Source organism: Pleuronectes platessa, chromosome 4 (assembly GCF_947347685.1).
Source record: "Pleuronectes platessa chromosome 4, fPlePla1.1, whole genome shotgun sequence".
NCBI lineage: Eukaryota > Metazoa > Chordata > Actinopteri > Pleuronectiformes > Pleuronectidae > Pleuronectes > Pleuronectes platessa.
The window spans coordinates 5,426,652-5,570,830 of NC_070629.1; the positions used below are offsets into that span (position 1 = coordinate 5,426,652).

Genomic DNA, 144,179 nt, shown 5'->3' on the forward strand with positions numbered 1-144,179 from the left:
AAAAACAAGTTTGACTGAATAAGTCTAGCATTGAGAGTCTGGCTGTGCTGTTTCGGAGCTTTACAGCTGGTGGAAGTGCACATCTCTGAATTCCTATGAAACTCTCAGCTGAGGAGAGGGTGGCTGTGTTGAAGGACACGAGTACATTGGAACACTGGTAATCAAATAGCTAGCACAGCCTGTGCCAGGTGGCTGGGAGATAGACCCGAGACAAGCAGCAGGGGAGGATGGAGGCTTGCAGGCCAGTGGCTGGCTGGCTTTGATACAGATTGGATGCTTGTAGGCAGACTGGTGGCTAGCATGTCCGATTCGAGTTGACCTGGAAGCAGGTGTGTGGGAAATATCCGTACAGGTGGAGGTGACAGGAAAAACGGTATATGGACCGAAAAAGCACATCCAGCTGTAGATGGCTACCTCGAGGGTGAATTCAGAGTCCCTCCAGGGAGCCTGGCTCTTCATTAAGGGAAATGTCCCTATAGACACTTACAGTCCTCTCTTGTCTGCCGGTTCTGTTGTGGCCAGTTTGTACTGGAACCCAGTGCAGACACACAAGAAGGCTGGTGTGATGCAATGATTTTAGGTGTCACTAATAGGTGAACTACAGTCTGGATCCGGACCCAGATGGTGTCCTATCCGAACCCATACTTAGAACCAATACATTGTTGGTAATTTTCAGATTTTGGCAAAGCATTTCTATTTTAACCATCAGCCTTTAAAGCACTGGTTTAGCAGCCCAGGGAACTCAAAGAACAGTTGCATGCAGTGCAAATTATCTAAAGTAATGCGACTCAGTCAATCAATTTAAATCCAATCAAAAGTAAATTAACGTGGAATGTTCTATAAAGAGATGAGTAGAGAGCAGAAAAAACATTTTTTCATCAAAACTGGACAGAGTCCTACATATACATTTTTTGACAGGCAGTTCAAAAACGTTAAGTCTCACATGTTCAGAGACTGTTGATTGTTAAAAGAATCATTGTGAAACAATACTGCACCATTCCAGCCCGGATTAAAAATCCTGGCATGACATGTTAGAGCTCTCTTCTCACACTGAACAAGGACAGTGGGTGTTGGATATAAGTGGAAAATAAGGGAGGAGAAAAGCAGCTGTTCAGTTGTCAAGAGGTGTTGAAATGTACAATCCTTTCCTAAGACTTATTTAAAAAACGAGAGAGGAGCATTTATTTTTGATTAGAGTAAATATGTAATATCCCTCCAATTCAATGTGCAAGCTATTAGTGCAAGACAATTCATATTGTTAAAATGTCACATGTTGACCACACACAAATGTCAATACATCCAAAATTTCAATATATCTTGCTTTGTATCATAGATCTAGACCTCTGAATTTTAAATGAATACCTCTGGACTAAAGATGAAGGGCAGGCAGGCAGATACAGACAACAGGTAACAGACAGCATGAACCACACAAATGGAAACACTTTGGGACGTGAGCAAAGATTGGAAATTAACAGGGTAAAGGAGCTGGAATAAATACAAGGGAGAGAATGACAGAGGTACAGGTGTGTAGCAGGGTGAAGAGGTTGTAGTGATTGACAATGGCAGCATGGGAAACTGGGAGCAGGAGGAAAGTCGAAGGTCTGGTGAGAGAATGGAGCATGAGAGAAATCAAGAAAGGTTATTTTACCATATGATTTGAATGACAACATGGAGTCAAATAATAACTATCACCAACAACCTCAGATGGACACCAGCCTGTGCAGCTAATTTGTAAACTTTTTAACATTTTGGGGATTTTGAATTTTGACCAAAATAGGACACAACATACTAAGAATATGGCCATACACTGATTTGCAAATACAAATTTGACTGTCACTTTGATTACAAAGACATTTTAAGTTTGATCATAAAAATGTTTAAATGAACATATAAATGTGAAAATCAGAGGCTAGTGTGTGGCTAATTACCACCTTTCATGAAGCATCAGTCTGGTGTTTTTCCTGGAAATCACAATGACAACACACAGAATAGAGTCCTAATGGCTGGTCCTTGAACCTGATTGAGGAAATATAATGGATGTGGAGAGTAGAGCATTGCACTGACCTCTTCACAGCTGCTGAATGTGATTTGTCCAGAGCTGCCTCTTAGGGCCACACTCTCCACGCTGTCCAGTGGACCTTCTGCCCCATGCTGACCCGCCTGCCCTCACCTCTCACCTCTGTCCATCGCATCTGCCGTAATGTTATGATGGACGGGTATTATTTTTCTCCAGAGTTTTAGGCTCCCTTCTGGTGCTTGTCGGTGATTTATTCGAGACAGATAGTTGCAAGTAATGAAGCGCTTTGAAATCTTTGCAGGTGTTCCTCGTGCTGGTTTTTTTCACAGCTTGGCAGAAGCAAAAAGCAAAAAGATGGGTAAAGGGCGGTTATGTAAAGGTAGCGAATGAAAAGACGAGCCTTTCTCATACTGTGTCTGCCTCCAGCTTGACTGCTGGGTAATATAAACAGTGGAGATTAGCTATAAAAGTTAACATCCCCATGGCACAGTTTCCATTAAAACACCTCTTTCATTGTATTTCCAACCGAAATGAGCCTCATTAAAATTCATTGCACCACAGTTTCTCTCACAGACCTTGGACAGATTGTCAAAACATGGCATTTTTTTTAATGTTTTCACTGCTGTGGCAAATGAAGATATTGAGGAGGGATTTGGCATTGTGTCATGACTGAAACAAAAACCTAATTTCATTCACACTCAGGGACCACCAACAGCCTATCAGAGCCCGGTCCCGAGGTAAGCATCAATCATGGGAGCACAGGCGGCGCTTGTCTTGTGTGCTAGCTCCTCTAAAGCTAAAGAAAAGGCTTTGACAAGGGCCCATTATTCAGCAGCTCATCTCTTGTTGCTTACACATCACCTGTCAGCTCGTTGGTCAGCCATGTACTCAGAGGTTGAAGTTGGTCATCAGTCACAACTCCAATGTGACATCATTACAGCTGGCCCTAGGCTGTGTGTTCCTCTGTTTAACAAGGTGCTGTTTGTTGTCAGTGAGGAGTGCAGGGTAGTAAGGGAGTGTGGGAAAGGTTTAAGAACAGATCTTTTTTGAGATGAGTTTTCTCATGTCTAGAAAACTTGAACCTCCCTGTGAGTAAACCCCCCTATTCTTCAATGGTTTTCGGTTGGTTAGCTGGGTTGAAAGCCCAGAAAACAGTAGTAAGTTTATATTCACATCAAAATAAGTTTATAGAGCAACTGAACCAAAGGCCACTGCTGTAGTTTTTCAAGTAAAGGCAGTCTCAACACTAATCAAAATTCTAATACTACTCCTTCTAATTGGAATTATAATAACTGTTGTATAATCAAACCAGATATATGCCCTTGATCCAATTATTTTCACAAGAAATATTTGTTAAGGAAAATTTAAGTGTGATATCTTACTGTTTCCATCCAAACACAAATATATTTTTCCTCTATTACAGTAAAAATAAAAATATATGAAGGTTGGCCAAAGGAAATAGTTAAATAATGTCCACAAAAATAAACATAACGCTTGCAGCCTAATTTATTAGTTTCTTTGCGCAAGTTAAATTAGAATATTCCTAGGCTGCCAAACCACCACCATGTTTCTCCTGCTCATTTCCTTTCATACTGTACACCGCTCTGTGACTTCCATAAATATCAAATTCGGATTCATCAGTAAATAGGATTTTTTTTTCCGGTCACCTTCTGTGAAATGCAGATATTGCTGAGCCCACCCCAAACGGTGACCTTGTTTCCCCTCCTGAGATTCGGTTTAGAAACTTCTAGTAGTCCTCTGAAACCACTACAAGACAGCCTTCTTTTGACAGCCCACTCGCTGAGTGGAGTCTTGCGTTCTTTATTTAGCTAATTCTATATCTGTGATGAAGTTGGTTTTCGATCTCTCGGGGAACTAAGCTTGATGTGTTCCTCCTCTGATTGTTGGTTACTTTTGGTTTGTCTGATCACGCCAAGTGAGTGACAGCTGTTGTTTTAGGGAGAACTGGCCTGCTGAGATATGACCAAAATTATTGCATCTAATAATTTGTATTAATCTCTCATCCTATTGAACTCAACACATGTATTTAGATATTTATAGTATATATTTAAAATAACTTACCTATCACATAGAGGTTAAAAAATATTTTTAGCTGAAAATGCATGTGTATCTTGAGTTTGCATCCTTGGATCGTCTTCAAGCAACCTCCTCTTGAGTTTTTCCATTGTGGAGTGAAGCCTTTATCTGAATCATTGTGTTGAAATATCCTTACCTCATTGGACCAACATATGTTTTTTTAATTCATCAGATTTTCTTTCAGTTCTATCCAGTAAATATAATGTAATGCGGAGAAATTATTTGATTTAATGCTCATCTGTATTAGTCAAACCCAGGCCCTATTGAGCTTAATGAAATATATCCAAGTGTACTTATGTGCGTCTGCATCTGTTTAGGTTAAAGGTTGCCAATAGAAAAGCCAATGTCATCAATTTAGCATTAGATATGTCATCAATCAGATCGTGACATCCATCATATCAGAAAACGACCACATTGACTTGCCAATGTCTGACGTTCATACAGGGACTGATAAAATGCATTTGAAAACAACACTGGATGTGCAAAACATAAAATAGGTGCTGCATATCGTAAAATAGTACATTTCTCCTTGTTCTTATATAAAAGCCCAAATTCTGCTCATATAGGCTGTAAACCTTGCTCGCTGTGTCGCTGCAGGATTAATGATACAGGCGAAGGGTATATAAGCAGGCAGCAGCGGACAAGGAAAACCACAAGGGAGATGGGGGGACATGACATAGGAATGGTGAGGAGTGTGTGTGTGTGTGTGTGTTTGTGTGTGTAACAACTAAAAAAATGAAAGTGTATAGCAGCAAAGGTGGGGGAAGGGCAGGATTCAAATGGCATTTGTGATAAGGTGACATTTAGAAAAATCTCATATCAATCTCCTTTGAACGAAAAGGTTCGATCCCTGAAAAAAAAAAGGTCTGACTGTTGCTCACAAGCTGCGGTAGTAAAAACCGAACTACACGTTTCATTTTAAAATTTGTACATTTGACTGAGCAAAATCTGATTGTAACTTCTTTAGGTTATGATTAACGATTGAACTGCTTTAATAAATTATTTTACTACTCTGATGTAAACTAAAGAATTTAGTCAAATTTAAAGTAGAAAATAAGATTGGACTTTGTTGTGATCATCACAAACCAGTGGTCATAGTTCACCCTCCTCATTAGGGCCACAGCACTGATCAGACTTAACAGTTGTCATGGAGAAACATGCAATCAGCTGGTGTTTCTCTCCCTTTCAACACATGGACCCTCCCCTCACTCCCTTCCTCCGCCTGCAGACAGTACAGGCCCTGTTGTTGTCAGATAGTGATGGAGCATATGCAGTGTGGGAAGGAGGATCTCAGCTGTTCGTCCTGGAGAACTCATCTCCCCTCCCATTCCGGTCCTAGGTGAGCTTCAATACTTGCCCCAGACCTCCCTTTCCTTTTGGCTGCCCTTAGCCAAACTAAGCTCATTTGTCCCCCCCCCCCCCCCAAGAGAACCATGATCTGCCTTTTGTTCGGGCCCCAACCTCCCATTCATGTCCCCCAGGAGAGTAGACAAAAGAGGAAGAGACACTGAACCCAGGCCTGAACCCTTTGCCCAGACAGACTGCGTAAAGCGACCATAAAGAGATGCATGGCTTGAATGGAGCTTCGCTGTGATGGGAGCCCTTTAGCTTTAACTACATAGCCTCTGTCTCTGGGGTGTTCTCCTTTATTTTGTGTATCTTTACATTTCTATGACTCACAGCGTAAAACATGGTTGTTCTGAAAGCTCAATTCACTGCAACTAAAGAAAACACAAAAACAACCAAATGTGATACAAATACATGTCACACAAACAAACATCTGCAGCTTTATTTTATCAGTACATTTATAGTTTAACAAATAAAGAAATAGAAAACAAATAGAAATGCCAAAGGGAATCACAAGCAAATACAGCGACAATAAAAATATAGTTGACACAACCAAATAAAGCAAACATATACACGTGTAAACAATAATAATAATGAAATGTTCTGAAAGTTTAAACAATAAAACAGGAACCCTGCATGTTTAACGGCCACAAATAGTTATGTTAGTGACCCCAAAACTATTTTTCACTCCCTTAATCACAGGAAGAGGAGTGATGTAAAGTGGCAAATATGATTTTCTGACCTTCACATTTATTTGTAAATGTATTGCAACATATAACTCACACACTTTGAACTAACCCTAACCCTAACCCTAACTAATAATACACATATCTTTGTGTTGTTCTTTACCTTATTAAAACATTGTTTAAACAATCACAGTGTTAATTGGCATAAGGTGTTTTAACCCCTTAGCTAATGACATCAACTGAAGCTAACTGGATCAGGATTTAGTAAACCTGAAACCCAACTGGAGGTGTATGCTAGAGCTATTTCAACTTATTGTTACCAAGAAGCATGTGCTGATGTGAACAAGGCCTCACAAGTTATTTCTGTTGTTTCTCTCACTTGAAGTGGGCGTCCAGCTTAGAAGATTCCAAAGACAAAGCAGAATAATCAGTGAAGTAAAAAAAGAAGCCCACTGGTTTCTTTTTTGGTTAAAGACCTAATGCCTCTATGTGGTCTGCGGAGTGGTCTAGGAATTGCGAGCAGGTTAACATATCTGTTCATGAGTCAATAATACAAATATCATGGTGCATGGTGTATATGGTTTGTCCATAGCATCACACCATGAAATAAGCAGCTGCTCTTGTTTTGTGCAGTGGTGACATAAAGGCTGTTGGGGAAAAACATGCAGCACTGGTATGAAAAGTAAGCAGCATATCAAAATATAATAATAATCAAGGATAATCAGACCAGTTGGAGCGGATATTCTGCCCAATAGTTTACAAAATAACCTTAATGCTACCAATTGAGTCGGAGCCTCCACTCAATCATGTTTGATGTTTACGATAATGGGCTCCGACAGAAACCTAGAATAGCAAATGAGACCGAGCTGACCCAGACACCTAACCAATCAGACGTTGTGAGTTCCACATTCCTCATTCCTTATTGCAGTTCAGAGGGTGGCGGTAATGCACACAAAGTTGTTTGCTTGGCCAAATCGTCTAGTGTGTGTTTGTTCTGATGATATTAATATTAAACATTCTTTCAATATGTCTGTGGTCTCTCAGGCAGTTAAAATCTGAATCTTGTCCATCAGTTGAAGATAAGTAGAAGTTTGTGATGCAGCAGAATAGTGATCCTGAATATCAACGTAAACCCACACCTACTACTATCTACTATTAGTACTACAGAATGATAAAGAAAATCCACCTGTTCGAGTCAGAGCTCAGATCTAAACCCAGCAGAGAGAGAGAGACTTTCACACCAGAACATGTCTGAACTGAAGCAGCTCTGTAGGAACAATGGTCAGATCACATATTGTGACAAACTGAAAATGCAGTCGCTCGTCAGTCAGACATTTGAAAGCCTTTAGGTTTTTGTAAATACTTGCAATAATATCTGAAATATAAAATCTAAATATTAAAACAGATGGCTCATTTTACAACACTGACAAGCCTCAGCAGATATTTGTGTTTCCTTGTGTTTCTAAATCTGGTTGTGTTGTTTTCTTTTTACTACTGCTGTCAAACATCAAAATGAACATGTGTCTGTCTTTTTCCTAAATCCTGCATTGTCAAACTGATGAAGCGGTTTTTCCATCTACATGTGTTATTTCTATTTGCATGTGTTTTCTTAGGCTGCAGCGCGTTCAGCTCCCAGGTTCACCACAGGAAACAGTGATGAGTGTGCGAGCTCTGTGTTACTATGCTGAGGAAGCAAGATACAGGAATTTAAATTCTTTTAGCAGGGATGCAACTTGCTCCTGATAGAATATCAACTCTGGATCCTTGTTGTCAGGTTGAATCCTGCAGCTTACGTTTCTGTCATGCTTTGCGGCACAAATCACATCGAATTTAAACCGTAAGCTATATTACCGTAGGCTTTACAGCCTTGTAGGAATGCTATGAACCCCCCGACATGTTAATCTACAAGGCAATACAGTCTGACATATACAGAGGCTGCTTATCTGTCTCCACCTGTTTGATGTTAAATATGAGCTTGGGTTCAGTTAAGAGGCAACGGGTGGGATCTGCCATACCGTTCTATAGGGGCTTCCTTGCACGGCTTAACAGATAAGGACCAAATATCATCATATATCCGCGCTGTTACATATTATTACAAAAACCTGGTGCGGGTTGATATGTGTTCTGTGCAGTAATGGAGCATGCACGATCATAGGCAGGAAATGTAAAATGTTAAAATGAGAACAATTATTTCTTAAAGGTAGAGCATGCTGAAAATGATGTTGGTGTCAAAGTGTCCACCACCAGCAACAAATAAATAATACCTCAGTGTGGCATGTTCATGATACACACCGCCCTATTTTATATCACAGCAATGTAAGAGGAGACTCACCAGTTTGTAGTGTGTGAGATTAATTCCCAATGTAGTCAAACATGTCCGGCCACAGGAAATTATAAACTTGATAAAAGGGAAATAATCAAAAACTGGTGTAAACTCTCCTACCACACAAGCAATGGCTCGTTCCACTCTTCACTTATACATTTCTTAATTAAAAAATGTTCGCACTGATGGAAGCCTGCAGATCTCTACTTTTGCTGATGTTCAACTTTGATGATGTCAAGTTAGAAATATGGAGCCAAAAGAAATATATTTCAAATCCTCAAACCTGTCTCACAAATGCCAGTTAGAGATGGAGATTTTCCACCTGAGTTGACAGCTTTTACAGTAAACATGAAGTGAAATGAATATGGTATACAACGAAGACACGTCATTTCTAACACTTGTGGACATTTCCATCTACTCATTTAAGTGATTAAAGATTTAAACATGTGTAGTTGTGAGAGCATAATTTCCACTTAGGTCCAAGTCAAGCCAGATTTATTTATATAGCATCAAATCACAAATTCACCCAGATATAAAACCCTCTATCCGTACTCACCTTGGACCAGGGGCAAGACGATTTTGATCTTGTACAATTATATATAAGAATAGTCATGAAGCTTCTAGTTGTAAATGAACCTTTTTAAACATGTGAAATGAATATGCATGAGGCATTCATGGGGACATTTTTGTAGGCATTACTTTACAAGCTCAATCATTGGGCCATTGTATAATGATTTGAGAACCTTATTTGCTTTTTGTTGAAATAGCAAATAGATTTTTATTGCTAGTGATGTATTAGTTTCAAGTGTCCCAGTTTTTCTCTTTGTTAGTTAAATGTGCTTTGACTTATATGCTCCACTCACTGAGTTTAAGTAGTGGTGTCAGTATATTGCTTTATTTGGTCTCTTAAATTTCTTGTTAAAATGTAATAAAATATATTGGATCTTTCAGTGAGCTTTTGGTTTTTGTTTCAATGTAACACTAGCAAAGCAGATGCATGAGATACGATATTTAACTTGACTAGAAGTGAATATGTGTGACACTGTGTGACACTGTAGGTGCAGTACACTTTACCATCTTCCACACATTCCACCTTCATTTTAGATTTCTCCTGGCTTGGCCTTGTGTAACCCTGCAAGAGGACAGAGGAGTTGAAAGGTGAGATTCGTGTTCCCTGGGCTCCCTTGGGTGTCCCAGTGGGTTTGTGTGGCATTGCTTCTCCCTGCCGCTGCTCTGTGAGGTCAGATCAAGAGGTCAGCTCACCCAGGGGGGTCCCCAGTTCCTGCTAGACACATTCCTCTGTTTGCTTTCTGAATTTAAGATGGACAGGATAGCCACTTTACCTTGGTTTTGCTAAATGTCAATTCCACTTGAGTACATGGAGTGGTTTGGATCAGATTATTTTTGTTTTACTTAAAGTCTGGTTTTTCTATCACCAGTAGAAGATTAGTTAAGTGCTTAGGTATAATTCTTAATCGACCTCAAATATCGAGTTTTCTGTGGACGAAATTGCTCAACATGTTTATTTATAGAAGGTTGGTGATGTTCAGTGGTTAAAATGGGTCACGTATATATAAGAAACATTTTGGGGTTTGTTTATATTGTAACGGTCTTGCAGATTACAGACACTAAGTATTTGCTCTGATGGCTGAAGCAGTTGTCCAATGTAGTTGGCAGACAGTAACAGTGTGCCAACTGTAGCAACACAAAAGGTGGGACTGAGAACGGCCATAGGGTCAGAGGTCAGGGACCAAAGCATAGATACGAGCTCCTGTCCCTTTGTTGAGCACATTTATGGACCATTTATACAGATGGGTGCAGCAGTTGTCACTGTGTGTGGTCTGTAACAACAGCTCCTCTGCCTGAGCATTGCAGTGTGCTCTTCATCTAAATAACCCATAAAGGATAAGTAATGCTTCTCATGCACAAATGTCCCACTTATTTTGTGATTTTGTGATTTTGTGCAACATGTATCCTACATACTGGAGTTAGAACATAATTGACTCTCTGTCACCCAATGAAAATATTAGACCTTGTGTTTCTCGCAATGTGTCTGTTGCTCTCTTTCAGCCCAGCTTAGATAAACCAACTCCTGAGGGAGATATCTGTTCCTGCTTACTCGTCGTTAGCATTTTCTGCTGCTGGGCAGGTAGTGTTCTGTGGGTTCATCAAAGCTATACTGAAGACAGATGTTTTATCTCCTTCATCTCACTCTTAGAAGTAAAGCAAATACTTGCATTTCAAATGTTGAACTATTTCTTTGAATCCAGGTCACTTGAAAGTTGCCTGATTCTCCAGCATTCTACCAGGCGATCTGATGTCTAGACTAGAATCCCTCATGTATTTGAGATTTTTCTTTTTACAAATTTGATGCAAATAATAACAGTATAATCAGTGGAAGCATAACCACTTGGTCTCTCTTTGTCTCCATATCTCATGAAAGCTGTCTTGGGGCCCATCTATTCCCTGAGTTATGAATTATGAATCACTGCTAATAGGCTGCTTCTCCCTTGTTTAACTTAGTGTGGCTCCAGGCTTATCGCTGATGGCTGCTTCTTCTTGGACTGCCTACCTCAGTGCTGATCACCAGTATTATTCCTCCCTTCACTGTGTTATTGTCTCATTATTGCATTACTGAGGCAGGGGCTTCAAAAGCTCCGGGAAGACAAGGTAGACTGAGTCTCTGTCCAAGTGACCTTCCCTGAGGACTTAACCCACACTGTCCCACCTTGGTGCTGCATAATGGATGAAGGACAGACATTGGACGGGAGGGGAGAAATGGGAGCGATAGGCCCTTATTACCTTGTGATTAATTTTTAATGAGGTAAACAGGTCTTTCCAGGTCACCTGCAACCTCACACACCCATGGCAGGTGGTGTGTCTTCTCCATCGTCTGCCTTATTGCTGTCCTCTTTGACATCTTCCATGGCTGCAGGGGCTCCATAGTATAATTAGGTCTCACTGTCATTGACAGAACGTGTGTCATTTCCCACAGAGTCCCTTCTCTTTCCTTCAAGTTAGATGCCATCAATTATACAGTGGCCAGAAGACCTTATTAGCTTTGAGCAACCTCACTCTTCCTCTTGCTGCCTAAGTTTTCCAGCAGTGGGTCCCTACACAATCAAGTTAATGCGTATTGTTTCATAATTAATTAATTTACGTTTCACGTAACAGCTCATAAATTTGAGTTTAAACAGGTTGTGTGGTGGAAACCTGTTTTTGAAAACATCCTGTCCTCTTGCAGCCTGTGATTCTCTTCAACCTTGTGGCTGTAAAATTCAGTGCTGGGCTTCACTCGTGTATGTTATAGTCACATTTTTTTCATCCCAGTATATGTTAAATGACAGCAAATAAAACTGAACATTGTTATGCTCTAATGGAAATAAAAGAGACTCCTTCAAGCAGACGTCTGGTTCCAGAGCGGCAGAAATTGGATGACAGGCGAGGATGCACATACGGGGTGTCATCTGGGAAATCAAGACCGCTCAGTTCACTTGCTCTGAAAGTCAGTGAGCAGGTACGCCTTCGCATACGAGAAGGTGGAGAGCTCCCACAGCAATTCCCTGCAAAGCCTGGGGAGGCTGTGAAGGAAGGAGAGAGGAAGAGAGAGAGTGTGACAGCAAGGTGAGAAAAGGAACAGATGGAGAGATGCGGGGAATCTACATTTACAGTCATTTAAAACAGGTGCTATACATAGTACAGCTTTCAACCCATCATCTCATCTAAATGATATCATTACAGCCAGAAGTCATTAAAAAAAGATCGTTTCCCCTGGACTGTATAGATTCCCTCCCTCTCCCCAGGGAGCGGGGATGAAAATGAATTTAGGGCCCCTCAAGTCATTGAATTTGCTTTTTATCACCCGATAGCCGCGCTACATATGTGCCATTGTGCTGTATATAGGATTAGAGAGGATCTTTTCTGCCTGACTGGCTACCAGCTCTCAGCAACAAGATGAGGATCATTTCCCCTGCTGAGAAAAGCTCCACTCAGCCTAGACGAAACACTCAGCACACACACCCCACTGGTGTTCGGTATGGATATTCGCTCACATACCACCATCTTTATCAACATGTGGGGGATTTGAGACTGGAAAAAACATACATGTATGTCCCTGAAGAGTGTTTTATATTCCTATGGCATTGAAATGACATGCTTTGCATCATTATTTCGAAGTTTGCTCAGAAGGTTCCAGGTTTACTGAGAAGCTTGTTTATGATTCATTAAGCAAAGGAGAAAACCTTCATATTTTTCAAGACCTTTATTGTTCTCCAGCACCATTACTACCTGCAAAGCCCTGTTTGATCAGTCGAAGGGGTCATATTCTGAATTAATAAGTGTCACGCCATCCTCCACACAGGCTCTCATGGTGGATCTTTTGATGCACATTTCTCTGCCCTTTGAAGCTTGTGTTTTTTTCCTCAGACTGAAGGCTGGATGGGTGCTGTGTGGAGCAGATCCTCCTGAGCTTTTTGTTCCTGTGTTTATTTGAGGAGGTTCTGCCTGTTTACATCAAATTCTTGACCGCAGAACTGCTGGTAATTGACACCAAGTGTACATTTGGTACCCCCAGCAAACTTTAATCTAGAGATGGTTCCCTGACACAACTGTTTGATACAGTATGTCAGGTTTCCACTTGGTGGTCCCCGTCGGAGCAGTTGAATGGTTGATTCAATGACTATGAATTCAGTCAGTACATTGATTTACATATCATCTAATTTTATTTCTCTCATTCCCACTATGACAATACGGTCACTGACAACCAAACAAGTTTGCAAGTTCTTGACAGCAAGATAAACTCAAAAATACTAATCTCCTAATTCTTAGGATTTTCCATATTGACAGCATTGGTACAATGATTTTGTCAGCTGTCACCATTCTGTGATCTTGCGTTCACTAACTTCTTTTCTGTAGATTAGTTTTCACTGTCATTAAATGCAGAATTCCCAGTTCCATATCCACACCCAAACGATTCACTGCATGTATTCAATGTTCTGCAGTTCACGACAGCTAATTCTGAACACATTAATAGTTGTTGTTGTCCATTTCCTTAATGTTGGCATCCAATTATCGAAACGATTGTGGCATGACTAGCGGAGATGGGCATCAGGGATGACAGTGTTGGACAACAGTGTTGGGTCGTATCTCTTGAAAACAACACCTTTTTCAGCTTTCTCTGAACAAGCAACTTCTGTGACAGTTCTGTGACATGGCGTCTTTTTGGTAACAATTGTAAACATGGTGACGCTAAAGAGGAATGATGTTGTCTCTTGGCCCCACGTTCCCAATCACCTACAGAATTGCGTAAGTCAAGGCAACAGTTTTTGACTCAATCAATCTAAATCTTCAGCCATCAGGAATAGACATTAAAAGAACACGACCTGATGAATCCTATTAAGCTGGGCAGACTAATAATTCCAGATGACACAACGAGAAAATCGTCTGTGGTGAAACGTTAATGGTCACCATATAAGTACTCACACTGTATGGTCTGATCATCATGCTGCGACATGAGTGCTCACACTGTACATATCTGTCGGCCCCTCTGTATCGTCATTGCAGATATCAAAGTTTATTTACTTTTACAATGCTTACAAGGGAGAAATGAGTGACTATAAGTGTCATTCTGTATTTCTCTCTGGTATCTTGGTCTTGTTAGGATACAAGCCTGGCCTATATGTGTTGTGTCACCATATCCTGGTTTCAATTTTGCAATATTGCGGATTGAGAGAAAATTATAATGAGTTTGGGGAATCTACTTGTGACGATATTTCAACTGTGCCAGGGCTTGAAGATGGCCAACACTCAAGGTCACATGACTGCTTTGGAGCATCTTATCGCTCCATGATACCCCCCATTCACTTCATGAAAAAAACTCAAAAATGAATCATGTGTCTCAGAAATCGGGTCAAATCAGGCACAAATCGAACAGTGCATGTCAAGCTTTAGGCTGTGGTGAGTCTTCCTGCTATGAACAATTTGAATTACCCTTTGCTGCTCCAAGTTTTACCTGTATTATAGAGGTAATCCTCAACAAGAGGCAGAGATAGCACACAACTTGTTAAGCCCTGAGGCAATTTGTGATTTGTGAATGGGCTATACAAATACAATTTGATTGATTGATTGAGGTCAACTCAGATACTATTTACCAATACATAATCCATTTCTCATGTTGGGATTACAAAGTATGTTTATTGCTATGAAATCCAGGTATATTCCAATTCTACGGCAAAAATCCAAGAGAACTTTAAACTGTAAAAGTTAAAAATCATCTTGTTTCAGTGGAACAATACAGTTACTGGATTAACACAGGCAGAGGGTGCAAAAATATTTATCGTCATGTTTTTAAAAGCCTGCAAAATCACACGATTAATTGCAAACTGTCTATCATCGAACGAGCTACTTATTGGTATATTGTACAATCCATTTTACTCAAGTGCTCTAGACAACAGTGATGTAGATTTAGATTGTATGAATCATGGACTGTATATAAAGAGGGACAATAGGTCAGCTACCCAAAAGTAAAGTCTCTATTGTCACCTGGTGGCTGGCTGTCTTTTAGGTCATAAATATGGCCTCCTCCATATTAATGGATTGGACAGAGGCCAAACTGAAATGGGAAACTAAACATCCCATACATTTTTCTCAAAGATGTTATCTGTTTAGATGTTATCTGCTTATCATCCTGATATTTGTGTTCAGTTGTCCGGTAAGTTTGGTTTTAATTTTGCTATGAGATTGGGTTCCAATGTCATGATTGCCAGCTGTGACCAACTTGTGATTGGTCAAACACAGACATCGACAGGACCTTACTTTATTGGCTCCTTCCCCAGATTTTGGCTCCTGAAGCTCTAGATGGCAGCGCTCTTATCAAGTATAATTCATCCTCATCTCTCAATAGTGGGAAGAAGTGCAGATGTGTCATCCATCTTAATTTACAGTTTATGGTTTGAATAAATTGTGACCTTACTATTCTGTTCACACTCTAGCTAACTAGCATGTTTATTGACAGCTATGACTGAGTAGAGCGAGAATGTTACTTGTTAGTTGGAGTAATCCAACTAGCTCCACTGTAGCCACTATGTTAACAAACGCTAAGAATTAATTAAGTAATTACACTGGTTTCGCTGTGACACATGTGACTTTTTATAAAAACCCTAACCACGATAGAATAAACGGAAAAGTCAACATTTTTTTTACTTCATTTTTGACAACAGTTTATATTCACTTTTCACTGTGACACATGTGACTTTTTATAAAAACCCTAACCACCATAGAATAAACAGACAAGTCAACATTTTTTTTACTTTATTTTTGACAACAGTTTATATACACTTTTTGGGATCTGACTCAGGGATTTTAATTTGTTTGTATGATATGTTAATGTAGGCCTTGGTCATATCTTGGTCACTAACTACTATCTATCCATCTTGCTTTCCATTGGCTTGGCTACTGCAATTTGCAGCAAATGGTCCAACCCCAACCCCCCACCCCATGTCTTTCTCTCAGTCACTCTCCCTCGTTTCAGCCTTGAGGCGTCCTGTTTCTTCAGCTCCTTCGCTTTCAGTCACAATGCTGTGGAAAGGGTGAATGGGTGGGGGGCATTTAAGAGAGCAGTAGGTGGGAGTGGAGTCTGACCGCATAGGGTCTACTGTTTAAGAGAAAGGGAGTTCTCTCTTTCACTCCCTCTCTCTCTCTCCCTGTCGCTCTGCGTCTCTTTATCTTTCTCTCTCACCCTCACCCTCTTTCTCTCTCCTCACTGGCTGCACATCAGCCGGCTCTCTAGGTAGACTCGAGTAAACACTCTACGAGAACAGAGGGAAGAGGGAAGATGACAGAGCTGTCAGCACTCTGAGAGATACAGACTGGTGAGAACATTTGCCAGGGCTGCCTGATAAGACTCTGCTACTGCTTAGATTTTCCAATCAGATGAGAGGCTGTGAGCATTGTGTGTGAGGTAAGTCACCTTCTTTACCTGCGTGGAATGACTGTGTTTGAATGGTGAGCAGGGTGAAATGGCTGAGCGCGTTACCTAATTAAGATGAATGAGAAAACTGAACTGCACAGCTTGACAAATGTTGAACTTCAACCACATTCTCTTCGCTTTTTTTCTCACTTTCATATAAATTAATGTTAAAACTTTCAGATTACATTTTTTTCGTAGTTTTTATAAAATTTGATGTAGGGATGCAAGTAATTGCTTTTTCCATTATCAATGTGTCTTTTGTAGATCAACTGTTTAAGGGTAATATCTTTCAAATGTATAATTTTGTATCAATATAAATATCTGAATATAAGCACAATCAAAATGTGACAATTTTGCTTGATAATCAACACATTGTTAATTAGTGAATTGCCAATTAATTGACTCTATTGATTGTGACCTTAGATGATATATTCCCAATCCATGAAGAGTATGGGTGCTTAGCAAATAAAAGCAGCTTCTGTAATTCATCCTCATGTTTTACAAAAGAGGACTTCAGAGACTGGCTTAATTTTGCTCTTTACTACATGCACCTGGGTACCAATTATGTTTTACTGTCAAAGTTTTCCTCTTGCCGGCTATTTTCCATTTATTACCAGGGCAGTTAAAAAACGACTAATGTCTTCAGAGATGGAAGTCTGTGATGATCTACTGAATTATTCTGCTTGCATTAGGGCTGATGCTGAGCTGATGGGTTTGCAGTGGAGAGTTAGTGTGTGTGTGTGTGTGCGTGTGTTTGTATGTGTGGGCTGCTTGTCTGTATAGGTCCAGCTTTACACTTTATGGTTGCCAGCAGACAGACAGTAGGCTTGTGTAACCCGGGAGACAGACAGCTGCTCGGTATTAGATGCCGCTGGTTTGTTCCTCTCCCAGATCTCAGGCATATATGTTGCTGTAAACCGGCAGCCTCACCGGCACATGTGTTACGTGCGCTCACACCCACACCCACACACACACACACAGATACGCGCTCACCATGTGCTTCCCAGTCTCTTATCTGCATGTCAGCTTCATTTGTTTGTCAGCTGTGTCTCATGGGGAGACAGAAAGATACACTGAAAGATAATCAGACAATTTGACAGAGATGATGTTTGATGGATTAGTAAATAAAGTGAATTCACTGACACAGGGTTTTGACAGCCTATTCTTGATTGCTGCCACTTGCTTACATTTTCACTATCCATAGTTTTTTTCAGATTATGGCTTCAAATTATTTTAGGTATTAAAGAAAACCAGAGTAAACAGTGGCCTCTGTGGTCACAAGCATCAATGACAGGATACGTGTCACATATGGTGTAACAGTAACACAAGTAGTGAAGAAGACTCATAACTGACATGACTGAGTTAGTCAACTAGTTAGTTATATCACATACACATGAAGATATTTATCAAACATAGGCAACCACATTGAGCTAAAGGTCATACTGGACCAGACAAGGCTGAAGTATGAATTTGTGGTCTTTATATTGTTGTCACTGCTCATTTCAACTTTTAAGAGAAAGAGTCTGCTATTCCTGCTTTCAAAATGTGTCTTGCTTTGAAGATCTCTGCCTCCAATCCTACCCTCAGGGTGAACAGAACTGCATTTAGATTTGGAGTCCAAAAATCTCAGCTGGAAGCTCATGAAATTATTAAATGTGGGTCAGCAGATCTTAAAGACTGGGTTAATCAGAATTTATGGCAATTGTCATGGATTTACACGGTATCGCCCTGAAAGGGATTGACAAAACTTGTGTCCTCGTGTACATCGCAGCGTGAGAAGGTTTGGACGGAGGTAGAGGGGAGAGGGAGGGGGGGGGGTGTATGGAGAAGTGAGGTGGGCTGTGACAGAGGAGACCCGCAGGATACCAGGGCATCGTGTGCTGGGTGGTATTCGTGTATGTTGAGGAGATGCAGACACAATGAAGTAGTCTGGCTGCAGCTTCACATGCACTGCAGGCATCTGAAATATCTTTTGTTTTATTTAAAAAAAAATGTTCACAGCTTTATGTCAAGCATGGGTTTGTGCTCAGAGGATTTCCTCCTCATAGGCGCGCTACCTGACCCTAGGCAGCAGTGCAGGCTTGGTGCATTAACGTTTCATGATGCTTTGGCTGCGCATATGACTAGCCACTGATAGTGACACTCGGCATAACGATGAGTGGGAAACGTGCCTTTGTTTGGACAGCTGTGAGCTCCCAAGGCTCTGGGCCCTACAAAGCTCGCTGAGAGGGTGACTGTCTTTAACCCCACTTAGCTCCTCTACTGGTGATTGAAAGCAAACAATAATTGTGCGTATTCATGATGACCCACGCTGGGCAAGACTCAGGGGAGATGCAGAGATGTATTGGTTAAACTAAACTAATGTCAACTTTAATTCAGGCTGATCCAAACACCCATCCCTCTTCTTCCTTTTGTCCTTCTTCTTCAGCATTGACACTGGTCTCTGGTGAAATGTCATATTGGCTCAAGATGACGTAGTGTTCACTGAAATTGTTGACATAATGTATGGGTACAGCTTTCAGAACAATTTCGACTGGACTGTGTTTTTCGAACGACATGACCACCTGTGGTCCAGATGGTTCTCAGTACGTGAATGTAGTAAAACCAATGGCACATACAGCACAGTGAAACTGAAGATATATTGTTCAGCGATGACTGTGGCACTTAGTATATTTTTATACAAAATATTTTTATACAGATATTAATGACTCTCAGAGGATGACATTCCCATCGGCCTCAGGAGTAGGTTTTCTTTGTGTTCATTCTCAACATTTTAACACTTTTAACATATTAATCATGCTATGTACAATTGATTTATTGAGAAATAGTCCACCCTCACAGATGTGTGAGAATATCTGCAACCCTTTTCAGAAGGAATTTTACCATATTTGGAAAATTGCTCATTTTACAAGAGAAGGTTTAGATTTTTTTCCAGGATCTAGCCTTTAAATTCACAGCATCCAATTACGGAAGGCTAATCCTGTTGTGTCTAAATCCAAGGTTCTTGACTGAACTTGACGGTTGGCATCACAGGGCAGTATGCTTTCATTTATCCACTAATTTAGAGTTAAAATAAATGATTAAATGACTCATACTTTACAAGTGAGCGTATTTCCCCCACAAAAGTCACCACAGTCTTTCCTGTGTCTCAGTCTGCCCCAGTCAGATTAGACTTCGCCACAGAACAAAGACCTCCCTCAAACAAATCCAGTCTTTTAAGCATCCCAGATGGTTTTTAATGCTCCTCCGATGCTAATGTGTGACGGGAAACGAGTGGAAGTCTTGAAGCTGTGGGATCCGGGATGCCTTTGTTTCGCCCTGCCCTCCATTGCCGCAGCCAATAGATGAACACATGTGGTAGGTACTTCATTTGAATACTTTACCTCCACCAGTAACTTCGCACATTGGAATGCATAAGCTATAATGTTCTTGGACCATGATGGGGGGCCCTTTTTGAGAGGGGCAGACAATTTAAATTGGGAAAAATGGTAAAAACTGGGGGAAGCCAATGAAGAGACGACCCTGGGGATTCGGGTCATTAGGCTCATACAAGTGTCTGAATGGAAGGCACTCCCAATTTGGACACGGAACACGCTTCAGGCTTTCATCACAGACAAGGGCAAACAGATGTCTGGGTATCACAGCCAACATGCATGCTTCCATTTCTAGTAGAGAGGGGAAAAAAATCCTTTCCATCCTGTTTGAATGGAAATAACCAATAAAGCTCAAGTGCAAAGTGCGTAAATATGCAGCATATATTAAGAGCTCCTGAACATGTTTACTCAGGATTCTCCCTTCACTGTCTTAATTTACTTTTCTAGTCCTTCAACAACTCAAACATGCCACATAGAAAGGCTGGATTTACTATCCTCTAGTTAAAAAAATATCCAACCTGGTACATAAATATAAGAATCCAGGCAACTCTGCGTCACTAAATATGTTTCTTAGTGGTGACTTTCAGTTGACTCATTCGGTCTGATACATTTGCTCACTCCTCTATCTTAAGTATGCTGTTGGTGAGGTTCAGGTTCAAAAGCTCTCAAGAAGTGACAATCATGCAAAATAAGCCAGCCAACACTCTGTTGAGATTGTGAGGAGACTGTGCTCTCACCTTGCAGCTCATTACCTGAGCGGGAAGGTGTTAGTTACATGGTAAGTTAAGACACGTCCCAGAAGCAGACATCAATACCTCTGTGTAGTTTAACGACACGGGCAGTGGCCAGGGCCAATCAGATTTTTCTAGTTATGCAGTGCAGTGTAAATGCGTAGGAGAGGAAGTAGGAAGAACAGAGGCCTATGAACTCACAACTGTCTGGAAAAATCAGCAGGTGGATGGGTAGTAAAGGCTGCCAAGCCTCTACACCACACAGGGGTTAGGCTAATAAACAGTAGGCCACCGGTACCCAGCATGTTAAAAACCTCATGAACAATGACTAGCATCCAACCCCTCCATCTGGACCCAGTGAGAACAGCAGCGAAGGAGGGAGGCACCGCAGGGGGAGCGCCATAAAGAATATTGATGGGCCTCGCATCGAGGCACGAGACAAGTCACAAAAAACTAGATTGAGATTTGACTGTCTGCTGTGTAACTGACCCAATGAGCACTGTCGTTGAATCAACATTCATCTCCTCCATATCTGAGTGTCAAAGTCGGAAATTGGTTTTGGTTGAAGAAACCGAGTTCTTTGGTGCAGTATCAGTCAGACATGTCCACTCTTGCTCTAAATCTCTCTGGCGGTTCTGTGAGCGTGATAGGACTCGTGAGCGTGATAGGACTCAGCCTTGGCAGAGTACTCTCTCTGAGTACCCAGATAGAGTGTTTTTGCCAGTATCTCAGATCCAGCCTCCCAGTCCGCCTTATCAGCCATGAACACACTTACCCCCACCATTCCCCCGTAATCTGTGTCATCGGATCCAGTGGGGTCACAGCTGAGAGCCAATGTGTGTAGCTCCGGTTTGATGAAACCAGCCTTCTTTTCTGCCCTAAAAAAACAGTGTATTCCCTATTTAATTTCTCTAACTATATCGGAAATAATGATAGTACTGGGAGTTGCAGTAAAAATATTGATGGGCTTTCTTGATTTCACGTTATTGCCTGATCAGATTTGTCGAGTGCGAGTCGGGATAGAGAGCTTGTAATTGTCAGGGCAATGAAATTGAGAGCAACATTTATCAAGGTATAATAACTGTACATTTCTCTCATTTTGTGTTATTACCTAGTTCAAACTAATCAACCTGCCTATCTCAATCTGTCATCAGGACATCTGCTAAAATAATCCCAATTCTATTAAGAATTTCTAAGTGGTTCCATTTTGAGTAAAATATGAAAAGGCATTATAAAACTCGTCACTGCAGACTCCACTTCCCAAGTCGCTTTCTTGAAATAGGTGAAAATAATCTGATGATGTATTAACAAGGATTTAAAAATATTTCTGATTTCAGAAGTAATTAATTAATAAAATAATTCCTGACAACACCGATAATAGATTTTGGCCACTGGGGAGCTGTCAAACAATTGGATCACACAACAATGACATTTTTACTTCTGAAAGGGGTTGGGGTTGTGTGGTTATGATATTCACTAGTGATTAATATGTCGATTACTTTCTTGAAATTTGAATAAAGTTGTTGTCTAACAAATCAGAAAATAAACTTAAAATGCTTAGATTCACATTTACATATTTGTTGTAAACTGCTGCAGATTTTTTTTTAAATATTATCTATGAATCAACTCACTGACTAATGAGTTTAACTTTAAACATGTTTGCAAATAGGTGCCTATTAACACGAGCAACAGACAGAAGAAAGCTGCCTGCTGCTGCTGCTGGAAGTGATGCCATGACAACAGTGCGAATGAACCGAAAGAGCAAAGTTATAGGACACAACCAGAGACAATCAAATGTGATGAGATGGAGATTTTCAACAATGAATCTCTGCCGCCATATTATACCTAAAGTATCATTGGTAATTATTAACTTGAGAAGTTGGTTCCATTACCGAAAAATGACAGAAATGACAAATTTCTGATTTTGTTTTGGCCATTCATGTCAGTGTGCGCTGGACTGCTGAACCCAACCTGCCTGTGAAATATGCATCAGTCAAACATGGCACAACTGCAAAGACTTTCTGGAGGGGGAGGCCAAGAGGAGGCCTTTCTTCCAATTAGCCGTGTCCTAATACCATGGCGTCACCACATTTCTGCCATGCTGTAATTGAACCACATCTTGAACTCAGCCTTGTCCTCCCTGCTCACCACTGCTCCCTAATGAAATGAATTGCAACTAATGGCTATTCAGTCTAGATTTCAAAAACTGCAACTCTTCAGCCACCAAAGCGAGCAGTTTGCTTCTTTATGATACCGACTCTGTTTTGTGTACTTCAGCTCAACAGCGACAGCCACATTGGTCATAAAAAGCAGAAAGAGAAAAATGGCGTGTGTCTTCAGCAGAATGAGGTGATAAAATTTGAAAACCTTTTTCTCAGAAGCGGCAACAACTGCACCATTGATCATGCATCGAGCACTAAACTCAAGCTGTGCCTTTTCCCGGAAATTCATTCCTGTGTTTGATGATTATAACTCACAGCCATAGTGCTGTCCTCAGCAACTCGCTATCTCTCTGACCTTGGTGGAAATACACAATCCATATCAATATTCACCTGCTTTAGCTCAGTACACACTGTATGTGTGAGGCTTCTTTCACCTTGCAGGCAAGACGATTATAATATAAAACTTTATCAACAGATTGCAGTACCAGTGGATATGTGGCTGAGTTATGAGATCACTCTTTAAGGTAGAAATATAACCTTATTTCATGATTCTTGATGTGGAAGTCAGTGTCCGTAACTAAGGCTCATTTCCTGGTCATTTCCTCCTGTTACAATTTGACAGTATCTCAAGGTGAAAAGAGCCCCAGACAATAACCCTCCATTCAGTCCTTATAGCAGCGACCCAGATTTAGATTCTGTACCAAAGAATGCAAGCTGAGTTTTTGTCATGGGCGACCTACAAAACTAGGGAAGCTTGATAAATTCTTCAGAATTGAAAAGGGAGACTGAGAATCTTATCAGACCTGTTTAACATACAGTCCTGGGACTTGAGTTGTAGTTGTGGTCATTGAATATTTACAGCTTTTACACACCAAGTGGGGCACACTGCTTCATTATTCAGTTTGTTTGTTTTCAGACGCATGCTGCGGTGTCTGTTCACATTGCTGACTGTTCGCAAATCTTTCTTTCCATTTCAGAAGACGCCCTGACTGCCACTCCATGTTGGTCTACTTTTAAATGAACACTTTGCTGGAGACATTTGCCCCATGACACTAAATGGTCTTTTGTTTCTACACAAAAATGACATCTTCATTTTATAAAATCTGTACAAATATATGCCACTGAACTCTTGCTGAGTGACGTTTTTCTGTTGTTTGACCTGCCCCATGCTAGCGTCTCTGCATTTAGGTGAACTCCAGTTATGGCTCAGATTGCCGGCATTGGGGTCCTGGCTGAATTTGAAAGAGATTCTGACTCCTGCATAAGATATATGCAATTCTCGCCAGTCTGAAAGTCGGCTCATCAATCTCCCACTGAATTGAAAATAAAACTGTCCAAAATATGGGAGACAGTAGGAGGAAAAGATAACACTGGAGAAGTAATCATCCATCCAGGTTTTATTTATTTCACAGACTGTCCAAACGGGAAACAAGATCAATGCTAAGTGATAGACCACTATTATGTGAGAGAGCCTTGCATGCCATGTTGGACTGGAGGTATCCAGTAGCTTATGGGGATTTGCGCTGACTGGACTGTCCTGGTTTTACTCTGATCTTGATCCTCTTGGTCCTCCTTTGTGTGAAATGAATACATTCTCTTGATTTACTCAAGGATTATGTTTTTAGACTTACACAACATGGCAGGGAAACAATAAGCACAACATCTAGGGACATGTTGGAAAGCACTTGACATTCTTGATAGGATGGTGGGAGTTATTGCTACTTGAACTGGTTAAGAGAGACAATGTTTTTTACATTACACTAATGGGAATATCAGGGATGTTTGAAAGCCAAGACTTATATAAAGACCCTCAGGATGTCACTGTTTCTTTTGGACTTTGTACATGAAGGAGTTTCACCTTTTGTTAAGATTTGTGCATACCACTGACACACATTCATAGCTGTATGTTACACACATCATTTGCATTACTATTGACGTTGAATACTTGTTAATGACACTTTCATGACTAGAGAAAAAACAGCATTACACATTTAAAACACCCCATCTTAACATGTTCCTTTGTAAATGACCAGTGGCTTGACTGGAACATGCCTCTGCAGCCTCCACTCAAACAAACATGTTGGGGGTCTTTTTGTTACATTCACGTGGTTGTTGTTTTTTAAAGGTTATTTTTGGTGCAATTTATACCTACAATGAGATTCCAACCATTTGCTTTGTTTGATGCTGAGTAACACAAGTTGAGTTGTAGAAATTTGGGAGGTCAGAGGGATTGGGATACTGGAGACTGGAGATTTCTGTTGTAATCCTGTATCCTAACAACAACATTTGAGATTCTTTTTTACATGACTTAGGTCTTTACTATAACCAAGTAGTTTTATTAAAGGCTAAACTTAAACAAATTCCTAAGCATGGATGTAACAGATCAGAAAGCAATACTTTACAACACTAAGCTAAATTTGAATGAGAAAAATAAATATTTCAGACTTTTTAATGTGTTGAATCTTAAGCCTGATTAATGATCTTGTGAATATAAAGTCAGTAGTGCATTGTATTTTATTGGTTTGGTAGGGTTGGGGTCAAGGGTTCAATGTCAGGGGAAGGGTCAACGTTACTAGGGTCGGCTGTCTGATTTGTTACCCCTTCCCCCACTTAAATCCTAAAGCAATAAAATGGTAGAATGATGTGAATCCTTTTGACAGGGAGAGGCCTAATCAGTTTTAAAATGGTCCCCAAATGGGTCTTTGAAGAATTTACAGCTCTCACTGTGTGAGGTATAAAACTTTAATTGTCTCCCTTGTATGTCTTGAGAATAAGCTAATGTGGATCAGTTGCACCAGCGGCTTTCCCCTGGTAAAATTCTGCTCACATTTGACCGCAAGACGGGCAACAAGCTTTGTTGCTGTTTGAGAAGCTAACTATAGAGCAAAACCAAGTGAGGGAATTACAAAGAAGCAGCAGTCAGACTGTATCAAGCCCATGTCTGTGTTGCCAACAACCAGTTGCATTAGCATAATGCCAGGGCCACAGGGAGGGCACGAAGGAAGTCCAAACAGAGGGATCAGCTCTGTGTTTCTCAGGGTCACACTCAGTTTCTCTTATTGTGATTGTTGTACTTCACATTAAAGATTAGTAGATGGCAGCTCCGGGGTGAAAAGGCCAAATCAAATTATTTCTCAGACTTTGTGGAAGTTTCTTTTCTTAGTTTATCTGTGAGTGAAGCAGAGTTTTGCCAGCGCCACAGATTCTCAGACAAAGCCTGCTTTGGTCTCTCGGGGTTGCCTCGCTCAGAGTTCCATGTGGAGAGCAGCCACCCTTCAAAGTGGGAAAGCCAACCATTCGCCCAAAACTAAAACCTTAACAGCAACTCAAAGCAATTTTCTGCCTATTTTGTGTTTTAATCCCTGGTTTGTGATGCTTGGTCACAGTGGTGTGACTGTGTGTGACTGTGTGTGTGTGTGTGCTTGTGGCTGTGTCAGTGTGCCATAGAGTGTTAGCAGCTGAGTGTGTGGGGGGGTCTCTTTCGGATCCCTGAGGGCCCAGATCCTCAGCTCTCCCATTAGCACTTTTACAGTCTAGCCATCATGGAGGCGCTCATCCCTTCCTGTCAAATCGGGGGGGGGGGGGGTTGAAACCGTGCGATCCCTCAAAGCTAAGCTCATCTGTCTGCCTGCCTAATCACACATCAGGTTGGGTTGAGGCGACCAACCATCTCTTCCTTGAATATTACCTGCTGACTGACATACCTCCTCCCTGTTCCTGTACACGTGAACATTCCCAGCCAATAGTGCCCTGTGTTTTCAGTCATCACTGTGACTAGGTCAGGTGTGGCGAAGGAAATTAAACCCTTCATAAATATTCCACCACTGGTTTGGAATATCCTATGTATGCCTGCCTGCAGTCATACATTTTCATATCTGCTTATCCAGACATTTTCATGTGGGCTGCTAAGAGCTGCTATTAACCTTTAGAGCTGCCAAGCTACACACTGGTTTTATGAGAGGTAGGAAATGATCGTTGTCAGCATCTCTGACAAGGAGGGGTAAAAGGTGCAATTATATAAACTCAGCCTGAGACACTTAAAAAAACAGGCATGGACTATATGTTCTTAATCTCTCTTTTGGTTCCAGTAGTGACATTTATGTCTTTCACCACCTTTCTGCATTGAAATAAATGGAAATCTGATTATTATAGGAACAACAAACTTGAAGAATCAGTCCTCTCTTTCGTAAATACCCCTAATGTTAGATGGAAAAGTCTCAGACTTTATACCTTCAACCAGCTCTGTATATTTAATTCAAGACTAAGATCAAACAGCAAGGTAAAACATCTGGTTTGAAGGTTTGCTTCTAGTCCACCACCTCAGCACATTTTTTTCCACCAGACCTTTTAAAAGAATCATGTCTCAGAAGGTGAGCGCAATAAGAGTCATGTTACAGTACTAAAAGAAAACTCAGTGGCTTATGGGAAAGCAGTGCTGACCTGCCAGTTTGCAGGTTGCAGGAAACTTTGTGCATCGAACAGGTCTGTACAAACACAGATGGTGTAGGCTGGCATTAGTCTGTCAGCTACATCTGTGGTCTGGATTGTGGTGTACAGAGGAAGTTCTCTACTATACAGGTGTTGTTGGTGCCAGCTTGTCTCAACATGATTCGAAAAAGGAGGCTCCGAGGTCACATGCCGTCCTGGCAGAAACTGCTGCTCTAGGTACTCTAGGTACTAGGTAGGAATTGTGAGAAAAATGCCCCAATGTCATCCACTACCCTGCTCCACTAGGAGCAGATGAGCTAAAATGGGTCAAAGACAGCAACAGGATTGGAAGTGGTCTTTTGTTAGGGGCAACAGATAACGGTTAATTGCTTTCTAGTGGGATACTGTAATATTTCAATCCAGCTATGATCCCTGTTGTGGATGTGTGTGTGTGCGTGTGATGGAATATGTTGTTTTTATCTCTCCCAAATCAAAAGGGCAAACCTGACAAATTAATATCCAACAGGATTCTATGTTAATTCCTGGTAAAACTATGTGACAGTGAAATGCTCCTACAAAGTAATCAAAAAGTAAAAAATGAATCTTCCTTATTGTAGGACTCAAGACCAGGAAACCCATTTGCTAGCTGAAAAGACTATTCTCCACTCCAGCTGCTTCTTTACCAGAAGACACGGAGCCAGGGTGTCATCATGTGGATGAAAGGCTTCGTTTTAGGCTGCATGACTGTGGCACTGCTGATTCAGCTTTCCACGGGCGGCCTGGTGAAGGTCATCCGCCACCGCCGGGAGACTCTGATGCCCAAGAAAACGCAGGAGAACCTCACTCTGCCCCACCCTGACCAGCCCGTGGTGTTCAACCACGTCTACAACATCAACGTCCCCTCCGTGTCCCTCTGCTCAGTGGATCTTGACACGCCCGTAGGCCCAGAGCTCAAACAAAAGCCAAACCCAATGGACATGCAGAACAGCGAGCACATGGAGCATACTGTGGATGGCGACAATCAGATTGTTTTCACCCACCGCATTAATATCCCCAAGCAGGCATGCGGTTGCAACAACCAGCTGCCAGACATCAAGGATATTCTGAACAGGCTGGAGATGCTTGAGTCAGAGCTGTCTAGTCTGAGGGAGCATTGCAGCAGCGGGGCAGGATGCTGTGGAGCTCAAGTTACAGGTATAACTTTTACTGTATGTACTGTTGTACTGTACTTTACCAACAACAGTACTGTTCACTTTACTTGCAGTCAACAAAAGTTAATGTATTTCTAAAGTGCCTCCAGAGAATAATGTTTGAGTATAGAAAGGTCATGAATACTAATTTTAAAAAAAGGTAAAAATGCAGTACAATTGTTAAATGTTTTTATGTGACCATAGCAATGGATTCGGATCTTTTAAAGGTTCAGTGTGTAAGATTTAGGTGAAAATTGGTAGAAATTGAATATAATATTATCCTAGTTAAGTTTTTTTCACTAGTTTGTTTAATCTTAATTTGACAAATTGTAATTTTTTTCACAGAATGGCCCCTTTATATATAAATACTTTATTATCATATTGGGAACGGGTTCTCTCTGCAACGGCAGCCATTTTTTAAAACTTTTTGTGAAAATGTCCTCTATTTATTGCTTTATTGCAAACCATGGCAAAATTCTAATTCTAATTTCACGGTGTCTAAGTTCCCTTTAGACCTGACTTGCACTGTATATAATACACCTCTCCACATTTTCTGTCTGTCCTCATTATGGGCGGGGAATCTTTTTTCCCTATCAAGGGTCTTTACAAGACTGCGCCTATTCAGTGACCTCTTAGAATTGTAGAATTAAGTCTAACTTATTTCATACATAACAAAATGCTGTGACAATAACACTTAAAACATGCCAAAAACTGATCTGGTCCTGTAAGTAAAGCTAGACATATCAGTTACTGACCTAACTCACAGAGTGCAGCCGGAGTAGACCAAGTAGTCCACATCTCAACTAAATTATGAATTCACGCAGTTTGAATGGCCAGTTTCTGGCCATTCAAACTGGCCAGTTTCTGGCCATTCAAACTTGATCTAATTCATGATCTAATTCTCATGTTTGATTGAAAAGACTGCTCCCGGTATTTTGTGATATTGCTAAGGCCAGAGCTTGTCTGATACTAGTATAATTTTTGTCATCACATTACAATACTTTGTAATCACTTGCCTCTTTTTACCTCACTCAAGGTGAAGTATCCACAAAGCCCTACTGTAATGGCCGTGGGAACTGGAGCACTGAAACTTGCAGTTGCACATGTGAGCCCGGATGGAAGGGTCACAACTGCACCGAACCTGAGTGCCCCAACGACTGCCAGGACCAGGGCCGATGTGTGGACGGAAAATGTGAATGCTTTGAGGGCTTTGGTGGGGATGACTGTGTTATTGAGCTCTGCCTAATGGACTGCGGTGACTACGGCCACTGTATTGACGGCTCCTGCCTATGTGAGGAGGGCTTCCTTGGTTTGGACTGCACCCAGACCAACTGCCTTAACAACTGTCTGGGCCGTGGACGCTGCGTAGAGGATGAGTGTGTTTGCGATGAGCCATGGACGGGCTTCGACTGCTCCGAACTCATCTGTCCAAATGACTGCTATGACCGCGGACGGTGCATTAACGGCACCTGCTACTGTGACCAGGGCTTCACTGGTGAAGACTGCGGCAATCTCACCTGTCCAGGCAACTGTAACAATCGTGGCGCATGTGTGAATGGCGAGTGTGTGTGCCAGACTGGCTACAGTGGAGAAGACTGCTCAAAGCTCACTTGTCCCGCAAATTGCAACGAGAGAGGCCATTGTTTCAATGGGAAATGCATCTGTGATCCAGGATTTGAGGGTGAGGATTGCTCGATTCTTTCATGCCCTGACAACTGTAGCAACAGGGGAAGGTGCATTAATGGAGAATGTGCATGTGACTTGGGATACCAAGGTGAGGACTGTAGCGAGCTGTCGTGCCGCAACAATTGCCAAGACCGGGGTCGTTGCATTGATGGACAGTGCATATGTAACAAGGGATACTCTGGGGAGGACTGCAGTATCAAGACCTGTCCAAAAGACTGCATGGGACGTGGAGAATGCATTGACGGCAAGTGTCAATGCTTCGCTGGCTTCAAAGGTAAAGACTGCGGTGAGCTGACCTGCCCGAATGACTGCCTGGACCGTGGTCGCTGCGTGAACGGACAATGCGTTTGTCATAAAGGTTTCGCTGGTGAGGACTGCAGTGAGAAGACGTGTCCCAAGAACTGTCTTGAAAGAGGTTACTGTGTGGATGGCAACTGTGTGTGTTACGAGGGTTTCACTGGCCTGGACTGCTCCACACTGACCTGTACCGGAGACTGTCAGAACCAGGGACGCTGTGAGAACGGAGTCTGTATCTGTGATGAGGGCTTCATTGGAGAGGACTGCTCTGAGGGTAAGACAGACCATTAATACCTACATTTTCAACAGGTACATATAAGTGATTTAATGGCATTCACACAATTAACACATTACTCATTGGTATTAGGTGTCACAAAAGTCAGATTTTCCAAGTCAATACATGCTTTCAATCTGTAGCAATCATTCTGGGCCAAGGATGTACATCAAGCTAAGAATTACATGCTCAATATGTCATTATCCAGCAAAAAATTATTTGTAAGTGTAATGTGTAAGTGAATTTATTCATACTATTGATTTTTTTGTCTCAGACCTTTTGAATCAAAATTCAATATTCACTCTCCTTTTAGGTTGGTTTTTGTCTCCACCACAGTGGCCCTAGCTGTTATTTGCTCCACTATGTTCATGAGCTGGTTGCTAACTTTCATCTGTCTGCCATCTAGTACAGACATTTAGTGTACAGTAGGTTTAGCTGAAAACAGTAACCTGCAGCTGAGGTGAACCAAACAGTCAGTCAGTGAAATTGCTGAATCATCCTTTTCACATTACACAGTATTTCACCCAATGTTTATATAGAAATACCCATAATTAAATCATTTAATTCAAACAACATAGACACAGCTATAAGCACATGCCAGGTTACACACATGCAAGCAATGTGTCCACACAGGAGGTGTAGCATGAGCAGCACATTAGCAGAGCAGCAGCGGCTTCAATACTCTGTGGCTGAGCCCCCTTGTGCACTTGCTAAATGGTGTGTCTGGACTTTGTGTGTACAGACTGTTTGTGTCTCAGGATGCATTGAGGCACAGTATTGACTCCACTGAAAAAAGCATCCGAAATGACCCCTGTGTAGACATGAGGAGGGATATGACATTCAAATACATTTTTGAGAGTTCCTCTGGAAAGTTCCCGTATTTTATCTTTGCATATTTAGGAATTCCTATCGTGAGGTTTTTTAACATCAAAGGCAATCAAATTGACTCCATGTAACATAATATAAAATGTTAGTTTAATTAATGTATAATTTTTTCCCCTTTGGAAAATATATAGTAAGAACATTTTATCATCACTATATCTCTATAGGTTTGGAAAATGTTAGAATTTAATGTGAATATCAAATATTGTCTGACGAGTTTTGATCTCTACAACTTAATATGCAGTGAAGAAACTTGGTTTTCGATTGCTCTGCTACTTCCTAGCAAATCATATGGAAAATACTGTGGTATTGCAAACTGCTGATTGGAAAACTACCCTTGATCAGGGAAGAGGGGAAAATCTAACCCAAGAACAGTCATAAATGTTCAAATATTTCAGACTGTGCTACAGCTCGTAGATCAAGCAATGCATTGAAATGTCTGGGAAAACATATTATTCCTGTGTTCAGTATGATATCTGTTGTATGTCATTCAACTTTGTATCTGTGAACATTCAATAGTCTCTGTGAAAATTCTGTAAGAATCCCCAGCTTGAATTAACGAAAGTTGCCTTGAGTTGGTCTCATCTTCCTATTTTGAGATTTCTGAGAATGCAGTACTTCGAAAAAACTGAATTACTGACATTTTTAGATGTTCAATACATATAACTTAACTTATGGTGTTTCCCCACAGTCTCACCAGCCAAGGACCTTAAAGTGATAGAGGTCACCCCTGAGACAGTGGACCTATCCTGGGAAAATGAGATGCGTGTTACCGAGTACCTGATCACCTACGCGCCCACAGCAGCAGGAGGCCTGGAGCTAGACATGCGTGTGCCTGGGGATCAGAAGTTGGCCACCATTCGGGAGCTCGAACCTGGCATTGAGTACCTGATCAGTGTCTTTGCTGTTCTTGGCAACAAGAGGAGTGTTCCTGTCAGTGCAAGGGTGGCCACACGTATGTGATTCCCCTCTGTAGCGATTTACAAAATTCAATGTATTAATATAGATGAGTTGTGGATAATCGTTTTGCCTTATTCCTCTCAGATCTGCCTGAGCCTGAAGGACTCAAGTTCAAGTCAGTTCGGGAGTCGTCAGTGGAGGTACAGTGGGACCCACTGGACATTCCCTTTGACGGATGGAACATCATTTTCAGGAACACAGTGAGTCCCGACATTCATCATGTTAATGGAGCTTCTCTATTCCTGGAGATGGCTGAACTCTAGAGCCTACAACAGACTCTGTCATTATCCACATTTTCCTATGGCAAAAAACATATATGGGCCACTGCAGACTTGCATCTTCAGATTCAGTATTTCCCTAATGTGCGTACATGAGGATCAGGGTGATTATCCTGTGGAAAAGGGTTTAACCAAGAGAGAATGCGAACACAACCGTGTTAGCATGTTCTGACAGCTCCAGTGACCCCATGCCACACATAGAAAATGTTACTTGCTTTAATGCTTTATCTTCCTTTTTGAGTGCTCATTGAAACCTCTTCAAACAGTGCTACTGGAATCTGCTCAAAGCCACGCTCTGTTAAAGTGAATACCCTGTCAAGTCTTAAGTCTAAACGCCACCCAGAGCGCCATTATGTATGATTTGGATGTCCACCCCCCTATTCCTCACATTATGCCAGGACTAGTCTTTGAAGTGGTTGATGACTGGTGTGTTTTGGTGCTGGCAGAAAGAGGAGGATGGTGAGATTCTTAACTCCCTTGGCCGTCCAGAGACCACCTTTGAGCAGTCGGGCCTGGGCCCTGGCCAGGAGTACGAGGTCAAACTGGAGGTGGTGAAGAACAACAAGCGTGGACCGCCTTCCTCTAAGAACGTCGTCACAAGTAAGTGTACAAATTCACGCTGCTAACTGGCTTATCAATCTATTGTTTCAAACTTACTGGGATGGTTTTATTCCAGAAGGGTGAACATTTACTTACTTTGGAAAGGGTTCTCTGGCTTCACCCTTTGAAGCATTTCCTTTTTATGAAATTCCGTGGGGAGCCTGAAACAGAGAGACGGAAAATCAGATATATGCGGGAAGTATTTCTTACTTCCCCAAAGTACATAATGAAGTAGAATGAAATGAAGTAGAGTAAATATCTCCACCCTAGGCCCAACAATGCCTGTACAAAACAACATATAATTATCAGTCCTCTAAATATACCTTTTTTACAATATCCATTAGCTTTTCTCTGGGAAATTGGTAAAAAATTCAAAAAACACACATCTCACAATTCTAAAAGAGTAAAAATTATAGAATCCACCCCTTTTTCCTGATCCATGCCAACATTGAATGGGTTGTTTCTTGACCTGTGTTCCATCCTTCTGCCCAGTTTCATTTAAATCTGTTCTGTGTCATCTGTCATTTTGCTGGTTAAAAACAACAACCACCAAATCAACAAGCTAACCAACAAGGGTGAAAACACATCCATAGGTAATAATGACATACCGCACATGAAGGTTTTCAAGTTTCTACTGTATGGATGAAACTCTTCTCCAGACTAATACGGGTGGACCATTGAAAACTTGGCTGTTTTTTGGCATCTTGGTCAGAGTTCAGTTATGAAACTTGACCACATCACAGAGTCTCTTTTGTTGTCAGCTGGTGATAACTCAGCATAACACTGGTTTCTATGTTACTTCTTAACAAGCAGCAAAGAGCTCAGAGTATTGGAGCAGCAAACAGACACACTCCCTCATTGTCAATATAACTGTTAGGACTAAAAAGTCAAATTTGTATTATTAACCCCTGTCATGCGTTGAACACTTGGTGGGACAGTGGGACAAATGTGAAAGCAGCTCTTTGAATAAATGGTCCAGTGTATCTATGACTGCTGGTCCATCACATTCTGGATAAATTATTTGCTCTTTATAACATACACGATGGTCCCTGTGTACACAGACGTAATGTAAAGATAAATCCCTCCAAATCTATCACTTGTGGATTAGTTTTGACCTTGAATTTGGATAAAAAGCAGGTTTGCAGGATAATAAACCTGAACTTTCCGACACCCAGAGCTGTAGATTGAGAATGGATTTACCAGAAATAGAGGCTTTTGTGTAATAAAGTGTCACTTGCAGCTGTCAACCACAAATGCAAAAACAGGTTGTCACCTTCACACCTTGTGCAGGTTCATTGAATTCTCCACCTGGCCTATCCGTCTTGCAGCTCCCAGCAGAGTACTGTAAACAGCCTGACATGTCAAACCTGAGAGATTAGCTCATTAGATTTCACTGCATTGTTGTGATTTAGTCGGGGTAGTGAAAAGAGATATTGATTTTAAGCCCAATTGGCAAGTTATGAGCTATCTCCACAGCTCTATCAGGCTATAAAGCCCTATGGATTGTAACAGTCCGAGAAACTTGGGGCTTGGATTCGAAATGAAAAGAGAAAATGGGGTTGAGGTGTGACTTCACCTGCCAACCGCCAAGCAATTCTTCTGTCTCTTGACTAGGGGGGCACAGCTCTGCCGAAGCTGTTAAATGTGTATTTTCTTTAAAAGGGCTCTGTGGCTTGCTGAAACTTAAACCTTTACTCTAACTGTGCTGGCTGTTACCCCTGGGACTCTTCTGTTTCCACAAAGCACGTCCAACAAGCGCAGCTATGTTCACCATATATTCAACACTACATTTAATAAATGGCAGCTCTTTCCAGCACTGGGTCAGGCCACTTCTTTGCTTATTTATAGTATGAGATTGGTCTGCACTGTGCCTGAATAAACAGAGGGATGTGTGGAAATAGCACGAGAGGCATGTCATATCACAATTTTTCTTATAAACTCATAACCAAGTGTTGGACACATTATGGTGGTGTTATTTTCCTTTTCCTTAGTGACTTCTGAAGTTTAGGACCACATTTAATGTATGTTCTGTAGTTATAATGTGGGGTAGTTGAATCTTATTCTTATGAGTAGCACTTACTGTTAAGCATTCTAAGGGAAATGTCCCATACACTTTAAATATTTTATGTTACCCCTTATATTGGTTAAATAATGTAGATGATGAGCTTTCTGTAAGACAAGTACATTTAAATGTATTTTTGAAGATTCCTTGCCATTGCAGTAGATAGTTGCTATGAGAAGTTAAAACTCTCATTTGATAAAATCCAGTCAGAGAATAACTAGTACAAATTTATGTTGATACATAATAAGTAACGTTAGATCACCATATTTCATTGGATTTTAGAATTTTTTATGGTAAATCATAGATAATACAATTTTTTTATAAAAACACCGAATTTTAGTACTGATTTAGTTGCTTCCCATGTTAAGTAATTACATATCCCATCCCGTGAATACTATTATATTTCTTATCACAAAAAGTCAAAGAATTTGGTCAATTAATTCGATAAACAGAAATACTTCTGCACTGAATGGCCCCTATATAAGAACCAATTACATCAAAAGTCAGTGCTCTCTTCACTTTAAATAAAAAAAATTGTACTGAAACACTAGTTTTGTCACGTAATCATTTCACCAAGTCAGAAGCTTTTCTTTTTTTTTAAGATGGTTTGAATACTAATTTGTTTGTGGTATCATTTTTTAAGGACTAAGTTGCAGTGTGGCACTTCTTAACCACGGATGCCAGTGATGCCAATGTGTTTTAATTTATGTTCAGCAGCCTCCTTATGCTCCTGTGCCCTCTCCCATCTTTATAGAGTCTTAAAGCCTATTTTCTTACTTGTTCAGGCAGCTCCTCACAGGCAGCTCCTCCCAGGTCATAACTGAGGAAGCTGTGACGTTCACATGTTCTTTTATAGCCTTGTTAATGCTGTTAGCCTTTCATTGAAGTCAAAGGGTGTGATCACTTCTGTTGAGGTACTGAGGTTAGATTACTGCAATACAACAAATGTAACAGTTTGCTTTTAATCCTGGATGAAGTCAAACACCCTACACTTTTACAAGATAATGAGATAATACAATCGCTGTACATGCATGGAATGCACAAGTATGTGGATGATCAAGGAAATGATGTTCAATGAGTAATTGATTATAATATAATTGCGCACTAATGGAGAGTAGTGGAGTAGCAATAGTGGCTCAGGAACATTATGGATAATAATTACACTGTTGCCCTTTAAAGATAAAACATTTAAAGAGTACCAGGAAAGACACATTACAGTCTTACCTTATTTTTAATAATGTTATTATAATAATTGAAATAATGCTGATTTAAAAGCCTTATTAGTGCACTTGAGAGAGGCACGTTTGTTTTCTTCAGTGTACCCGAGCTCCCCTACACATGAACACATTCCTTGACTTTAGGACATGGCAAATCACACTACATGTGTGTATTGTTTCGGCTCAGACACATACAAAATGTTTGTGTATGAGGGAAACTGCAACATTACACAATACGAATAACGTATGCGGGCTGTTATTTAGTGTGTTGCTGTACTTCATGTTTTACTCTTTAATTATTCAGTAAGAATAAAGTATGCATCTTACAATATAAGGTATTGAATGTTCTTTGCCAAACAGGATGAGTATTTGTTGTGCCTGCAATAAGCGCATGTATTCACTCATACATATGAATATGTACGTGCACGTGTCAGGTGGGTTATAAGGTTCAGAGAGCTCTGTTACTCTCCTATTGTCCCCCATTACACCAGCCTGCGGCGTCTACTGTGGGATTTGCATGCTGAGGGGCTAATTGTGTGAACCGGGTCCCTCCGCTCCGCTCCCCCTCACTCCTCCCCCTTCCAGCCCTACCCACAATGTGTGGGAGGCACCAGTCAAGCAGTGGGGCTCATGAGGGCCACCGGCCTCCCAGGAGAATGGTATTGTGACATCTCCTCCGAAGACAAATCTGCGTTAAGCTCAAACATAGATTCCTCATTTTATCAGCCCTGCACAGAGGCTTGACTTTCCTAAAGTTGCTTGTGTGTGACAAATCAATTTCAGCCCCAATGAAAAGGCGCCCTTCATGGGCACAGGGATTTGATCTATAAATAGTTTGAATAACCTCATAAATGTGAAAGCCCTGTCACATCTTTTAGTACCTGCATTATTGAAATGGTTACATTCACCCATCCATATAACACACTGGTGTTTGCCTCATTTTACAATACGAACCAGACTCCTTCCACCTGTCTTTCTCACCTTCATGAAATATGATCAGAATTGATTTCCATCAATTAGTAGAACGAAGGAAGACCAATTGATAAGTAAACAAAAACCTAAAAATACCAACTGAGACAAAGTTTGTTTCTGACAAATCTAATCAGCTTTCATTTTCACACCATGATCAAAAACAACATCAAAATTAGGAATTGCGTTCACAGATAACTATTTTCTGCCTGGACAAGAAAGAAAGAAAACAATCTGATTGTTAATTTTATTTCAAAATATGTACAGAAAGGTTTCATCGTGAAAAGAGGGTCATCTTCTCACGATGAAACTTTGGGGAATCTTTCTAACTTTCAAAATTCTACAAAACACTTTTTCCTTGACAAGGCTCATGACTGTATGAACTGTGAAATAATCAGGACATATAATTTGGGATTGTTTAATAAATCATTATGTTTTCCACTGAGTTCTGTAAATATATAAATCTTCTTTAAGAGTTGATCCACTTCAAAGACTAACACACAGGCTACCAAATGAGAATATCTTTGAAGAAACCTTTATGCAAATAGAAGGGCTTTAAATTGACTGTAACTTTTGACCTTTTAGGGATTGATGCCCCTAGTCAGGTGAACGTACGTGATGTGACAGAGACCACAGCGCTGGTGACCTGGTTCCAGCCTGTAGCCCATGTGGATGGCATCAGCATCTCCTACGGGCCTAGTTCTAACCCTGCTGACCGCAGCATAGTAGAGCTGACCTCCACTGACACACAGTACCACCTGGGTGGCCTCCTCCCCGACACCCAGTACGAGGTGTCTCTGACAGCTCGGATGGGAGAAAGGACCAGTATTCCTGTTTATGAAACTTTTCTCACAGGTAAGAATACCATGTGTTTGCTTTGTTTTCAAGAAAGAAGAATAACGGATGATGATGATTTCAAAAGCTTTGATATCTCAACCAACTGTAAATCTTGGCTTCTAAAAGGAAGTACTTAGGATTTAGACCTAGAGGAAAAATACAATTAAAGTCCATTTATGTGTGTAGACCTGGACGCCCCCAGAGACCTGCAGATGGTGGAGCTGACAGACCAAAGTATTACCCTTGAGTGGAAGAACAGTCAAGCTCAGGTGGAGAACTATCGCATCAAGTACGGACCTCTGTCTGGAGGCGATCACGGAGAGATGCTCTTTCCTCCAGGACCCAAAGAAACCACCCAGGCCAAGATCACAGGTATTGATACACAAACACACGCACAACACAGGTGGCAGGTGGTTATGATTGTCTCTTCAGCCAGTTTCTCACTTTCTCGTAATTGACCCACTAATCTATCCAGATGTTGATAAGTAGATTTCATTCCAGATGTTCTTCCAAAAAGTACATGGTCTTAAAGTCAGTTTTCTGGGAGTCATCCTGGATATGTGTAAACATCAGCAAAAGGAAGTTCTCACAATCTGGCTGCCAAAAATATGAAATTGTTATTATCTTGAAATAATAATGACAAAAACATCTGCAATTATTATAAATGATTTAGTAAGTGTTAGTAAACTACAAAACTTAGATCAAGGATGCTAATTAGAAGTGGTATCAGGGATTTTTTACAAGCTGGGAATCCAGAAGAAACACTGAAGTGTGACGAAAATTAGACCATTAGAAGACTCAAACCATGCAAGAGGGACGATGTTTAAACTCTGGAATCCCACTGATACCAACAAGTCACAGCATATCTGCCACTTACTCACTGAAACTTAGACTGGAAATTACTTCTAACAGTTTCCGTATTTCCTCTAATTAATTATGGCTCCACCTTTACATAGATTATAGGTAATATATGCTACAAAATACTCTATTAAGTAAATTGGCCCATTTGTACCTCATCTGCTGCTTACCCTGTCAGTTGAAAGATTTGCATTGTGTCTTTATCCCAATAATCCCTTTACTGTGATTCACCGGCTCATAACTGTGGCATAAATAAAAGAACACCTCCTCTCCCATTAGGAAAGATAATCAGGCCAACTTTCCTTAAGGTTCCCTCACCCAGAATATCCTTCTTTGTGATGCCACATTTTCTCACAAGTCATTAACAGTGAGATGTTAACATGGACAACTTGAGCCCTGGTCCGTTTCATTCATCAAAGTATGATATTTATTTTTACGAGCACTTGGATGTCTGTGTCTCTGAGACTGATGTAGTTATAGGAAGAAGATGACAGCAAAGTCAAAGAGAACATTCCAGAGTTTAAAGTTCCTCCAACGACCATTAATAAAGGCATTTATGACTGCGTATTAGAGCCACTGTAGGTTAAAAATAAAAAGACTAAGGAGCCGGAGAAGGAGAGGTAATGTTTCGAGTAGAAGACAGTCATAAATTTATGAAAACAAAACCTCCTAACCTCAAATTCTCTGAGATTAAAGTCTGAGATTTACAACTTTGTGCATCGGGAAGTACAACGTACTGACAGATTCAAGGGTATCACTGGAAACATCTACACACAATTCAAATTGGATTTATAGTTTTCTCTTAGTAACCTCTAATTTCAGAATCCCTTTATGTTCGCCTGTTGGTCTGCTTGACTCTCTTGTCCACCACACATCACACCTCTCCATAACCAGCTTCACTCAGCCTCCTGCCTCGTCAGTTTGGCAGCTCTGTCTCTCGACTGACCCGTCCTCCAGCTCGGTGCACAGCTCAGCCTTGTTTGGCGCAGACCTACAATCCACCATTCCCTCTTCTCTCTCAGCCTTCGCCTGCCTGAACCATCCTCATCTCCCCAAAAAATCGTACCTTTATCACCTGTAACTGTGTCCTGCATTCACGTTCACCCATTCAAACAAATATAGTAAAGTATTTACTTAGGTCAATCACAGCTGATGTTTACATGACAAAAATAATTGTTTCCTGCCAAATAATAATCTTTTCTGTCATGGCATGTTATAGCCATATTGAAGAAAAAAGTTCTAAGGATAAATAAGTAAAGTTATAATATTAATATTGCATATTGAGAAGAAAATCGTAATATTATGAGAATAAAGAGGTGAGGTGATCTGATATTACTACTCAAAAATGATATAGACCCTAAAATTATGACTTTATTCTGAAAATCTCAGATTTTATATATATATATATAATTTATTACATTTATTGCTTAGGATGGACCTATTATCACATGACATCCATAAGTAATACTCTTTTATCGCATGATACCAAGATATGTTATTATTTATCAAGGCATTTCATTAGGAGCAACATTATTCTGGTGTTTTTCCAATTTCAAAGAATCAAGGACTTTCCAGTTAACAGGGGGCTTAATTAATTTATGGCCCTGCGCTCACTCACTCACTTACTTACTCTCCATGTGACCATGCAATTAGGCCGTGGCTGGTATTGATCGTTGCTTTAGTACAAAGCAAATATGTCCTGCTCAGCAAAACCAATGGACTGTTTGACCATGTACTGTACAAACTCAGTGATTTTATTCCTTTTGTCTGCTCTGAGTCCACAATTAGCTCCTTACCACTTTGTGTCCAAATGACACGCCTGAAAGCGCCACGGGAAATAAAAAAAGAAACAGTGCGAAGTGTTTATTCATCTAATGCTTTGGGCTTGTGTTTGAGTTGCTCCGTGTTAAAGGGGTCACTGTTTTATTCAGCCTACTCATCTCCAGAGTGGCTCGTCTTTGTTTGGTGTTGTGAAATCTTTGCCCGTCTACAAAGCTGCCACTTTATTCGAAAACTACCCAGGGGGTGGGGGGAGTGGTGGCATTCAGGTTACCAATGGAATAACACTGTGGATTGTTTCACTGAGAGATCCAGCTCGACCAGAACAAGTGGACGCCTTTTCATCTGTCTGCATCCCAGACATTATGAACCAATGCTGTGAGGCGGATGTGTTTGTTTCTGCACCGTGCGCTGCGGCATGGCAGGATTAGACGCCATGAGAAACAACAAAAAACGCTTCCAAAAACAGGCTAACAGTGTCTTTGTTCGGCCCAATTCTTTGTCCTTGGGAGGCCCGTCTCATGGAAATAAAGCACTGTGTCCATTCAGCCGATGTCCCCCTCCAATCCACACACACACCTCAGCACTTCTTTCATGCAGTTATTATCTGTAATTGCCTTCACGCTCATGATTTTATTGATAATGAGTTTCCTGGGCATTAGGCGTAATTTCATGCTGTAAGACTCTGTGTGTGATGACCTCTGTGGGAGTTAATAAAGGAATTAAAGGCGATCAGGCCGATAGAGGGCTTAATTGTGGAGACCAAAGGGCCACCACAGTCTGGTGTATCATAGCAAGTGGTGTTTCTGCTCTGCGACAAGGGCCCTATAGATCCATCAATGCAAATCCAGCGCTGATGTTCCCCGGCGAGCACAGGCTCACCATGAAATGTAATTAGGCTGCAATCCATTATACAATCAAGCCGCATGAGAGTCTTTTTGTGATTTGCCACAGGCACCGGAGCCATTAGATGAAACAGCTGGCCACTTGACTACAGAGCCTCCCCATCGTTCATTTAGTGACACCTCAGTGGACTTGAACAAACCAAACATGACACTGCTTTTTATTTCCGTGTCACAGTGTTTTTATTTTGTCCCATTATGCAGGCCTGAGACCTGGCACGGAGTACGGGATGGGTGTCACAGCGGTGAAGGATGAGCGGGAGAGTCTGCCCACGACCACCAATGCAGTGACTGGTGAGATGCTTTCACATACTCAGTACTCATATGTGTGTGCATGTATAGCTACATACATGCATGTGTATACACTTACACATGCACGTAAATACCTGTCTAATGAGTATTTAGACTGATAATATCACATTCTGTTGCACAATTGTAGGATAGTTTTCCTCGCATTTAACAAGCTGCATCCAAACTGTTCAACTAACTCAGCATGTCAGTGAGTGTATTATCCTGGCAGCATTAACAGCTACAGTCAACCTGAGCCCGAATTTATTTTCACAATTTAGCTAGACTTTTTTTTATTATATCCAAAAGTGCACAGAAATGGCTTCAGGTTTTATTGCAGAACTGCTCTGGCATCCACTGCAAACTTGTCAGGGAAATGCTTATTGTTTAGTCATAGTTAAATGACAATGGAGATTGACAGTGGTGGAGGTGGATTTGTATTTTACTGTTTTACTGAAAGGCAGCCACACATTTGAAATAAAATAGTTTGTATGGAGCTCACTGGAATTTTTCAGGTAGACACACTTTGACATATTAGGTGTTGATGCCGTCACATTTTAAGCAGGACATCATGAGTGATGGAGGCTCAGGAGGTAGAACAGGTCTTCCACGTACCAGATGGTCGATGGTTTGATCGCTGGTTCCTTCAGTCTGCATGCCAGTGTGCCCTTGGGCAAGACACTGAATACTTTTTTGAATCGAACAGCTGTTCAGTCAGAAGTCAAAATTACAGCATGTATAAATGCAGTCTATTTTCCATATTTCATAATGATGTGTCAAACTAATACGTTCCATTGGGTGAGAATTCCTTACACATCTGGTCCAAGCCCTCATACTGTTAAATGCTTGAAGTCTAGATTCAGAGACAGCTAGCTTGTACTTGGTGCAGTAAGAATGTTAAACTTTGACCGAGCAGACGTGAAAGTTCACAAACTTTGATGCACAGTGTTTGGATACGGAGACGTTCTAGGAGGTTTTTACATGGTTTCTATTCAATTATCACACATTAGGCTACAAACAGTAACATCACTACTACATATGTATTTATAACTCACATCAGAAAAGTGATTTCACATCCTTTTGCAAGTTTCTTTACAGAAACGTAAAGTGACCTGTACCCATATGCATGTCTTTAACATTGTGCTTTGATGCATGACCTCCCAGCGAAGCTCATCATTCGGAGTGAAAGTTTTCAAAAGCAGCAGCCGTGTCGAAATGAATGATCTATTAATGGAAAGTTGGCTGTAGAGTCCTCTTGCCTTCTTCACGCTATTCTAGTCTGGAGTAAATTTTAAACTCTTCAGCACACAGTCTTTTATGTCTGTCTCCATATTTCCATTAATGAAACATGGAGTTGTGTATATTCTTTGAATCAAAGTCCTTTTCCAGTTACTTTGTGTTTAGCAATTAGTATGAAACATATTTACTTGCTTTCCATGAATGTGCAGCCTCTGTCTTCTGCTGCCCTAACCAACCAACCAGTGGTTCATCTTTTTTTAAATAAAGGTGAACATTATGCAAATAATTGCAGGAGAAGAAAACAGCTTCATAACTATGACTATTGGTTGGTTGATATTGTTCTATTCAAATGATGATGAAAGAGGAATTCATGTACAAATGTCCAGTGGCTTTGCGAAGGTTTGTCTTGGAGAAGTTGCTGTGTCGTAAACAAACTCTCTTCTCCCCCTCTCCTCAGCCCTGGATGCTCCCAAGGACCTGACTGTGACGGAGGTGACAGAGACCACTATTATGCTGGAGTGGAAGCGCCCGCTGGCCAAACTCGACTCCTACAGACTGGTCCATGTCTCCGCTGATGGCCACAGGGCTGAGGAGGTGCTCCCAGGCAGCTCTGAGTCTCACACCCTGAGGGGCCTGACACCTGGCATGCTCTACACCATCAGTATCATTGCTGAGCGCGGCCGCAGGACCAGTGCTCCGGCAACCATCTCTGCGCCCACAGGTCAGCACTGAAAACACCCACCCACCTTCCATTGTTTATAGCAATTTTACTGATTTAGCGCTATTGCCTTGGTTGACATTTGTAGAGTGAGAAAACATACATATATAGTCAAACTGACATTTCAAATACCTTGCTCTTTATTACCCAGATAAGATTTCTATTAGAAGCTATTTTGCAGAATCTCAACAGCTTCCTCATTTAAGGGGATTGAGTCATCTAAACTACAAAACCTTGTATTGTCGCACTTACCTGAAGTGGTAGCCATGGCGATAGTTTAAACACTGTCCTGGTTACTTTAATTCAAGGCCATGATCCTTATGAGAACTGAACATTTATTTATCCAGAGCGCTTTGTAGAAAGAGAGGCTGCAGTTTATATATTTTAAGCTGCACCAATATCTTTACATGAGTCAGATTACTACACAAAACCAGAGAACTGGTGAAACTTTGCCTTTGACTGTATTAGGAGCTAAGCTGAGAGTTGGCATGTGGGATATTCAGTATATGTGAAATGTGTCAGAAGTGGAGGCTCCTTGAATGCAGCTCACTGTTTCCATGAGCCATGAGAATAAGAGAAGTCCTCAATAACCACAGGTTGGGTTTTTTTTATCCTTCAGTGCCGCAGCCAAACTAAAGCAATGAATTGGAGTCATTGTTAGCTGTTGAATGTTGGTCACTCTGTCTCTACCTAGCACCCCCTCCCCACCTCACCACTCTTCAAGGCTCATTTGTACCATGTGGGATTTTTTTTCTTTCTAAAACCTAAAACAAGAAGAGACAAATGAGGCGATTGTGGCATATTTTCTTTGCTGCGGTCGGACAGCCTCCAAGCCAAAAATTTCACGAGTAAATCTTTCGGTTATGTAACGAGTGACCATTAAACGCACAGCTCCAGGCAAGAATCAATACGGCGCGAGGAAAAAGTTGGTGAGCTTGGGACTAACTGTCTTTTGTTGCATTTTTGTGGATCTGCCAAGAAGAATACAGACTTATTCCTTGTATGAGTGTGTGTGTGTGTGTGTGTGTGTGTGTGTGTGTGTGTATGAGTGTGTGTGTGTGTGTGTGTGTGTGGGTGAATGCGTGCGTGCACGTGCCTATTCTTTATGTCCACATGTCGGTGCACTCATGTGTGGCACCTATGATTGAGAGACTGATAGATATTGAGTGAATCTTTGGGTGTGTGTGAGTGTGTGTGTGTGTGTGTGTGTGTGTAGGGGGTTGTGCAGTTGGAGGCTGGGGGTTTGTATGGACATGTGTGCGCCCTCCAAAATGTTCATTCATGTGATAATTGTTGGCATAAGCCCTGCTCCCCTCTGGTTTTGTGCGATTTGACCACGATGAACTGTGGGTGAGTCAGATAAAAGGCCACATGCTGGGACTCCTGTTAAAACATTGTCTCGGAAAATCAGCAGCCCTCTAATCCACAGCCTGGCCGATCTGCAGCCGTTATCATCTCCAGACATGAAGCGCAAACATAGCTCACACTCGTTTTTACAGGAGGGATTGAAGGAAAGAGGAGGGGCGGACAAGGTGAGGTTTGGAGCGGAGGCTGGGGGTTCTTCTTGTGCCTGAAAATCGTTGAAGCGATTATGAGAATTGAGCTAAAATGTGGCCTGCACAAAACAACCCTGAGGTCTTAAAATGTGACGATCACAAGAGACACAAAGATCATCTCACGACATATGATGAGAGTGCATGTGCATAGAAAAACAATGAACAGAAAGCATGAACGAAGTAAGATCACTGTCCTGCATGCACTGACGTGATCTGTGCTGCACATGTGTCTATCAAATGGCAGATATCACCATGACAAAGTGATATGAGATCATCTGATTGAGTCATGAACACACATCTTCAGCTGCATGTGACAAGCTTAAAGAGCTGGTTTCATTGAGTGGTATTTCGCCATGTGGACAGGTTTAGAGAGCTCTGCGTCTGAAATCTCTGTGATGCATCGATGCAAAGAGGATGAATCCTGTTTGTGTTGAGGTGCTCACAATGTTGAATAAAGACACATTGCAGAATGTCTTTCCAGAAACAGTGACCCATTGTTGTAAGCACCACACATGAAATATCATTACATCCATTAAAAGGTGAACATCTTTAAAGCTCGTCCACTAAAACCAAAATAACATGGCTAGATACCACTGGGTAAGGGACAAAGATGCGTTTTTGGGGTCATTTGTCAATTGACAGATTCAGTAGGTAGAATTTAGCAACATCCAGCGATGATGATGAGGATGCAACCAACTGAATCCCCCTCCCCTTCCAACAATGTAGCAGAACCTATGTCTTCGTTTGAGTAACATAAAAATGTGAAAGCCCTCTCTAGAAGCATCATGATTTGTCCGTTTTGAGCTAATATAGAAACATGGCTCTGCAGCATGGCAGACTCCAAGAGGCAAAGCAGCCCCTCACATTGTAGTTAAAGAGGGCTTATTCTAACCAAGACACATTATTCTCAGTTTCAGGTGATTATGCACCATGGATATTAAATTTAATTTCTTATTTTTCCAGCTTAAAATCCAATTATGTAGCATTTAGAAGCAGTGTAGAAATACTTGCACTATACAGTAGTATAGAAGGACACAGCTTATGTTTATTAATGTACAGTATTTATGAATACTTATATATATATCATTAATTATGTTAGTAGAGCAGCCTCCACTTATGGGTGCTCACAAGATTAGTCATTGACAAATACATTACTAAAAACATCTGCTTACAACTAAATAAGTGTTCTCTAAATCTCTAAAAATGTCTTGAAAATGCTCATTCGAAGGTATTGACCAGTTTATGTATATATATATATATATATATATATACGTTTAAAAAAGGTCAGACTTTATTGCAACTTCAGTGGAGAAGTTTGCAGCTATAATCAAAGAGCTGACTCAAATGCTGCCCACACTTAAGGCTCTAGAAACTCATCAGACACATGCTGCAGTAAATCCATCGTCCTTGTCCATGTGAGTGCTCAATGGTCAGCTGATTCTAGCAAACCCACCCCCTGCCCTCCGACAGACCCACACCCCAACCCATCACATTCCTATTGTCTACATCCATTTACTCTCCACTCTTCCACACCGCGAAAAGAGGATAATGGGAGCCTTGATGTTTACCTGGGCCATCTATCTCTGTCTCTTTCTAATCTACTCTGTCAATGCTCGTACACACAATGGACTCCAATTATAGGCGGCTGCACGTGGCCCTGCATGGCCTTCCCATGGGTTTGAAGTAGACGGCGTACTTCTGCCATACTGGCCGGGCTACGCTGCACCTTCAAACATTAATGGCTAATACACTGCCATTAATGCGCCCGAACTGCATCAGCATGTCTGCCTGCCGCTCTCTATCTTTAAGTCTTTCCACTCTAATGGTAATTTAGAGGAGATGGCCATAGGCAGGCACTGCAAATGGAGATTGTTCCTGCTGACCTTTTGTAGTGTAAATAAAGCAATATTTCCACTCAGTACAAAGTAAAGGTCTTTTTTATTTTTTATCTCTGGACAGCAACCTTTAATGATTGAAATACAAATGAGAGATAATTTGTTTTGCTGTTGATATTTTCACGGAAGATTCATCCACTGTTGAGCAGAAGCTCAAGTCTCTATTGTTGAATATGTTTCACAATTGCCATCAACAAGAAATGGTCCAATACACCAGAGGAATTCCATCAATCTGTGTATGTTTGTGTGTTGTAAGGTAAGACCAATATCCAAAACCAATTCTGGATTTTTATTTTCAAAATTGAAATCTACAGTCTTCTGTCCAGTTCCTGTCCAAAAAGTCCACTATCATCTTTTTAACCTGTATTGGTCTTACCTTTTTTTGTCCATTCTGTCTGTGTGTCCTGTCCCAGTGCTGTAACTTTATGTTGATGTGTTTGTCACCACCCAGAGGAGGAGAAGCCTGTGGTGACCAATGTCACTGTCAGCGATGTGTCATGGGAAAGCTTCCTCCTGTCCTGGTCTGCTGAGGATGGGAAGTTTGAGGCCTTTCTGATCGAGGTTACTGATGCAGAAACGGGTGCTGAGTGGAAAAACCACACGGTGTCTGCTGATGCTCGCAGCCTCGCCATCTCTGGCCTCTCCCCTGCCACCTGGTACAGGGCCAATCTGTACGGGGTATACAGGGGGACCCTCTTAGATCCTGTTTTTGCAGACACCATCACAGGTATCAACGCCGTCATCGCTGGGGCCTCCCTCTCTCTTTTACTTCCTTCTTCTTCTGCTCAGGCAAAAACTTAACCAGTGTTCTTTTTTACATGTGGACTTTATTGTCTTGCTACTTGCAGTTGCAAAATGGTGTTGGTCTTCTCATAGAGCCCTGGTGTGGCAGTTCATTACTAATTGGTATTATAGAGTCAGTGGTTCATATTTGGTTTCACACCATCAGATGCTAATTAGCACTGTTGACTTCCCCTTGCAGCTTAAAAGAATAACATTGTTAAGGAGTTGTTTGGAAAATACATTGTATTTCAAGAATATTGTTGAAGCGAAAGTGAAACAACTGCAGGTTAAGTACTGTGGGGATGGAGGCTTGATTTTGTTTGTGCCCGTGGACATACACTGATTAACCACAACATTAAAACCAGTAACTGGTTTAATTGTATTTTTGTCTTAGACAAAGCCATGGTAAATGATTCAAACTATAAAATAAGCTTTAAATTACACCACTTATGCATTGAATATACTGTATATATATATTTAAAACAGGCCAAAAATACATTCAGCATGTTTTAAAGCTGCCCTCATTCTCCCAGCACTGTTTTGGGAGCACCTCTATATAAGCGTTGCCACTACAGTCAAAGTTAATCTTCACAGAGTAAACAAAATATCCTTGCCATTCAGACAGTGTGCACAATCCAAATCCCCAAACAAAACCCCCTCATCAGCCATCCATCATGCTTTCCCTTTGGGAAATGGGCTAATTCTCCGAAGCAGCACGCACACAAAACGCAGTCTATGTGAGCCCTGCCACAAATCTGAGTCTGATCCACCTTTAAGCTGTCAGTCTGCCTCTTCAGTCCGGTCTGACACCAGCAGCACCTGGTCTGTTATGGGAGGAGACAAAAAGACATAAAAAAGGTCAGTGTGCTGTTTAACTGGGGCACAACAGGTGCTCTTGTTTACCTAGGTACTACACAAATCATAGTCATTATCAGTGATTAACATGCTGTGAATTACAATGTGCCTAATAACAGGGCTGTGAGCAGCAAAACCGAAATCTGATAACGATGCCTTGTTCTGGCCTCTAAGCACCTTCACAGACATAACCAAAACAAAATACCTTCTGAGGTCCATAATAAAACCTTTTTACCCGAACTAAAAGGTAAAAAATATCCAGTTTCATGGTGGCTGACAATATTTTTTATGTCAGCATCTATGCGGACATTATCATTCAGCATTTCATTGATGAGGTTCAGTCAAGTGGAAGCAAGATGGGAGGACTGACAGAAGAGAGAAAAAACCCTTAGGCGCTTTTGTCGCTTTGTGTGAGGGCTCTCTTCTGTATGCATGCCCAGTTCCCCCAAGCCTGGACCGCTCTTCATTCTCATGCTGCCATTGCCCCTGGGCTCTGGAGCTGGGGTGCCAGGGGCTTCTGGGGCCACGCAGAATATGGCATGCACTCAACATGGCCCATTGTCTGCATGCTAATGGATATGACGCAGCTTAACAATTTTCATTAGCATCACTTAATCCATAAACATTCCAACTTGTGAATACAAGTGTTGACTAATTTGATTATGTTATGCATGGTAGTCATCCCCGTTCTGCTTGAGGACGACGTTGCAGGGAAAATAAAGTTCTCGGGTAAAAACAGGTTCATTTGAGAGTGGAGGGATATGGGGAAGAAGGGAATAAGTGGTGGTGGTGGGAGGGTGAAATCAGAAGCAAATGAGCACATGTTAGCTGATGGATGTGGCCCTCCCTCTCTTCCACTGACCAGCTAAAGCTGCCCGGCGGCTAATGAAGAGTGACAGCTCCCTGGGATTTGTCTGCCCTGCTTCTCATTTCCACTGCTTCTTCTCACATCAAATGCCTCATGCATTTCCCCTCACAATGAAAAAAGGGGTTTCAGGCTAGTTCAAGGACCCCTGAGACCCTCACATTTGGTGTAGCGTTTTAATGAGCAGTGACGCCGGGCTTTATTGAGGCTTTCCTGAGCCCCCTTATATCTACTTCTATCGAGGCTGCTATAAAGGCTCTGTCCGATGCATCCATCTGTGCTGCTACCGGAAGTTTCTCCGAGTAATTAGCAGCAACAGACTCATCCTCTGGAGAAACAGAGCTTTTTCTGCAGTGGCTGTAGGCTCCTGCTGTCTCTTAGCCTCTCTTCCTATCACTGCCATTATTAGCTGTGTCTAATGACTGCTTAATACTAGCTTTTACAGCACCACATTCACATGCTGCCATCCGTACGCACATAGCTGTCTGTACTGAAATTATGTTAACTAGTACTCGGGAGTAGGTGTTGTTTGACAAAACCTCTGCACAACATTGCTCAAGAATGTGATCAGACCAAGACTGTTGTCTAAGAATTTCAAGCTGTCCCCTCAAATATTTTGCAGTAGGTACTAAAGCTACCATCTGTTTCTAAACTGTCCTGATAGCTCTGCGCTCACTACATTAAGCAGTTTAGACTGTATTTCCTGACTAAAATAACGTCAATAATACCTTTATCAATCCTGCTAGAAAAAAAATGATAGACCAGCTAACCCAAGTCAAACTAATTCCTGTTTACACCAGCATGTGATATGGGTTTTCAGTCTAAAAATGAAAACATCTATGTTTGGACGTAACCTTAACTCTGAGCTCTCCAGTGTTCCAAAATCCCAAACTTTAAAAGAAAACGTGGCAGCTCTCATTAGCATAGTTTTTTTCATTAAATTTCCTGAAAACATTTTTCGATCACATTCATGATCTTGATTAAATCAGTTGTCCATCTATTTAATCCTTTATTAACATTACTAACAATGGTGGCTTTATATTCCATTTCACTAGGTCTGAAATAGGAGCAGTTGGAGACTCTTGTTTCTTGTTTGGCTCACAACTTACCCTCTTTTGCCTCAAGTTCATTTATTCATTCTGTGTTTTCCACAAAGTCAGGCTGTTTATTTGTTGACTAATGCTGAACCACATAATCAATGCTGGTATTTGCACATAGACTGCTACTCTCTCTTTGACTGCTATGTCCCTCAAATGTCAAAGCATTCTTAAGTTCCACAGAGGAGGAAAACTGACTTTCCCCTGTCACTCAGAGGACGAGCCGGAGGTGCAGGCTCTCCTAGTGTCCGACGTCGCCCTCGACAGCTTTAAACTGGCCTGGATGGCTGAAGAGGATGCCTTCGACACCTTTGTCATAATGGTCAGCCAGGCTGAGGGCTCAGACCAACCAAGAGAACTGGTGTTGGGCGGTGAAGAGCGAAGCGCTGCAATGACTGAGCTCACTGAGGACACAAAGTACAAAATTGAAATCTTTGGCCTTGTTCTGGGAAGACGCTCCAAGTCTGTATTCGAGGGGGTGAGAACAGGTATACAGTGAAAGAGTGGACCCGAGAAATCAGGGCTGTGATCTGAAATCTGGACTGGTCTTGTCGGCATAACCAGTGGTGTCAGTGGTGTCTTTTATGGTAACAGCATGAAAAGTTATCATGTTTCAACATTTGTTTAGTGTTTTCTCTGCGTCTACTAACCTGGTGTCATAATGTGAGGCTCAGATAAAAAAAAAAACGGAAAAGGTTTTATGTAATTTTCTACACAGACTTTTTGATGACGATCAGAGCTGGAAACGTTTGTGTGTGTTGTGTCAACAGCTATATGTCTCAGTCAGTCTGTCAGTGCTCCTGAATGGTCTTCAGCAACAGGACAGTTTATGAACTGCTGATCTCAAAACTGCTGCTGGATCAAAATCTGAATTATTGTAGTTTTATCTGCTTTTGATGGAACCTATTACTAACTACTACCCCAGGGGGGACTAAATACTGCTAACAAAAATGTATCCACCCTGTAATGAATATCTTTGAATTGAATTTTAAAATTAGCAGCTTCAAAAATAAAAAGCCCAAAGAAAATTTGTAGCGGTCGACCCCCACTCAGGACATTTACTCAGCTCTTTACTCTGCTCCTTTGGTTGTATTGTCTTCGTTCAGTTGTTCTCCCAGATGTCATTGACTGCTTGGTCCCATGTGTCAGTGTCTCTCCTTTGTGAAAGAGGTGGGGGGGGCAGTTGTCTATGTCACATAGGACGGGTGTCGCTGGCTGTGTCCCCTGTCCTCCCTGGGGGTAAGGCTTTACTCTTGGGCAGCACAGCGCATGTTTCACTTTTGTGTTTCGATGAAATGGGGGCAAGTTAATCCCCTCAGGTCTGTCACGCAAGATACTGTGGTTTGCTGTTAGCTGGAAAGGGTTTCTCCATGAGACCAGGCCTCCCCAGGCCCCCTTTGTCTGTCTATCTCACTCTCGCTTACACACTCACTTTTTTGCCCTGTCCTAAAACGAGTGCCTTTCAGTGTTGGACCTGCCCTGGCTACAATAACAGAATACGTTTGTGTGTCTGTGTCTATGTCTCTTCTTGTCTCCTGCTTAATTCCCATGCAGATATGATATTATAATATATACATATATGCTGCGCATTCATCTAGATTAGTGCCACATATACTGTATGTTCTATTTTCCTCTCCTCACCATGCTAAGAGGGTTATACACACATTGACTAAACCATCTGTTTTCGGTCTGTTTTTGCCCCCACCTGCTGTGTCTGTCTTGCTTGTGCCAGATCTGGGCTCACCCAAGGGCATCCGCTTCTCTGATGTCACCGACACATCCGCCACCGTTCACTGGGCAGTTCCAAGAGCTCGGGTGGACAGCTACAGGGTCACATATGTGCCTGCTCATGGAGGTCAGTGTCCTCATGTGTGGAAAACAGTCAACTGACTAACATTGAAGATCTGCCTCGTTACCCAATTAAAAAATCCAGCAAAACTTTAAAATAAAACCTACGTCAAACATAAAAGTATCAAAAACATAAGATTTGGCTCAAACCTAGAGCTCCAAAGGGTTTACCTTAAACTGTATCTTTGCTTATATACATATTTCACAGTGTAAACCCTCTATCATTGCTGTTCCATCAATTTAATCGTCCACTGTAAGGCAACTCTTCTCTGTAATGACAGACTGATTCTGCCCCCTAGTGACTCATTATGGATATGGCTAATGTATGAGGAACAGAGGTCCAGAGAAAATGTAAACAATCATCAAAAAACCATGTGACGATTATGATGACGATGATTGTTAGTATTACTAGTATTAATCATCATCATTACAATCATTAACTTTTCCCAATTTAATCAAAGTTTCTTTGAGTATGTGATGCCATTGATGGATAGCTCCAAGGATTGTAATTTCATCCTTTCAAACTCAGCGTCCATTCCAAGATGTTAAGTTTAGCTCAGTAACGAACAGGTGGGCAGAGCTTCCTCCATCGTTTTCCTTTTTAATTTGCGAGTATAGTTTGACACTTAAATATGAATCTATAGCCATGCAGATGACACTTCTTTTAGCACTTTGAATTCACTTTGGTGTGTGTTGTTTTGACTCCCAGGTAATGCTAAGACGCTTACAGTGGATAACTCCGAGTCTCACACTGTGCTTCCCAACCTGACACCCGGGGTCACCTATGAGGTCACTGTTGTTGCTGTCAAGGGTCAGAGGGAGAGTGAGCCTGGGTCAGACAGTGTCACCACAGGTACAGTAACGCTCATGGAAAACCTGCACTATAAATCACACAAACACTATTGTACTTCTATTTTAGTGATGACACTCATTGGCATAATGGATTCCCTAGCCCCTCATCCTAACCTTAGCCCTGAAAACTAAAATCCTCACCCTGATCCACAACCTAACCCAACAACAACCCTCAACCATGCCCTTTAAAAGTGGGTCAGAAAGTGAGGTCGAGCCCAAATGTCCTCACTTTTCTTTAAACAAATGTGTTGTAATTTATGTTGAAAGTTGGACCAAAGGTGCAGAGGTTAACTTCTCCTCACACATATGTCCGATGGGACCGACATTTAAGTTTATTCAACTGCTAACTGTGTGTGTGTATGTGTGTTTTTGTGTGTGTGTGTTGCAGCTCTGGACAAGCCCCGTGGTCTGACTGCCATCAATATCACAGACACTGAAGCTCTGCTGCTCTGGCAGCCCGCCATCGCCACTGTAGACGGATATGTCATTACCTACAGTGCAGACTCAGGTATGTAGCATCGAAACAGGTAGATATACATGTACTTATAAACTGATTTATGAAAGGTTTATATCCTACCTCAATACAGGCATTTTTATCAAAAGCAGGTTTTGACAGCAGTGGGTTCCAACGTTTGATTGGTGCCCTTTTATCACTGCAGTCAGATTCTGCTCACACTCAAATGATTGTTACTACATTTAAATGAAGAGCTCAAACATATAATTTTTTTAAGCAAATAGTGCAAAGAAAAATCGAATTCTTCAGAAGCTACATTCAAACATTCTTCTCATACAACTCAACCGCTCTCTTATCCTGCCTGTCTGTCTGTGTGTGTTTGTGGTTTTGTGTGTGTGTCGTTCCAGTGGCTCCAGTGATGGAGCGCGTGTCAGGAAACGTGGTGGAGTTTGAGATGAGCTCTCTGACGCCAGCGACGCACTACACTGTGAAGGTGTATGCGGTGAGGGACTTGTCCAAGAGCGCAGCCACTACGACTGAGTTTACCACTGGTGAGTCTAAAACTTGATTTTGTGTCTTTTCTCAGACTTGATTGCTTAGTTTTAAGGTTCAGCTAAATTTCATCATGGTCAGATTCTGAGACAAACAGGAGGAAGAAATAATTCGTAAAAGATTCATAAACTGTAGAAAAACAGTGGTCTTTTTCTGATTTCTGATTTTATTATTTTATTAAGAACCCCTTTAGCTTATGTTGAGCATCGGCTTTTCATCCATGGGGTCCACACAAATTATAAAAGACTTAACATAAGTAAAGACAAACAACTACTGTACTAAAATCAGAAACATATTTTGAACACCATTAAGTCTAGAAATATATTATCTACACTATACATTACAAATCAATACAGACAGAGAAAATGTATTCACGTATAACATATATTTATATTCAAACACACTATACTCACATGTAGAAAATGAAGGCATGGATAAGAACAATCCCATACATCACTATATCAGATATTTCTGTATTCTATATATATTCTATTCAAATATAGATACATATCAAGGCATTTCCAATATATTTACTATTCAATACTTATCCTTTACATTATAAATATATTTATACATAGTGATTAGTCATATACTCGTGTTTGCAATATTTAGAGATAAAGTACTCTAATGCTCTGCTGTTATTTATCAGCACTTCCATAGGTTGACCCATCAAGGCATCTTCTGACATTTACCATATATCCATCAATGTATGACATGATATTTAAATTATATAGTATGAGATTCTCTAAGGGGTTGTTTTGTGTGTAGATGTGGATGCTCCTCAGGATCTGGCAGCCAGTAACATCCAGACAGAGAACTGCATGCTGACCTGGAAGCCGCCCCGCGCTGACATCACCGGATACATCCTCAGCTACGAGTCCACAGACGGCATCATCCGGGTGAGTGGAAATCGGGACTCCACTGATTGTGGTCTAACTGGTCATAAAGAAAATGTTTGAGCATACTTCTTCCATCAGGAGGTGGTCCTGAGTCCCACTGCTGTATCATACAACATGGCTCAGCTCAGCGCCTCCACAGAGTATTCGATCAGGCTGCAGGCCATCGCTGGTCCAAAGAGGAGCCGAGTCATCTCCTCTGTCTTCACCACAAGTGAGTAGATTCATGAACAAGTTTCATCCCTTGTCGTGTTAACACATCAAATGTATTTCTCCCATTGTCAGACAAGTGTATGTGTGTGACTGTACTAACAGTAACCTATACTAACAGTAATGTAGCGTGAGGACAAATACACCGCTTTTATTTTTCGTTAAATCTGTATTATTTTATAATCAACAAAATAAGATTAGCAAAATTCACAGTGATAGTATCTTTGAGAACGTCTGTCGGGTCTACTTTATCATTATATATTGTGTGTGTGTGTTTGTGTAGCTGGTGTGCTGTACAGATACCCCAGGGACTGCTCCCAGGCTCTGCTGAACGGTGACACCTCTTCCGGCCTGTACACCATCTATCTGGCGGGAGATGAGAGCCAGCCTATCCAGGTCTACTGTGACATGAGCACCGATGGAGGCGGATGGATTGTAAGTCCAATACACAGACAGACAGATGTGGACAGCACGGAACACATGCTCAGTTGGTAGTGGCCACACAACAATTAGGAGGATCACAGACCATTGCACGCTCTGTTGACCAAAGCCACATCACTCTGACATTATTGTGGACAGAGATTTATATGCTCAATATGAGCATGATATTTCTATCACTATTTCTGAGAATTATCACCATGTGTAACTTCAGGAGGTAGAGCAGTTTGTCCAGTATTTAGAGAACCCCAAACTTCCCTCATATGTTGCAAATACCCGCATCTTTCTGATGTTTTCCTCTACACTTGACATCTATTGCACTTCTGTCCGTCCTCGGAGAGGGATCCCTCACATGTGGCGCTCTCTGAGGTTTCTACGTTCTTTTTACACTGGTAAAAGGTTTTTTTAGGAGTTTTTCCTTACTCTTGTTGAGGGTTAAGGGCAGAAGATTTTAATAACAGTTTTCACTTACCTCTCAGGGCCTCTGTATTGTCTGCTGGCTGTGGTAAACAAGAATCGTAAATACATCAGCTGATTGTATAAAACACACCCTGACAATATTCATCAGTTATTGTTGTTTCCTTTGCAGATTTTCCTCAGACGTCAGAGCGGGAAACTGGAGTTTTTCCGTAACTGGAAGAATTACACGGGCGGCTTTGGTGACATGAACGATGAATTCTGGCTGGGTAATTTCTATCAAACATCAGATCACAACACACAGTTCCACCACACCCTTTTTATGATTATAAATTCATTGAAAAATGTACGAACACAGATCTTTGAACTGACTCATTGTAGAAAAGTTCTCCATTGATTATAATATTAATGTGATTGCTGCAAGTTCTCTTTATTTTCCTCTAATTATGCTCTGCTGGTCCGACATGCTCTCATCTAGAAACATTGTTCTAAAGCTAAAATGCTGCTCAGATATAAGGGAAACGTTCTAGGACTCTAGGTGCTGATCTCTGTTAGTTATATCTGTCACTTGATTTCATATGATTTCTTAATAGTTTTTTTTATGGTTCTTTACAAGGAATGAGCAAAACAAGCGTTTGCCAGTGTGGTCAGATAATTACAAACTACTAATACTCTGCTTCATTCAGTTGCAACTAAATGTGGGTGAAGTGTTCAGATTGAGACCAGTCTGAGTCTCATGTAGATTTACCAAGTGGATAATAGTCCCACAGAGTAATGTTTTGAAAGATGATTCCACTTTGAAAATGAATAGCATGACTAGGCTACATAAGCCCTTAAACAGCTCGTTGAAATCTCCCTTGATTAATGAATAATTTAGCATAAAACTCAAAAACTGTTGAAGGACAGAAATTACATTTGGCAGACAGCATACTACTGGTTAAAAGCTTCACTCAGTCAGAAACTGATGTGGCAGTGCCACCATGTGGCCAATTACAAAACTTTTTTGGGGGGGCCATAAATAAGTTTGCTTCGATAGTGGCTGTTTAGGATGATATGAGCTGAATTCCTGCATCAATGATGAAAAGGAGTGAAATGATAAGACTAGAATATGAGGCAAACGGAACAGGTGCAAAAGTCAAAGTAGATGTTGTAGTTATAATAATTTGAATTATGAAATACTTACAACATATAAACTTCATTCCAGCTAGTTATCAGTTATCAAATATGATTGAGTTATATGAATACCATATTAATATTATTTTGTTATCTGAAGATAAAATCTTGTGATATATTATACATCAAAATCAATATTTATATAATATATGTCATCTCCTCCTTCCCTCAGGTCTGTCCAACCTACATAAGATCACAGCTGGAGGTCAGTACGAGCTGCGGGTGGACCTGAGAGACAAGGGTGAAGCAGCCTACGCTCAGTACGACAAGTTCTCTGTGTCTGAACCTCGAAGCCGCTACAAGGTCCATGTAGGAGGATACAGTGGAACAGCAGGTAAAGATGAACTAAAGCATTGTGTACATGGCTGCAGGAGTCAAGTCCACTGGTTCTGTCTGAAGAAAACCTTTAAAACTGCTCACAAAGTTATAGATTCATATATGTGTTAATTTGTCTTTGGTCATGAGTTTTTTTTTTTCATTCAAAATTTCTAAAATAGGAAATTAGTACTTTTGTTGATCAAATGAAAACATTATCAATAATCCTGTGTGTATTCATCCAAATGAAGGAACTTTTTTTTAATGTTCTGTGTATTAACTGTATTACCCTATTTATGCTATGAACACTTGGGAAGACTTGATATCCTTTTAGAATCTTTTCGGGGCATTTAAAATTTTTGGAAATATAAATCAGAATATGTAGGAACAGAACAATGTGTGTCTGTTGCACATATAGTGGCCAGGTAGTGAAAAGGTTTCTGGTAAATGTGCATCCTCTACCACTGTTCATTTCATCGATGCGCTCTCTCTCTCTCTCTCTCTCTCTCTCTCTCTCTCTCTCTCTCTCTCTATCCTGATGTAGGCGACTCCATGACCTACCACCACGGCCGTCCATTCTCCACCTACGACCATGACAATGACATTGCTGTCACCAACTGTGCCCTGTCCTATAAGGGAGCCTTCTGGTATAAAAACTGTCACCGTGTCAACCTCATGGGACGATATGGAGATAACAGCCACAGCAAGGTACAGTTTACTGCTGCTGAATAACAACTTCAAAAACAGAGAGTCACTGAGGAATCCTCCAGTACTTTAACAGATGAGGGTATCTTACAGAAAGGGTTTCTTTGGTCAGCTCAGTACCTGTAGGACTGTCTGATGCCAAATGTTCATTACAGTGCAGGAGGCTGTTTGCACCTGATGTTTTTAAATTACACTGTCTTTCTAACCCAAACCACATATGTTCTCTGACATTGTGCTTTGTGGCATTGACTCAGCTGATGTTAAGGTGATGTCTCCTCAGAAACTGTAAAGACACACCAGGGTTAAAGGTGAAATCTCTGTTAAAACTGTTCAGGGTGAAAATAAATCATTTTAGTTCAGAATTAGGGTGGACACAATTAAGTAAAATTAAAAAACATTAGCAGAAATCCAATATATATTTTCAATTATTATGTTTTTTAGTGGCAAATCAATGGAAACTAATAATCACTGTGTTTTCATTAGCTTAAAATGAGCCCTTATATGTTGCGCATGTATGTAGATAGAGTAAAAGTGGCTCTGGAGAGGAACTGTCACATTGCTGACACCTGAAGGCGCTGGAGGTTGTGATATGAGTATTTTAGTTGGTTGAAATATGCAACTTCAACACTAGATGCCACTAAATCAGATACACTGACATCTAAAGAAAACATCCTGTAGTAGAGAGCGGGACACATCTCCCCCATCCTTGTATAGTGAAGAGAAGAAGCAAATGTAAGAAAGGGTCAGTCATCTTCACCTCTCACCAACACACATTTAACAAAGGGAGCGCCTCATGCTTCCTGCCCAGCACATGTATCACTCCTTATCACATTGAATGAAAGAACGTAACCATGGCGACTAGTGCATTTGTGTTACAATTGCTTGGATTGTTTTATAAATGTTTAATAGTTATCAATAGCAAGAGGGGAATCAGTGCATTGATCCAATCACAGCTGGCAGCAGTAGCTCTCACTGGTGAAGAAATGGATTTGGACAGCATTCTTTATTAATATGGCAGTCTGTATTTTTCTTGTGCTCTGTAAATATACAGTTAGTGATATATTTGTATGTTAGGTTAGGGAATATGCTATACTGAGCAAGTATTATTACTTAAAAACATTACAGTATAGTATACAGTATATTTAAAAACACTGTTACAAAAGTAGAAAAGTTAATATGGTACTTTTTCTTGAGTTACTTTTTGTCTATTTGTTTGTATTTTAATAAAGTCACATATTTGAGTACTTCCTTCACCATTGAATACCAACAGGAGAAGTATTAGTAAAAACTAAAGCTGAAGGTATCTATGCTGGACCCTTGTGTCAAGTATAAATTCAGTTTATTGACACTTTCTTTATTTGCTATAACCTTAACCACACCATATGTACCACATGCACTTGACAAAGTTTGGGGCTGCCAAGATTGTCCAATATAAATGTGTTTGTCTGTCGATGAAGTATTTTTTTGCTATAATATCAATGTGTGATAAGAAAACAGAAGAAAACAACAACAACCTACCAATGACCTGTCCTTCTCTCCATATAATTAACGTAAGATAATTTGTCTCGTCTTCCACAGGGTGTGAACTGGTTCCACTGGAAAGGCCACGAGCACTCGATCGAGTTTGCGGATATGAAGATCAGGCCCTCCAACTTCAGGAACCTGGAGGGGAGGAGGAAACGATCATAAATGACCAACCACTAACAACAACATCGTTACTTCTCTGTCTGGACCCCCCCCCAAAAAAACATCTTGAATACACACATGCAACCCATTCATCCACCTAGCAGCAACCAAAGCCACTGCCAAGAGCCCTGCTGCCTCCTCGAAAAACCATATTTCCTCCCATTTGCTCAGAGATCCGCCGTGACTCCATGACACCTGCGGTTGTGGAAATTGTGCATGTTACAAACTGGAATTCAATTCAATCCCACGCAGATTCAACTCACGCACCAAAGAGAGCAGAAACAACTCCTACTCACCTGATTCGGGTCCTCTCTCTCATGTTGCAGCATTTGTGGGCAGGCGTGAGTGCAGCTCGGGTATTTTTTTCTATACAGTTCACCATGTCACATCCAAGCCACGTTTGGGGTATTTCAGAGAGGCTGTTTATGGTACAATGTGGTCTTGTTTAGGTTCAGGGTGTCTTTGCTAAAACTGATAACAGAGTGATAATTTAGAAGGATTATCACTCTGTTCCGTGTACAGTCCGGTACATGTATGCATCTGATTTAATCATTCGAAAAAGGGATATTCCTCAGATGGCAGTATTCAGATGTCAGATATCTCCATCTAACTTGCCATTTGTTTGTCTTTGTGCTACTTCACTTGTGTCAGTGTCACGTCATCCTCCCCTGGTTCCTTCATCTCCCTCAACACAAGACAACATCTGAAGTGATAAGAGATGCAAGTGTAAAGAGGTTACAAAAAACTATATCAAAGTATTTTACTGGCCACATCCCATGTCCACCTGGACGGCAATGTATTGATTCATCATGTGAGCTCCTGAAGGCATCATGTTAAAGCCACAGTGTTGTGTTTTAAAAATGTAAGAACCGAGAAAAAGAAAAGCAGACGTGTTTTCAATTTGTTCGTTTCTCTCATGAATCCGAAGGCAGGACCTATTATTGAGTATGTAATGAAATGCGGTGATTACGTTGTTCTTTCTTTTGTTTTTGCAAAATGTGAATACAGTACATACTGTATATGTGCAACAAGATAATGTTATGTGTTGTTCACACAAAATATGTTGATGCTCAAAACATGAAAAAAGGCCAACTTGAATTCCAGTTGATATGGTTAAATCTCTATGCTTATGTTGATATAAATAGTGTTTGAACAGGCCCAAACTAGAGAACTAGTTGCTGTTTCTACCCCCCCCCCCCCCTCCCCCGCGCCCCCACCTGTCCCCTGCCCCCTTCCCCCATCCCCTGCTATGGCAGGATACTAAACCACTGACCTTCTAAAGAATGCCTGTGTAAATTAAGTCTGTTTTTATTGTTTTGTTTGTTTATAACTGGGTGAACAAGTGTTTCTCTGTAAGCTGTATTACAATAAACAGTTTGTTTAAAAGGAAGATGTGATGGAGATTTATTTATTTCACGTCCATGATGAAGATAAAGGTGCATTCAAAATAAAGAACATCCCAACTCAGGGTCCACGGGTCTTTTAACCACACCACATGATTTTGCTCCATTCATTTGTTTTAGGCCATGATCTAATAATCAATTTCAATTTTCCATTCATAAATAGATTTATATCACTGGTGCACCTACTGAATAGGATGAATAATTATAACTGGTCCTGTGTCAGTACTTTTAGTTTTTTCAGCATTAGAAAGTTAAGTTTATGATCATTTTAAGAACAATTTCATGAACAGTTATTACTCAGAATACAATAAAACTTAACTTCTTGTGGACGAATGTCGCGGATTGCCTCAAACCCCATCACGGTCTTAATGCCGCCGAGGTGACGATTGTGCCAGATGGTGCAAATACTAAACATACCAAGGAAGGTATTGGAAGCACTCTGCTGCCATCTAGGGGTCGGAGTAGAAAATACATACTAGCCCCTTGGGACTGTGCAGCAAAGTTATTTTTGAGGGAATTAAGCTGTATTTGAAATACTGTGATGATGGAACATCATGGATTATTTCATCAAACCTGAAGGGCCTTGGATATCAGAAGATTTAACAAAAATGTATATTCCAAGAGACACAATTGGGAGCATTATAAGGAAGTTTAAAACTGATGGAGCAGCTTCAAACCTGCCTGGGTGTGGAAGAAAGCCCAACATTTCATCAAGGGCCCTCAGCAACTTAGTCAGAACAACTCATATAAACCCCTGTGTGAAAGCAAGACACCTACAGGATGACCTGATGAAGGCTGGTACAAGTGCTTCAGTGGCAACTATAAGACGTGCACTGAATAAAAAAAGGACTTCATGGCCGGCTTCAAGACACACTCAGCTCTTGACCACAAGGAACATCAAAAGTCGACTAGAATATTCCAGGAGGAATTTGGATAAGACGACTGAGTTTTGTGTGACGGTCCTATGGACTGATGAAATCAAACTGGAACTGTTTGAATGTATGGACCAGCGGTATGTCTGGCGTGTGAAAGGCCAGGCTTATGACCAGAAGAATACCATCCCCACGGTCAAGCCTGGAGGTTGGTCATTGATGATGTTGGGCTGTTTCTCTGAGGCAAGAACTGGCAATCTTAATCGTGTACCTGGCATCATGGATTCACAGAAATACCAGGCCATTTTAAGGAGGAATTAAACTTTGGTGATCATTGTACTTTCCAGAAAGACAATGATCCAAAGCCCAGCACCAAGTCAAGCAAAGCTTGGTTGAGAGAAAGATCCTGGAACATCCTGGAGTTGCATTCACAGTAATCAGATTTAAATCTGATTGAAAATCTTTGGTGGGATTTAAAGAAGGCAGTTGCAGCATGGAAGCCATCAAACATCACTGATCTAGAGGCTTTTGCACGTGAAAAATAGGCAACGATTCTGATCGAGAGGTGTAAGAAGCTTGTCAGCACTTACAGATTTTTTTTTTAGAAGTTATAAAAGTTAAATGAATGTGCCACAAAGTACTGAAGCTGGGGGTTGAATAATACTGCACATGCACATGTGTTAACAGAGTTACATTTTTCATTTAAACTTCAAAGATAAGTCAACTTCTGTTGTCAAAATAATTCAAATATATATCAATAAATATCTTTTGTTGTTTAATGAGGTTTTTTGTCATTTATTGTCCTTATCTGTCATCAACATCCCTATAATGTGTTTTGAGGTGAGGGGGTTGAATATTTCTGGGTGCAGGGAGTCATGGTACGTTCTCCCCTGATCTGACTTCAGCGATTTGTGTGAAGAACAGCACATGCAAAAATGGCATCATGAACTACTACCAGGTCACACACACACACACACACACACACACACACACACACACACACACACTTAAGACACAAGAAAGGGTTAAAGTTCAGTTGATAGTTGCAGGAAATACAATACACACACACTTTGATAAATCCCTTATATCAACAGCAGATCAGCTCGTACACAACAAACAAACAGTTTGGCGAAAGTAAACAGAAAATTTCCGTCTGCAGTCGATGAGCTTGGTGTCGGCCTTCGCTCCTCTGATCAGTGCTGGTATATTTGGGGCGACCCTCTCCTCTGCCCTGGCCTGTCTGGTGACTGCTCCCAAAGTCTTCCAAGTAAAAATACATACATGTATTGTTTCTTTTCGTATATATTCCTCTTACTGCTGTGACAAGAAAATATCCCTTCTTCCCTCAAGTGTCTGTGTAAGGACAAGCTCTACCCGCTCATCTGCTTCTTTGGAAAAGGTTACGGCAAGAAGGACGAGCCCCTCCGAGGCCACCTGCTGACGTACGTCATCGCCGTTTGCTTCGTTCTCATCGGTTAGGATTCCAACCGAATCTCTGGTGAAACCCAGGTGAAACCCAGAGAGGAGGGAGGGATCAAAACAATCAATAAAACTAAATAGGGCCAAGAGAAAAGAGAATGAATGTTTGATTGTGTGCCCTTGGCGTCGTCTTCTTCCTTCTGGGATACAAGAAGCCTTGTAAAACTCACACACACACACACACACAGTCCCAAACACAAAGAGCTGTGCCCCCCCTTCAGCGCAGACTTGTGACTCTGCTGCTCTCTGTTCAGCTGTGAACTGGGACTCGTCGGTGCAGGCCAGGTCCTACAGCATCGATCTGAATCAGTGTGTCGGCCTCAACCAGGTGGAGGATCTCTGATCGCTCTTCTTACAACTTTAAACATAAATAATATCAAATACAAATCTTTTTAATAAACGTAAATCTAGGGTGTGAAGAGATCTTTTTTGTTTAAAGTTGATGATCATGGTCTTTAATATGTGTTTAACTTCAGTTTTAGTAACGACCTCACCTCTGGATTTGTTATGATAAGCACTGAATCATATATAGTCAAGTTAAGTCAAGTCAAGTTTATTTACCAAAGTGCCGCACAATAAAATGTATCGAAAGAAAAACAAAATATAATTGAAGAGACACACATGCAGATGAAAGAAAATGCTAAACTGTTCCGAAGCTTTGAGGCGAAGTTGTAAAGGCTTGATGACCTTGACACCTGGCGAGACCAATATCAGGGGTCAGGACATTTAACACTTTTAAAACAGTAAAAGAACATGACCAGAACTGGTCATCATCTTTCTGTCTCCTCTTCAGACCTCAGTGTTTGGTTCTGACCGGGCCTCCCTGCTGCCATCCAGGGGTCGGATTTATAACTGTTGCGTACGCACAAAACGGGGCCTGAAACGTGCGTACGCCCCTTCTCACGTAAACGTTGTGATTTATAAAAACAAACTTGACGGGAAAATCTGTGTATTTCTACGCAAACTCTGACCAATGCGTACGAACATTTTGGAGACGGGAAAGTGGCAACGTAGATGTGAGGTGGTGAACTGAAGCAGATTATTGATCCAATTCATCATTTACATTAAAACCAACAGCTTAGTTTTGCTCGTGCGACATATCTGTTCCACACAAACCTTTTAACCATTGTATGTTGTTCGGGTCTGTGGGACCCGTTTTCAATGTTTGCTAAAAGAAAAATGATGCGATAAATATTTTTTTCAACCTGAGAGTCATTGGCCTTGGCTCATTTTCTGTGATGAACATATAAAATAAAATATTTTCTGTGACTGTACACCCCTGTACATATGTGGTGTTCGGGTCCACGTTAAAAGTTCTCTGTCAGTTTTTGCATCTCACAAGGATTCTGCTGATTCCCCTTTGGATTTAAAAACTCCAGCAAGGATAATAACCACAAAGTATGGAAATAAATGGGTTTGGTCCATCTCATTCCAGCTTTCTACGAAAACACGCTGTCTCTCCAAACTAGTGCAGACTGATTTACGTAATGAAAAGTTCCTAAGAAGGCTTGATGTCCTGCACATGAGTCACTGCTATCCTTGTCGGCCCTGGTTGCACCTTATTACATTAGTAGCCATGCGATTTCATAATTTTTTGTCATCCATATGTTGGCTGCTGATGGCCTAGCCTGGATTTCTGACTTGCTGCAGAAGAACTTTCTACGTAGCTGGCTGATGGTCAATCTCATCCTCTTCTTCAAACTCACTGTCAGACTCTGAATTGATAGAATTCATATTCTCTAAACTCTTCCCCATCATTGTCTTCCAAAGATTTCTCTCTTCAAAAATCATTTCTCATGTAGACTGACATGAGTGTGTTCAATTTCTAATTAAGTTCAATAAATAAACATCAATACTGATGAAAAACCTTGTTTCCTATTCGTTTTTTCCAATCATATCTTGATTGTAATTGATGTTTCTTTGTTTAATTGCATTTATCACAAAGAACGAAAAGCACTTTTATTCATAAATGTGATTTAACAGGGGTTAATGACAAGTATTAACCATATATGCTGTTTGTATTGCTTGTAATTGGGATAAAGTTAACATCTGTATTTTTACATATATTGTTGTAGCTGTATTGATTGAAAGACTGAATATGCCGTGGGTCCACCAGACCCACAAACATTGGCTGAGTGACCAAAACACGAACACCACACAAGGGTTAATCCAGGATTTCTCTGCTGAGGACGTTTGAGAAGTTGAACTCAATTTGACCTGACTCCTCCTTATGTCGTTATGTGTCCACCAGGGGGCAGGCCTGGGTCGTATCAAACCCAACGTTTTACTGATGGGTTTTAAGAAAGACTGTCGCTGCGACTCGCCTCAGGCTGCACATCACAGTTCATAGAGAGGTTTGATTTGTGTTTATTTGTTTTATATTTTCATTTATACTGCTTTGTCTCTTATGTGGCCATTGTCCTTTTTAGTCAACTGCCTTATATGCTTAAGACGAAGGATTTATAAATACAGTTTATCATTATTATTATGAATGTTGTGTGTGTGTGTGTTCCAGTGGTGCATTTGACCTACAATACAGTGTGTGTGTGCTGAGAGGGAAGGAGGGACTGGACGTCTCTCATCCATCTCAGTCTCACGGTGAGAGTCTTAATTCAAACCAGAGGGAGACAGTGAGTTAATTAATCGACTGCAGCAACATAACCAACAGCTAACAAAGAGCATGGTGGGAAGTGTAGTTCATAATCATCCATCACTGTCAGAATTATTGACTTCATGTTAATTCATGTTCTTCTCCCTCAGTGTATCCGGGTTTTAATGGAGGACCAGAGAGTATAAACACCGTCTGTGTCTCCTGCCTGCGTTCAAATCAGCGTATCATGTCTGTACATTCATCTTCACGTAGTTTATTAGTATTTTCTATCACATATTATTCAAACTTCACCCAGAGATGTTTTAATTTAATGTCATTAAAATGTAAAAACAAGGTTCTGTGTTTGCATCGCTCCAGACCCTCAGCCGAGTTCAGTGTGCCAGATAAAACAAGGAAAGAAGACAATCGACATCTTCTTCTTTTCTCCTGTCAACTATATTATCTTGATCCATACCCTGAACATTATCTAGGCCTCATGCTGCTGCTGTTACGGTTTGAAGGGAGGAGATGGACCCAGGATGCAGAGTTTACAAACAAAAGGTATTTAATATAATAAAAGGGTTTAAACAAGACAAAAACAAAACAGGAACACTAACAAAAGTAACACTGGTAACAAGGCGCACTGAGAACAAGGAACGAGGAAGCAGGAGAAGCTGGACGAAACAGCAGGAGCAAACAAACCATTTCTCACGACGTGGGGAGAAAACAACTAGTACAAACCGACACCGGGCTTGGGGAACACAGAGGCAAGGCAGGAACAATTAACCCCAGGTGAAACACATGAGGACTGGGAAGACAATCACCGAAAGGAAGTGAAGATGGAAACCACACACAAGGGACAGATACTACAAAATAAAACAGGAAACAGAAAATACACTGAGGAGACTGAAATTAACAAACTAAAATGACAGGACACCACAGTACCCCCCCCTCAAGGACCGGATTCCAGACGGTCCATAACCGAGACGGGTGGGAGGAGGGGGGAACCGGAGGAGGGAATCCGGGAGGTGCCCAGGGTCTCAGGCCGACGGCTCCGTGGCCGCTCAGGAACCTGGCACAATGTCTCAGGGGGACGGCCCAGAGGCCGGACAGGGACGAAGCATGGGAGCTCCTCAGGAGGGCGGCGCCTTGGCCGCTCCGGGACAGAGTTCTGAGGCTCGGGAGGGCGGCGCCGTGGCCGCTCAAAGTCAGAGTTCTGAGGCTCGGAAGGGGGGTCAGGAGCCCAACACGGGAGCTCCTCGAGCAAGTGGCCCGAAGACCAGTCAGGGGCAGAGGGCAAGAGCTCCGACCTCAACCCCGGACGGGGGGCAAGAACTGGAGCTGGCACCGCGAGGTTCTCCGACGCCGAAACACAGGGGTCGTCAGCCGAGAGCCTCCGGCGCGGAGCAGGCACTGGAGCAGGGACTGGAGCAGGTGCTGGAGCAGGTGCCGCTGTGAGGACCACTGACGTTGGAGAACAAGTGAAATCAGCTGAGGGCCTCCGGCGCGGAGCAGCGACTGGAACTGGGTGCAGAGCAGGCACTGGAGCAGGGACTGGAGCTTGGTGCGGAGCTGGCACCGCGAGGATCTCCGACGCCGAAAGACAGGGGACGTCAGCCGAGAGCCTCCGGCGCGGAGCAGGCACGGGAGCAGGGACCGGGGCTGGGTGCAGAGCTGGCACCGCGAGGATCTCCGACGCCGAAACACGGAGGACGTCAGCCGAGAGCCTCCGGCGCGGAGCAGGCACGGGAGCAGGGACCGGGGCTGGGTGCAGAGCTGGCACCGCGAGGATCTCCGACGCCGAAACACGGAGGACGTCAGCCGAGAGCCTCCGGCGCGGAGCAGGCACAGGAGCTGGGTGCGGAGCTGGCACCGCGAGGATCTCCGACGCCGAAAGACAGAGGATGTCAGCCGAGAGCCTCCGGCGCGGAGCAGGCACGGGAGGAGGGTGCGGAGCTGGCACCGCGAGGATCTCCGACGCCGAAAAACAGAGGACGTCAGCCGAGAGCCTCCGGCGCGGAGCAGGCACGGGAGCAGGGACCGAAGCTGGGTGCGGAGCTGGGTGCAGAGCTGGCACCGCGAGGATCTCCGATGCCGAAACACAGAGGACGTCAGCAGAGAGCCTCCGGCGTGGAGCAGGCACTGGAGCCGATGCTGGAGCAGACGCCGCTGTGAGGACCACTGACGTCAGAGAACGAGAGACATCAGCTGGAAGCCTCCGGCGTGGAGCTGGGACCGGAGCAGGTGCGGGAGTAGACGCCGCTGTGAGGACCACTGACGTCGGTGAACGAGAGAAATCAGCTTGGAGCCTCCGGCGCGGAGCTGGGACTGGAGCCGATGCTGGAGCAGACGCCGCTGTGAGGACCACTGACGTCGGAGAACGAGAGACATCAGCTAGGGACCTCCGGCGCGGAGCAGCGACTGGAGCAGGTGCTGGAGCAGACGCCGCTGAGAGGACCACTGACGTCGAAGAAAGAGAGACATCAGCTGGGGACCTCCGGCGCAGAGCAGCGACTGGAGCAGGTGCTGGAGCAGGTGCCGCTGAGAGGACCACTGACGTCGAAGAAAGAGAGACATCAGCTGGGGACCTCCGGCGCGGAGCAGCGACTGGAGCAGGTGCTGGAGCAGACGCCGCTGAGAGGACCACTGACGTCGGTGAACACGAGACATCAGCTGAGAGCCTCAGGCGCGGAACAGGGGACTGCGACCCAGTCGGGACTGGAGGTGGCTGGTCCCTGTGAGCCTGCTGCTGGAGGGATTGGCTTCTGCTGGGGATCCCCTCTCGCCAAGGTCCGCAATCCGCCAGAGGAAACCCCTTGAGGTTGCGGGGTCCCCAAAAGACTCCGTCGCTTCCAGCGTACAGGACTACGGATGGGGCTGGAGGGTGGCGCCTGCGAGCTGGCCTTAAAGATGCGGGGTTACTGCTCCGACCTCCGCCACCAACTGCAGACCTCTGTTGAAGGCTGCGGGGTCCACCAAAAGCCAGGCGGGTTCCCTCAAAAGGGTTTGAGAAAAGAAAACTAAAAAAACTAACCTCTGCTGGGTCCATAGTTTGGTCGGGTTGTTCTGTTACGGTTTGAAGGGAGGAGATGGACCCAGGATGCAGAGGTTACAAACAAAAGGTATTTAATATAATAAAAGGGTTTAAACAAGACAAAAACAAAACAGGAACACTAACAAAAGTAACACTGGCGACAAGGCGCACTGAGAACAAGGAAGCTGGACGAAACAGCAGGAGCAAACAAACCATTTCTCACGACGTGGGGAGAAAACAACTAGTACAAACCGACACCGGGCTTGGGGAACACAGAGGCTTAAGAAGACACAGAGGGAAGGCAGGAACAATTAACCCCAGGTGAAACACATGAGGACTGGGAAGACAATCACCGAAAGGAAGTGAAGATGGAAACCACACACAAGGGACAGATACTACAAAATAAAACAGGAAACAGAAAATACACTGAGGAGACTGAAATTAACAAACTAAAATGACAGGACACCACAGCTGCTGCCCTACCTGATGACTCGCAGGAAGCAATTGGCCGGATGTAAGGTCTGAGTGTTTGTGGGAGGAGACACCGACAAGAAGGAGGAGCAGAAAGAGGAGTAAACACTTTAATTACCAACAAACATGAACTAATTAAAAGCAGCAGGTTTAACTAGCAACAACATCTTCATGATTTAATTATTGCATTTGGCCACTTTAGGGAAGCATAAACTATAAAGCTATAGACACAGCTCTGGAATTATTATCACCTGAAATTTATATTATATAGTTCAACCTACTTGTTCTTATATTCAGAATAGAGCTTGCTTCTCTGCTTTAACATTTCTACTGTGAGAAGGCTTCACCACGATCACTGACATGTTGAGATGTTTAATGCAGGTTTAGTTTTATCGGCCCTGTCATTAAAAGATTCCCTTCATCAGATCCAGATTTAAAACATCTGTTATTTCAGTTACTTGAGATGCAGAACACTAGAATAATGTGGAATATGCAAAGAGGAAAATGGAGAGTTTACATTTCCAGGAACATGTGTGTTTCCATGTTTTCTGTAGGGATCAGGGTCTAAATGAAGTTATGGTTTAATCTGATTAAACCTCAATAAGTTTCTTTAACTTCCTTTTATCCAAAGCGACAATAATAATAAGTGCATTCAACCTCGAGGGTAGAGACCCAGGACGACAAGAATCAAGAAAGTGATTTAGAGAGGAACAAGGCCACACACACACACACACAGACACACACATGGACACAGCACGTATAGAGTCAGTCTGAAGTTTGTCTATTTCTCCTCTGCCCTCTTCTGTTAAACTTCTCTGTGGGATTCAGTCTCTCCGTCAGGACGAGGTTCTGCAGGTTCACTCCAGAGAAGCTGCTCTTATCGTGATGTGACTTCAGTCCTTCTTCTGTTCGTAGACGGCGTGTGACAGTGTCCTTACTTGAACACAGACAGTTTTAATTTAACGTCTCGACAGCATGATGCCCGTGGGGAGGAGAGGGGTGTGTCCCAGTACCCTGTTCCTGGTGGGGCTGGACGTCCTGTCACGTGACCTGAAGCCCCGGTCCTATTGGTCAGAGGAAACCAGGAGAACATCCTCACCTTCTACTGCCAGTGAAATGTCTCTGATTTCTGTAATCTAATCACCAGCTTGTCTCGTCCTTACCGCTTAGATTCTGTCTTTTAACATTTTTAATCTTGTGTTGACTTTTCCTTGATGACATCTGATGATCTTCTAATCCTGTTGGTAATGAATAATCACGTCGGTGCCTTTTACTTCAAAATATTGATGATATACACGTTTTATAGATTTTGCTAGAGTGAATCTGTCCTGGAGACATTTTGTGCCTGTTCCTTAAATGTATAGAGCAAATTAACAAAACAAAAGATTATTATTTTATTAAGTATGCTTGTTGAAATGACCATGATTAGAACAATAAAAGACTTGGAGCACTGTGGTGACTGAACAGTTACAGTACATTGTCCCTGGTTTGATACTGGGAAATTTTAACGTTATTCTCTCTCTCCTGATGTATCCTGTCATGTGAGTGTGTGTGTGTTACATAATGAGATGTGTGTATTCTCCAATTATAACAACTCCACATGGTGTTAATCAATTATCTTTGTGCCGATTCAAACCAGTTACACATATTTAACATATAAATCTGTCCAGAGTTGTTGACTCATAATTCACAGTTTTATCCATGTAGAATAAACACGTAGTTAAAACTACTTGTGTATTTGTAGATGTATATAAACACATATTATTAATAGGGATGCACCGATATCGAAATTCTTGGCCGATACCGATACCGATATTTAAAATAACAATCTGGCCGATAGCCGATACCGATATTTGTTTATTTTCTTTTTGTTGTTATTCATTCACCCTTTTGTGCCAGAAAAATAATTAAATCATTATTTAGAAAGCACTATTTAAAAAAATGTCAGCCCTTCATCACTCTTATCTTTTAATGAGCACAGATTGAATCAGATTTATGAAACAATCTTTGATTTAACTAAACTTTATTTAACAGAGACATATTATGCCCATTTTACCGCAAGTTGAAATGGTTCCTTGGGATCTTAATGAAATGTCTGTAACATATTTTGGTCAAAATACCACAAGGGTAATTTAAAACAGTACCCTTTTGCCCGGTTAAAGTATCATTATAGAGAACGCTCTTCTCATTGTTTTACGGTAGCAGTATTGCCCGTTTATTAGATGTGTTACGGCTTCTGTGTGTATGACGTATGTTGTCAGTTCCCTTGTTACCTGTGCATGAGACAGATGAATAGAGCCGGTGCACATGAGAATAAAGTACTTAAACAGACGCTACGCTCATACGTTTTACACCAAGTTACACTGCGTGAGTGAAGATAACTTAACAAGCCCTCCTCAGTTTGACCTGTTTTGAGTGTCAGGCAGAAATCACATCGCGTCAACACTAAGGTGACCAGATTTCTGAAATGAAAATCGGGGACATTTTCAATGCGGTGGTGAAAAATCATTACATATTATCATTATGAAATAATAAATGGGGACAAGTACTTTTTCATGTATTTTAACCAGCTTTTATCACACAAAAGGTCAGAGGTGCCATTAGGGGGCAAAAAGTTAGGAAAATTCTGAGGGCCCGTGGCCGTGACTGACAGGAGCCCTGAAAAAATATTAGAACATTAGTTATGTTAATAAAAAAACATCATTAATGGATTTTAATAGAAAATCAAATTTATAATTAAACAAACACTTTATCAGTATGCAGAATGTTTCCTGTATGTCTTCACAGTGTTATATTATCACAGCTCAGTGTCAGTAGATATTGTAAAAATAGTTGGACTATAAGATAATTGAAGCCTTCACAGGTAGAGGTGTGGTTACAGAAACTGCACATGGTTGGCGTTGCCTGTGTGTGATGGTGGGTCCCTCATTCATCCACCTCCGCCTCAGGAGCCTGGGTAGAATAAGAGCAGAGAACATGAGAAAAACTGCAAGAACAGAGCCAATAGTAATAGGCTACTGTATTAAAATCAAAACCTACATTTATAAAGTGCACCCACAAAAGTCACTCATCAGGGGGACAGTTCCAGTATAGAAATTGGGCTCATATATTATCTGTTTCTCCACCTATCTCCTCTCCTCTCTCACTTTGTCTCTCTGTCTCTCACTCTCCCTCATTCCCACTTTCTCTCCCTCCCTCTCCTTACCTGATTTGCATATTTCTCAGAAGAATGTATTTTCTTCTGGATGGCTCTGTCTTTGGCCAGCATCTCCATAAACTTATCACAAAGGAGGTTGATGTTTGTCTTTACAATAAGTATGGCCTTGATGGAAGGAACAGTGAACCTATTTCTGCTGTCTGTCCATATGTCATTCATTTGAGAGAACACCCTCTCTACTGGTGCATTACTGCCGGGTAAGCACATGACAACAGACACTAATCTTGCCAGGTTAGTGTGCGGGATGTCATTTTCTTTGAAATGAGTAAATACTGTGCTCCATCTCTGACTGAGTGGTGTCTCAATCTCTCTCCATTTCAAGAGTGATTCCCCCTTTAGGAACTCGTGCAGGGCAGAAACCTCATCAAACAAATCATCTTCTTTGATTTTCACATTGGGGCACTTTTCCTGCAGTGTGGCTGTTGCCTTCTGGATCTCTTCGCGCAGAGGTTTATTTTTTAAAAGGAGACAGTGCAAGTCATTTAAATTGTCTGTATGCTTTCCCCAAGCTTGCAAGTAGTTCACAGCCATTGTGAAGAAAGACTGAGTTGTATTGAGAAAGTTTTCTCTAGTAATTGCTGCATTTTCCACGAGCTCTCCCAGTAGTCCTCTGGCCAGTACTGGAATGAAGCTGTCGTCACGTCTTGCTGTCAATTTTATCTCCACCTCTCTCAGGATTGCAGCTGACTCCACAGCACAGCGGTCCTGGCCTTCAAGCTTCTTGATTGTTTCACTAAATATGGCCAGGTTTCCATGGGCAAAGGCAAGCCACAGTTCAGTCAGTGGATCTTCAAACATTCTTCGCAAGACAACAGGGCATTTCTCTTCAGAAAGAAAAAAGGCTTTAAGTGGTGCATACATTTTAAGCACTCTTTCTAGAGCAGGGAGCATGGACAGCCAGCGAACGTTGCTGTGTCCTAAGATTTTTTGATACTCTTGGCCAACAAATTCACAAAAGCTCTTCAATCTTTCCACTCTAACAGTGTAAATATGAAAATACCCGAATATCTTTGTGAGCAGGTACTCTACATCGATGGGAAGGGTATCCATAGCTGTTCTGGTTGCATTATGGATGATGTGGGCAGGACAACCCAGGCCAATCACCTCCCGCTGCAGTGCATTTTTCACTTTGGTGTGGACGTTGATTCTCCCCACCCTATTCAGCCCGCCAAAGTTGGTGTTTGTATTGTCGGCAGAGAATGCCACTACTTTATTTTCCAGGGAGAATTTTTCAATCACCACCATGATCTCAGCTGCAAGTTCCTCTGCCTTTTCTCCTTTAAGTTCAACAAAATCAAGCAATTTTGTTTCTATGGACATGCTGCCATCATTTGCTTTGCAATACCTGACGATTAATGGCAGCAGCTTCAAATGTCCATGATTGGATGAATCAATGGACAGGGAAACAAATTCAACCTGCTCTAGGTCCTGTCTTACCATATTGGTTGCCCATGGTGCGAAGACGTTATTCACTATGGCTTCACCTTTGGTCCGGCCACAGGAAAACTTTGGCTCATAAAGCTTCTTTGTCAGTTGTGCTGTGCAGTCCATAGATCGGTAACTATGATTGTGTTTCATAGTGTGGTACGCCAAGATGCCCTCCTGCACAGCTAACTCGAACTCCTTTTGGGAAGGCTCTGTCTTCTTATAGAATGTGGTGATAGTGGGCGTAAGAGCATTGGCAGTCAGACCTTTTTTATGTTTTTTTGTCTGCTGATGCTCCACCACAGAATATCTCCCCCCACTGGCAATTGAAAAAGAAGACTGGCAAAGGGTGCAGTGGACCACTGTGTCGTCTTGGCCTGGGCGACAGGGGCGTATAAATGGAAATTCTTTCTGGATTTGTTCTGTAAAATGGCATTTGCGCTTCTTTGAAAGAGCCATCTTCTCCTCTACTCTTTTTGCCTCTCGTCTGTTCTCTTCTCCTTCAATGCTTTTCTTTTCTTCACCCTTCTTTCTTCTCTCCTTAGCTTCCCTCTGTTGTTTACTTCTTTATTTCTGCCTTTCCACACTATTCTCCTGCTCTTTTCCTCTTCTCTCCTTCACTCTGTTGTTTACTTCTTTATTTCACCTTTACTAAAAACAGTGACATATAAAACAGTGACTCAGGGCATCAGCTAATCAAATGGTCTGCATTTATAACTACTACAGTCATTGATTACCCACACAGCGCGAAACAAAACAGCAGCCTAACACACACAACTATCAACCATTGATTTATTATTAATTAATTAATTATTAATTAATAATATCATCATTATTATTATTTTAACAGTCTCAGGTCACTATGCCTACAGGAAAATTATATGCTAACAAAGCAGTTCCACCTCCCCCTCTTCCAAAACAGAGCCACATACAATGTCATCACCTGGTAATCTCATGCTAACGTTACCATTACAGCTTCACTTATGACAGATATGAAAACATTGTCATAATGTTAACGTTCACTGACTTTTATAACGTTACGTTAGGTCTTCAGTTCAGATAAACAATCATACTTATTTTAACGTTACATCACTTCTCACTCACACACACACACACACACACTCACTCACTCACACACTCACACACTCACACACACACACACACACACACCCAAGTCTACTGCCAATTCACACAAAATAAATAAGTTCATACACAACATACCATTTATGACCGCTGATCTTCTCTTTTTCCTTTTTGCCGCCTCTAGATTGTTGTTGTTGACGCTGCTGCGTCTGGTCGTGCGTCTTGATAACGTCTGTACGTCATACGACGTCTTCTCTGGTGATGCGTTAAATGACTACAGTAATAACTGGAGTTTGAGTCTGCGCGGATTTTCCCCCCATTCAGTGTCAAAATCGGGGACATTTCCGGGGACAGCTTTGACCGGGGACAGATCACCGAAAACGGGGACTGTCCCCGGAAATCGGGGACGTCTGGTCACACACCCACCGTGGCCCTTCGCGATGCTTGTTTTAATTAAACAGTCGGATTCCCCTGGTCCGCACCAGTTCTCAGTCAGCTGCTAGGCGCCAGCCGGAGGGTTCCCCCAGCGGTCGCCGTAGCTGAGGTGATCCGCGAGAAGGGCCCGACACGCGTCCAGAGTGGCCGCCGCTGACTGCTCCCCCAGCCGCGGCACGTGCCCAGCGGTTTTACCACAAATATGAACATGGCCAATGATATCGGTGAAAGTCAAGTTTATTACCGATAAGCCGATATCAGTAAACGAGGCGAATATCGGCCGCTACCGATGTTCGGCCGATAAATCGGTGCATCCCTAATTATTAACAATAATATAATTATAATCAGAGGTGTAAAGTAACAAATTACATTTACTCACCTTACTGTAATTGAGTAGTTTTTTGTGTACTCTGGAATTTTTTGAGTAGTTTTTGAAATGGGTAATTTTACTCTTACTTAAGTAGATATTGACTGAAGTATTGTCCTTCGCTACATTGGAAATTACATCTGTTACTGAGTAAACGAAAAACATAGTTCAAGGCGCAAGGCAATTCTCACTGCAGTGGTAGACAGTGTTGTGCATGAACGTTCATTCCAAAGGCGAGGCACACCTGCCAGTAGCGATCTTTTCTGTATTTTTCAGGAAGTGCCTTTTCAAAATCAAAGAAACCATTTCAAAAATAAATAATAAGCCTTTTGTTTGCAGGGTATGAATAAATAAACAGGCAAAATTAGCAATAACAAAACAAAATAAAAAAAAACATTTATTTTAGTAATTGATACATATGAAGTAAAGTTTAAGGCAAGGGGTAGTGATGGATAAAGTTTTGTTTAAAAAACAAGTTAAGTCTTTCATTCTCACTTTCAACCTTAAAACTAGGAAATGTACTGAACTATGAACTAGTTCAGAATTTAAGTGTTGAAATTGTTGCACAGTATAGGAGCGGTCCCCATCTAGTAACTAAGTAACTTTTACTGAAAGTACATTTTAAATGAACTACTTTTTACTTGAGTAGATTTTTAGATGGGTACTTTTACTTGTACTTAAGTAAAATGTCATCAAAGTAAAGGTACTTTTACTTGAGTACAATATTTCTGCACTTTTTACACCTCTGATTATAATTATAAAATCATTGACATCCCTCTGTTTCAGACTTTATTACATTTGTAATACACTAAGCTTTATTGGCATGACATTATGTTGCTCAAGCACAAATATCAAATGTTAATGTCAAATCACAGACATGAATGTATAAGGAGAGAAAACAACAACCACAGCAGGTGTTCTTAACAACATTTGAAGTAAGCTCTCTCTCTCTCTGTCTGATTTCCGGGTCCACGCCCTCCTGTCGGGAGTGGCGCCCCCCTCCTCCTCCTCCCCTCACTGCAGCGGTACTTCCTGGATTCCCTCCTGTGTTCTTTTCTCGTGTCGGGTCCGTAGACTGTAAGACGAGACGCTCCACCGGGACGGGAGCAGATTCGTTTACCGTGGGAGCGATGAGGAAATGTCAGTCGTGGAGGTTAGTGAAGTTACTCACCGTGTCCGCTGTGCTCGTCCTGTCGGCTCAGATCTTAGTCGGTGTCCTGAGTAAAGAGCAGGTAAAGACAAGCCCCCTGTCAGAGCAGGAGCACCGGCTCCTGTCCCCCCACTCATACCAGTACGTACTCAACCAGCCTCTGTGCAGGGACACCAGCCCCTTCCTGCTCTTCCTGGTCCCAGTTGCTCCACAGGACAATGCAGCGAGGGAGGCAATCAGGAAAACATGGGGAGCTCCAGGTCAGGACACCCTCACTGTCTTCTATATGGGGGTCCCCGAGGGGGGGCAGGGATCCAGCCTCCAGGACAAGCTGGAGGAGGAGAGCAGGGAACATGCAGACATCATCCAGATGAACTTCCTGGACAGCTACCAGAATCTGACAATCAAAACTGTGATGATGATGAACTGGGCTGCGACCCACTGCCCCAGAGCCTCCTACGTCATGAAGGTGGACTCGGACATCTTTGTGAACGTGTTCCACCTCCTGCGGTGGCTGAGGAGCTGCCCACGTCAGGCCTTCATCACAGGGTCAGTGATAAACGATGGCAGGCCGAGGAGGGACATTTACAGTAAGTGGTATGTGTCAGAGGAGGAGTACCCTGAAGACAGCTTCCCCCCGTATGTATCTGGAGCTGGGTATGTCCTCTCTGCAGACCTGGCCGCCAGGATCTCCTGGGCCTCCAGGTTCGTACGCATGATCTCAATGGAGGACGTGTACTTGGGGTTGTGTCTGCGTGTGCTGGGGGTCCGGCCTGTGTATGCCCTCAGCCTGCCCACCCTCAGGAATCTCTTTGAAATCAGAGACTTGGAGTATGACAGGTGCACCTTCACCAAACTCCTCATTGTGAACGGGTTCAAGGCGTCAAAGCTGCTGCAGGTCTGGCAGGATTTCTCCAAAGGACGCAGCAGCTGCTGAGGGTCAACTTTACCAAGTGCTTCACTGTTCAGACACACATGAGAACTTCAACAAAGTTAAATATTATCAAATCAGTGTCCTGCTCTTAAGGAAAGAAGCCATTACACACACACACACATTACTGTGGATGTTCATGTTCAAGGGCGACACGGTTGTGGGTAAAGCTGTATCATTATATTATGCAAACACTATTCAAATATTAAAATGAAACTATCAGAGAATATATCTTCACTCCAGAGTTAAACCTCAACTCGTTCATTTACAATCAAACACGTGTTACCTCAGGCTCAAAGAAAACCTCATGGCGATCTGCTGCTTGTCTCTTTTCCTATAATATTGTCAATCTTAGTTTGAACTGCTGGTTGGAAAGAACAGGCAATTTGAATACATTCCTTTGGAAACAGTGGTGGACATTTTCAAGTTATGTCAAATTTTCTTATGCTTACCACTACATTTGACCTTATAATAGAAAATGCAAACTAGAGCAGCTGGAGATTGTATAGAGATAGTATTTGTGCCTTAATCAGTTTGAGAAACATTTTCATCCCAAAAGCTATACAAATATTCAGGTAACTGTCCCATAAGAGAAGCAGCAGAAGCTGCAACTGAGAAGCAGGAACCAAAGATTATGGCTTAAGTGATCAAAACAAAATGGTTGCAAATAATCGAAACATCAACAATTTTCTGTATAATTTATAATTTTTTGTTAGCAAGTAAATGAAATGTAATAAGCTGCTTTTGGTGTTTTGTATCATCATAATGAGTAACTGTCATTTTATAAAGAAATAGGACATTCAAAAATGTTTCCAGTGAACAAACTGATTAATCATTTGCCTTATAAACCAGGTGATAATGTTGGTGCAGAACACTAATTACTGAATTACTTGTGAAGCGCCTTAAAATCTTGGTTATAAAAGTTGCTGTGGAAAAAGACTTTATTCAAAAATGTGGCAAATCACCTACACTGAGAAGCTGAGTAGCTTTACTGTCCGAGGTCAAATAAAAGAAGACAAAATAGCTGCAGATGTTTTTCTCATCCGCAATGTCAGTTCCAACTTCTTCATTCAAAGTCCTATTTAATAGGTATTGTGCAGTAGTTAGGTCATAGTAGAGGTGTAAATAGGATATAATGTATCCTCTGAATTTATAATATACACCAAAGACTGTTCAAAGGTTGACCTCATTTTATTGGCCTTGTCTTCAGTTTGTGCCTGTCTGTGTCTGTCTGTATATCTTTATATATCCGTCCATCTGGGCGTAAAATAACCCGCAGCATATTTGTTGTGTTACTGGGCCTATTTATTTACAGTGTCTTATGACGGAGTGGCTATTTATATATATATATATTTGCGCTGTACTTACAAAGTAGAACCAGCTGGTGGCAGTATGTGTCAACTGCTGAGGTGAACTTAGTACACATTTTAAATGCAGATACACTGACCTTTTCACAGGGATCATTGTTAGTGCTGGTAAGAAAAAATGAGCTCTCAGAAAAGCCTATAAGGGAGGTTTTTTATTTTCATCTTTCACTTAACAGCAGACTGATCCTGCTCACTGTGTTTTACTATGCACCGAGCGCCTCTTAGATTGATACCTCAGATTTGTTGTTGCATATGAATGAGAAAATACACAGCATCGGACTATATGAATGTTTGATTATTATATATTTCTTGCTGCTATTGTTTTTGCTATTGTCCACATGCCAAGAGAATATGCTGTTTCCCTCCTGAATAAATATAATGCTGAAAACCTTTTTCATGAGATTTATTCAACATGAATTTACATTCATAATTGTATTTTTCCATTTAAAGGGTTAGTAACTTCAAAGTTGTAGGCTTATGATAAAACTAAGCACCTTCAGTACTTGATGTCGACAGATTTTTTAATTTATTCGAAATGATGAAACTTGATTTTTATATTACTAACTCAGTAAAATGGCTGCAGGGAAATTACATTTTAAGGCAGGTAACCTCATTATTATAGCACATGCTTATAAATGTCATTACATACAAGCAGTATATTATAGTAGTGTGCAGTAAGGATAAATATATCAATGCTTACCTGTTACTTTTTTATGTCACATGGAACCACATCTTCTGAAACCAGCCACAGCAAAAGATTGGCGGATTGTGGAGAATGGGCCAATAATATTTAACTTAAAAGTAGAATAATAAATTAAATAAAAACATCGAAATGCACAGTTTCCTCCTGAATTTAATTCAAAGTAACATTAGATTGCTCTTAATAGTCATATACTTAATTCTTATTAAAATAAAGACTTGCATATGACATTATCCAATTGGAGGAGAGCAGAAAGTGCAGTAATTACATTAGAGGCAGTTTATTGTCTGCTCTGCAGGCTGATGACTCAGAAATGATTTTAAAGTGAAGCCGAGCGTCATGGCAGCTGCTGGTGTCTTTAATCACACAGACCAGACTGACAGTGTGTTGTGCCAGTGTTGGCCCTTCATCAAAAACAGATCAAACACAAAGCACCATCTTGTACCATGGATCTTCATGTTCATCAATGAGGCTGGAAACAAGATGAGTTTCTCCCGTCAATGTGACTAGTGGTGTTTCATAGACACTTTGATTTCAAGTCGAGCATCCGTCCACTAAAAAAGTAATTGTAACTGTAATCTCTCAGTGACAAACCTATTCAGACCCATATTCCAATTCTTTGTAGAAGTCTCTTTGGCAGCAGACGCAGCTTCAGGTCTTCACGTGAGACTTCACTAGCAGCTGATCTGGATTTCTGCATTTGTGCAGATCCACTCAGGCTACAACACACCTGTAGAATTCACCCACATTGTGTTCACACCTCCTTTTCACACGCACTGGATTTTGTCACCAAAACTTGAAAGCCACGTATTGTGATGATGAGTCGATAGGTCTAGCTGTTAATTGCACAATCCCACCTGCAACGACGATGAGAAACACACTACAGACAAATAATTAAGACACAAACTGTGACTCCATCCTACTACTACTGCTTGATATATACTGCAAGTATAGTCCACTTTAGTGGCTAAATGTGTCACGTATGTCCCTGAAAATGTGGCACAAAATCCTTGGACCAACATCTGGTCCTCAGAGCATTGAAATGGTTTATACCTTGCTTTGATCTGCAGAGTTCAGTTTGTCACAGAACTCCCGTTAAGATCGAGTTAATTACAACAAACAAGCAGTTACTTCTCCAGAATTTGTATTATTGAGTGTACATGATAGGGGAAATTATATATCTATTTAAATAATATCAGTGACACACTAAAGACTGCAAAAGGTCTTACAATTCCTTAAACCAAACTAGGCATACCATCATTGAATAACACTATGATCTTAGATTTTGGTTGATACTTTGACACAGCTTATCTTGTGTATACACCTGTATTCCCCCTATGCTCACTGTGGTCAAAGTGAATAGCATTGGCTCTAGGTCATACAGTGGGAAGGGTCTGGAGGAAATCTCATCAAAAGAACAACAATGATTCTATTAGAAAACAGGGGACAGGAACGCTCTCATGAGTGTGGGCACGTCATGGACACGTTACACAAGAAACAGGAAGTTTGACCAAGTGGATTTATTGGCTTGTTTCAGGGAATTTTGTTCTACTTGATGTAACTTAAATATTGAACGTTAAATTTGTTTTAGATATTGTTGTGTGGGTTAGAAAACTGTATGTGCTTTGTGAAGTTTGTTTTTTAATAAAAGCTATTTTCAATGTTATCATTTTTAATATTGTGTTGGAAAATCTGCCTGAAAATTGTTTTACTCATATGTTAGTTGAAGTTATAAAAACAGCTCCATCATGCTTATGCATATGTGCACTTACTTACAGTACATACTAAAGCTCAGCAGCTTTAATTAGCCTGTACTGTTGAGTTCAGCCATGTAAAGCTCCTCTCCATTCTCCATACTGTGTCCATTTGTCTGTTGTTTTTGTGCCTTCTGTTCGAGTCTATTCATTCCCTACACTGACTGAGTGGGAGTTTAAGCTCGGGGCCCGAGCTCCACATTGTTCAGAAAACTCCCACCCTGTGTCGTGCCGCATCGAGATACTTCTCAGCAGCACAAACAGCTTTCAGAGCAGACTGCGATTCATTTATTATTTTCATTATGAGGCAAATACTAATGTTTGGATGATAATGAAGACGCTACTGTTGTTATTCCTTGAGTGGGAGCCTGATGGGGTCCTGAGAGGATCCACTGGGTTCAGAAATAAAAATAATATATCTATATGCCATCCAATAATAATTACTATTGCCAGTGCAGTAAAATGATAATGTCCTCCAACATGACAAACGAACATTAAATATCTCTGCATGTTTTTATTGAAATTAACATGGTGACAAGCATCTGCACATCCAATAAAAAGTTGTGTTTTTTATTGCCATTGACTTTGTTTTCATGTGTTGTTGGAATAATCGTGAAAATTAGTTCACAATTTGGAAAATGGTTGTCAACGCCATATCTAGTCTAAGCAACAACTCAGAAAGTCGGCAACTTGTCAATCTCTAACAAGCATTTAACTTTCTTAGCCAATACAGACATTTCTTTGATTAGCAAGCATACTTTTTAATCTTTTAACTTGTATATGTAACTTCTAATCCTTTTTCTTTGCTTTCATGCAGATATTCCAAATGAGGTGTTAATGTGTTGTTATGTTCAGACACATAAATACAACACATACAGGCCATGTTTTTATTTCACATCCTGACTACAAAGAACATAGAACCAAGAATTCTAAAGAATGACCTCACAACTTGGGAAATGGGACCTTCAGAGGAGCATGTGAATGCACAGTGTGAACAGATCCATCACAGTCTGCAGAGTTACAGCTCACTAAGTCAAAGCACATAAGCCAACACGGCTTCTCAATTTTATTTTTCTGTTTGCAAACCCATGATATACTTCTCCAGGATATGATCAGTCCTAGTATGTGTAGAAATGATTTAGAATTATAGGCCATAATTGTTAGGGGAGGTTGAAATAAGTAAGTCAAAATCACCCATATATTTGATCACACAGACTTTGCCTGCCTGCTGCTCAGCTCCACCCCCACACCCCCCTCCTCCTCCAGTGGGTGGAGCTGCATCCACCTACGTGCTTGTGCTGGTGAGGCTGGTTCCTAAGACAACCCACCAAACAGGCACTCGTGTGGATCAGCAGCCTGGACTCACTGCACACCCACAGCACAGAGAGCTGCAGCACAGAGAGCTGTTTTCTATTTCCTGCACACACACAGTACACGGATATATGATGCATCATACTTCTTCAGCAGTTTAAAACTCAGTCTATTCTTTCTTCCATCCAAAACAGCACCTGGGACTTAATCTATGTAAGTACACTATTGTTTTTCCTCTTTTTTAAACTGTCTGCTGCACATGTAAAGAACCATAACGTCTGACATATAGATAATTGTAGAGACATATCATGGGAATTTGACTCATGTGAGGGCAACATCTCAACTCTACTTTGAGATATGATTGCACAGAAGTGTTCTTAATGTACTACTAAAGGCTAAAGACCCAAAACTCATCATTCATTTAAAGAAAATTGCTGCAACTCCAGGTACAAAGAGCATAGACGAGTCAGTACAGTCTTTATATTGACAAACGACTGTACATATGCAGTGGTTCCCAACCTGGATGCTGCATTTTGTTGTATCCTCTGTTGAGTTAGTGTGTTTTATTGTCATGCAATGAAAATTGGAATGTTGACGAAAACAAACAAGCGATAACTCAGTAACACTGTTCAATAAACACGGCACACTGGCCTAAACTTTCTCAAGTTGACTAAAACTGCAATATCTGTGGGATGTTCTGTAACTTCAGAAGGACGAATGCTCAGCCTGCTGGTGATACACTATATTCTGTGACCTAGTGTAGTTTACCCACAGCTAAAATGAAGTTATATTAAGTAAATACCAGGGGTTCATTTCATTCATATGTATGTAATAATAAAGTAGAAATAATATCTTATTCAATGTGTTGTTTTTGCTTAAGCTTCTACAGCTGTTGCAAAACATGAAGTAGGGCAGAGTTAATGAATTAAAGAGTGGTGATAAAATATGTGGTAAAAGCCCAGCACATTGTCAATGGTTTAGATATCAGAGCCAATGCACCATACTTGTAACTAAGTCAGGTGCTCTATATTACAAATGTCATTCTGTTATTAATATCAATAGAGGAAGTTACAGACTGTGTATGTTCAATCTATTTTAACACAAAAAAGCAGTAATACATTTTATTAATGTGCTGAGTAAAATAAAATAAACAGTGTGTTTCAGTAAAGTCTTAATCCAAACAAACAATTTAAAAGATCTAATAAAGGATTTGAAAGGATTGGGATTCAAACAGCACATTCACAACTGGAATCAGATTTGATAAACTCCCTTTTCCTTGATTAAAGTAATAACAAAGAGGCAGAAAAATGAGACAGCATCTCACCAGACACCTGATAAACTATTGATAATGGTTCCCCTATGATCAGTTAGTTCTACACCAGTCGTTATTGATATCGTAAGTCCTGACTCTTTTTGATTTTGATTGGTTAGTGAGAAAGTGCGACAAGGATGTTCATGCACCGAAGGTTTAAATGTTTTCAAGTTAAAACATTGTGTAAGTAGTGCACAAAATAGCTACTGCTGTATATAGTTTTTATGCTGAGGACGTTGAATTATTTCAACCCTAAACTTTGTAGGTTGTAGTGAAACAAAAGATGCAGACAGTGCAAACAGCTGCTTGTCGACACATGCGCTTATAGTGCGGCTCCTGCATTTTGCCTAATCTTTAACTTGAGGTTTTGTCCTGTAAAGAGCCTTTTGACAAAATCTAGTTTAAATACCTTCAATATTTAATTTGAGATTGAGCTCAAACATGCTGCATGTTATTATTGTGTTGGCCCAGCAGAGCAGCACATGAATAACGTCACAATTTATTAGTTTTTTGGTGCCTGAAGGAAATTCCCCCTCTTTCAGCTCTTAATTGGTCTCAACCAGCTCCGTAACAGATATATCTGGCTCTCAAGATGCCAAATGCTTCATTGTGTTCATCAGCTAGTTGCTAACTTTGTCTTTAAAGCAGTTTTGTGCTGGGCAGGGATGCACAGTGGCTTTATCAGAGTTTTCCCCTGAAAACAGCTGCCTTCTCTGGTTAGAAATATTAATGAAGAGAGTGAAAGTGAGAGAACTCTGGATACTTCGCATCTTCAGGCCTCTAAAGGGAAAAAAATGGAAAGAAAATTACTCTGTCATGAGGATTTAAGGTTGGGATACACTGCCATGGGCCTAAAAACATATGAAGTGAAGTACCTGTAAGTGATACATATACTGTTTATATGGCATGAGAGCATACTTGTCTGCACTGTTTTTCTTAAAATATATCATCGTAACCTAATTGAAGAGAACCTTATATAGTTTAATACAACAGGTGGAAGCTTTCTCACAATGCATGTTGTTTCCCAAACACGTGGAAATAAACGTATTGGGGTATTGTTTTGAAACAAGCATTAAATGTTGTCTCATACCAGTCTTCAGCTTTCAATGTTGCTTGCTTGACATTTCACATGTGTTGTCCTGTGTCTGTATTCTTGCTCATTTGTTGCTCCTTGTATGTGGTTCCTCCTCAGTTTCTGCACAGAGAACTCAGACCTCGTCCACAGGATGCATATGAATAGCTTATTAAATCAATGGAGTAAGTACTGAGCAATTCAAACACCCTTTCAACTCTGCCTTTACATTGCATTTCTGTCAACTGAGAAACTACAACTGTCTTTTTTCTTTACCTCTGTATGTTTGCTGTGTCACATCACAGTTTCATGTTGTGATGTTTTTTTCCAATTGTCCTCTTGTTCAGAAAATCTGTTTTAGGCTAGAGATCAACTTGGAGATTCATGTAGGAAGTATTCAATGAATACATCACCTTATAATGATGATAATAATAATAATACAATATAACATAACTTGAGCATTAAAATATCTTAAATTGTTATGATCAAAATCATTGTTCTGTATATATTTTTATTTCAATACATTTACTCAGATGTCTTCTTTATGACTAGTTTATAATCGACCTCTATAAGTTCATGAAATGCCCAAGTCAAAACATGTGCATCCATAGTAACGTCAAGCAACTGTAAATCATGAGGAAATATGTCAGTATAATTTCTTATTAGTTCCGTTGTTGCTTGTTATGAGCACTGGCTGAATGTCTGATTTACCACCTATTATTTACCAAGCTACCGCCTGCTACCGCCTGGAAAGCTTGGTTACTCAGCTACAAGGTTCATGTTTGCAGTGGCTGCGTAGGTTGGTGCAGGCCTTTGAGCCATTTGTGTGGTCTACCTCTATTCCTCACTGAGGACTATATGAAACATATTCTTAATTTTTTTTGCGTGTGTATGTTTCAGCTTTACAGGATGTACAAACATTTTTTAGGCCCGCAGTCACAAGCTGAGAGGTAAAGGAACCTGTGTGTGTGTGTCATATGAAGAGCTTTGCAAAAGAACTAGTGTGAAAGAAGGAGAGGACGGGGCATTCAACTTCTGACCAATCAGTCCAACACGACTGGCTACGTTGTTCACAAAGACGTGACCTTGGGCAGAGATGGGTGATCACTCAAACTGGTTAGAGAAAGAAAAGGCTGATGTCCGATTCAGCATCATCTTGAATTATGTTGCCGTCCATGGACTCAAGTACAGGTTAATTCATGTAAATTAACTTGATGATAAGATGCAAACTACTTGGAAGCGTATTCAAAGTGTGTAAGACTTCTCTTCATTCAGCATTCAGGGATCTCATGTTAAAAGCCAACTAAACACATTCAGGCCCACAATTGTGCCGGACCTATAGCCCTTTAATAATTAAAATTTTCATTTATTTAGATAATGTTTTAACAATTCAGAAATGTAATTGTTTTAACCACTTGAGTCAGATTTAAAAATAAATTGATGTTTACAACAAGCTTCACTGAAAGTAATCTAACCAACCTTCTGAAGGCCACATTGGTAATTTTAATGAATGCAATCTTGCAGCTGGTACACATCAGCAACGGATCCAGCTTTTGTTAAACTGATTACGTTTGCCGGATGGATCCGCCTTAGAAGATCAGACCATTACCACTGATAGATCACATAAAATGTTTGAACCATGCAAATTTACATCTGATAACCTCAGGGCTGGCCCAGTCATGTCCTTTTTGTTTTCCTCCTCAATACAATGTTTTAATTCAGTTACAGTTAGGTGTGGGTTATTATAGCAAGATACAAAATGGAACCACGTTTATAATGCCCAGACTTATATGTTATGACATGTTATATAATCCAATAATTTAAGGTGTTAACAGCCACGAACATTACTTCAGGTTTTTAATTTAGATGATGTATCAAGATGTTTTCTATCTTTCCCTGCAGCTCCCTGCATGTTAAACATTCACTAAATACTTGGTCCCATGTACCAGTGTTATATATGGTTACAGTCAAGCAGTGACAGTGTTTCAAAACCTCAACATATACCCGAACTAATGCATTTGAATAGTTCAAGAGGGGAAGAAGTGATTCAGATTATTTTTCAGTTGAATATGGGATTAATTTAATTTAGATTTATTTTCATCCCTGGGATTTAATAGGTGTCTACATGCTATGGCTGTTAGAGCTTTAACTATTCTCTGATGACTTTTATTTTATTCATGTACTTTCATTTTGTAAAACATTACAATGGCATACTTATATTTTATAGTATGCATAAGTTGGTCAATTCTAGCAAATAAATCAAAGATGTTCTCCCTGTTTACCAAAGACTTCAGCCATTGTCTACTTTTATTAGCTTTAGGGAAGGCAATGCTAGTATGTCAGTCTGCCAAATTCATCGAGGCATAAATATCTTAACAAGACATTTACATTAGTTGGAGTGACATGTCATTTATTACAGACATGTAATATGGCCCCTGATAACAAAATGTCAAAAAGTGTATTTATTGTCAATATTTTATTTTGTCAGGTACTTTGGTTTATGACCTAATATCTGCAAAGCTAATGGCATTCCCTGAAATTCATGTGATAATCCAAGTCTCCCCTCTTCCACGTGCCTAAGTGTCCTTGGGGTAGATACTGATACTAGCACAAATTGACAACGACGGATGTGCCCGCAGTGTGTGAATGATGTGTGATAGAGAAAGGGCACTGTTTAAATTTGTGTGTGAATGGGTGGATGGCAAACCTGCACCGTGAAGAGGTCATCAGGACTAGAAAAGCTCTGCATGAATAGGAATGTTCAACATCAACATCACCTGTACCTTGTACTTAAGCCTAATTATCATATATTTCCAAAACTAAGATGATGAATATTGTAAACATTATACCATACTATCACTTGGCATGTTAGCATTATTAATGAACGTGTTGAAATAAAAATTTTAGGGATGAAATGTTGGCGCACAGAGCCACTTACATGGCTGTAGGCTTATATAAAAGAACCGTTAATAGGCCATGACTGCTTCCAATACAAGCACCATCCCAAAGGCCATTAAGGGGCTTATGCGCTTCAGCACACCACAGAGCCCTAACAATGATAATTTTCACAGAAATTCCACTTTTGTTTTGTTGCCGATTTTTCATCCCCAAATGTCTTTATGAAGTTGAAAAGATGCCCTTAGTCGAATATTTATAATTTCCCTTCACCAAAACAGATAAGTACATCCTGACCTTTTTGTCCAGCCCTTTGGCACATCAATTTCAAGAGATCACTCTTCAGTCGGTGTCCTGTTTTGTCTTCTTACTTGGAGTTTGGTGCTGGGACTGCAGAAGTTACCACATTACCACTTCCCTATGGTATTAGATGGTATACCACAGGGCAGAGCACAGAACAGTCAAGACCATAATAACAGCTTTCTGTTGTATCATAGAGTTTCCATCCTCATGATGCCTATGATTTAGATGTTATGTAATACAAATTCCTAATAATGTTTATTACTATATAAACCTGTTTGTTTGGTTTGGTACTTTCAACACTTTCCAGTATAAAGTGAAAGAGAAAAACACAGTGGTTCATGAGGTGAGCACAGAAATACTGTCCAGGTAAGAAAAAACAAAACCTAACCTGTAACCTGAGCTTAAACCAGTAAATGAAGATAGTGCGTGAGGTCAGTGGAGTGGAAGAAACACAAGAAGAAATGTATAATGTATTATTTCCTGAGTGAAAATGGATTGTTTGACGTAAAGACCTCAAAGTGAGCAGGTATCATCTAAAACTCTGGTTGAATAACTTGTGTACATCAGTGAGTCACATATTATTATACAGTCATTGTTTTAAGTGCTAGCTTTAAAATATTTGCAAGAGATTGATACTGTCTCTTCACATTAGCTCAATCCAAAAGTGATTTGCATAAAAAAAATTGTGTAAACATATGAAGATGTTCCCTGTTAATTGTTAAACTGTGACTGCAGTATTTTTCAACGAGAATTACACCAGCAGACTCAGCTGCATGCAAACAGACTGAACAAATCTCTTTTGGCTCCTTTAGATACTGCAACTACAGAAGCTGCTTCGTAACAACCAACAGTCAAAATCCATATCTATGGCCCTGTACACACCTGGTATTAACATGTGGTTTTTGTGATCTTCGATCGGATCTCAGATCCCTGCTCTATACAAACAAACATGTACGTCAACTCTGTTCACGAAAACCAAGTTATATTGTTTTTACCCAATCTGAGTGTCACAAGTGTGTTAGATTTGTGTGTGTGTGTGTGTGTGTGTGTGTGCGTGTGTGAGAGATACGGCATGAGCAAGCAAAAGAGGGTTAGAGACGAGTCAGGAGAGTCTGAATATTTCTCCTGCAGCTGCGCTGTGAATAAGGATTTTAAGCTAAGTTAAGCTAACAGGATAACAGTTTCATATTGACCAAGACCTTAAAAACATGTGTTGGAATCAATCCTTTCATCTCAAGTCACCAATATACTTACGTTTAAATATAATTTGGACATGCATCGTTGCTGTCTCTGTAATTAAAACCTTGTTTCTCTGGGATGCAATTTAGCACATGACCAGTGGGGGTAGAATCAGAACCTAAGGCAGTTTTGGATCACCATAATATGGCGGAAGGTTTTATAGAGAAACTCATAGAATGTGGTATTTTGATGCTGCAGCTGTTTTTCTTGCACTAAACTCAACATCAGCAAATATGTTCTACTGCAGCAGTGCCATGGTTTCTCTGTATGTTGTTGAGAAGTGACAGGTACGATTGATGGTTTTTGGTGAAGGACAATTCTGCTCCCCAGTGGATGTCATTCCTCTAGATACACCAAAAGTACATAGGGAAATTTGAGAACAATGAAGTTTGTGTCTTTATTTTATACATATATATTATAGTCAAATGCACAATCTACTTGAACACTGAAGTCCAATGTAGGACTGTTACAGTGCACCCTAACAGCAGCCTTTCTGGAAGCATACACCTATACCACATATAGTAGGACTGATTGCATAACCTGTGACAGTGTCATTCTTCATTCATTATCTTAAAATCACGTTTTGCTTCCTCACATCTAAAGATTACATAACTCTATGACTGGTGCTGTGTAGAAGTACAGGAACAATGAGTTATCAAACAGCTTTTGTCATTACTGTCCATTGCATAATGTTAAGTAGACAAATTCAATATTAGGTTAGTTGGAAATGGATTAAAATCTATCGATCTCCCATGAATCCCCTCACACAATCTGCGGGACAAGGCCTCAGGCTCACAGCGCAGACCAGGAGGATCACTATTAATAGAGCTGTCACCAGAATTACTGATGCTGTAGGATTTTTGGATGGCATCAGCTTTAGGATGTGGTTTACCAAAAGGCTTCACCAACGTTTTGTTGTCATAATGTGGTAATGCGTCAATGATAACACATCCAAACTGACGTCACTGCACTTCAGACAAACACAATGATGATAGGTCAGTGGCTGCAAGCTTATGAAATGGTTATTGAGCACCGCTGCTGACGCAACTGAGGTTGTTTAATCATCAGTCAAATTTTATTTGTACAGTAAATATTTTCAAATCACAATTTGTCTCTAAGGGCTTGATATGGCAGAGGATGTTGCACCTATATAGGTGCAACATCATTATAAACCTCAGACAGAGGCACATGTGAGGGATCCCATTCCCAGGATGGACAGTAGTGCAATCGATGTTGGGTGTAGCTAAGCACATCAAAAAAATAACAGTATTTACAACATTGATTTGCAGAGCATCATGGAAAGGTGTGTCAATGTTTATGTATTTATATAAAAGAAAATGTTGGATAGGGATGAAGGGAGCAGAAATGAAATTGAGGAGTTATTGTCAGCAATGTAAAAGTATGTGGGTATATTGTATATCAAGCAGTCTTGTTGTAATCATAGTCCATGATCAGCTTCCACAATGATCACAATCCACCACCACTATCAACCATTAGCTGCAACCACGGTCCACCATTATGACGTTGAATGTTACACATTATGTGAGCTTTCAGCTTTAACAATGGTAATGGTTCCTGTGGGACCACAATAAACAGTGCTGTACTTGAAAATGAAAATTAGCTAATTTACTAACTGAACAGATTTTAAATATGAATAGATAACCCAACTTAATCTTAACATTGTTATGCATTGACATGAAATGTGTAACATTTTCAATAAGAAGCATGTGAACATATTGAGACAAACAGAAATAGAAAGCTCGTTGTTTTTGGTTTTATGTCCCAAAGCTTTGTGAACAAAGTGGAGCATTTAGGTGAGTTGGAGGAGAACAAAATAGAGCCAAAAGGAGAGTAAAGATTGGATTTCCTACACTCACAGGAGCAAAAAGATGACTTAAATTATAATTATGGAGGTGGCTCAGTGAACACCTCCAGGGGAACCAGGGAGAGGGGATTGGCACAGTTCAGACTAGTTGACTTATCAACTCTGCCAGCCATAGCTGCCAGATAGGGAGAAACATGTGGGAGGGACACAGGAAAACAAGGAGATACACAGGAGAGACACTGAGAGACGCTAGCAGAAAGTGCTAGCACTTTAAGATGAAGTTTGATTTATGTTTTGTCACTTGTTTTGAAGGACAAAATAAAATGCTGAAAAGCGTTTGGTTTGTCTCTGGCTGTTGTGGTGAGACACCGATGGCATCGGACATTGCCACAATAATTTTACTCCATATTTGCTGGGAGTGCTTGTGCAGTTGTTTGCTACGATAGTGGATATACCTCTTGGAGGCAAATGATATGACAGTATTGTTTTTTCTGCTTTCTAGGTGTAAATAAAACAATAAATTCACCTTTGAAAACTAAATTGATACCAACTTAAAGCAATATTTCACAGCTCGTTTTATCCTGATGTCACAACTTGATACACACTTAAATATGTCTCTACCTCAGCCGCTGTCTTTGGCTTCTTTTAAGTATATGCACAATTCTTTTATATAAGTATATAAAATTAGCTGCAGCTTAATGTCATAATAAGCAAGTCATTACCCATTTAATTGCATGAAGTTCTATGGTCACTGGTTTCTCATTTTATGTTCGTTATGTTTAGTATTTGCTAACAGCTCTAAATGACATGCAGATATGTTCAAATGAGAATTTTTTTTATTTGGGTACTTATTAATCGCATGCATACATCCCAAGAGCTGCATTTCTCGATCTTCCCCTCATTAGAGTGAGTGTTATAACTCTGAATTAAATGGGACATACACCAACCACTGTACTTTTCCTTCCACAGTTTACATTCCCCAGTAGTGACATAGGCCACCATTGCACCATTCACCACAGACTGTGGTCAACACCGGCCACAGCTATGTGTGATGTAGCTCTGACCATCCCTCATTGATCTGTCATCTAACATAAAACGATGATACCCCCCTAGCTGCCACCTCTGCCTTCAAAAACTGCAGAGGAAGGCAGAGTTCTGAGACAAGCATCAAGTCCCTTAGGAAAATTCGTGAAGCAGTTTACAGCTGCTGTGGTATGGCACAGGGCACTTTACTGGCTCAGCTCTAATTCACAGGCTACAGCCAAAAATGTTGTGACCAGAGGGCTGTTAAGGCAAACCAATGTTCTGCTATGCTGCATTTGTCTACATACTTTATGCCCAAAGTCACTGAGGCTTTAAATATTCTGTTATCAAACTGAACTCTGACTAGAATATCCATTTAAGACTTGATTCTGATTCTTTTCCACTTTCGTGATAGAGTTGCAACTGGAAAATATCTTTATGCATGTGTGTGTATGTATGTGAGTGGACATTTTAATGGGTCTCGCGCAGTGCATGTCCTTGTGAAAGAACCTCCTGTGATTCATCTGGTTCATTAACACTTATTGTTTATAAAAGAAAACAGCAGACTGAGTCAGCTCCTATTTAACGTAGTGTGACTTATATCATTCTGGCTTCAAGTGTGAACTCATAAGTGAGTCACCCCCTTGATGTCACCTAATGACGTAAATCCCCCTTGTTTGGAAGCTAACAGGCTCCTCCATGCACAGAAGGGTTTGGTCCTGATGCGCATAAAAACACACACATACACAACATTCCCTCTGCTCTGAGCTAACATCACATCCCTGTACAATCTTTTGAAAATTCCTCAGAGAGAATCCTCGTGTTGACAGACGGAAATCTCGCTTTGGCGCAAACTGATTTTTATTGTGAAACATTCTTTATCATCTGAGGGGACGTCAGCAGGCAGCCGCCAGCCCTGATATTTCTATTGACTTTCTGTGTGGTCAGACGTAGGTCAAACTCACAGCGGGTTGTGATGAGTGACCTTCAACACAGACAGGCATATTTCCTGCATGTCGCTTGTGCAGCTTTCAAACTTTCACACTCTCTGAAAAACAAAAAAAAGAGTCAGTGCTGGTAAAGAATCAGATCTTGGAAGAACTAACAACACAAGAGCCAAGAAAAATAGACAAGTGGGAAATAGAGAGTGAGACAAATACTGCAGAGTGCGTCTATATTGAGCAGCAACAGTACCAGTGACATTATTGCCTTCCCTTGAAATTCTTGAGACGCAAGATGCAGAATTATGTTTTTGCACTAGAAGCTGGAAAATGATTCACACTTTGACTTGTTTTAAAAAATAGTCAGAGCTTGTATGTGTATTTATATTAATATGATTTTGTCTGTGTTTTAACTCATTGCTTTGGTTATATGGCCTTCAGCTTTACTGTTTGGGTTCAGTCTCTCAGCTGTAAGTATTATTGTTTCCAGACACAACAATCAATCATTTTCTAGAAATATATAAATGTATATCCAGTAGGTAAAGGAGAGGGAATATTAACCAGCTTACAAGCATACATCACATGCCTGATCCTTTCCAGATGAAACACCATCTACACCAATGTCAGAACCAGCTCCTTCTTACAAAGTACATCTAATGACTGATTGGGCCGATGTGTAAATAGAGCATGTCATTGTCCAGGGAATTTACAGCAAGTGAGTACAGAAGTACTCTGGTGTGAACATGTTTCACAGGGATTGGGATTGTGATCTGAATCTATGGGTATTTCAATACGGAGGTGATGGCAGAAACAGCCTGAAACCATTAATCTATTGTTATCCCTCCTACTTTCTGGGTGCTCAGTCCCATGACATGGGATGCCGTGATGTGTGTAGCCTATAAACTATAAAATGTAGTGTTGCTGCAAGGTTTAACAGCACAAGGTTATGTTGCTGCTGTGCACTAGTATGAACAGATCCGCCCACATCAAAGAAGAAGTCTGACGTTATACTCTGCTCCACACACCATTACTCCATCAGTAAGGGTTATAGAGTTGGTGAAAGCGAATTAAAGGTTACAAATCTGGTATATGTAATAAATATTGGTTAGAAATATGCAGTGTCATTGAAAAAGTCATGCAATTTCCAAAAGTAGCTGGGCAATGCAGTCTTGTATAAATATTACTCAGAAAGATTTAAAAATGGCATTTATTGGTGGACTATTCTCAGCATCCCATTTTAGTGACTCGGCTGCGAGAGAAAGCAGAGCAGTGTTTTTACGAGTGATGACACATGCTCAAGATAGACAGTATGATTTATGCAGAGAGAAAAACAACATGATATAGTCCGGTAGGAACAGGGTAAACAGGAAGAGAACAATAAAACCCTGATCAAACAAGTGCATCAATCATATCTGAAATATCACAAGCCTGTCCAGTGGCGTCTAAGTTTTGATTTTTAACAGAGCATTTTTCCCATACATAAAAGGAACTCTGGTAAACAGTGCATTATGTAATTCAGTTAAATGCAGCTTGTCATAGTATTGTTTAATTTATATTGTTGTGTGATGTATCGCTATACAAAAAGGCAGGCAATGGAAATGTTTGGAGTCGTAACAATTATTTTTTAGATCACAAAGGGAGGTGTAAAGAAAGTTTGTGAGCCACAGTCATTCTTTCTCCAGTGCAGAGAGAAAAGAAGTAGTGAGAGATTCAGACTGGAGAATTAGACAGAGAGTGAGTGACAGCTGGATGATAGGGCTGCACTGTAGGCATTCCTCTCTGACAGTGTCAGAGCTGAAAGTGCCGTGATTGTTTAGTCCAGAGCCGAATGAACAAAAGCAGCCTGAATAGCCGGGGTTGATTCTCTCAGCTTGATTGAGGAAACCGTGCCAATTGTGTTTGCGTGTCAGCGTGTGCTTTCCACCAACGTCATTGTAAAGGCGAGAGAGGGTGTTGTCATGGAAAACATAAACTTTGACCTTTGGTGTTGTTACACCAGCACTCTGTGCTGGAAACTAGGTCAGTAGTACCTGCTCTATGAGGAACAAGGTTCAAGATTGACTGTGTGAACTGAAGCTACCCTCAAACAATTAAATAATGTCAAGTGGATCAGCACCTTTGTTCACATCTTCCTTATTTAAATTGATGATGCCGAGCCAGACTATTGTACCTCTGCCAAAGAGGTTACGTTTTCATCTATGTTTTTTTGGATTACCTCGAAACTTGTTGGAAGGATGCAGTATGGGTCTGGGAAGAACCCATACTGCCAATCCATGAATTTCTTTTTTACTGTCTTGAACTTGGCGAGATAGGCAGTTTTTTTACATTTCACTTCATTTCTGAAATAATGATTAATGGATCCTGATGACAAAAAACTGCATATTTTGGGGACCGATATTTATGAATGTGTCCAATTTGATGCAGATCTATGAAAAACCGGATCTAATGAATTTAAATGTGGTTTCATAAGGGGACTGTTTGGGCCTTGACAAAGTTATATGCTCTCTGTGCCATTGTAGTTCATCTGCCTCCGATGTGTCCTGTGTTTCAGCAAGACATGTTTATTTTATAAGCTCTCGCCTTGGAAGCTACAGTGTCAGAATCAGAATCAGAATGTATTTATTGCCAAGTAGGTTTACACCTACGAGGAAATTGCTCTGGTTATTGGTGCATACAATGAACATAGAACATAAAAACATACAAACACAACACACATAAGAAAAGCAATAAAAAGAAACAATATATATTTACTCACTATTTACTTCTTATTTACTCCCGTTTTCTAATATTTATAAAAAGTAATTTTTTTGTAGACATAATCATATCTAAATAAAATATATAAATAATAGATAAAAGAAGTAAAAAGTGAAATGTAAAAAGTGAAATGCAAGACAGTGAACAGTGTCAGATTGCAATATGCAATGTAGTGGAGTATAATATAATATAATAATATAAATATAATGTGTTAATTTAACACATCCTTGAGGTGTGGGGGCGGAATAAAAGTCAGAGTCAGGTGGGGGTCCCGGGCCTTATTGATTAGGCCAGGGGTTTTCAATTGGTTTTGTCCCAGGGACCACCATTCTGACTAGAAAGTAATCCGCGGCCCTTTTGGGCCTTTTTTTGGGGAAAATAAAAATTCCAATCATACAAACTACATCTCCGCTCAACCGCTCTTCTACATCTACCTTTAACACGCATGCACAGGGGAAAACTAATGTCAGCTTCTAGCCCCAAGCTGGTTTCAAGTTTCCCCTCAACGCCTTTATATTATTTTAGACATATTTTTCTTATTTTAGATTTTTTTCATGATATTCAAGAGTAATTTGGAAATGTGTTGAAATATCAAAGCGAATTTCGCGGACCCCCCACAATGCCGTCGCCAGGGGGCCACGGACCCCTGGTTGAAAACCCCTGGATTAGGCCAACTGCAGCCGGGAAGAAGCTGCTCTTGTGGCGGGCGGGTTTGGTCCTGATGGCCCGCAGCCTCCTGCCCGAGGGAAGAACCTCAAAGAGTTTGTGACCCTGGTGGGAAGGATCAGCCACAATCTTACCTGCACGCCTCAGAGTCCTAGAAGCAAACAGGTCCTGTAGAGATGGCAGATTGCAGCCGATCACCTTCTCAGCAGAACGGATGATACGCTGCAGCCTCCTTTTGTCGTTAGCGGTGGCAGCAGCGAGCCAGATGGTGATGGAGGAGGTAAGGATGGACTCGATGATGCAGGTGTAGAAGTGCACCATCATTGTCTTTGGCAGGTTGAACTTCTTCAGCTGCCGCAGGAAGTACATCCTCTGTTGACCTCTCTTGGTGAGGGAGCTAATGTTCAGCTCCCATTTGAGGTCCTGGGAGATGATGGTGCCCAGGAAGCGGAAGGACTCTGCATCCACGACTGGGGCGTCTCTCAGGGTGATGGGGGAGGGTGGGGCTGGGTTCCTTCTGAAGTCCACAACCATCTCCACTGTCCCATTGTCTTCAGAATACAGACCTACTCCTGGCCTACATGCACTGGACTACAGGCGGTATTTGAAGGCATATAACAGTTAAGGAATATTTGTACTTGGTTTGTTGCCCAGTTAAATAAATACTCTTACTACCATCTCTGAATTAACTATGGAGCTATAGCCGGCTGGCTGTCAGCTTAGTGTAGGACAAACTCTACAAGCAGAGGGATACCAAGAATATTCCTCTGAAGTCTGGTCACCACCGTGAAGTTTTTTAATAACTAGTTCAGATTCCAGGTAGTTTCTGGCCTGTTCCCTGCCAGGTCCCTGTTGATGAACGATAAATGGTCTATATTTATATAGCACTTTTCTAGTCTTTATGACCACTCAAAGAGTTTAAAGTACATATTTGCCATCCACCCTTTCACACACATTCATAAAGTGCTTTTATGTGCAACACTTTCTTCACTCACAGTGCTGGCACATCCGTCAAAGGCAATTTTGGGTTCAGAATAGGACTGGGCAATTAACCGAAAAATGTATAGAAATAAATAGATATTTATAACCTTTAACTGACTTAATCTTGCTCATGTCGGCTAATTCCTTTCATACTTTCCCCGATGCGTGCATTGAATGTTCTGTGCCACATTTCCTCCCTCCTCACTCCCCCGCTGACCATGTTAACGATACATCCCTAATCAGAAGTTATTAGGACACGTACAGGACTTGACATGTATTTAAACACAGTGAATTTAAGTCATCGCCCAGTTCAAGTTCAGTATCTTGCCTAAGGACACACACAGAATCAAACAATCAACCTTCTGGTCAGTGGACGACCTGCTCTAACTCCTGAGCCCACAAATTGTCAGTTTAATAATTTGGATTATCAATCAATTAAACAATGAGGATACAGTTTGTTAATTAGTCAAATTAAAGGTTGCTGGTAGGTGTGTATTCGGCAAGAGAGTAAGTCTGGCAAGTGTATTTCCAAAAATGACAAACTATCCCAACAGTTCAGTAACATTATCACATGCAGGGCATTTAGTTTTCTGGTCTGGTGCAACCATTACAGCAGATTGGACTCATGCTTCCTATTCATGAGGAACAGCAGGATTCACTGTTACATAGACCAACATGTAATTGGCATGTCAGTTTTATGAATGTTTTCTGATTGTAATAACTGACAGGTTATACTTAGTGTTATCATCTGCCTATCATGACAACAGTCATCAGAAAAGGCAGTTTCAGGTCATTTTTACAGCTAAAATAAAATAATTGAACTCATATTTGATTAATTTTTCATTGCTTGAATTAAATTCGACCAACATACATCGCATATATCTTAACTGCTTCATAATAATTTCCCAGCACTCTTATTTTAACTTAAACAGGTATATTTTGGAAAGAAGCACTATTATTTAAAGAAGGCCAATATGACTCAAAAGCGAGCCAGCTCCCATTTCCTGCTTTGGCTGCAAAAGCGAACACACCAAGGGAAAGGGTGGGACACGTCCAGTTCCACCACCACGAGTTTGACTCCCAGAAATTAAATGTTTTTGCTCCAAAGAAAAATGCACGTTTATGTTTAAATATGAGTAAGTTCTGGACAAGATAGACTTTAGCTTTTTATACCATATACAGCTAGTAAAATATTTAAAAAAAAATGTACAATAAGTAGTTTCACAATAATGTACATCATTTAGACAGCTATAGTATTACAGTTTGCACTCATCCAGGTCTTTATTAGATGCATCTGATACTGATACTAGGTCTTCTCTCCAGATTTATCAGTTGCACATTCATGCTGCCAATCTGCTGTTCTACCACATCACAAAGGTTCTACTGGAATCACATCTGGTAATTGAGGAGGTCACTGAAAACATGTTCATGAACCCAGTTTGAGACTTTTACTTGGGACTTATAGCATTATCCTGCAGGAAGTAGCCATTAGAAGATGATAAACAGTGACCATGAAAAAACCACATGGTCAGTAACAATACTCTGATTGATTGTTATATTCAAACTATGGAATAGAAAACGTTCCTCACACCGTCACAAACAGCAGTTCGTCTCCATGGATTCATGCTGTTGACTCCAGATTGTGACTCTACATCTGCAGCCTTAGCAGAAATCATAGATTCATCAGACCAGGCTATGTTTTTCAGTCTTCAACTGTCCAGTGTTGATGAGTCTGTGTCACTGCAGCCTCACATTTCTGTTCTTAGCTGACAGGAGTGAACCTGACGTGATCTATGCTGCTGTAGACCATCCAACACCGTTTATTTTTAGGTAACAGTTTTAAAGAATGTTTGTCTGAATTACTGTTGCCTTCCTGTTGATGGCTATATTATTAACTGGCATTATGTGCATGCAATACAATACGCTGAATAATGAAATAATGATAATTATTATTATACATACACAGAGTCCTTATTGCTGTATAGAAGTCCATCTTTAATGCACATTGACCATCAAACTCATTAAAATAACAGTATGTTTCAATGACACCTTTTCAGAAATGAGATTAAACCTACATTATGTGTCGAGGAAAAACATCTCACTTGACCACTCTGGACAGTGTGTGTTCAGCCGTGTTATCCATCCGTCCGGTCTCTATTTATTCCCTCACTCCATTCTCTGTCTTTGTTTCAGTCTGTAAAGTGGAGGCCCTTAATCTCATCTGTGCAGCGAATAAGTGGCAGAGTGAAATTAGACCTTTTGTGAGCTTCTCTTTCATCCAGGGGTTGTTTTCATATAGTTAGCTGCATAAATTGGTCTTTTGAGGGTCATCCAGTCTTTTGTGTTTATCATCGTAGCAGCATTGCACCATGGAATTATTTTAGATTTTGTTGGATTGATATTGATCAAGAAATGAATATGATTCTACAGTGTTGCAAACTGATGCCATGCAATGACTGTGATTTTTGTTTATGAGCTGCAGTAGCTTAAACTGCAACTGGATAAAACTCAATCAGATTGATGAGTGATATTCAAGAACAGTAAGCCCTTCATCAATTAATTTAGAAATATATATATATTCGGAGCATTGGTAGCCAGAGTCTTCGCGGTAGTGACCTCAGTTTGAAAAATACTGAAAAAGGGTTTTTACTTTTCAGATTGACTTTTTTAACCTGATACATGTCCCATTCATTAACATTAAGGAGACAGGCTTTATGACCACCAGATGGTGATTGTTTGGGTTTACTTTTAGGGGGCAACCATTTTTCTACGATCTCACTTCAGAAACACATTTGTGGGGTGGTTGATAAGCTAGTGACAGTAAAACACAGACATGGCAGCTCTTATGATTGCAGCTTTTAGCATCAAGTACCTTGTGAAAGGGTTGAACTTTTGGCCTGTATCTTCAGTGTAGTTACTATTAATTATACGGAACATCAACTTACAGATAATGCAATTAAAGACACACACAAACACACAGATAGATTATTGTGTGTCCCTTCTTTTCCAGTGGACATCTCCAGTATGTGTGATGTGGATGTGTCCCCAGAGCCCACCAGTCCCACCCTGTACGGAGAGTCTTCAGACAAGTACTACAATGTGGACCGCTGGCAGAAGCTTCGCACCGCTGTCCGTAAACTGGAGTTCTGGGAAAACTTTACTGCCGAGCTAATCGGAAGTGGCTTTTTCTCCAAAGTCTACAAGGTATACTCCCTGTCCTCACCCCCATTTCCCCCTGTTGCCTACCTACGTGGGAGCTGCTATCAAAGCTTGCTTTGTTTCAGCAACTAATTGGAACATTCCTGCCATTCTGTGATTGGACCACATCCTTTGGATACCATGGGGATGCAGTACCCAACTCATCACGAGCTGAGATCTTATATAACTTCCAATGTGATACCGCTGCTGGAGCAGAGCTACAAGAAGAGCTGGTTTTCATGTGTGTAGGCTTTGTCCACACTGAAAGGAGCTAGAAAGAAGCCATAGGATGGATAAATGATTGGGGAAATCAGCACTTTGATGTGTCCATATTAAGTGAGATTGAGGAAAGTATGGTTTTTCTCTTGGTGTTAAAATTGAACTAAATACATGAGCAGCCAATTACTTTACTTTTTATATAATAATTGACTGAGTTTAATTTAGTTTAAAGCCTGCTGTCAGACTGTCTCCACTGTATATCTACTAGTCTCTCCATCACCTCTGATACACCCTCCACTGATGTTGCTAATTCTGCTTCCACCAATGTCCTTCAGGTGATGCACAGCACCAGTCGGAAGGTGATGGTGGTCAAGATCTACAAAAATGACGTGGACCAGGACAGCATCGTACGAGAGATCAGCCTTTTGCAGAAACTCTCCCACCCCAACATTGTCAGGTATCTGTCTGCTCGTTTCCCACATCTTACTAACGCCTCAGAGGTTTGTCTGCTACAGCAGAAGAAAGTGCCTGTGGCTTTCCATCACAACACATTCCTCTCTGTTGGTACAGACTCAACACCCTCCCACACATCACACTCTCACTCTTGTTTTCCCTACGTCTCAATTTCACAGTCTGTAACGTGGGAACAGTATTTATACCGTCTATAGTTATAAAGCAATAGAACTGCAATACCATTGAAAGGCCTTCGTACTTATGTAAACCATGTCAAATAATTGAACTATTGTTCTTATCATATTTACTAAGCAACGTAGAAAATTGACATCAAACCACGTCACATTAGTCAAAAGTAAAGGCATCCTGCCATAATAGGAACTTAATGATATTATATAATAATGCAATGATATGCAATATTATAAATTATTCTACCATCATCATCATCAAAAAAAATTATTATCTGCTACATAGGGCATCACAACATATTTTTTCTAGCAGATACAACTTGATTGATGGAGGTCCAATATTCACCCTCTTTTTACTCTGTTATTCTCTCCACTAACCTCTGATAAAAAATATCTGGTCCTACAGTATATCTGCTCCTCTGTGTTCGGTAGCTGTTAACTTTCCCTGATGATTGATGCTGAGTAGGCTGGTAGTGTAACGTGGGTTTATTAGGCAGTTTTCTTGTGAAGACAAGTGGATGAAAGCAACGTGGGTGGGAGCAGTGGGAGTGAAGCAAAACTTAGTTTGTCTTAAAACTGAAATAATGAGCAGGAAAACACTCAAATAGCTTGTTAATAGAATGTTCATTTAGGTGCATGTACCATAACTGACGCTTGGCCCTGCTGCAGCTACAGTCACCTTTAATAAAATGAGACCTTGGTGCTGTCGTTTACAGCAGTTACATAAGGCAGACATAATGTTTGCCTAAGCAATCTTATTATAGCCTTGTAGCAAGGTCATTGCAGTAGGTTTATCAGAGTGTGGCATATTGTTTCTGCTGAGGTCATACTGTGATTACCCGCCACACACCAAATCCAAACAACCACTTTGTGTTAATGAAGTTTGCTGAAGCCAATGTTCTCAGGATGCAACATGAGTGCTATTAAAAGTCAGTCCAGCGGTATAAATAATGTAAATACATTGGGTTAGAAAAATGTAACACAGAAAAGGGACAGGTTACTCAATGTTTTAATTATTGAATCTGACATTAAAAGTAAATATGTAAAAAAAATTGTTTGTTGAAAACAATGTGTAGCATCTTCTATCTTATTAATATTCAAGCATCTCTGCAAATATTTTACTTTTTTAAAACTACTACAAACTAGGTCTGCTGCAAGCACCTTAAATCTAATGTTTCTTACTCCTCTGTGCCACAGAGCTCCATTGTTAAACACTGCATTTCACATGATTTATTAGACTTGTGGTAGAGAGCCATTGACAGAGTTGGAAACTATGTAATGAGAGATGGACTCACACATTATTTAGCAGAAACACTTTTTCTAAAATGACCGCTCTCACGATAATAAACAATATGAAAATATACCATATACATAGGCAATTTAGATAACAAAAACTTTAAAATAAATACAAAATATGTACTTTATCTACAAATTTTGTTTCGAAAATAATTGTCAGTGTTTTCTCTTATTGTAGATATCTGGGAATCTGTGTCAAAGAAGACAAACTGTATCCTATCCTAGAGGTGAGTCATTGTTACTGTGAATGTTCCCAGGCCAGCTTTGTGGAAATGAAACCCCAGCCGATTGCATTTTCGTGAGCTGATAGGGACAAAGTAATGTTGAGTGAGCTGAGTCAGGTGTGTGTTGTGTAACCCAGACCTGGGTCCAGCCACATTGGCAGTGATATTAAACCTTACACCTTATCATAAAGGTGTGGATAGGTCATTACCTCAGAAATAAAGGCATATATGATAAGACCGTTCACATAGTCTTATATTTTTACACTGTCCTGCTGACTCAGCTTTATTAATATACAGACGGGTGACAGAGTATAGGAAAAAACAACATAAAGCGTGTTAGTGAGGTATTGGACGTCCAGGCGCTGCCAGGGCAGCTTAAATGTGCCTTTGCATTGATTCTACATTTGGTGATTCAATGCTAGTGATGGAGAGCTCTGTTGAACACGTCAGAAACCCTCCTATACAAGAACGAGCCTGAATCAAGACGTTGAGTAACATTTTAAACCTGTTAAACCTGGTTGAGCCTGGTTAAGACTGTAAAATGGAAAGGTGGAGCCTCGGGTGGCGGAGGCAGGGATCATTCAGGTGGACGTCATATTTAAATGAACCGCCTTGAAGTGAGACTAGCTGTGATGACTATGCAAAGCTTCATTTTTGAAACTGTGTAAACATGGTTGTGTGTGTTGGGTGTGTCAGTACGTCAACGGTGGCTGTCTGGAGGAGCTTCTGGCCAGGAAAGATGTGCCCCTGTGCTGGAGAGAGAAGGTGGACCTGGCCTGTGACATAAGCAGAGGAATGATCTACCTGCACTACAAGAACATTTACCACAGAGACCTCAACTCAAAGGTAAGACCCACCCACCCCAAGTCTCTGTCTCACTACAGCCTATGTCAGTCCAGTGTGCCTCCTCCACACCCCCTACCCCAACAGGGCTCATTAAAGTTTCATCTCATCTCTCATTATGTGCTATCACAACTGCAACCCACAGAGACCTCACAGGGGGACACACTGTTGCTGCTACTAACACAGCTCAACAACTACATTTTTGGACTTAAAAAACACTTCAGTGCCTTGAAGTATAACACCAGAGCCTGTCTTAATAGGATTTTTAATAACTTGTGACCTGAAACATCCAACATGGATAAAGAAAACAAAGATAAAGTCTGAACTGTAATTGAATAAAAATTATTAATACTAAGATTGATGACAGTTTTCAGAATTGGCTTGTTTCTGGCTCCTTTCTGTCTTCAGATTTAAATGGAGTCACAGGTAGAGGTAGACACAGGCCGCAGAAAGAGGAGGATGGTCGAAATAAATAAAATTGTCTGTAGCTTTGGCTAACAGAGATGACCATCTGTTATTTTGATGATATTTTTCCTGACTTCAAATCCAGTGTCCTGACATGAATCTAAACGAAGCAGTATCTGTTTTTAAGTTCAGTTGAACAAGTTGTTAAACATTTGTGAACCTGACAGGTCGAAACCATTGTTGCCATCTTGTGCAGTCCTTGGCTTACAGAAACTAGTAGAATAGAGGCTATTGTCTGCAGATGACATAATGATATCACCTCTGTTAGAGAAAATACAAAAGTAGTACTTCGATGAAAACATCTGCATTGATCGTGCAAAGATGAACGCCTGTCTGACATTCTCATATAATGTCATTAAGGTCTTTTCACACCAGGGCGTTTGTTTTGTGGGATGAATTTGAATTTCACTGTATTTCTTTGTGTTGTTTTTATCATGAGTAAATTGTGTGTGAAGCAGGATGTGAAACTGTCCCGCCAACATCCTTGGACTGGATTACACATTCGCATGTTTGTAATAGATCTCTTTATAATGTAAAAAGCCACAACCAATACCTGAATCAAGATCCAAAAAGCAGGAATTTGTACTTCTGATTCTTTTGAACCCATTTTGGTTTTATCCCAGCCTAAAAAGTCTGAATAGAAAGCTCACTGGGATTAAGTCGCCCACTTTACCAGTGGCTGGACATGTGACGATTCTGGCTGTTTCAGGACGTCCAAAAAGCAATTTACATTCCAAAGCCCCCTCGACTAATGCAGTCATTGTGAATATGCCTCAGTAACTCTGCAAGTTAGCTTGAATTAGAGCTGAAGCTATGGAAATGTGAGGCCCCTTTTAATGAGTGTTTACAAGCTGCCTTTTTTTTCTCTTTGTAATCTACAAGAGCTTTCCAGTTCTGTTCCCCAAACCTTTGCTTTCCTTGGCACAGACATGAGGGGCCCTGGCTAAATTTAGAGGAGAAGTCTGGGACCAGAGTTTTTCCCAGGAGAGCCTCGTAATGACAGGCTACTGGATGGAAAGGGCTTCTGGTGCAATGAGGGCCACACGCTAGGAGATTTACTGTACCTTACACACGCGTTTGAACATCTATCTTAGTGAGGACACTCATTGGCAGATTGCATTCCCTAGTCCTTTACCCCAACCTTAACCCTCCAAACTAAAAGGCCTTACCCTTACCCAGACCCTAACCTAAACCTTATTCCAATCCTAAACCCATTAAAAGTGGGTCAGAATTTGAGGACTGGCCAATATGTCCTCACTCTGCAGGTTGATAAAGCTGGTCCTTTCAAAGATATTTGTATGGATCAGAATGTATTTAAGAATGTATTTATTGCCAAATAGGTTTACACCTATGAGGAATTTGCTCTGGTTATTGGTGCATACAATGAACATAGAACATAAAAACATACAACCACAATAAATACAACACACATAAGAAAAGCAATGTGAATAGGTGAATATAGAAATGTCCTGTAAAAAGCGCTATATGAATTATAAATACAGGCCATTTACACACACAAACACGTACACATACACACACACAAACAGTTGTGTCTCCATGACTTCAGAGACATTAAATGCACTTACATTCCCTTTCTGGAGGGACAGACTGTATATGTTATACACTCACAAACACAGACTTCAGGCCACCCACTGTTGTTATGCAACATCGCACCTCCAGCTCTGCCTGGAAACTCAGTGATCCACGAAGAGATTAACTTAATACAAAAATTTAATTAATCAAAAGTCAAATATCAGCCTGTCAGCTTGGCCTCTGTGATGGAGGCTCCTATGTGCCACACAGGCAGCCAAACGGACTCTCTTCACATGTGGTGTGGCTGAATTATTTAGTGTGCTGGAAAGGTGCTGATTGATTCTAATGAGCCTATTGATAAGTGGAGAGACTGAAGAAAGACTTTGTCTGGCAGCTGGATGCTCACTTTGTTCCAGGGAACACATGCACACTTAATGGAAGCACATTAAAAGATCTAAATTGTTTTTAGTTTTAATTAAGGACAAAATGGTAAAAGGAACTGTTGACGCTGACTGATTTGTTTTCCAGGCATCATCAGCCTTACACTGCCATCTGCTGACGAAATAATACATTGCAGTTTCATGAACCTGTGATGCATCTATCTCCTGTTTTTGTTTCTGCAGAACTGTCTGATCCGGGTGTCGTCTCGGGGACGGGAGGCCCTGGTGACGGACTTTGGCCTCGCCAGGGAGGTGGTGGATCTGCCAGTTAAAGATCCCGGCAGGAAGCTCTCATTGGTGGGCTCAGCCTTCTGGATGGCCCCTGAGATGCTCCGAGGGGAGCCATACGACCGCAAGGTAGGGGATAAACTACTATCACTGGTGTTTCAGCTGGATGCAGATTTACTATGTGAAAATAATGAGGTGCATGCGTTGTAAACATGAATTCATACAACATGCATTTACTACTTTGCTCTTTAAGTGTCATGCAACCAACCTAGAATATATGTACACAGCATCTTGGGGCTGAAGTTAATGATTTTTACTGTTGACTTATCTACTGATTACTTCATTAATTAATTTATTATCCATTTGATAAGAAAACCCTGAAAAGGTCTCCTGTCTCGAAGCTTGTTTTTTCAAAACCCCAATCTATAAATTTATTGTCATGTGAGAGACAAAGACAAGCAGCACACACCTACATGTAAGAAGTTGCACCTAAGTAATGTCTGTCATTTTTGTTCAAAAGTAATATTTTGTATATTTTTATTTGGGGTTTGTTTGGTATCAAACTCAAGGATTGTATCTTGCCTAACTGATTCCAGGTGGATGTTTTCTCCTTCGGCATCATGCTCTGTGAGATCCTGGCCAGGATTTCTGCTGACCCAGAGATCCTACCCAGGACACAGGTACAGCTCAATTTAAAAAGCCTTCATCAGCCAGTATGTAGCAATTTGTATTTACCTGTAATAACTCCAATGATCATAATTAGTTGAATACTCTTTAAAATTGTGTTCAGCTGTAGTTGTAATAAGTTATGAATATTTTATCACACACCAAAGTTGTTGTTGATTAAGTATCTGAACATTGAAGAGACGATTAATTGTTCCATAACAGCTAATATCTCCCCTTGTTTTTCAAATTCAGTTTTAACTGCTTTCTGCCCCTGACAAGCAGCCATTCGTTTGGCTATAATCTGTTTATACTGGAGAGGTGAAAGTGGAGGCCACATGTTTACGTCATAGCAGAACTCAATGAAGGTTATAACAGGGTGTGTATGAAGCAGTTCAGCGAGGTGATTGCCACGCACAGCTGAAATTTGAACCTATTTCCCAAAACTAATAATTTAAAATAAGAAACTCAATGATAAGGAAATAATAACAATTATGGATTTTACATGTAACAAGTCCTTAGCCTTTTTTAATCTCATGTATTGATCCAAAAACACCTCTGAGTCAGAGCACACGGAATCCGCGTGTTAGCAGTGGCATTTGTTATCTTAATGTGTGTTGTTACCAGCTAATCCCATGCTGTGGAAGGGACACAACTGTTCATTGTTCCACTTACAGCACAGATGCCCAGTAAATGTGTGTTATACTGTGTCCACACTGCATTGTCTGATGATGTCTGTGTATTTCAGGACTATGGGCTGAACGTGAACACATTCAAGGAGATAGTGAGCGACTGTCCTCAGCGTCTCCTGGACCTGGCAGCCAGCTGCTGTATGGTAGGTGGATAGAGGATGGATACTTTCATGGAAACAGGTTAACACAGAGACAAGGTCACAGCATTGATGAGGAGTATTATTTGCACTCCATAAGATGTATTCTAAGTTTTAGTAGGTGGATCATCAATAATATTCTAAGTTTAAACCTGTACTGTATATCATCATGATCATTTTCACTAGTTCTTTCGAGGCAAGAGGAGATATGTGAAGGTTAAGATGGTCGATGATGTACAACACTATATTGGGTACATGTTGTTTTGCCTTTTTATACTTCAATTGTGTTCCCTAGTGGATACTTGGATTTAAGTATTTTGAATTTGTGGTATGCCTACTGGTCTTCTTCTTACCTTTTTTTGCTGGGCATTGCCAAAAATCATGGGATATAACTGCCACCTGTTGATCAGTTTGATAATGTGAAACCATAGTGTGCATCGTGTTAATTATGTACCTAGCATGGGCATCCTCAAACACTTGTCTTTCCTCCTGTCTCAGTTGGAGCCTTTCAGACGGCCAGCCTTCACAGAGCTGCTGGATGAGCTGGGTGAAGTCGCTGAGACCCTCGAGCCACCGCCCAAATCTGACCTGAGCACGAGCTGAACGGTCAGGAAATCCCATCTATTCAGCATCAGGACTGGAGGGTCTGAGGTTAATCGCCACTGTCTTGAGAGGAAACTGGACTGAATCTGAGTAAAGACAACACTCAGTCGGGTGTGCAGGCCTCTCTGGCTTCACTCTCTTCCACTGCACAACACATGACCACAGTGGAACGTGACTTCACTGAGGTGGTGCAGATATACAGATTTAGATGTGTTTTCAGTGGAAACTATCCTTACTTCTCATGGACACTATGCCTTACATATACAGTAAATAGCAGTAAGGCTTGTAGGAGTGAATATAGAGTTTGTTCTGGTTTTGTTTGTTTGTTTTAGCTGATGTCTTACTTGACTAAAGCATTAGTCTGTCTTCCTTCCTGTGTTTCTGCTATTCTTTGTTTGAGATTTTTTTTCTGTAACCAACGAGACAGATGATTGAGTCTGTTGATGTATTTTCTGCCTCCTCTGTCTGCTTATGCAGCCCTGGCAACTGCTCTTCAACAGGAAATTGCATTTGTTGACCGAGCAAGACTGAAAATGCGCTGCTCTCTACTGGGACTTTGACAAAGGAATCGCCTGACATGAGATATATTTGATTGGACGAAAAGGTTTTCCAGAACGCACAGCAGCAGTGGATCTACACACAGGACTAAGGAAATGAGCTGAAGAGATTATTAGTTATTTGTATATGTTCTGAATAGTTGAACTCATGGCAGTAACTTCAAACATGCCGTCAAACTTTCAGGTTCACAGTTATTATTCTTGTTGGTATCATTAAGCTATTTATTATTTCCATAAAAGTATTTTCACTAATGAAAGCCTGCAACATATCAGCTTTACAGGAACAAATAAGAAAAATCTTTAGGTTATTGGACTTTACTTAGCTTGAGTTTGTATTTGGATGATGTTTTCTACTAAGAACCATTTCTCAACAGGAAATCATTTTTTTTCCTGCATTTACGGTTCAATGTCGTCATACTTATTCTGCTGTAATTTTTCTGAATATATAGGTGTTAACTTTAAGTTCAGCAAGCGTGTCAATATTTCTTCCCTTCTCTTTTTGCTCACAAATTTGTTGTGTTTTTGAATTCTGCGAAATGATAGGGATTGGAAGTGTCCACAATCTCTCAAGTTTACCAGTTCTGACTAATTTCTGGTTTGTGTGTGGTCTCACAGTGATTTTTCAGGCAGCTACAACACAAAATTAACTCAGACATGCACCTTTCAGTTACTGCCCCTATTAAAGGGTCATTGTGTATGATTTCAGGGGATCTATTGGCAGAAATGGAGTATCATTTTAATAGTTGTGTTCTCGATAGTGTAAACTATTTTTGTATATTGTTACCTTAGAATGAGTCATTCATCTCTACATCTGGAGCAGATCCTCTTCAATGGAGTCCTCCATGTTGCACCTCAGCCAAACTGCAAACTATCACTGACCTAAAGGTCAACGTAGGCTTTACACGCTTAAAAAACAAGGTGTATTCAGCTTTACATTACATTACATTTCGTGTAGCTGACGCATTTATCCAAAGTGACTTACAATAGCTGGTTGCAATCTGCGACGTTACCACTAGACGGCACTAAGTCCAAAAGAAGAAGGTCTGAAAAGTAGAACAAATTTGAAAAGCCATTTAAATGGCCAGTTTTGTCCATTCAAAGTAAATAACTGACAGCAAATCACAGTGGCTACAAGATTACATTGATAACTAATGTAACCATGTTATACATTGTACTGAAATACAAATGGAAGAATAAAGTTTCATCCCAATTCATTTAAATGTGTTTGTGTGTGTATTACTCCATTTACACCAAATAAATGACTGATACAATCAATTGTACACACTATTTGTTAGATTCCTTTTTTTCTCCAGTTGTACATTGTGTATAAGGCCAGTAAAACTAGCCTTAATTCACTTTCCCAGGATACAGTATGTTGTGCCTAGTGAGAGAGGTTTATAGCGAGAATGGGGCTGACAGTGAACCAATGTAAAAACAGACGTATCATTGTTCTACAGTCATTGCAATGTGCAACAATAAGATTTACTTATAATGATGAGTCAACAAAAAAACCTTGATTATCACTTAATAGAAAACATCTTGACTTTGATGGTCATTTAATGCTAAGTATGTGGTGTTCATCCCATTTGAAGGCTGCTTTTGTGATAACATTTTTAACTTCAGATCTGGTCCATGTTTGGTTGTCCCAAAAGGCTCAGATGTAGCACTTATTTGTGGATGTGAACCACTGTCTGAAGTTAAGTGCCCGTCTGTTCTGAGAGTCACCTGTAACATGCACAAGAGCTGCCTTCAACTGAGGCCAAAAGTAAAAAATGTCACCATCACAAATTCACCTCCCAAGTCTCTCCTGACAGTAGTTGCATGGCCTCTCCTCTCCATGTGATCTCAATAAATCCACTGAAGGTTATTTTGTGCTGCATAAACAAATAATGGCAGCAGCAAACAACATCACAAATGTGCAAAGAAGAAATAGCTTGCATGAAAAACATGTATACTGTATTTTCATAGTGTTCTATATTGTTTCTGATTGTTTGAGATTTTATTTGAATGTCTCAATTTGGTCTAAAAATTGCGTTATGGATTGAAACCTGGTTACAGAGTTGTCCATGTTGATGTTATTCTGTATAATCTCTACCCTACGATAGCAGCGACAGTACAGGCCCAGTGCCACATGCTGACATGCTATCTTGATACTTTCTGAACGGAAAGTACATCTGAGGCTGCTGGGAATGTTTTTAGTTTTGCAGTATTCAGTCATAAACCAAAGTAAGAAGGGGTTACAAGTCAGTTCATACTAATGGCATTCCCTTTTAATAGCTGTTGAGATATTTTAGTCCGGACCAAGGTTATGGGTCCGACTGACTTCCCTTCAGTCACTCAGTTAGTGTGGCTACAAAGTAAAACATGGTTCATATAAGCTTGCATGTAACTGCCTGCTTCGCTTACTAAGTCCAGTGATACAAATGTCCATTAGATTCTAGAGCAAATAACGAGCAGCCATCTTAAGTTTTGTGTGCTCCTAACTATCTAACGTCTGTTGCTAAGGCCGTTGGCAATCTTCTTTTATGTCTGATTGCTGGAACACTTAGTACCAGAGGCTGCGGACCATGTTAATTGTGTCTTTGAAGCAAAGTATTTTAGCATAATCATTGTGTAAACACAATAGACATATTTCCAATTAACGGACCAAAGCAAGGTTTCCCTTTGAGCCATATGAAACACAGAGTTGTTCAGGCCCTGTCCAACCTCTGTAGACTATGTGTGTTTAGACTGGAACACACATACACACAGTGACCAGCCACCATGCCTGTGTGACATAAAAGCATTGCACTAGCCCATCAAAAGATCATGAAAGATTCAGTGTCTCCTTTCACAACATGCTCTGTCTGACCTCTCCAGCATCATGAGAATAAAGAAAAGGATGATGAAGATCAATTATGTAGACAATGTTGTTTGTTGGTGTGTGTGGTCGGATGGGGGTGATGATAGACTGTACGCAATCAGGGGCAGTGAATAGGTTGGACATGGCAAGAAGAAGGGAAGGTTTCAGATTAACAATATATCACCTCTCGGTTAATGTGTTTGAAATAATGAAATGTTGTCTTGAGTTTTGTGTTGTATTCTGACTACTTTGACATAATTTTGCCCCAAAAACAATATAAATTTAAATATTTGTGATGTAATTGCTGCAATTCATAATTTATCAAGATATAAGTTGATAAGACAAGAAAAAATTACAATATGAATGAAAATTAAGAAAAAATAAATTGTCAATACTCCATATGGTGGACAAAGTGAATAATCTGAATTAAAAAATTAAGGCAAAAATCCCACTGTATTGCATCTGAAATGTCTGTTGAGTATTTTGGGCTTTTGCATAACGTTTCTTTTTAGCCTTTTTAGAGTCTTTGAATTTGTAAACTGTGAAGAAACTTTACAGGAGCAGGTGGAGTACTGGTGTGAGCTGGGGCCTTCAGGACAGTATTATGCAGTCTCCTGATTCCCTTCGGTCAGTGGTGAGTCAGGAGTTTGTTGCTGTTGTTGTTGTCCAAAACAAGCAGGGAATTTTGAATGTATTAAAGGATGCTTGTGCGTGTCAGTTCTCTGAATAAAAAGATAAATCTGTTTTACAAAATCCTTCCAAATCCTCTAAATAGTGATGTTGGGTTTAGTTTTGAATTATTACTACTAAAAGAAGTGTCACAAAAAAAGTTGAAATCTCAATTTCCAATACAAAGCCACAAAAACTCCACTCAATACTCCTAATACCTCCAAATAATTTTCTTATAAACATATAACTCAATCGCTAAATATTCATTGTATTCTTTAAGTCTAGATCACTATTATTAGTAGTATTACCCAGGTAGGTATTTAGTGGACTCCCAGTTTTAGGACCAGGCTTCTACCTCCATGTTCTTGTCTTCTGTTCTCCCTGTGTTTTCCCTTAACCCAGTGTTTGTTGTCCGTCTCTCTTCCTGTGCGTGTCTACCTGTGCAGCTGAGCTTCATCTCCTCGTCAACTCCACCTTTCCTCTGTCTATATATCTATTACTTTGTTTGTGTTCTGCACTTTGGGTTTGCCAGAAGCATATATAACACCCAGCTTTTACAATAAGATATTGATCAGTTGGTTCCTTCAGAGAGCACCTATTACGTCATACTTATTCAAAACACAATTCAATCTTTATTGTCATTGGTGAGGTGACTCAGTAGGACCCAGAGTATAAACTAAAATAGTGATTTTAATGAAACAAGTTTCTTAACAGACAAGACAACTAAAGCACTAAAGGGGAAAATAGGATAAGCACTAAACACACGGGAGAAAACAGAGAAAACACCAGAAGCTTACACAGGAGATGCAGAGATGCAGATGCTCAGAAGAGCAGGACAAGAGAGAAGGACAAGACATCTACATGGTACAACAAACGATCCGACGAGGACAAAGGGAAGCACAGAGGCTCTGCACAGACACAGGGAAGGCAGGGACAATTGAACACAGGTGTAACACATCAGGAATGGTGCAGACAATCACAGACAGGAAGTAAAGAACACACACGAGGAACAGAGACTACAAGATAAAACAGGAAACAGAAACACTGAGTGTGAAAACATGAAACAACTCAAACATACACAATAGAGATGTACTAAATATACAGAAAACACTTCAAACAGAGGGAGAACCTAAACAAAAGAAAATACCAAACTGTGACACTTTATTAATCCTGTTGTAAAAAGAGCAGGTTGTTGGTGCCAGTGATGACACCGTAGCTGTGTTTTACCTTTTATATTGTCTTTTTTGTTTTCAATTTGTCACTACTGTTCACACACCCTCCTGTCTCTCTAGGATATTAAAATCCCATCTAACCAAGCAGTGGTTTAGTCATTACTCATTCTGAGCAGCCATCCCACACACATGTGCACAAGTGCATGCTTACACACACACACGTTTGTACTTATATCTTAGTGTGGATACTCATTGGCATAATGCATTCCCTAGCCCCTTAACCTAACCGTAACCATCCAAGCTAAATAACTAACCCTAACCCTTAACCTAATTCTAACCCTTACACTAAACTAACCAAGCCTTAACCCCCCAAACCGTCCCTTAAAGGTGGGTCAGAAAGTGAGGACAAAATGTCTTCACTTTCCCAAAATGTCCTCACTTCGTATGTTGTAGGCTCAAATTGATCCTAAAAAAGATAGCTGTACAAGATCAAACACACACATATGCACACACAGCCGACTGTCCACAGGGTGGTAGTGTTTGCTCAACCTAGACTCCTAGCCACTTACTTCCATATATATATGTAAGATCCAGTGCCACCTCGTTAGACTGGATCTTACATATGTGGCCTAACATATGAACATCAAGCACACCAATTTTTCTGCTCTCTAAGTACCAGGCTTCTGACTAGTGGTACAAATGTCTTCAAATTATAACCAACAACTACAAGCTGAGAGAGTGGTTGAAAAGTATGGGGAAGAGCTTGAAAATGTGTTGGGAAAGGAGGAGAGAACATATCAAGTGAAAGTCACTGACATCAAACCCTTTGAGAATCATCACCTGCTGTATTTGCATCTCTTTACCGATGATTTTGATTTTGATAGTAAAAATTTACCTATAAATGTTTTTCTTTCAGTCTTTCATAAAAAAAAAACATTTTCCAGCATAACAAGTAACTTTTTTCTGTTCAACCCTGAACAGCTAAATTTGTTCTGTTGAAATTTTTTTAATATTCCTCTCCTGTTCGTTCAAGGAAACAACCCATTGCAAAAATCTTGGGGAGAGAATAAATAAGCATGTTCATTAATTTGTGTCACTAAATTCTATCTGTAAAAACACAACTTCTGTGTGTGTGTGTGTGTGTGTGTACGTGTTGATATTACAACACATCTTAGGACTTAGGACTCTGATCATGTTACCGGATTTAGCAGCAGAACAGTTGCACAATTTATTAAAAAAAGTGAATAAAATGTAAAATTCCTACTAGAAAAGTGGTTTAAAACTATACCTTAACAAACAGACGGACGGGCGAACCGAGGGACATACAGACAGATGAACGGAAGGACAGAAAGATGGACCGACAGACAGATGGATGAACTCACAGACGTACAGACAGACAGATGAGAAGTATGGACAAATAGTACCCCTTCATTTATAGTTAGATGATTCTACACCTAGTGATTTAATGAGTTTCTTGACGAAGAGACTTTAAAGAGTAATCTCCCTTCATTCTCTTTGAGCTCATTTGAAAAAGCCAAATGAGAGTCTGTTTGTGAGGATGTGTGTTTGTTTGTGTAACATCTGAAACATGTGTCGTTTTGTGAGTGAGTAGAGTATGTATTATTATTGGACTGTTTGAATGCATGGATGTGTATGATGTGATATTATTTTTCTACACTGTTCTACACAAGAACAGACATCCTCCTCCTGTTAATATGTAGTTCGTGTGCAGCCTATTTCTGTTATAGAAAGGTGATTCTACCCTATTGGACTTTGCATACGCAAGGAAATGATTTTCGGTAAAACATGAAATCCTTTGTATTAAATATGAGCTCAGAATATGGCTTCTGCTCAGATGCCACATGTACATAGACTTCTAGTACATAATAATCCTAACAACAATCTTCTTTTTATTATGTTACTCTGGGCCTCTAGAAGTCCAAGCCTAACGTCTGTTGTGCAATAGTAGTAGTAGATTTGACGTTGGCTAATTATTAAAATAAAAATTATTTATTAAAAATAATTAAAAATTATAAAGCTATTAATTAAGAATAGTAAAATAATTAATTAGAAATGATAGGGTTATCAATTAAGAATAGTTAAATAATTAATGAAAACAATCAAATTAAAAAAATTAAGAATATAATATAATACAATATCGTCGCGTGGCACCACTCTGGTTACCAACAAGTCAATCTTTAAGGATCAGTCTCAAGTGATAAAAGTTAAATTAATAATCTCAATATTTAATATTAAAGATTATATAATAAACCATGAAGGGTTTTAAGTTCGAGCACAGGCTATAGTTATCCAGCTGTATTCATATGCACCAATAATCACAGAATACAAAAACTTTAATTACAAAAGGATTTATTAAAAAGGGAAATAAAGTTTGTTATTCAATGATTCTTCATTTAACAAACTCCAATATTTCAAAGATGACAACAGCAGCAGCAGCACTTATCACAATTTAGAAATTCAGTAATACTGATCTATGTGGGTGTGTGTGTGTGGTCGTGTGTGTCTGCCTGTCTGTGTCTGTGTCTGTGTGTGTGTGTGTGTGTGTAAGAAAGAGAAGGGGGAGTGGCACTAGCGTAATGACGCGGTCACGTGGTGACGTAGCCTGGCCGAATTCAAGATGATGTTGCGTCGAGTTTATGACCTCGGCAACGCCATGAAATCGCCAACTCTAATCTCTCAGAGATTTAACCATGCTAGTTTAAGAATCAGAGGGTCTGTGTATGTATACATGAAATGTGTACGAACGTGTGTATGGGTAGGTTTAGGAGAAGAGAGAGAGAAAGGGAGAAAGAAAAGCTCTAAAAACATCATCAGGGACAAACTTCTGGCGAAGCAGGCCAACCAGCTACGTGAGTTTTATCTTTTAACAGATGTAAATCTGCGCACAATATCTTTGACGGTAACACGTTAAACAGGAAACGCCGCCGCTCGTTACTGCGCGCTTTTCAAAATAAATCGACACAGTAGACAAAGGAACCGGATGTGACGTCTCGGTTCGCTGCGTTAAACACGGCTGAAAACAGACTCGGCAGTCTTCAAACAAACATACACTCAAATAAATGTCAAGCTAAGTATTTGACACTAGTCTCTGCCCAGACAATAAAGCCTCTTACTGTAAACTTCGCGGTGTGGCATGCGCAGGCGCGCAGATTTTCCGGAAGTCCAGTGAATGATTCGTGGTCTCTTAAGCGGGGCTCCGGTGGTCGCAACGGAGATTAGCGCTGGACCGAATAGCAGCGGATTCTTTTTGATCCTCAACGGAATGAACGTCGTTCTTCTGCTTCGACGGGATTCTGTTTCGTCCTTCTTAAGGGATGAACATCTGTTTTGGAGCCGTTTGTAGATCGCGAAAAAGAAAGTCTGTGTGAAACTCGGCCTGCAAGTGCGCTTCCTGTTGCGCGACCTTTTCAGGTTAAAACAAAAATAGTCTCTATCAAAATAAAACGTTGACTGAATAAAGAATTAAAGAAAAGAAAGATGAACTAAATTAAAGTTTGTAATTGCCTCCTTTAGCAACTAAATCATCTAGCTAGACCGGGAACGGCCTATTGACGTCTTCAGAGAGCAGGAAATGGCAGCGATTTTTGATGTCTCAGCGGTTTTATTCTACCTGAGAGGTCCTCCTTGAGGAGTTGGTCATGGGCTATCAGCCAATTAAATTATCAGGATTCGATCTCAGTGGGCGGGGCTTGGAAATCAGCAGGGGTTCCAAAGGATCCCCAGGATATTTCAACCACCAGGGGGAGACTCCTCACCTGCTGAGGTGTCTGCTCCCCCACTCAGGAGCACTCTTATAGTCGATTGGAATGTGGTCGAACTGGTTTCAGCCTGGCCTCCAGGCCTCAGTTTTTACAACCCATTGTGTAGTGGTCAACTCACTGGGCTGTTGCCCAACACGTCCTTGTTGTGAGAGGTGGAAGTAGGTAATGCTGACCAATAGTGCACTGGTGAAGCTCATAGGCCAATCACCTGCGAAGTGGATACAAAGGCTCTACAAGCGAACTCGACACCTCAACCACCAGCTAATAAAGACCATATGGAAAAGACCAACATACCAACAGATTGTAAGGACGGGCTCATTTCTGTCAAGCCAAAGAAAGGAAACCTCAGGGATTACAACAGCTACTGAGGGATCATGACTTTGCGGATGACATCGCACTACTCTCCCAAAGCCACCAACAGATGCAGGACAAATCCAAACTGCTAAGAAAAGCTGCAGCTGGACTTGGACTAAAAATAAATGGACCAAGAACCAAAGTAATGCAGACGAACACCAAGAACACAGACCCAACAACCATCGGGGACCAGACGCTGGAAGTTGTTGACAAATTCACCTACCTGGGAAGTGTGATAGCTGTTGATGGTGGGACAGAGGAGGACGTTAAGATAAGAATCGACTTGACCCAGAGTGTGTGTGTGTGTCTGTGTGCATGTGTGTGATCATCCGCAAGCCCTGGCTTTTCAGGTAGAGGACTAGGGTAACCCAAGGATTGTTATTATCCAATTCTCCTGGGTGTAGTTGAGACAAATGGATTGTCATTCTCGAATCTTCTGGGGGGGCAATTAGACCCCCAGGGAGGGCGCTAGGGTGCTGCAATGTGGGGTCAGTCAGACCCACACCAGATTCAAATTGTAATCTAGAGGGGTATATAGAGAAGCCGGTGTCCCATTCAATCCCTCGCAGGCGTATGGCCGAGAGGGGAGCCGCTGCTCCTCCTCCGCCGTTGATGCAGCTATAAACGGGGTCTGTCCGGGCACTACGATGCACGTTAAGTCCCGCTCCGGTGACAGTCTCGACGTTCCGCCTGTTCATCACCCTGACGGTAGAGAACATCATCCTTGAGATGATGAAACTATTTTATTAAGTGACTCTTATTAACACAGTGCCGGTGGGTTCTGCCTGTAGTCCCCTGGCTTCTCCTCTTCATGCTCCTTCGCTACAGGACGAGGGGTCACCCGAAGGAGGCTGCGGGGCTGAAGAGCCACTGGCGGGTAGTGACGCCGGCACGAGAGAGCCTCTCCAAATTGTGGCCCGTTCTGGGAGAGCTGTGAGACAGCCGGTTCATTTCAAGGAATATGTTGTTTAGGAATAACTGCTCCGTTTGAAAAAGGAGACTCTGTTTGAATATCGGGTGAACTAATAACCAAGGAGGACTGTGAAATGAGACAGAGACTTTACCATGACAGCCTTAAGGTGTTCATGTTTGAGTTCCATTTTAATGGTGAACTGTGGTGGTAAGTATATTAATTCAGTGCTAACTCGTCTTAATCCAAATTCCTTGACACATTGCTTTTGTTGCTGAACATATACCAACTATTGATAGAGGGCGCTTAAGTCAGGTTAATATATACTGCTCTTGTATGTGTATAAATTAAAAGATTTATAATTAATGGTTACTGTTTTTGTAGTGTTGATGCAGCAAAGAGGATGGGTAACTTGAAGACTTGTAAATGATGACCACATCAACCCTAATGCCAAATGAAGTACTTAACTGTGCAAGGGAAACCCCATTTGTGTTTGTTTGCAATACGCAACATAGGTCCAGGAGAGGAGATCACCTATAATTATGGTGACTCAGACTGGCTGTGGAGAAGTAAGGTACTCAGGTCATAAAAGTAGTAAAAAACAAATATACAGACACACAAGACACTGACACAATATATTGTTACGAAAATCTCCAGAAATCTAGAGGGATGTCTTGTGATGTCCAACATGGTGAGGTACCATCCACATCAGGGGTCTCATTTATAACCGTTGCGTACGCACAAAACGGGGTCTGAAAGTTACGTACACCACTTCTCACACAAACGTTGTGATTTATAAAAACAAACTTGACGGGAGAATTTGCGTATTTCCACGCAAACTCACGGGGTTCAGCGTGATGTGTGCATGCGAATGGAAGGACGAGGAGGAAGTGAGGGTTCAGCGATTTCTGATCTCACAAATTGTTTTATCCACAGCAGCAGCAGAGTATCAGTGTATTTTCTTTATTAGAGACATCACTGCTGTCCCATAAAATCGTACTCCACCTCAATAACAGACACCACGATGTCAGTGTCAGAAAGTTTCCAGGAGATCCACGTACGAACTTTTCCAGGTGGACTGTGATTTATAAAACGAACATTGCGTTCAGGTTTGCGTGCACACCGTTTTACAAATCGGAACTTTCTTTTGCGTACGCCATTTCCAGCTTTTGTACATACGTACACTTTTAGTATGAATCCTACGCACTCTTTTATAAATGAGACCCCAGAGCTTTCTATGAGTACTCAAAAGTGGTCAACACAGAGCTAAAAAAAAAAGACTCCTACTAACGGATCAACTGGTCGTCTTGAACGCTTTACTAAGGTATGTCTTAATTACAATTTCATGGTTTGTGTAAACAGTTGAATGGTAGGTGTCTGCATATTAGTTGTTTGTGTGCATAAATATAAGGAGGTACACCACCTCCTCTTCTTGCTCTCATCACTTTCTTCATTAGTGTAATTTTCCTGACCATCTCTTACTAGCTGATGTGTGAATAAAGCAGGTAATTGTCCGAAGGATTAACAGTGTGCCCGCGGATGTGTTCATGATTGTCAAGTTCTTAGGTTTTTTCTTCAAGTCTTGCCCTACTTGAAATTGCCTAGTACATGAACCACAAAGGAAGCACATAACTCTTTCCAGCACAGCTCAATATCTATTTTTCCTCATTTGTTTGTTGTTTGCTGGTTGGTCTATCTGGTCAGGGCTTATACATGAACTCAATCCTATATACTGTATATAGGAATGAGTTCAGCTCCCCCTTTGACAGGTTTTCCTCCAAACATGCTCTTCAAGATAGCAACGTTTTCCGACCTCAGTGTTATAGTATAACCAATAAGTGACCACTGATGTGTGAATTAATTTTGGTAATGGTGTATAAGAGTGAAGAATATCTTCCGATTGTAGCTCATTGGCTGCCTTTTTTACACTTGGAAGGGCTGTTTGTGTTTTAAGAATGTTTCTCTAAGGAGCTATTGATCCGAGGAAACTGTAGTGAAGAAACATGTACAGTGCACTTCATGTGTCATTGAGAAAGTCTGTTCTACTGTTCAAGCGCTCTGTACCTATATTTACTTAGTGCTTAGTAATTAACTTAAAAACATTTAGTAGGGTCAGGAACCTCAATTCCGTGACCATTCTCTGACTAATATGTTTTGACGACTGATTTGACTTCTTTACACCTTATATAAAATGTTTTGCCCCCATGTCCCTCGCAAAAATGTTGGCATTTTTCCCTAGAGGGCCGAATCAAAAATGGCAGCCGGCACCATCTTCTAAAAGTTACTTTTTTACCAGAGCACCTAAAATAATATATGAATATACTTTTTGTGGTAAATTCACCATAAGGATTGTGATTCTGACATCATTTTGACATTAAGACATCCTGTTGACCCCAAAATCCAAGATGGCCACCATCCGGGAGAACAAAAATGTTAAGTTTTATACACAAATCAGCCCCAAGGTCTCCAGGAGATGGGTGATGCATGACCTTTATACATTATTTATTATGGAAGGACAAAAACAAAGAATATCAGAAATAAGTTTTATTTATTAACTGTAACTTAAGAAAGGAACAAAAAACACTTGAAACATACCAATAAGAAATCATTTTACCCCAATAATGCAGGTAGATGAGTTGGAAGAGCAGATCGTGTGTAGCGGATAGGGCGACAATGACCAACCAGCAACTCCCATCCTTGTCCGATTGGCAAGGGGTGGTGCTTCAGGGAGGGATGGTGTACTAGATATGCCAAGTAGTTGGCACGGAGGCAGTGTTTGCGTAAGCTATCTTCATCTGGGGGTAGACGGATGAATGATTTATTTTTTATGCTCTTCCAATTCACTCCACAGGCCTCAGCCATGGTGCTACTCTTGTGGTCACCATAGATGACTTGTCTTGTGAAGTCAAGGCTATCTCTACACCATGAGAGCTGTTGTCGTGCCACAGGGCTCTTCGCCACCTGGTCATACACTGACTTCTGACAACAGGTCCACTATAGCTTGACTCTCGCAGCACTGCGTAAGTGGAGAATGTCAGTCTTTTGCTCAGAGGGACAGGTGCATAGAGGGATTTATTCTTACTGAACACCCGCTATTGCAAGAAGCATGTCAACTTCTCCTCTCCTGCAGCATGGGCTGTGTTCAAGTCTGCAACAAGTGCATCAGAAGCAGGCATGGCTGACTGCAGGGTGCGGAGTGTATATGAGGGTGGGTTTAGCGAGAAGGATTCAAACTCATTCATACTTGCAACCAGATTCTGTATGCACTGCTCATCTTGTTGCATTCGTTAAGGGTAGATTCTGTGTGCTTCCTCTTGGCTTTTTTTCAGTTGGCCAGAGTGTTGAGAGCTGACCGGATCTGTGCCACATTGTTCACATTTCTACAGTGCACCAGCAGCTGCTTCTCATTCTGGAGGATTGAGAGCCAGCCAGACTTTTGGCTGGGTCAGGTCAGTCACCATTCATGTCTGCACGAGCAAGGGTATGAATAATGCTCCGCTTGTGCTGAGGCTCAGTACTAGATGAGATAGTGGTTGGCTTAGGATGGACGGGAGGCTCCACACGGTTGGTGGTTTTATAAACTGTTTGCATCTCAGATGCTTTCTCAGTCAGTGACTGTGACAGAGTCTTGGCATTGTTAATCTGTCTATGCTCATCCTCGCTGGAAGCCTGGGACTCCACAAGATGTTCTTTGCACTGCAGAAACATCCAGTAGTTTGTAGTAGGAGTCGACAAGCTCCTTGCTGCGAGTAATCCCATGAAGGGTGACAGTGGCATTGCTGACAGTTGTGGTAGGTCGCTTTACAATGTACTGTGTGATAAGAGGCAAGGGAGAGTTTGCTTGGGGACAGATCTACTACCCCCTTCTTCCCCTGCAAAGAAGATAGCAGTTGAACAATGAGTGGTGAGAACTCTTCCTCCTCCTCTAGTTGCTCGACTCTTGGAAGCCATGAGACGAGTACAAGCATGTAGTAATCAGCTCACTAGCAGATAGCCAATTGTGGAAGCTGTGAATCTGATGCAGAAGACAGCGTTCTGCAAAATGGTCAAGCTGTTTGAAATTGCTTACCATATTGCTTAACACGAGAAGCCGTTTGCTTATTATCCATCTCTTGTCAACGAAATGGAATAGCACTTTATGACATGGTTGAACTTTTCCTCGAGCAGCAGCCTGCGATCACCGCCGCACTGCTCTCCCCTGTGGTCAGAAAGAGCGAAAAGGAGATAAAGACCTTCACAGAGTCAGACATATCTCATGCCGAAGAATTGGTCCAAACTCTGAAGCCAGTCAAGGGAGCAACATGTGTTATGTCGTATGTTAGCAATCCTGATACCCCCTCTAAACGCACAGCTTCTGCATTGGTGATACTCAGTTTGTTAAAGACATCAAGGAAGCCATTCACCAAGACCTCAAGAAAAGGTATCCAGACGACTTGGAGAAGATCAAACATAGAATGGCGTCGGCACTTGATGCAAGATTCAACTCTTCTATTACAAACAAAAATTTGCCATCGTGAACCTAGCTTCTTGTCCATAATACAAGTTACTTGTGTATTGCTAATAGCCTACTGACTATTCTGGAGTTATATTATGTAACCCAATTTGTCCCACTGTCTTGATTCGGTTGTAGCCTACCCTGCAGGAAGAAGTGGTGAGATTGGAACAGGAGGAGCTCAGGGAAGAAGTTGAAACTGCTGAAGAGGAAAAGGTGCTCCAGGGTCCCCAACCTGCTAATAGGACCTGATCTACTCTGGGACACTTTTGGGGATTTTAGGGAGGCACCAGAAAAGTAATTCCTTGACCAAGCAGAAGAGGAGATCAATAAATACAAAGAAGCTGCTCCTTTGCCACTGTCAGGAAACCCCTTGGACTGGTGGAAAGGTCATCACTCAGAGTACCCTCTCCTGGCCAAGCGGTACTTGTGTGTGCCAGGCACAAGTCGGTCTGCCGAATGCGTGGTCTCTACTGCAGGGGACGTCGTTACTGCCCAGAGGAGCGACCTCACCCCAGAGCATGTTGACCAGCTCTTGTTTTTGCCCAATAATCTAAACATACCCAAGCACTAGCTTTGCATAGCCTATATGCAAACAACAGTGAAGCATAGCCTACTTTTTGTTTATTTCAAAGTTTATATTTTAAGTAAACTTTTATTCATACTATTTAATTTACCTTTTATTTATAAGTAGCCTAAGTTGCATACATTTCTTAATCTGTCAGTTTGTGTGCAGTTGACACGGGCTATACAATAATAGGGCACATTTTTATTTATTTTCTCTATTGGCTGCCCGGCAGTCCTTAAGTTAATGCCCCTGGATTTCAGTCAGTGGACAAAATTATACAAAAATATCTAAATGTTCTACCCTGCAGTGAAGTGTGCAAGCTGCTGAGGGTCATTGTAACAAGGCCTCTTTGTTAGCGTGCGTTCTTCGTCGGGAATCAAGGGGAAACAGGTAGGTGTGTCTCAACAGCTTCTTTATTTGCTCTGACACATACAATTTACACAAACATAACTTCTTCACAAACATATAACAACTAGCTTTACAGCCTGGCCTCCAGGAGTGATCTGGCTCCTGGCGATGCCTGTCGCGCCCCAGCGTGATACTGCTGATATAGGGAAGAGAGTCATTAGTTGAACTGGAACACCTGTGTACAATTAGACTCTTTCCCTGAAACGGATCACAGAACCCCATCTCCACTACCTCCCTCCTGTAGCTGACGCTGACCATCCCCCACTAGCACAGTCATGTGCGGATTGACTTCTCTATTATTCAGTTTGCCCAGTCACTCTACAACAGACAAGACCCTACAAAGTATGAGTTCATACGACAGAAGCTTTGTGAAATGAGACGTCTGTTATGTTTGCACACGGAATAACCGGAGGAGTTTGTTAAACCTGCAAACTTCCAGAGAGTTATACAAACATTAAAACAAGTTTCAAGTTTTGATGAAGAAAAACTTTCATACCAAACACCAAGCCTTGCGCTGAAATTGGGGCATACTCTACACAAAATCTGTGACATCATTCATTGAAGGGGCCCTTATGGCAGAAGATGAAGAACTGATCAAGTAGACTGACATTTTCAAGAAATTGTACACGTCTAAGTGGACTGAGCTGGTTTATCACAGTGCCCTGAGCACGCTGATGCATAGTACAACACACCATCAGCATTACCCTTCACTGAAGATGCTCAGATCCTTCATCAGTTCCTTGAGAAATCTGAGGTAAGTGCCTTTTACAACTTGAAGGAGGAAGATACGGCTCATAATTATGTTTGACTTGCAAAGGTTACTCTTTCACAAATCATTGTGTTCAATCGTAGACGTGCTGGGGAGGTTTAAAAAATTTGCCTCAAAAGTTCTAATGGGAGAGACTGCTCAAAGCTCCATGAGGATGCTGCTATGGGATTGTCAAATATTCAACAGAAGCTCTGCAACTATTTTAGCCGAATAGAAATCATGGGAAAAGGTTGCAGTTCTGCTTACCCCAAGTGTGGTAGATGCTTTGTCACTATTGACTAGTAAAAGATCTGAATGTGGTATTTGTGCCACAAATGTCTTCCTGTTTGCAAGACCCAAATCCATGAGCCACTACAGTGGACAGGACTGTTTGCATGTTCATGCTAGCCAGTGTCGAGCAAAGTGCCCTGAGCACCTCAGGTCGACACAATTTAGGAATCATGTTCCCACACAAGTCCTCAATTTAAAAAACAACGCACTTTATTAGGTTGCAGATTTCCTTGGTCATGACATCTGATTTTGATTGGTTACCCATTCCCACCACACAACTGGCCAATATTTCCAAGCTACTTTTATCCCTGGAAAAAGGACATCTCTCTAGCCTGCAGTGGAAATCTCTGGATGGGATTGAAATAGAAAGTGAGTACATCTGTACGGCAAGTCAAAGACATCTGGACTTGCCTTAGTTCACTGGTCACTGTGTTTCTTAACACAGATCACATTTCATTTCCAAATATATGGTATGTCTCCTGTTCAGAATTAAAGAATAAAAGACTACTGTAGAGCTAGAAAAAACAACAAAATTGTGGTTTCTCAACTTGCACAGTAATAGTTCTATGATAATGCTGTATGATCATATTGTGTGAAAATTTTACAGAACTCCATTGTCCAAATCAGTATTATTCCGTCCAAAGGCTTTTTCAGTTTACCCTTTCAGCCATTTACAGAATTGTGTATTTACGTAACGCTAAAATATTGAGATAGTATATTATCTCCAATTGTTAAGTGCAGGTTGAAATTCGCCTAAAACGCCTGTTTGAGAAATCCCCAAAGTAAATTGAAAGCTGTTCTTGAACCATTTGGAGTACATGCTTGGTCTCTTTTGAAAGGTGACATTCTAACCCCCCCACAAACAGAATCATTATAAGTGCTACTCGTATTGACTAATAGCAGGTGAAACACACTAAAGTAGAAGGTTTTTATTTCTACCTGAATATTTTTTGGTAAACAGCTGCCTGCAGTTGACTCTACCAGACCCTTATGAGCTGGAAAACACAATGGGACCCAACCATTACCTTGTTGGCCACCTGCCAATAAACTGAACAAAATAACTAGACTGTAGCTGTGTATCAATTTAGAGGCCGCATCCTTCCTCGACTGCATTACTAGACCGAATGCGTCACATCCGCGTGACTAGACTGTCCTAATTCCAAGGCTCCTTCAAATGCAGATGATAAATGATTTCTTCCACCACCGAGCTACGCAGGCTCCTCCGGGTGGATCCCAATTGGCCCATCATATCCCATGATTCAATGTGTTTCAGAGACAATCTGTTTTTCAAAAGGAAATGGCAGCAAAAAGCAAGGTGAGAACCTGAATTTATCTTCAAATGCAAGTACTCAACTGAACAGCCAATGGTACGCATGTTAAAAAACATTTTCGTCCCTAGCTTTGTTGCTGTTGTGATGACAGTAACGTGGGACCAGCTGGCAACACAATAGTCACATATAAATTATAATATAGAGCGAACAAACAAGTTGCTTCCTATTCTATCTGGCACAGACTGGTATGTTTGAACCATTTTATTGTAAGCAGGATTTAAAGACTCATCTCCCAGTTTTAGTTTGGGAGGCAGGCACCCCCGTCTGGTGTCTGCTTTAAACCTTCCTTTTTGAATAAGATTTTAGCTAAAAATGGATCAGGTATGACTGGGAACAGCTCTTCATTTTACTTCTGTAGGACTAGTGTAATTGAAATTCATCTTGAGATCTGAAATAGGAAAATTCTCATCCTGGAGTTGCCTTTGAGTCTTGTTAATAGTAAACTCTGCAGAGGTTACACAACAAGCACGGGTGCTCAAAGTGGATCTGACCGCAAGTTCACAAAAGCCAGAACTTATACAATGAGGCTTTTCATAAAACATAATATGAAAAAAAGACATGAGATCATCATCTGTGTCTATATGTTGTGTCCGTCCGCTGTAGCTGTTGGAAGAAAACGTCACAGAATAAGGGAATACACCCTGTTTGTCAAGGTCATAGCAGTGAGACACCGCCAAATAAGGGTTCCATCCTGTCAGGTAGACAGTATCAAAGCAGTGAGACACCTGGGGCCTCATGTACTAAGACTTGCGTGGATTTCATACTGAAACTTGGCGTACGCCAAAACCCAGAAACTGTCTTACGCACAAATAAATTCAGATGTATCAAAGTGTGCGAACGCATGGATCCAAGCACGTTTCTTTTGTACATCTCAATCAACGTGGAATTGAGCGCACATGCCGACGTGCCAAACTCCTCCCTGTCCACGCCCTCATTTAAATATGCAATTTCATTTAAATAGGCCCCTGGACCTGAGATTCACCTCTTAATCCGATCACCTGGCACCATGAACAGAGTTAAAAAACGCAACTTCACAGAGTCCGAGCTCGAGATTTTGCTCCACGAGGTAGAAATGCGCAAGCATATGTTATTTGGTACCCTGTCAACAGGGATAAATGCTAAACAAAAGACAAATGAGTGGGAGCGTGTTTGCGAGGCCGTCAATGCAGTGGGGTCTCAGCAGCGCACACACTCTGAAATTAAAAAAAAGTGGTCAGACCTCAAGGTGGAGGTGAAGCGGAGGGTTTCTGCCCACCGCCGAAGCGTGACCGCAACAGGTGGGGGGACGGGAGTGGGGGAACTCTCCCCCTTCGATTTGAGAGTGGCCGCTTTGATCGGTGACACAGCTCTCACCGGAGTGGTGGGAGCCCATGAAGGGGACACCGATCATCCCCAAGGTAAATATGCTGAATTCATAAATGCTGTAATTATACTGGTCATACAATTGGCTGCTTACAATACACATAAGTCGTGCGTAAAGATGCCAGGATATTAAAGACTTTGACTCGTGTTTATTAACTTAAATTTTTTATTTTTGAATAGACAAGCAAGGAGAGGGCACGGATTGCTCCGTCGGCCCCGGCGTCTCCTCCGTCGGCCCCGGCGTCTCCAGCGTCACCGCTGACTCCGGTTTCTCCACCGGCTCCGCTGCACGCGGCGCCTCCAATTCATCTGCCAACCACCCGACCGGCCGTGTCCTCAACCGAGCTGTGCTGGAGTCACAGGCAGAAATCGTCAGAGCCATCGGTGGCATTAATGATCGCCTTGATCGGCTTATAAATGTACTCGGTGACATAAGCGCATCAATAAATACACTTGTGTCAAAGTAAATTCTGTCCTTGCCTCTTTACATGCTTGAAATCACATTCTGCCGGGCCCGTATGGCTCCTCGGGGTGGGTTGCAGTTGACGGGTCCAGCATCCGGTTCCTCCAGTGGGGGGTTGTGCTGCTCTGGCAGTGGTATGCCATGGCGGTGTGCCACATTGTGGAGGACGCCACAGGCCATCACAATGTGGCACACCTTCTCAGGTCTGTAGAGTAGCATCCCCCCCGACCTGTCCAGGCATCGCCACCGTCCCTTCAGCAGGCCGATTGCCCTCTCCACAATTATTCGCGTCCGGGAATGGAGGTCATTATACCTCCTCTCTTGGTCGGTGTTGGGGTTCGTAAGAGGGGTCATCAGCCACGTTCTTAGGGGGTAGCCACGGTCCCCTGGGGTCAGATGAAGCCGCAGAATACAATACACAACGTAAAAACCACACAATGAATGAATGCAGAAGTGCACCGCGGGCGACATTTCTAACTTTACGCCCGCTTTTACTGACGTGAATACTGAACACGTCAGAGAAACATGATATTTGGATGTGCACAAGCCCCAGATGTGCATTACGCTGGTTTATACATACGGGACAATTACACGAATAAAGCATTTACTCACCCAGAAGCCACCCATCGCGTACAGTGCCAGCCTCCAGCCTGTTCCCAACCATGCTGTTGGTCAGAATGAATGAATCGTGCGTTGAACCAGGCCACCTTGCCACGATGTTAAGGAGCTGCATTTGCGCATCACATATCACTTGGACATTGATAGAATGAAAGTGTTTCCTGTTAACGTAAACAAATTCATCCTGTGATGGCGCTTTTATGGCAATATGTGTGCAGTCAACAGCTCCGATTACATTAGGGAAACCGGCTGTTGCTGCAAATTGCGCTTTAATGTGGGCCTGTTCAACAGCATTGTATGGGAATTTGATGTACCTGGATGACATTCGGATGATTCCGTCCCACACAGCTGGCATGGCTCGGCTCAGGGTGGACTGGCACACTCCTGACCGATCGGCCAGCTCCCGCTGGAAGGCCCCTGTTGCCAGGAACCCCAGCGTGGTCAGCACCTGTGTGGGCACGGACAACCCCTGGCTCCTGGCTGTGTGGCGCTCTAGGGCCGGCCGCAGCTCTGCGCACAGCTCCAGTAATACTGGCCTGGGGAAACGAAATCGGCTCATGAGCCAATCGTCATCATTTGCGAGTAAGTCCTCGCGTTCCCTAAATATACGTTCCCATCGGATGTGACCATTTGCGATGTCCTCTAACAACGCTAACACAGCCATTGTTAAAACAATTTTCTTCATCCATTGCGCATGCTTTTATAGCCACCCATATAATTGCAAGGTGTGTTAATTGTTCATTAGTGTGTCTCTGATTTGCAAATCACTCTGATGAGTCATTGTTTTCACCTTTTTTCCCAGTTTCCCAGCGTCACCTCTAAGTGTCGCCAAAGGAACAATAGCTGTAGAAACGTGCGTACGACAGCTCTGGAGCTGGCGTGGGGACCGCACATTTTTACGGTCATTTCACGTTTTGTACATGTGAACGTGAGCGTGGAAAAGGACGTACGCCACGTTTTTCTGCGTACGCAACCTTAGTACATGAGGCCCCTGGTCAGTGGAATTTTCCTCCACACTAGATTTCCATGACACATGGAGCTTCTCTTTCCTCTTCTTGCTCTTCATCACATTGTTTCATCAATACATGTTACTGACTTGACTTCTTCTCACTCATTTTGCTTTATCGTCACAGATCCATGACCACAACTATGACAGTATTGTGGATTGTGATCATGGTGGCAGCTGAGTGGGGATTATTATTAGAACTAGATGCTTCCTTATACAATCGGCCTTCTCACATATGCACATTTTACTGGCAATATCGCTATTATTACAATTGTCACTGCTGCCCCCTTCATCCCCTGTCCGTCCTGGGAGAGAGACCCTCATCACGTGACTCTCTCTGAGGTTTCTAGTTTTTCTTTATTTAAATATTTTTTCCTTTTAAAAAGGTTTTTTTAAGTTTGGTAGTTTTTGCTTCATCTTGATGAGGGTAAAAAGGATGTCACACCTTGTTAAACCTGATGAGTCAAATGAATATGGGCTATACAAAAGGATACATGATCGATTTATATTTAATCTGATTATCCCACTGGCTAGCTGCCTGCATCAAACATCTTTTACGGATCCATGAGAAACCGGAAGCATTTTATTTGTACATGTACCATAGAAAGAAGTAACTGCAAATCTTGAACTGTGACTAAGTGTTGCTGATAATTATCGACATATAATCCATATCATAAGATAAAAATAATTGCAATGCGAACATTAACTCAACCTTTAACATAATTTGACTTCAGTTGTTTACAGACTTCAAAATCATAACATCTTCTGATTGAATTCTCCCTTAAACATTTTTCAGTAGCCGTTCTACCATTGCTGTTTTCTTCCAACACATGGAGCCTTTGATGGATGAACAGCCTAGAAAGGCCTGAGCCCAGGCATGCAAAATACAGGCCAGAGGGTTACAGGGGGATTCAGCATGGCATTGCATCAGTTCCCTGCAAATTCACAACGTATGGACTAAATGATTCAGGCAGATGAGATGTCTGTGAAATAGTGCATGAAGGTGTGTTGTGGGAATAGGCCTTCAAGATCAATAGTTAGAGATTAAAGAAGATGGGGGGTGTTATGTCAGTGATTGAATGTGCAGGGTGACCAATAACAACCTTTCATACAAACATATTGTCAAATTATTTTCAGTGTTATATCCCCTGACAGCCAAGATAGCAGTTTGTTTTCTACCCCAAGGTTTTGAATAGAGTAGTTTTTAGGTCAAAGATAAGTCACAGTGTGTGTGTGTGTTTGTGAAGATAAATACGTGTAGTAGTACATCATGTCCAAAGTAGGCCAGGAAGAGACTCTGGTCTGCAGAGAGGGGACAAGCGATGTCAAGCTTATATCAAAGAATTAAGCACAAATTGATTTTGAAGGATGGATTTTGGAAGGATATTTGTGTCAGACTGAGGCGGAAGAGAAGCCTGCAGTTTGAGCATTTTTGTGTAACCCTAAACTCCTGAACGGGCACCTAGTCTGCCCGTTCAAGTCCAAATCTTTTTGGTATCAATTTTCTCTGCACTCAATGCATATATGCTTTATATTTATTCTCCATATGATAAAGTCTAAATTAAACACACTTAATTTTCTCAAGTAACCTCAATTTATTCACTTTTTTTTTTTTTTTTTAATTGGGAGCTGTGCTTTGTCACGTTCAATATCATATCATCGTATCAGACTCCCAGTAAATCTAATATGACCAAAAGAGCATAATTGCTTCAACTTCAATTGCTTCAGTTTAAAGTAAGGTGTCAAAATCCAGACACATCACTCGGTGATTGACTGGTAAAAGTGGGAAAAGCAGCTTACAGTCCATCGGGAGCAGAGAAGCTTAACCGTGCCAGGCAGCTGGTTTCTCTGCCATTGGCGGCCTGGCCCAATTACACAATTCACAGGCTCATCACGACTCTCTCTCCAGGCATGTATGAATCGCATTCCCCTTACTAACACATCTGTAACACTTCATGTTCTTAGAGGCAGTGGTGGAATGTAACAAAGTAATTTTATTTTGTTACTGTACTTAAGTACATTTTTACGTATCTGTACTTTACTTAAGTGAAAATAACAGTGCCTACTTTTTACTTTTACTCAGTTACATTTTGCAGCTTTTATCTATACTTTTACAATATGTGTCGTTACTCGTTACATTTTATGAACACAGTTTCGGGAAATATTGATTGCGTTGCTGTTTTGGAAGTTTAAACCAATCAGGTGGCTCTATCAGCTCCAATGATAGCAGAGTGCGCGTTTGGCAGCAGCACTAGCGGTAGCTAGATTAGCCAGTACCTGCCTTTTTCAACATGGATCCAGGGTCAGCCTCAAGTGAGCCCTCTGAAATGAGCCACCCGTGGCCCTATTTAAAAGAGATGTTCGCGATCAAAGGCCCCAAGAATGACTCGTGGAGGTTTGAAGGCATTTCTTGTCTCCCTCAAAAAAAGGAGTTGCTAGCGTTCAAGAATTCGCCTTCAAATTTGAAGAAGCATATCGAGGTAAGCGGAGTTCTTGCTATGCTAAGTTAATGTCCCTGACTTTTTGAAAATTAATATATATATTTAATTCAGTTACTGACATGATATTATACTGTTATCTAGCGAAATGCATGTTGACATACAGCAATAGCATCAAAATAACATGATTGTACCTTTATTATTTATTTAACGTAGTGGTAAGATAAAGCTGGTAGGTTAGCTATGTCAAGCTAGCGTGCTAGCTCTACGTCATGGTCTGCTTGGTACAGTGGTACTTACCACCTGTCTCGTGGTCAGTGGCTCGTCTTTCACTAGAGATGGTGATCACAAGACACCACGTAACATCGAAGTACAGGCCCTTGTCTTTCTATGTTGGTAGATTTGTGTTAATAGGTTTAAATGACCTATTAATGCCCTATTGGTTTTTGATACATATATTTTGAAATAGTTTAGACGGAAGGAGAAATGCTATACTTTTATTTTGAAAAGGTAGTTCCTGAAAAACGAAAAAGATCGCTAAATGGCAGGTATGCCTCGTTGTTGCATGAAAAAGCATTACTTTTAGTTGTTTAGCACCTGGCTGTTAAAGGCACAAAGTTTGTGGTTATTTCGTTACTTATTGTCATTATTATAAACATAATTCTAAACGTCTTTTTGCGGTGTAAGGACACGTGTATGTGTTGTGTGTTAAATTTACAATGTGGGGCAAGGTATGCTCATAAGGAAATTGTATCATTCACCCTTATAATTTGCCATTATCTTTACGATAATATGATATGGGTTATGTTATAAGGTGACGAATAATTTCATTCAAGTGAAATATGTTTACATGCAGCCCTCTATTAAGAATTTATTTTGATAAGATAAATAGTTATATAAGGGAAGTAATATTTGTTTTGTTTTCCTTCTAGTTCTAACTGTGTGTTCATATATCACAGTATGTATGAAAATGGAAATAAAAGGATGTGAACCATTAGTTAAAGAATCAGACCATCATTCAGCCGGGGATGCTACAATGGGCACTTTGCACTTGAACTTTGCTTATATGGTGCTATATAAATTAGTCTTGTCCCTGCAAATGTTTTTAATTAGGTTGTGAGAATTTGACTTACAGGTTGAATAAATTATGATGAAGATTAACAGTATATTATTGTTATTGTTAGTATTTTTATAGAGAAAGCATAGAACACTTCTTGGGAATGACAATGACCTGACAGCCACCTCAACCAGAAGGAAGGGGACATTGCCTGCTGGTGAGGGTGCTTCAACCAGTAAGCAGCAGAAACTTGAGGACACCAAAGCCTCTCAGAAGAGCACAGATCTGGCTGTACTGAACTTTGTTGTCCAGGGTTTGCACCCTTTTGGTGTAGTAGCGCAGCCTGGTTTCATTGCTTTAATGCAGCATACAGAGGGATGTCACATACAACCTTGAGAGACAGAATGGAAAATAACACAAAGCTAATGAAAGCCAGAGTGATGAATGCAATGGAGAACATTAAATACATCTGCCAACTGGATCGACCCTGATAGCTTAGAGAGATGTTCTGTTGCTCTGGCTTGCAAAAGCTAAAAGGAGGACATACATACGATGTACTAGCCGGGGCCCTTAATCAAAACCACACAGAGTACAACATTCGGGAAAAGATTGTGACTACCACGACTGACAATGCCTCAAATTTTATAAAGGCCTTCAGGGTTTATGCTGGTGATGAGGGAAGTACAACTGAAGAGGAGAGGGAAGATGTGAATGACAGTGAGAAGGATGATGAAGATCTGGAGGTGGAGACAGAGGCTGTTGAAGTGGAAGCTTTAATGGAGGAAGAAGATGAGTGCTCTGAATATCAACTTCCAAAGCATCACCGTTGTGCGTGTAATCTTCTGAATTTGATCTCAACAGTAGATGCCAAAAAAGCTGAATCAAAGGATGGCTACAGTAAGATCGCTCGCGCATGCATTTGCCAAATGCTTAGCTCTCTGGAACATGACTGCCCGCCCATCTACTGCTGCAGAGGTAGTTGAGTGCATGCTGCAACTCAACTGCCCAGTTGACACAAGGTGGAACTCTCACTTTCTTTCAGTTGAACGAATACTTAGAATAATTAGAGAGAGTGGAGAAGGAGCCATCAGAGTGGTTACCATTGCACTCAAAGTCCCCATGTAAGTATGGCTCGGAGCATAAACGTAGTTATGATATGCGTTGTTGGGCCAGAGCCCAGCGGGGGGGGGCCGCCAGACACTGAAGCCGAGAGGAACAAAGGGTTGTTAAACTTTGGGCGGGAAACATCCTCCTGCAGGCTCAAGAATCTCCCCCTGGTGGTGGAGAAATGTCCTGGGGTTTTCCCAGAAACCCCCGCTCAGTTCCAAGCCCCGCCCACTCAGATCCATTTCTGACACTCAATTGGCTTAAAGCCAGCATCATCCTATGACCAACTCCTCAAGGAGGAGGACCTCTCAGGTAGAACAAAACCACTGAGACCCCAATAATCGCTGCCATTTTTACCCTGCTCTGAAGACAACACCAGGCCCCCTTCGGGGCCTCTCAGCTGATTCAGTTGCTAACGGGGGCAACCTTAACTTTTAGTTTATCAACCAGAGTTATTTTATTTTCATTTCTTTTATTTCTTTATTCAGTCGACGGTTTTATTTTCAAAAGGACTTTTGTTATTTTAACTTGAAGAGGCCGCGCACAGGAACTCGCTCGCCGGTCGAGCATCACAGACTTTCTTTCCAAATCCACAGCGGCGTTACCGCTGTTCATCCCCTGCAGAAGCGCGAGATTCATTCCGCTGAGGAGCACGAGCTCCACATCCCTGAAGAAGAAGGACGACGTTCATCCCATCGAAGCAGCACGAGAAAATCCGCTGCTTGTCCGGTCCAGCGGCCGAAGACCGCTTGAGAGACCACGTGATTCACTGGCCCGACGCGCACGCACACCGCGAGGGTGGTACAGTAAGAGGCTTTATTGTCTGGGCAGATGTTAATATAATACGTAGCGTATTGTTTTAATAATTGAACGTATTTGTTTTGTATGAGACCGCCGAGTCTCTAATGTTTAGCGGCGACTCGCCACTTCCGGTTTCCGGTTACGGCCTTGTGCCACAGTTTTTAAGCGCCGTGAGCAGCGTCTCCAGCTCATTGTGACCGTTTGAACAACTTTAAAGAGACTTTACCGGTCAAACCTCAGCACACAACGCCACTTGGGTGCTGAGTGTTAAAGTAAATGTAACTTGTCTCTGACGGTGCTTTTAAGAGCTTTGCTCTCTCCTTGTATGCTCTCTCTCTCTCTCTCTCTCTCTCCTTCTAAACCGACCTATACATACATCCGATCTGTATTTAGAATACAGTTCATGTAACATAGTTAAATCTATATTCAGAGAGGCCGGACACATCTGGAAGCCATGCGGCCGAACGCCGAAGCAGAGACAAAGAATTCTCTTTGTCTGAAAATCCCTTGGTGTAATTCATGTGACGACCACCAGTGTGAGCTCCGGCCACATGGTGTCATTAACATAGACTCCATTTTGAATAACGCAAGTTAAACCCACCATTTTGAGTCTATTATTGCCACGCCTCCTCTCTCCCTCTCCTCCCATTCTGGCTCTAAATTCATAACGGCTCCGCCATCTTGTTTTGTAGTCAATCCGCCATTTTGAGAGTTTTTAGGCCTTGATTCCACGAATCATGATCGGCCGCCATCTTAGATGTGACGTCACCAAGTGACTGCGTCATCGCCACGCCCCTTTCTTCTCTCTCTCTCTCTCGCTCTCTCTCACACACACACACACACCTACACAGACACAGAGACACATTGATAGACACAGACAGATACACACACACAGATACACATAGATGAATACATGTGTTTTTCTAAATTGTGATAAGCGGCTGCTGTTGTTATCTTTGAAATATGGGAGTTTGTTAAAATGATGAATCATTAAATAACACTAACTTTATTTCACATGCATACACATAGACATACACACACACACAGAGAGACACTTTGACACAGACACACACACATACACATAGACAGACATACATAGGTAGACCGCCGGTTTTACATGTATTTTCTGAATTGTGATAAGTGCTGCTGCTGTTGTTATCTTTGAAATATGGGAGTTTGTTAAAATGATGAATCATTGAATAACATTAACTTTATTTCCCCTTTTTAATAAATGCTTTTGTAATTAAAGTATCTGTAGTCTGTGATTATTTGTGCATATGTATGTGATTGCAGCTGGATTATGATTGCCTGTGCTCGAACTTAGTAGCCTTCACTGTTAATTAAATAATTATTAATATTAAATATTGAGATTATTGATTTGACATTTATCATTATGAGACTGATATTTATAGATTGTATCGTTGGTCCCTGTAACCAGGGTGGTGCCCCGCGACAATAAGCAATGATTACAGATTTGTATTATTCTTGATTGATAATTTTATTGTTTTCATTAATTATTTTAACTATTATTAATGGATAACCGTATCATTTCTAATTAAATGTGTTACATTTCTTAATTAATAGCTTTATCATTTTTGATTATTTTTAAGAAATAGTTATTTTAATAATCATATTTCATGATTATTAATAATTAGCCAACGTCAATTCTACTCCTACTATTGCACAACAGCGTGTAGTAATATTGTAGTTGATTAACCATGTACACCTCATTCAAGTCAACTGCAGTAGAGTAGCCTATTATTATTTAGATAATTTAGAACACTATTAGCTTATCAGCCATGTCTGTGTCATGTTAACAGTTTTCTGCAGCTGAACACATAATCTTGCATAAACATTTTGGTTGGAATTGCTATTATTTTCAGGTGTATGCTTATACTAGTCCACATGGAGAGGCGGTGGACTAGTGGCAGAAACTTGGACTATGGGCAGAAAAGGTCTCTGGTTGGTCTCTGGTTTGGCTCCACGGAGAAACAACAAAAAGACGAACCTGGATTGATTTGTCCTAAAATCAAAGAGGATTCTCGCTACCCTGTCTAGTGCCCCTGAGCAAGGCACCTTACTCCCCCAACATCTGCTCCCCGTGCGCCGTACATGGCTGCTCACTGCTCTGTGTGTCCTTCACCAGATGGGTTAAAAGCGGAGGTTAAATTTCCCTACCTGCATGAGTGTGTAATAACACTGTGTATATCTAGGCATGTGAAATATTTCTCATATCTCTCTCACATTCTGCATATTCTGATATTGTGTATTACAGGTTCAGCCCTGCAGAACTTGCTTTCTTGATGGAATATGTGTCAACCATTAACCCAATCTCCAAGGCACTCAACATATTGCAGGGACAGGTGGAAGCTCACATGGGATGGCTGGTGCCCACTTAAACCCTCCTAACTGTGAAGCTTGACCGACTCAAAACATCATCCAAGTTCTGCCAGCCACTGATTACAGCGGCGGTTTGGAGACATGCTTGCTGACCCTGAGCTCATTGCTGAAGCAATTTTACTTCCGAAGTTTCGCACATCGTGGATAAGCAATGAGGACTTTCTGAAGTTGGGTAAGTCATTTAAATGGTTATTAAATTGGCAAGTGTTCAATTGGAAAGGAAGCCTGGCAAAGGACCTACCCTGTTCCAGACAGTTGATCCAAAAATATGTTATAGTCACTAGGAGAAAAAATACCACAGCCATAGTTATTACGATTATCATGAGTACAAACAGTACTCTTATAATAATGTTTCCTTTATTCTGTGTTTGGGTTGTTGTGGCGGGGTCTCGCCAGCGACAGAAATACTCAAAAACAAAATACTTTAAAATCAAATTGACAGGAAAAACTCTTGTCCCATGCTCTCCTGAGCTCTGATGTTACCTTCTCTGTAACTGCATTCAGACTCCCCCGCAAGGGCTTTGAGCTGCCCTTTCAAACCTTTAGCCCCCCCCCCCCACCGGGCTTAATTACCAATTCAGGCACATTTATCTGTAAAACTAGTGCTTGGAACAAAAATTAAGAGTTTACAATGACCTCTTTACATGTAGCCAAATAAATCATCTTTAAACAAATCACATGACTTTGATAAACCAAATGGTATCAACTATAACCAGTACAACTCTTATTAATCATCTTTAGAAAAAACCCAACCGGAAGCTATTTAACCAAACAGGAAGTTGTGTCAGGTTTGTTCCGTCCAGCTTTATGCTGACGGCGCGCTGATACGCTGAGCCGTCGCTAACTGCTGGTACAGTGCCTTGCATAAGTATTCACCCCCCTTGGACTTTTTCCCATTATGTACTGTTACTAACTGGAATTCAAATAGACTTTAATAAACTTTTTCCCGTTTGATCAACAAAACATGCATAGTACTTTGGAGGTGCAAAATAAATGTTATTGTGACACAAACAATAATCAGAACAAAAAAGTTGACATCTGTTGGGTGCATAAGTATTCACCCCCCTGTGTCAATACTTGGTAGAACCCCCTTTCGCTGCAATTACAGCTGCAAGTCTTTTGGGGTATGTCTCTACCAGCTTTGCACATCTAGAGATGGAAAGGTTTGTCCATTCTTCTTGGCAAAAAAGATAAAGCTCAGTCAGATTGGATGGAGACCGTCTGTGAACCGCAATCTTCAAGTCTTGCCATAGATTCTCTATTGGATTGAGGTCTGGGCCATTTTAAGACATTAACATTCTTTAATCCAAACCATTCCTTTGTAGCTCTGGCTGTATGTTTAGGGTCATTGTCCTGCTGGAAGATGAACCTCCACCCCAGTCTCAAGTCTTTTGCAGACTGCATCAGATTTTCTTCAAGGATTTCCCTGTATTTGGCTCCATGCATCTTTCCCTCTATTCTGACCAGTTTCCCTGAACCTGCTGAAGAGAAGCATCCCCACAGCATGATGCTACCACCACCATGTTTCACTGTTGGGATGGTGTGCTCAGGGTGATGGGCAGTGTTGGGTTTTCGCCACACATAGCGTTTTGCATTGAGGCCAAAAAGTTCAATTTTGGTCTCATCTGACCAGAGCACCTTCTTCCACATGTTTGCTGTGTCTCCCACATGGCTTCTGGCAAACTCCAAACGGGATTTTTTTATGGATCCCTTTCAACAATGGCTTTCTTCTTGCCACTCTTCCATAAAGGCCAGATTGGTGGAGTAGACGACTAATAGTTGTCCTGTGGACAGATTCTCCCACCTCAGCTGTGGATCTCTGCAACTCCTCCAGAGTAACCATGGGCCTCCTGGTTGCTTCTCTGATTCATTTTCTCCTTGTCCGACTCTTCAGTTTGGGTGGACGGCCTCCTCTTGGTAGGTTTGCGGTTGTGCCATATTCTTTCCATTTTCTTATGATGGATTTTATGGTGCTCAGAGAGATGTTCAAAGCTCTGGATATTTTTTTATAACCTAACCCTGCTTCATATTTCTCCACAACTTTATCTCTGACCTGTTTGGTGAGCTCCTTGGTCTTCATGATGCTGTTTGTTCAGTAATGATCTCCAACAAACTCTGAGTCCGTCACAGAACAGGTGTATTTATACTGAGATTAAATTGCAGACAGGTGGACCCTATTTACTAATTATGTGACTTGCAAATGTGACTTGTGAATGCAATTGGTCGCACCAGATCTTTGTTAGGGGTTTCACAGTAAAGGGGGTGAATACATATGCACTCAACACTTTTCAGATTTTTATTTGTAAATAATTGTGAAATCCATGTAATATTTCCCCCCACTTCCAAATGATGCACTATTTTGTGTTGGTCCATTACATAAACTCACGATGAAATAAATTTTAATCTATGGTTATACCATGACAAAATGTAGAAAAGTCCAAAGGGGGTGAATACTTATGCAAGGCACTGTAAGTGACTATATGTGTGTGTGTGTGTGTGTGTGTGTGTGTGTCTGTGTAAGCCAGATGCAGAGTGTGCACCCTCGGTCGCCCCACAGCTAAATAGAGTAGATGATGGTTAGATAGTGATCAACCAGGAACTGTCACAGGAAACGTGAACATGTTTGTCGGCCTGTGTGTGCACCTGTCCCGATTTATAACCGTTGCACAAAACGGGGGCCTGAAACGTGCGTATGCCACTTCTCAAGCCAAAGTTCGGATTTATAAAAACGAACTTGACGGGAAAATGTGCGTATATCCCAGGTGGTCCGATTTATAACCGTTGCGTACGCACAAAACGGGGCCTGAAACGTGCGTACGCCACTGCTAAGCCCAAAGTTGGGATTTATAAAAACGAACTTGACGGGAAAATGTGCGTATTTCCAAGCAAACTCTGACCAATGCGTGCGGACGTTTTGGAGACGGGAAAGTGGCAATGCAGACATGAGGTGGTAAACTGAAGCCCGATTATTGATCCAATTCATTATATTAAAAACAACAGCTTAGTTTTGCCCGTGCGACGTATCTGTTCCACACGAGCCTTTTTATTAAAAAATATATAAAACAACTTAAAGCAAATTACGTTCAGATTCGATTTAACAGCTGAGTTACGGAGCCGAGTCATTAATAGTTTTTAATAATATCTTATAACACTGTGCGTGTCTCATCAAATCACTGCAGTGAACGCGACTGTGCCATCAGGCGCACTGAGTGACCCAGAGCGCAGAGCGCACAGGACATCACTTATAAGAAATGAAGACATTTTCCAAATAATATCCCAGTGGAGGTAAGGATCCACAGATGTGGGGGAATCGGTCCGATGCTCTAAATAAATAAATACTGCAGTGACAGAGGTGCGGGGTTCTGCCTGGTGTGAATGGAAGGACGAGGAGGAAGCGGGGGTTCAGCGATTTCTGATCTCACACATTGTGTTATCCACAGCAGCGGCAGAGTATCAGTGTGTTTTCTTTATTAGTGACATCACTGCTGTCCCATGAAGTCACTCTTCACCTCACTAACGAACACCTCGATGTCAGTGTCAGAAAGTTTCACTTCTTCTTCTCATCGCTTGATGCCGTGCCTCCGTCAGGACTCACGGTGGAAACCCATTGGTCAGGAGCATCATTTAATTGCGTTCAGGTGTGCGTGTGCACGGTTTTATAAATCGGAATCAGCTTTGGCGTACGCCTTCCCGCTTTTGTGCGTACGCACACATTTAGTACGAATCCTACGCAATCCTTTATAAATCTGACCCCTGGTCAGTCTCTCTTCTTGTAAACCTGGGATGCGGCGGCTGGACCAGTAAACGGGGTGCTGCACTTGTGGGCCGTGTGGTGGGTCCTCCTCTCTGGGCATTGATGTACTGAAGAGCCAGTTTGGCAGCTGCAAGTCCCTACACTGGCTCATGCTCCTTCACCCAGATCCTCATCTCGAAAGGAAGTACACAAAGTAGCTGCTCCAGGATGATGGCCTCCCCCATCTGCTCCTTGGTGTGCTGCTCAGGTCGAATCAAGCGTCGATGGAGACCCTTCAGGCGTGGGTAGGTCTCTGTTGGGTTCTCAGCACAGGGCACAGAAATTGACCTGAACTGCTGCCGGTAAGTCTCTGGTGAAATGTCAAACTTCATCAGCAGTGCTGCTTTGAGGTCAGTATAGCAGTGGGCTTTCTCCTCATCCATCGCAGTGTAGGCCTCCAGTGCCTTCCCCGACAACAGAGGAACGAGTCAACATGCCCACTCATTATCTGGCCATTTCCATGT

The 144,179-nt window shown here is 41.3% G+C and overlaps 5 protein-coding genes and 1 pseudogene across 10 annotated transcripts; 4 read left to right on the forward strand and 2 right to left on the reverse strand.

Moving 5' to 3' along the window:
• The first annotated feature begins 16,003 nt into the window (after nucleotides 1-16,003).
• On the forward strand, nucleotides 16,004-61,948 carry tncb (tenascin Cb). Of its 2 annotated transcripts, XM_053421822.1 has the most exons (23): nucleotides 16,004-16,427; nucleotides 27,749-28,325; nucleotides 29,358-30,578; nucleotides 32,152-32,415; nucleotides 32,505-32,620; nucleotides 33,145-33,298; nucleotides 38,132-38,401; nucleotides 38,570-38,755; nucleotides 42,127-42,216; nucleotides 43,907-44,170; nucleotides 48,070-48,345; nucleotides 51,434-51,706; nucleotides 52,951-53,073; nucleotides 53,776-53,919; nucleotides 54,307-54,426; nucleotides 54,780-54,923; nucleotides 55,693-55,823; nucleotides 55,902-56,034; nucleotides 56,314-56,465; nucleotides 57,058-57,154; nucleotides 58,231-58,392; nucleotides 58,918-59,081; nucleotides 60,657-61,948. In XM_053421822.1, the coding sequence occupies exons 2-23, from the start codon at nucleotides 27,842-27,844 to the stop codon at nucleotides 60,765-60,767; spliced, it is 5,079 nt and encodes a 1,692-aa protein (XP_053277797.1). In that variant the 5' UTR covers nucleotides 16,004-16,427; nucleotides 27,749-27,841; the 3' UTR covers nucleotides 60,768-61,948. The 2 variants fall into 2 exon arrangements, with proteins under 2 accessions (XP_053277797.1, XP_053277798.1); XM_053421823.1 differs by lacking the exon at nucleotides 51,434-51,706.
• Nucleotides 61,145-70,718, forward strand: LOC128437940 (solute carrier family 12 member 3-like; annotated as a pseudogene).
• Nucleotides 70,719-72,060: 1,342 nt separating this feature from the next.
• On the reverse strand, nucleotides 72,061-76,564 carry LOC128438617 (uncharacterized). 3 transcript variants are annotated; one of them, XM_053421227.1, is made up of 3 exons: nucleotides 76,477-76,564; nucleotides 73,819-75,906; nucleotides 72,061-73,565 (listed from the first exon to the last, which is right to left on the reverse strand). In XM_053421227.1, exons 2-3 carry the CDS (start codon nucleotides 75,712-75,714, stop codon nucleotides 73,539-73,541), a joined length of 1,923 nt encoding a protein of 640 aa, XP_053277202.1. In that variant the 5' UTR covers nucleotides 75,715-75,906; nucleotides 76,477-76,564; the 3' UTR covers nucleotides 72,061-73,538. The 3 variants fall into 3 exon arrangements, with proteins under 3 accessions (XP_053277202.1, XP_053277200.1, XP_053277201.1); XM_053421225.1 differs by lacking the exon at nucleotides 72,061-73,565 and having other exon boundaries at nucleotides 73,575-75,906; XM_053421226.1 differs by lacking the exon at nucleotides 72,061-73,565 and having other exon boundaries at nucleotides 73,575-75,901; nucleotides 76,477-76,553.
• A 1,589-nt stretch (nucleotides 76,565-78,153) lies between these two features.
• b3galt8 (beta-1,3-galactosyltransferase 8) lies at nucleotides 78,154-80,980 on the forward strand. Its single transcript, XM_053420681.1, has one exon. The coding sequence runs from the start codon at nucleotides 78,271-78,273 to the stop codon at nucleotides 79,225-79,227; it is 957 nt and encodes a 318-aa protein (XP_053276656.1). The 5' UTR covers nucleotides 78,154-78,270; the 3' UTR covers nucleotides 79,228-80,980.
• Nucleotides 80,981-84,381: 3,401 nt separating this feature from the next.
• zgc:162952 (PKc_LIMK_like_unk domain-containing protein) lies at nucleotides 84,382-112,317 on the forward strand. Of its 3 annotated transcripts, XM_053420896.1 has the most exons (10): nucleotides 84,382-84,566; nucleotides 86,858-86,922; nucleotides 102,375-102,568; nucleotides 103,117-103,238; nucleotides 104,897-104,945; nucleotides 105,639-105,788; nucleotides 108,407-108,580; nucleotides 109,048-109,131; nucleotides 109,863-109,949; nucleotides 110,442-112,317. In XM_053420896.1, the coding sequence occupies exons 2-10, from the start codon at nucleotides 86,892-86,894 to the stop codon at nucleotides 110,544-110,546; spliced, it is 996 nt and encodes a 331-aa protein (XP_053276871.1). In that variant the 5' UTR covers nucleotides 84,382-84,566; nucleotides 86,858-86,891; the 3' UTR covers nucleotides 110,547-112,317. The 3 variants fall into 3 exon arrangements, with proteins under 3 accessions (XP_053276871.1, XP_053276872.1, XP_053276873.1); XM_053420897.1 differs by lacking the exon at nucleotides 86,858-86,922; XM_053420898.1 differs by lacking the exons at nucleotides 84,382-84,566; nucleotides 86,858-86,922 and adding an exon at nucleotides 90,260-90,301.
• An 18,199-nt stretch (nucleotides 112,318-130,516) lies between these two features.
• On the reverse strand, nucleotides 130,517-131,777 carry LOC128437941 (putative nuclease HARBI1). The gene is made up of 2 exons (XM_053420239.1): nucleotides 131,108-131,777; nucleotides 130,517-130,881 (listed from the first exon to the last, which is right to left on the reverse strand). Exons 1-2 carry the CDS (start codon nucleotides 131,775-131,777, stop codon nucleotides 130,517-130,519), a joined length of 1,035 nt encoding a protein of 344 aa, XP_053276214.1.
• Between the last annotated feature and the right edge of the window lie 12,402 nt (nucleotides 131,778-144,179).

What these genes read in the sequence shown, in the direction of transcription:
- tncb (XM_053421822.1), top strand. Translation starts at nt 27,842, where the DNA reads ATGTGGATGAAAGGCTTCGTTTTAGGCTGCATGACTGTGGCACTGCTG. An exon ending in CTCTAAGAACGTCGTCACAA is followed by an intron (nt 33,299 to 38,131) that starts GTAAGTGTACAA and finishes TTGACCTTTTAG; the next exon opens with GGATTGATGCCCCTAGTCAG. An exon ending in TTTTGCAGACACCATCACAG is followed by an intron (nt 48,346 to 51,433) that starts GTATCAACGCCG and finishes CCTGTCACTCAG; the next exon opens with AGGACGAGCCGGAGGTGCAG.
- LOC128438617 (XM_053421225.1), bottom strand. Translation starts at nt 75,714, where the DNA reads ATGGCTCTTTCAAAGAAGCGCAAATGCCATTTTACAGAACAAATCCAG.
- b3galt8 (XM_053420681.1), top strand. Translation starts at nt 78,271, where the DNA reads ATGAGGAAATGTCAGTCGTGGAGGTTAGTGAAGTTACTCACCGTGTCC.
- zgc:162952 (XM_053420896.1), top strand. Translation starts at nt 86,892, where the DNA reads ATGCATATGAATAGCTTATTAAATCAATGGA. An exon ending in TAGCTTATTAAATCAATGGA is followed by an intron (nt 86,923 to 102,374) that starts GTAAGTACTGAG and finishes CTTCTTTTCCAG; the next exon opens with TGGACATCTCCAGTATGTGT. An exon ending in AGATCCTACCCAGGACACAG is followed by an intron (nt 109,132 to 109,862) that starts GTACAGCTCAAT and finishes TGTGTATTTCAG; the next exon opens with GACTATGGGCTGAACGTGAA.
- LOC128437941 (XM_053420239.1), bottom strand. Translation starts at nt 131,777, where the DNA reads ATGGCTGTGTTAGCGTTGTTAGAGGACATCGCAAATGGTCACATCCGA. An exon ending in ACGCGATGGGTGGCTTCTGG is followed by an intron (nt 130,882 to 131,107) that starts GTGAGTAAATGC and finishes ATCTGACCCCAG; the next exon opens with GGGACCGTGGCTACCCCCTA.